The following is a 127,848-nucleotide window of genomic DNA, read 5'->3' as shown; positions in this document are numbered from 1 at the left end:
AATTGGTCCCCACAAACCAAGCTTCTTCTTTCTTTTAACCGAACGTAAGGGTAATTATGTACAAACACATGGAGGAGAAAGGAAAGAAAGTGTGCCTCTAGCAGGAAGTGTCTTATCATGACAAAAAAGAGAAAAAAGTGTCTGAATACGTAACTCACTCAAATTAAAGTGAAGAATAGTTGTAGCAAACACGTAAAACTGAGTTGCATGCACCCAAACTAGATCTTAGACACATCAACTAGGCTTTCCACCAGGGTTTAGGGGCCAAACAACTTACTCCAAATGCAGAAAAGCTATTACATTAAACCATCAACGTACCAACCTAGCCTACAGAGCCAAATTCAATAATTTTTCAAATTTGAAAAATAAGAAATACACACACTATATATATCTGCTCTATTGTCATAGCTAGAGGGTCCCACTGACCCAGAATTTAAACTATGCCTGCCCGTATCCCTATGTTCATGCTCATGCATCGCTGGATGATGTTATTCGTGGATGGATTTTAGGTAATTTGGTCCAGTAAAGAGCAGATATATATTACTTCCGGTTAATATTAATCTGTTTCAGGTTTCTTACATGTTTGATTCATCAGAAACAAAATAATAAAAAAATTGACAAATAAATATATATATATATATATATCTAAATTCACGTTGGCCTTTACTCGTATTGTGTTAAACAGTAAATTTTCAAAAGTCGTTGTCAAACAAATTACTTTGGAAATATGCATATACAGTGTTTATTTATTCAGATTTTATCTCAGCATATACAGAAGAAGTATAAGAAAACAAAATGATGAATATTTTGCAGGGTCCGTTACCGCACTGCAGTTAACAGTAATAAAAATCTTTACATATACCATATGTCTATACGTTTTTATAACTGTTAAATTTGTACCGCAGTTGAACCGTTTGTTCTGCACCGCTCAAATCGCAGTTACCATTAGAAAGCTAATATTTACTACACACGAGCTTTCTGAGTTATCTTGATTCTGTGGGTAGGAGGATTAAATTTGCTCGTGGGAGGATGACATCAGCAATATTGACTTAGAGAATCGGTAAGGCATTTCCTTACACAATGCCAGATCTGTCCCAAACAGAATCACTTGTGTCTTTTTCACCCTTCTCTTTTCTCTGTACCACCACACGAAATTCAAAACCTATTTTGTCACAATCGTTTTACATGAGCCCACCACACATTCATTTTTTTCATCCCTTAGCGGTCAAATCACCGCCCCACATTAACTATTAGCTCGTTATAGGTAGCTGAGTCTAGCTCCGGTTTTTTATTTTAATAGTTTTATAGTTTGATCCGTAAATATATATATATATATATATATATATATATATATATATGCTTCAGTTTCAGGGATTATAAGAGCGTAGCGGTTTGGTTACGCTTTGTTTGGATATAGAGATATGACCAACCACTAAGCACTTGGGGAAAGATAATTAAAGTCAGTGGCGTGCTTATGTTGAATGAGGCTCAAATACACTGACAAGTTACAACCACAAACTACACCGAACATTTAGAGCATCTCCAACCCATAACACTATTTTAGTGTCAAAACCACACTATTTTAATGTAGTTTCAACACTAAAAACAAATTCATCTCCAACCACAACACTAAACTTCCTGTTTTATAATATTATATTTATATAATTTATTTAAATTTTCGTTTTTAATAATATAATTTATTAATAAAATAAGTGAATAGTGTTTTAGTATAGTGAATAGTGTTTTAGTGTGGTGAATAGTGTCACACCAAATTTGGTGTAAAATTATAGTGTTACATTAAAATGGTGTGATTTTTAGTGTTGGGTTGGAGAAGGTTTTAGTGTAAAATTTACATTAAAATAGTGTTTTGCAGTTGGGTTGGAGATGGTCTTAGAAATTAGAAGCTCCAAAACACTTACTATATTTATTGAGAAAGCTGTGACAAATGGTAGGCACAGCCTTGGTTATAATACCAGATTAATGGATGTGTAACTGTTATAAACAACAACAAATTGAAATGAGAATGTACTGTGAAATCATGAAATGGAAATGGGATCATTGATATATCTGCATAACCGTGTACTCCAAATAGTATATCAAACGATAACGAATACAATATTTGTTTTGTATGTTTAATAACTAATTTGCAGTCAAAACTTCAAGTTGTATATTAAAAAATAGTAGTACAATATTTTGTTTTGTATGTTTAATAACTGCAAATAGCTTTACTAGTATGCACATATATAATAAAAGCTCCAAAATTTGTAGGTTTCTGCCCCCCAAAAGAAAGTTACGAGCATATCAAAAAAGTCCTATACGCATATTACTATTTTTTTAATGAAGTACGCATATTACTAAAAATAAATGTTCATAGGTTTACGCCTATAAGTCAAAGAGCAGAATCATATCATGATGACTAGCTTTCTTGTGATAGATACGATCATTTTCAATTTAACAGATTTTTTTTTAAAAAGTAATGATTATAGATCATTCAATATCAAAAAGATTTATCCAAATCCAATATCGGATGATTATTCAAACGCAAGCACACTCCGCATGCATTTTCATGTCGCAAATTACACACTCACCAATCACAAAGTTACATTTTCCTGTTGAAAAGTTTATTTACACACAACATTTAGATACCTCATCCATAAACCTTTTGCAGATTCATAGTGTATCTAATCATTTTTAGTACCTGAACAGATTGATAAATGTTGACAATTATAATTAATAAGTTAACAACCTCACGAAAATAAAAGAAAAAAAGAAAAGGTTAAAAAGAAACAACATAAACACAAAATATAAATAATAAGTCATGCATACATAGTGTCATAATTGTTTAAAGAGACATCATCACATTTGTCAACATATTACACATATTGACCCTCTAGATTTAACAAACCTTAGTGAGAAAAAACAGCATCCTAACCTTAATATATAACATAACAATACATCATCCCTTTCTTCTTCTTTCACAAACAAACATCTTCTTCACACGAAGGACCAGTTCACCAGGATGAAAGCCAAGCAGTGATTCGACTCACTGTCGTCGAGAACTTTCCACACCGTCGCTTGCTCATACGAAACTGGTCTCCCCATGCTCGACACACATATTCCCGCCGGAAGATTAGCATATCCCTAAAGATTCCATCCAAAATTTAGAAGTGTTTTCCAGGAAAAAAATAACTAACAACTTTTCGAGGAAAAAAGAAAGCAAAAGAAAATACCTGCTGCATGATCTTAGCGAACTCAGAACAAAGAGCTTTACGACCAGAGTCATCTAGAGTCTTGTCCAGCATTATGTCCTGAAGTGCCACCAGTGTTGTTTCAAGCATGTCTAAACCGGCTTGGTTCGCAAATGTAAATACCGGTGAGGCCTGATAAACCAAGAAAAAAAAAGAAATTAATACTTCACCTAAATATATCTAACCCGGTTCTAAACCGATCCAGACCAAATCAAACATCTGAACACTAGACCAAAAACAATAAACCGAGTAAAATCTTACATTAGTTTTGAGGGAGCAGCACAAGATGGCATCAGAATGGTTCCAGAGTTGCTTAAGCAATGTGTCTCCATCACAACCTTGAGTATCAGCTCCGAACATGTTTGCTCCCGTATGAAGGCTAAACCATCCAAAAAAGAAACAAATAAGAAACATGTGACTCAAGATTAACAAGTTCCGAGAAGAGTTAGTTAGTTACTTGTAACTGCGGGAGATCCAACGGGCCAGAGTGAGAGCTTCAGGGGAAGTGGGAAACTGCATCGAGCCAGGACGTGGCGTAATTGCTAAAGCAACTCTCTGAATCGAACCAACAACATTCCTCACGTACTGCCTCGCCATTGTAGCAACGTTGTCTCTTGAATGGTTATCAAATGTGAACTGGAAGGCTATGGTTAAGACCAATCTTGAGTTTGTTTCTGCATCGGTTTTGGTGGAACCATCTAGAGATGATGCTAGATCCCTTGTTCGATTCACAGATAGATGATCACTCTGTTCAAAAACCAAAAGAAAGAAAGATTGAGTGTAGAGTCAATTGGACTATAAAGAGGACATATCAAATGTCTATGTATATTTACCGGAGAAGTTTTATGGTCAAGGGGAATGACACGGAAGCCAGAAGGAAGCAAAGGTGCATCGTCAGCAAAGGATTCATCAATAGGTGCAAAGACTAGCTGTGCACAACCTCCAACCACATTCTCATCAACACCGCTGCAAAGCTGCAGTAAGTACATATCCCGAGATAAGCCCATGTCTTCGGGTGAGTAAGCATGACCTCCGAGTCTGACCACTTCCAGAAACTGAATACAAAACATGATTATAGGCTGCATGGTTAAAGAAGAGACAACAAGGACAAGTCTCTTATTATACCTCTTCATGTTCGAGTGTCTGTGCGAGAGGAAGGATGACTTGGTTACTTGGGAACCCACCGGTTCTAACGCATGGAACAGCGAATGGAGTTGCTCTGAGAGATGCAGCACAGTAAGCATCAACGCCATAGTCTGCCCACTCAGCTCGGTGTTCTCTCAAGAACCGAATCAGTACAAGAGGTGGCACATTCTTCACGAAAAGAACATAAATTAGAAAATGCACTTAAAGACATTAACAAAACTATCTCAAATCATGATTATAAGTAGTACCTGCAACAGCATAGAAGCTTTGGCGCAGAGGACACCGCTTCCAAAGCTCGGAAGAAAAGAGTTTCCGTACTGAGAGCCAGCGAATTTAGAAGAGGAAGAGTTGATCATTATAGTAATATCCTCTCCTCCATCACTACTCATTGGAGACCATCCATCATCCGCAAAACCATTCACAGCATCATTGAAACCCCTGAGTTTTCAGAAGTAAACCAATTTAGAACAATGCTTTTGGGATATAGTAAAACTACGCTTAACATCGAGGAAAATGTATATTACCGGCAGAGTCTTTGGCTAAAAGTTCTTAAGACTGCAGGCTGGCGTCCACCACTGAACTGAACTTCTCCACTAGTCTCTTGAGCAATTTGCCTCACATGTCTCAAAGCCTGAAAATGTGAAAGTAAAACTAAGAAACACAAAGCTTAATAAAGGTCACTGGTGCGTTTGGTTTATAAAAGGAACTTACAGCAACTGTCATTTTCTGAGCGAGAATTTTAGAAGACTCATAGAGAGGCCTCAGGACTTCAGGAACACTTGAAACCTACCCCAAAACAAAACAAACAAAAACTAGCAATCAACAAAAAAAACAGGAGTAATAATGTGTTTTTATTAAATGAAAAGATGCTTACATCCAAATCAACATGATCAACAATGTGGATGATGGAACCACCACCGTCACAAGGACGGATGAGAAACCCGCTTGAAAGCATTTTAGCTCTCACAAAGCTCGAAGAAAGTGGACCATTGGGGCCACCAGTTGCAGCAGTGAGTGACTTCTCACAAACCTGAAAAGACGAAAGCATATTATATATAAGGGAAGAAAATCTAATTAAGAAAGAGAATAAAGGGAGGGTGGTTTTTAAGACTCACCACATAGCTTCCATCTTCTAGACTAGTACTGTATCTCAGGGTCCAAAAGTCACGAGCTGCTGCTAGTGTTGTGGGAGCATAAATCTGACAACGCGCCAAAAGAACAGCAGTCAGAAAGATTCTAGAAGGAAATAAACAGAGGAGAATGATAAGATTTATGAAACAGACCTGAGTGTTGATGAGCTCGATAGTACCACCATTTCCAGTGGGTATAACACTCAGAGTCTCAACACTTCGACAGTCACGGAACCAAGATGGACGATCTTTGAGGATTTCAGCAACCTAAACCACAGTACTTCAAACTTTAGACTGCCTTCTTACAAAAAAAAATGTATATAGAGAGATAAAACAAAATATGCAATTACCTTCATGGGTTCTAAACTCACGAGGCCACAGGCACGTGCTGCTATTCCACTGCAGTTGCGTGAAACAGCGACGATGCCAATCGAATCCGGACCAGGCTATTTATACATTACCAGAGAAAATACATATTAGCAAAACCCTCAAAAAAGATTACTTCATTAGAACAAATGAAACCCTTTATATAATACCTTCATCCCAATCATCTGAACCCAGTCGACAGCAGTTCCTGTAGCCTTGCAAAGGAACTCCGCCAAGGTCTCCTCCGCAATCGAGAGAAGACTGTGCATTAATAATGTTCAAACAAAACCATTTTAGTCTACCAGTGAGAAAGAAACTCTAAATAAATAAACAAGAGGCTTCCTTACCCAGCTGGGTTGTTAGCATCACGTTGAGGATGCTGATGTGTTGGGTTTTGCTGCTGACGTTGCTGACCACTCACGACCACAGATTCACAGCCGTTGTCTGTGGTCGTCCCAGTTGCCTATGAGACCATACACAGAAGAGCTAGACCAGTCATTTTCTAACTACAGAATAATTCACTCTTTAAACAAATTTAACTTCTTCATTGCATTGCATTGCATTGCATTGCATTGAATTCAAATACTTACAGTGTTGATTCGGTGTTTCATGAACCCATTCTCGTAAACCAAGTGGGAGACTTGCTTCTGCAAACGGTCATTCTCCTCCATCAAAAGCTTGTTCATAGCACTCAGCTTTCTGTTCACTGTCTGAAGCCGAGCAGATTCTTTCCTCTGCTTCTCTCGACATCTAACAATTTCAAAACAACCAATAAAAAAGAATAAACTTCAAAAAGAAACAGCTAAAGACAAAACAGCAGTAGTATGATAAATGTGTTGAACAGTTTGAGAAATGAACAGAAGACAGAGCAAAGAAACATGCTTTTTGCTTTTAGAATCATACCAGAATGAATGACATAAAGAACACATAAAAGATAAACGTAATTTCCAACATATTCCTCTCCAGCAAAAAAAATTATTAAAACATTTCAATAAAGAAAAAAAGAGTTTATAAAAAAAAACAGTTTTGATTAGCTGTCATTCAACTTTTAACTAAGCAAGTGAAACTAATTTCCCTTTGATATATTATTATAGAACATAGATCTGAAAATTCAAAAGCTTAAAACTTGCCATGGAGAGAGACAAGACACAGAACTTAACCCAAAAAAAAAACATTTGTCAGAGTAGTTAAACATGTTGTCTTCAAACACGAACAACCAAAAAATAAAGAAGAAAATCAGACTTTAATTACAATCAGTTTACAAGTACAATTTTAATAAAAGATTGTTGTTTTTATAATTTAGACCTGCGATTCTGGAACCAGACTTTGATCTGTCGAGGCTCGATGTTGCAGAGAATGGGGCATTCTCGAATGAGTTGCTGTCTACGGAGAGAGCTAGGTTTAGGGCACTCGGCGTAAACTCTCTCGAGAGCTTCGACTTGCTCAGGCGTGTATCTCACGTACTTGCCGGAGTCAAATCCTTTCTCAGGAGAGTCTCTATCGTCCATGGAGTGAGCCATCATCTTTTCAAGTCCAAAATTCACACAACAGAGCTTAAAAGAGAAAGAGAGAGAGAGAGGATAAAAATCAACACTTTTTAAAGGATTGATTCAAACGGGTAAGCCCTCTAAGTGGAGAGAGCTTTGTATGAAGTTCATGAGAGAATGGTTGGGGAAAAGAGAGAAGAAGAAGAAGAAGATGGAAAGTGGAAAAAAGAGCAAAGGGAAGGGAGATATGTAGTAGAGAGAGAGAGAAGTGAAGACACTAGTCTCGAGATTCTTTGTAAGAGAAAGAGAGAGAGAGGAAAATGCTGAAAAAGTAAAGTAAAGATTTTCCGAGAAGGAGAGGACAAGCAAGAACACAACAAGACGCACTAAAACGGGGTAAATTGTTATTTATTTATTTATTGTTAAAAGAAAAAGGTGAATTTTACAAACGCTCGGTAGGTTGAATTGGTTTAAAAGTTAAAACTTTAAAGCGTAAACCTATTGAGGGAAAAAAAACTTCTAATTTTTACTTAAAAAGTTTTGATTCTGTTGATCAAAAAACTTTTTTGTCTCTGTTTATATTTTTGAAATGAGCATAGTAACTATCATTAGCAATAAAATTGATATATACTTTGAATGTGGTAAGATGCTCTAACACTAGTTAGTTGATGATTTTACTAACCGGTCAATGAATCAGGGGATCCAGAGGATGAATTCACTCTGACCAGGGGTTTGGAGAGGTGAAGATATCATCGGATCAATCGGCATACAATTACTTTTATATATAACTAAATTTTTTTTTTTTGATCAAAATATATAACTAAATTTTTATGTTGTCATTCTGATTAGGTTTAAACTTATGAGTTTGTCAACAACAAAATTTAGAACGGGAATTCTTTTATATACACTGTATTTTTATAACATTAAGTAATATAAAATATAGATTCGACTTTCAGTATATAAAAGTCTCTTTCTTTATTTGTGAACATAGTCAATTGATCAACTTTCGTGAAATTTTGTGTCCATTTTTTGGGTTTATTCATTTATATTTATCATTTTCTCGCATTCTTTACAACAATAATTGAATATATACGAGAGTATACTAATTATAAATTAGTTTCTCTTTTTTAAAAAGATAAATATTTAAAAAAAAAAATTGTTTCACAGAGATATATATTTTGTGTTTTCTATGAAAAGATTGTAAACTTCAATAAAATTAATTAATTTTATTGAATTACTATTATTTAAAAGATATTAAAAATTAAAAATTGCAAAAAATGATACATTTATTATATTAATTTAATGTGTTTTCTTAAATATGTGTTAAAATGTTAGAAGTGTATCGTTGTGAAACTTAAGGAGTACTAATTTACTGGTAGGTATTAAATTCGATAAATGATCCATTAATTATCATTTATTTTATAATTATCTGACATAAATTTTCTTTTATTACTGTGATTATTTAACCATAAGAAGTGAAGGATTTAAACCGTTTCTAGAAAAAATCTTACACATTATGTCTGTGAAGTGAAAATGGAAGAAGACACTGTTGATCCAAAGAAGAAAAAAGTTGGAAGAACACTTAATTCTCCGTATCAATGTGTTTCTGTCATCATTATTCCTGATGTTGATTATAATTAAGTAGATGTTGACAAAACAAAGAAGAAGAAAAAAGATTGAAAGTAACTTATAGATGCATTCAGACTAATAGAAATTAGCATTTAATCAAGAAGTAGGAGTGGAAGGCTAAACACTAATAGATGAGAAAAGCCAACACGCAAGACTTGTCTCTTCAAATACTTAATAATAATAATCCCTCCCTCTAAAATGTTGCTTGCTAATCACTGGAAGCAATAACGAAATTTGTAGCGTTTTCCGATCGCAAAAACGAAAGTGCTGTTGTCAGAAGAAACGGAATTTTTGACGAAATTGGGTAATTTGCTAACTTGGGGAAATAAAGCTCTTGTCTTTAAGCTCTGTGCCACTGGCCTACCCAAACATAGCATCAAATTTTCTCTGTCTTCTTGCTCTCTCTTGTCCTAAGATGATGTATGTATGTACCGTTTGTATGTGCATGTACATCATTTCCACAATGATGCTTGTACATTTCATCCATACGGTTTTTGATGATGCATGAGAAGTATGTGGTGTCACTAGCGCGTGAGAAGCGTGAAATTTCTTAAATTAACGTTATAATTTTCTTACGTTAAGTGTTTTTGTTTGTTTCTTGGACTCGTGTTTATAAAGTTGTGAATAAGTTATGAGAAAACAAATTAAGACAGGTCTGCCTTTGCTGGGGGAGTACAACCTGTATCTGGTCCGTTTACGATTTTCCAATTGGTTGTTTACCATTTATAAATGGTTGTATCCAAACATCTTTGTTCTTCTGTGGTTTTTGGGGTTTCTTATAACTAGCGATTTATTATTTCTTATGTGAATTATTTACTCAAAATACAAGCTTCGTAACCTAGTACGTACTATGAAAGGATTTATATCAATATGAATAATGAATGCAATTTTGTATTTTTTTGTCATTCTTTTTTGTCATCACGATTTTGTAATTTATTAGATAATTTGCTATATATAAATTCTGATATGCTAAATTTATATTCAAACACACGTAAATTTACTGTTAATTATAATTAGATGAGAATCTGTACTTTGTGCAGACTAATATATATATATATATAATAACAATTTTAATTTTACTGTTTTTTTTAATTTAAGTTATTAAATTTGTTACAAATTTTAGACTTATATTATACATTATTTAATTTCAATATTCATATTGACAAATAAGGCTTCTACATCTCACGGACCGACTCAGAGTGGACTGTACTCCTCTCTGTCGTGTCCTCTGTCCTCAGAACATCTGCTCTTCATGGATTCTCGAAGGTTCACCGCGGCTGAGAAAGGAAAAGGTCAGCTACAGCAGCACCACGAACAACCAAGTAAACGCATCAGAGCTCCGGAGATAGACACCTCTGCTCTCATCATGGAGAATAACCTAACTCTTATAGGACGAGTCTCAAATCCTAGAGAACAACCCATTAGACCCCTCATCTCTTCGCTCCCATGGAAATGGAGCCTCAAGGGCACTGTGGTGGGCGCAGACCTAGGCCAAAACTGCTTCCAATTTAGATTTGAACTGGAAGAAGACCTGCTCAATGTCTTGGCTAATAGACCTTATCACTATGCGCATTGGATGTTAATGCTTCAAAGATGGGAACCTACTCTGTCTCCGTTGTTCCCATCACAAATCCCGTTTTGGATCTGCCTCCATGGACTACCTCTTCACTACTGGCACGAGAAGATGATATATAACATCGGCCAGGGCCTAGGGGTACTAGAAGACTATCATATCTCCAAGATATCTACAAAAATAAGAGTCTCAGTGGATGGGCTACAACCTATTACTAAAACAGCTATCATCGAATTTGGGTCGGGTGATGAGTTACCTGTCACCTTGGATTATGATGGTCTGGAGAATCACTGTTCTCATTGCAACTGCCTAGACCATGAAGTTCGACACTGCCCCATGAAACTGAGTGCTAAAGGTACTGCTATGGGATCTTCATCTAGAGAAGAAGCGGATCAATCTTACCACCAACATTCCTCCCCCTTGCTCAGGAGAACAAGCAGCACCTATGAACACCACCAACATTCCTGCCATGGGATCTTCATCTAAGGTGGTGTTGGTAAATTTGTCTATCCGAAGGTGGTGTTTGTCTATTCATATTTACAAATTAATGTATTGATTATTTCTAGCTTTGTTTAATATTTTTATTATTGGGTATATATTTTAGATTAAAATTTAATAACCTGACTATTATTGCACAATTTCGATTTAAATAAAGCATTTTTGTAATTGTGAATTGAAAGCATTTTGAAAAAGTCACAGCTTCTTAAACATTATCAACACAACAATAACCATTAATTATTATATGTTATCAATAATTTATATCATGTTGTTCAAAAATAAAATCAATAATTTATATCTTAAGAACTAAAGAATTACAAAACATTATCTATATAGTTTTAAACACAAATAAGCCGAACAAAATACTATATAACAGATGATGATTCAGTGTAAAATCACGAAAAATGTGACAAATTCTAATATCGTGACATTTTAAAATCATGGACAATAACGAATCATTAGTTAAGTCATTAAATTATATATACATTAAAAGTAGAGCCGTGCCTTATGTGTTACTAAAAAAGCATTTGCCTCAGGCCTCACCAAAAAATAGATACTTTAGGGGCCCCAAGTTCTTGTTTAGGGTATTGGTAATATAAATTTAGTATGATGTTATTTTCACTTGAATTCATGTTAGGATTTTAGTCACAATTCACAATAGATATAGGACCTTAAACAATGAATACATGTCAAATCTTGTATATGAAAAGTGGCTAGAGAATCTTAATGCTTTTATTGTAGCTTAAGTTAGATAGGAAAGTTTCGTTCAAAAAAAGTTAAATAGAAAAATCATTTTATAATAGTGTTGAACTGCTAATTAGTTATTTTAGTTACTAATTTTATAAAATACATCCAAAATGTATTGATACTACTGAATGGCCTAAGAGCATCTCCAACCCATAGCTATTTCTACCTCTATAATAGCATTTAGAGGTGAAATTGCTCCAACCCACCTCTATTTCTTCCTCTATAATAGAGATCTCTATTTTTTCCTCTATTTATAGAGGAAGAAATAGCATTCCTCTATTTTTTACTCTACATTTAGAGATTGCTATTTTAGAGGAATACATTGGAGCATATCCCATCTCTATTATAGAGTTCCTCTATTTTAGAGGTGAAAATAGCAAAATACATTGGAGATGGTCTAACTATCATATACTTGTATAAAATTATTTTCTTATAAATGTTGATTATGGAAATTTGGCAAAATAATTTCTTGAATATAAGAAAACATATTATGTCTTAGTCCTTTTTACTGTTTTGTTTAAATAATGTTTTGAAAAAAACTGTTTTGTATAAAAAAAGTTACAAAGAAATTCTTTTGTTTTCAGTAATTTTATATTTAAAAATTTGTATTACAATTTCCAAAGTTGAAACAGAAACATATATTTCCAAATTTTAAATGAAACATTTATTTTTAAGTTTGCTTTAGGCCTCAATATGCCTTGGCACGACACTGATTAAAACTAATAATTCAGACTAAACTCATTTTTATGCATATGGTTGCTCATCCGCCAATGTCTCCGGCTACGTAAGAAAGTTAGCTCTCACACCTTACGAGATCATACAACACGCACGAAAAAAACTAAACATGATACATCCATCAACATATACGACCAAACACCAAATGTATCATTACTAAATATTTCTTGCTATCTTGGCGAAAACGACATCATCAATTTCATGTTGTTTGTCTATTTAAAACGGGGGAATAATGTTAAAAGAATATACATGTAAATAATTAGTCGATAAATAAATATGTATTAGCTTGTATGCTTTACTTTTACCTATTATTTTATGTCGATTAATACATGACATTGCCAAAAAAGTGCGATTATATACTGATGGAATACTACCAATGAATTGATGTTAAAAAATTGTAACTAAAGAAATTAGAAACTACGAGAAAGGGAAAAAGAAGCAAACTGTCAAAGTGAGAAACAAGTGGTATTTATCTGAATAATAATAAGCAAGGCGATAAAACTCATTTCTATAAGCAAATATTAAAACTATATATAAACATCTAGATAAAAGGGTATCTTCATATAAAAGAAAACAATAAATACGAAATGTTGTAAATAATAAAGGGGTGAAGAAGGTCATGTGAGGTCTCATCATGAGTTCTTACTTTGTGCATGCGCTTCGATTTTCTACATGGCAGTCGCAGATATACCCACTTTACCCCATCTTCTGCAATTTAATTTTTATTGAACATCTACAATACTTAGCAGTAAAGTTATTCTTAATCAAATAAATTACTAAAAATTAGTATAAACATTCAATGACGTTAGTAAAAGCTCTTTCTTAATAAAGTCTTCCTAAACAGACTATAATCAACTACTAGCATACTTTACGTACGATGGTATATCTCGCGCCACTAAAAAGCAACATAGGTTGAGGTTCTCTTAATAGAACTCACGACATGTCAAGAACCAAAAGTACTAGACATGATCTTTTATGTTACCAGTTAAAAAGAATATGATATCTTACTTTAGAGAAGAACACATGTTGCGTTTGTCTTAGTAATAAATTGTTTTGGATGATCTTATGATAAGAAGAATATTTGTGAAAGAAGAAAATTGGTTTTTTTAAAATATATTTCCCACTTACAAGGTCAAATAAAACCTCTGTGACCTTGACAAAAAAAAAAAACCTCTGTGACGATGATGTTGATCTCAAAGTCAGCATTTGCTTTTTCCATTGCATCATAATAATACTTGACATCTCTATTTTAGTGGTTACGGTAAACGCAGATAAGGATGTCAAATGAGCTCAGTGACCATCAGACCATGGATTAGCCAAAATCAAAACCCAAATGGTAAATGAGGCCTAAATATATTAAACCCAAAAATTAAAGTTGTTTAATTGGATAAAAGTCCATTAAACCTAAATTAGATGGACTTAATCCACTTAGACATGGACAATCCAATAAACACAAGAATTTAGAATTTTTTTAATTTTAGTGGTAAAATCACACATTATCCACCAAAATAGCAAATCACGTTTTTCTTAATAATGTCAAAATGAGTTATAGCTCATGAGCTGGCTTATCTCATCTCTATTTTTCATGAGTATGATCTATGTTTTCTAGACTCATTTAATAAATGAACTTAACTCAAGCTTAAATTAGATTACGAGTTATATGAGCAATTTTTAATGATTATGAGCTAACTCATAAGCTTGGTCGCTTTTATACTCTATATATATATGACTTCTATTTTTCTTATGTAAAAAAATATAGTTTATAAATTAATCATATTTATTTTCTAAAATTAAAATGTAAAACCAAAATGTTATAAATATATACAATTTTTTTGTCAACTATAAATATATACAAAAAAGTAAAAGAATATTGATATCAATCCTCATATCATATATCTTTAGAATTAAAATCTAAAACAAAATATTTCTAAGACTCTCATGCAGAATATATCTTAACGATTTGTATAGATGAAGATTTTGAACATGAATCATCTCAAAACTCTTATGTAGAATAGATTTTAGGATCACTAATTTAGCTTTGATTTAATTTATTATTAGGTATTATATTTATTCAGTATTTAATATTAATGTTTTGGATTAATTTTTATTATATTATGAAAAATATTTTTTTTTCTATTTTTTTTTTCTAATTATTTTCTAATTATTTTTCTAATTTTATTTTATTTGTATTGATCGCAAATTAGCTCATTTAACTCATGATCTAGATGATATGAGTTCGAGTTTACATATTGAAGCTCATATAATACATGAGCTGAGCTGAACTAACTCATGAAATATTCTAGCTCACTGTGAGTTGAGCCGAGTTGAGTGAGGTAACTCATTTTGACATCCCTAGTTTTTCTACCAAAACCATAAAATTATGTTTTTCCGCCAAAACCGCAAAATCATGTTTTTCACCAAAAGCGCATAATAACGTTTTCCTGCAAAACCGTAAAAAAAAATCCCCCAAATTTGTAAAATCATGTTTTCTTGCCAAAATTACAAAATCACGTTTCCCGCCAAAACACAAATTAACGTCTTTCCGCCAAAACTGCAAATTCACGTTTTTTTTGCCAAAACCATAAATTCACGTTTTTTGCCAAACCGCAAAATTATATTTCCCGGCAAAATAAAAAAATTGTATTTTTTCACCAAACCCGTAAAATCACGTTTTCCCGTCAAAACAAAAAAAATGTTTTCCTACCAAATTTGTAAAATCATGTTTTTCGCCAAAAGCACAAAATTATCTTTTCCCGCCAAAACCGCAAATTCACGTTTTTTTGCCAAAACCGCAAAATTACGTTTTTCTCACCAAAAATGTAACTTCATAGTTTTATAAAAAGAATGATTTTACGGGTTGACAAAAAACATGATTTTGATAAATTTTACGGTTTTGAAAAAAAAATTTACAAATATAGCGGGAAAACTTTTTATTTGCCGGTTTTGGGATTGGGAGCTTGGAAATGTCAAAATCACGTTTTCCTGCCAAAACCGTAAAAAAAAAAAAAATTCCCCCAAATTTGTAAAATCATGTTTTCTCGCCAAAATTACAAAATCACGTTTCTTGCCAAAACTGCAAATTAACGTATTTTCGCCAAAACTGCAAATTCACTTTTTTTTGCCAAAACCATAAATTCATGTTTTTTGCCAAACCGCAAAATCATATTTCCCGCCAAAATCGAAAAATTATATTTTTTTCAGCAAATCCGTAAAATCACGTTTTTCCGTCAAAACCAAAAAAACATTTTCCCGCCAAATTTGTAAAATCATGTTTCTCGCCAAAAGCGCAAAATCCTCTTTTCCCGCCAAAACCGCAAATTGACGTTTTTTGCCAAAACCGCAAAATTACGTTTTTCTCGCCAAAACCGGCAAATAAAAAGTTTTCCCGCTATATTTGTAAATTTTTTTTTTTTCTAAAACCGTAAAATTTATCAAAATCATGTTTTTTGTCAACCCGTAAAATCATCATTCTTTTTATAAAACTATGAAGTTGCATTTTTGATAAAATCAATAAAAAAATTATTTGTCGAACAAAAATATAAAATTTATATTTTTGGGCCTCTAGTTATGGTTCTATTTAGAATTGGTCTTATTTGGACGGTGGTTATTTGGACTTTGATAATTTATGTCCAATAAACGAGATTGTCCAAATGGACGAGCTCATTTGGACATGGACATCGGATTGACATTTCTACGTTCACAAAAGCATACTGCATAGTTAGTACTAGTATATTATTGTAGTCTAATTATAAGTTACTATTCACATATATAGTATACTAGGGGTTGTCCCGCGCTTCGCGCGGGGTTCGAAGAATGGTTTTTGATTTTATGTTTGTTCAGATATATTCGTTGGTACAGGGTTGTCCTTTGCTAAGGTGTGTGTGAGTAAGTTTGTCCGAGTAATGTGTTTTAGTTTTTATTTTGTTATATATTGTCAAACTGAAAGGTGTAATTGTTTTTTGTGTGTGTTACATTGTGTAAATACTGATGCAATTGTCATTTAGTTTTGATATATTTTAATAATTAGTATTGAGTGCGTCGTAAAGATTCTAGGTTTGAAAGAGTTGAAATTTTTTTGTATAATATAGTTGATATGGAAACTAAGTTTATGGTCTATTAAGTTTGAGGTTTTGTTTTAAGTGTGCATTTTGTAGAACTGGATTTGTAAAAATGAAGAGAGAAGTAATTTTATTATTATGGTTAAATGGGTAGGAGACTGATGGGTTTCATTGTCTGATGTGTATCTTTGATTGGAGAATAATGTTAAGGATTGTCGAACTGCTTGATAAACACAGATGTTTGGGTAGTGGTTAGGAGTTGTAGGCTAATGAGACTTCTTCTTTTTTTATCGTGGCGCTCGCTCACCACTTTTTGTAGATTTAATAAAATCTCTAGGAAATTTAAATGTCTGGTTGGTGTTCTTTTTCTAATATTTGGTTATTATTATTATTATATAGAGCATAATATTTTTGTGTTTATACCTTTGAATAATGGAAAATGTTGTGGTTTTTTTTCAAAGATTGCATTCTATTAAAATTAATGAAAAAAAAACATTATAGCCCAGGCCAAGGCGAAAAAACATCATATCATCCTAGAGATCATCAATTAGTTTCATTGGAGTGAATCAGGAAGCCTTCTTCAGTAGAGCGAGTGTCAGATCGAGCTAACGAAATTTTTGTGTTTGCGATAATAATATAGATGCGGTTGCTTTCGATATCTCCATCCTTGCTGCAGATTTTCGTTTCCCTGTAATCTGCCTCTTCTTAGTCTATTCTCATGTTTTCTACAGCTGTTTTTATTTTCCTTTAAACCTATTGTAATAACTAATAAGTGGCTCCACCACATACTTTTAAAAAATGGAAATGTTTTTTTTGTTCATAACACCATTGAAATTAATTATGAGAAATTGTTTTAAATACCATTTTAAATATTATCTTCAAGCAAACAATAACGTAAGTTGAGTTTAAGGTTTATTGTTTAGAACTATCTATGGGGTGTGTATAAGTGATTTTAAACATTGATAAATGCTTCGTAAATGCTTCAGGAGTCTTAGTTTAGTTATTTTCATCACAAACATAAAGTATTTATGAAAATGATTATTATTTAATAAAAATTTTGAAAAGTGGCATCAAATTTGTAGTAAAATTGCAAAAAAATTCCTTGAAAATAATAAATACTTTCAAAATACATTTTTGTTAAAATAAAATTAATGAAATATTATTTAAAAAATAAAAATTGAATATTTTTGTAGGGCTCCTAATTTTCTAGGATCGGCTATTTAAAACAAATATTTGTTTAGAAGAGGTTTGTAAGACTAAGTTGTGGAGAACTACTGCGTAGAAATTTTGTTAAAGGATTACGGTATTGGGTTCTGGTTTCCAGAAAAAAAAGGTAAATAAGCATGGTATTGCTAATTAGTTAATATTGATTGTTAAGCTGACAATCTTTAGAAAGAAAGAAAAATGGCTAAGAAAAGCCACAGACAAACTGGTTTGAGCTAATGTAATTTTTGGGACAAACTAAAAAATAGCCAAAAAATCCTTTTTGCTTCGCTAATTTCCCAAGTCCATGAAGATAGTTGACTTTTAAAAGCTTAGGTGTGAATTGACCCAAAAAAAACTTTGGTGTGAAGGGATGGGTTCAGATCCGAAGAAACCACCATCCAGTCCCATATTTAGTTAATGTGTTCAGAAGTTAGAACAACATTTGATCTCAATTTTTGTATATCATCCGTTTACCTCTGTCTCTGTGTCATATTTCGGCTCCGATATACTTGATTACATATGGCATGTTTTTACGGCTATGTTTAACAATGCAGATGTATCATCATTCCATCAAGTATATCCAGATACGTTATTTATTTGAGCAGGAAAGGACACGAAAACATGATGTAACATTAAGATATTAATTGGATTGAGTTTAGATTGAACACAGTTAACTTCATCTGTCTATACAAAGTAATTCTTTTTTTGTAATAGAACTAACCAGTATTTGGTTTAGGCCTAGGGGGTGGCACTTGTGCTAATGTCATGTTTTCCGAACTTGGAAAAAGTTTTTTTTGGGCGTAGCTCCTGATCTGTTGTAAATCAAATAGGCATACTAAGAATGAATAGAAAAGATGCCAATGTATTCTATTATTAATATTCAAACCAGCTGAGCTCAAACCTGAATTACTGAGACTGAACCAACAAATCCTATAGACCAAACCAGATTCCTCTTGCTCAAGCCGAGAAGAACATCCTTGAAAAAAATAGCAGTGTGGGCCGTGGAGGTTGATATCGTCGTTTTGTTAGCCATGGTTTTCTTTGTTTCTTTTGTAACGTGTATTTGCGTAAGAGATAAGTGAGAGAACTGACTGGGTTTTATGGTGCGAAGATGAAGGAAGTGGAGAGATTAGTTCCGCTTCGATTAGAAGCGCAATAATGAAGCTTAGTCGTGGAGAAGAGCGTTATACCATAGAATCTGAGCAGGAGATAATATTAAGGTTTTGCCTACTGGTGGAGATGAGGGAGATCAAGTGACATGGAAGCGTCTGTGCGAGGCGTTTTTTAATAACTGAGACTGAGCCATGTGATAATGGGCTGGTAAGAAGAGTTGTAGAAAGAAAAAAAAGAGGGTGGCCTGATATGGATGTTGGCTTGAAAAGAATTTTGCTTGGCCCATATTTTAAGTTATCTGCACGAAGGAGAAAAGTAGAAGAGGGAATGACGTGGAGGACTGAGAGATGAGATGAATGACGTGGCAAGCTGAGGTGAAGGGAAGTTCTCCTTTATATATATAGATGGTTCAAGAGAGATGGAAAATCTAACGAGTCTTTCTACCTCGCACTCAAAAGTAGAATATTACCTACCACGCTCGTTGTCCCAAAACCAACTTTGTCACTCGTTTTCGTGGATTCTTCGTTTTATTACAAAAATTTCTCACAAGAAAACAATATCAGTAGCACTGTTTCTTAACCAAAAACTTCAAGATGACATTGTTTATTTTATTTTCGTTACTCGTGGGCTTTATTTAATCACAAGTCAAAGCCCACTTTATCTAATTGTAAATTGCTCCCCAGATCCTCCTATTCATTTCTACAAAGATTTGTATTTCATAACACTAAAGACACGGATGAGCTGAGAGACCAAACAGAGCCACACCGCTACGTGTATACGTCATTCTCTCAAGACGTACCACCAGAAGCAGCCATGGACTTTTCTTCAAGATGATTGCCTTCGTGATGCTCCTCTTCCTTCTTGGCATTGAGAAACCGACCGCCACATCCTCTAGGTCGTCTTATCGCATGCAAATGACGAGACTCATGCAGATACGGCTGCGAATAGACACTCAAGATTCACCACCCAACTCCAAGGAAACATAACAACACGCGGCGTATTCTTACCTTACGCGACTTGACAACTTTATTCTGGGATTCAAGCTTTGCTCTGGATTGCCTACGTCTCAGTATACCGTGGTATTGCTTTGCGTTGACAAAAACAGGTTCCTCGACTGCATCAGATGGTAAAGGCACACATTGTTGCTGGACTCCCATTAAATGTGCATGTACCTGAAATGATGTGAAAAATGCTGTTAACATGATCCAAATCAAGAAATCGTTGTAATACACCATACCCCGGTTTCATAAGGTCGTGGTGGATACGCTTGTGGGTTTGGTGCAAAGATACTTCTGTAGTAAGGATCTGGATATGGGTAGTGTCCAGGTGCCTTCAACGTAATAATGAACAAATCTGTTACTTGTATATTGTGTGAGAATGCACAGAGTGATATAGTAAATGGTCACAACACGCAGAGCCGAGTGAAACATTGACCTTTGACCCCTAAAACTTTTAGGAATTTTTTTTGGTTTAAAACTTTCAGGAATTGATATGCGTAAACATAACCCTTCAAATTGTTAATAATTTTTTTTAATACATGTCTTACTAAACTGTCTATAGTCCCCAAAATCTGGACCTGCCTGCCAAGAAGTAGCCACACTACAATTTGTCAACTAGAAGGTCTAAAGCTATGTTGGCTTCAAATTAGTAAGGGAATCAAATATTTCACAGATTAACTATTTGATTAAACTCATTAGCAGTTATAAAGAGAGGCTTAATAAACGTTTATTATTTACACAGATAAAAGAGTTTCAAAAACTAAACTAAAACAAACATACAGTTCTAATGGGCCTTGGTCACTGAGAGATGTGTTTACCATGGAGTGAGGAAGCTGTTCCGAGTAGACTGCAGAGTTTCTTCCTGGAGGAATTGGTGGTTGGATTTGGAATTGAGAATCTTTATGTTCTTGTTTGTCATGAGTTTCTATTTTATCTGGACAAGAATACACCAAACTTAACCAAGAGAGCACCACCAAGAATCAGTGAGAGACACATGAACATGAGAACTAGGGAGCAAGTTAGTGTTATAATCTATTTTTCAGAAAGCTTAACTTGGAATAAGAGCAACATAAACATGAAATGAATTAAAGAGAGAGAGAGGGCAGAACCAGAAAGATCATGGACTGAAGAAGCCATGACTCATGAGCAGCTTTAAATGTCCAAAAACACAACTCTGAAAGTTCCAAAGAAGGAAGAAAACATCAAAACAGTAAGTGCATGGCATGGTAAAGCAACTAATCATGAATCAGAATTATCAAAATCCAATAAATCCATGACCAAGAAAATCATAAAAAAAAGTACCTACTGCAATTTTCAATGTGTCTCTTCTTCAAAGTCTCCGAGAAGAAAAAGAAAATAAAGAGAAGAAATAATCAACAGAAAAAGGAGCGAGTGTCGTTTTCTTCCCTTCCGCAAGTTATTCCGCAATTTCACACCTCACACTTCAGAGCGTCCTTCTACATCAGTCATAAACATGATGCCGTCTTTCCGCTTCAGGAAGTTGGAAAACAGCAAGGTTTGCAATAGTCGATGCGGACGACGCAATATCAAGCGTACAAGTGGAGAATGAGAGACACGTAGTAGATTACGGGCAGATCATAATCTAATGGCTCTGCCCCAAATAGCTCGCTGTCTGATTTAGTCCACGGCTTTCTACGGGTCTACCTCTACCCGCTACCCCAATTAAAATATTATTTTCCCATTATGAGTCATCGAAAGCGAACCGTTCTCTTTTGTTCGAATTCCAGAGACAAGAAACTAAATCTCGGTTTGGTTTGGTTTCTTCATGCACACACTTGATATCTATACACCAAACCAAATTCGAATTCGAATCGTGTCAGCTTATTTGTGTGTTTAAGACCAAAACAGTTTAAAATCACAACAAAAATTTCAGTATTCCAACAATTGTATGGTTATATAAAAATTATACAAAAAAATTACGTACATTTTTCCTTGGTTCGAATATCTTTGTAATATTCTATAAAAGGTTTGGTTGGGGTTTATGGCAGCACATGGAAAGCTAAGATAAGATTATTCTTGATGACTCATGTCATCACCTAGTTCGTTCTCTGAGAATATTCCGAAGAATATTTCTTCTCAAACCAACAATTATCATGTTTGAAAACTCAAACCACATCAATTCAATTATTTTATGAAGAAGCTTAAACCAAACCAAATCAAAAACAAATCCCAATAAACAAGTGAAAATAGAAAGTAATTGAAAGCTTAATACACTTCCACGTGCCACTGCTTGTTCTTCCTGAGCTGAGAAAGCTTGGCGTCCCAGCTCTCACCTCTCTCCTCCGCAACTCTCTTAAGCGTATCTTGAATCCCAGGCATCATTCCTTTAAGCCCACAGAAGTAAATATGAGCTCCGTTATCCAGAAGCTTGAAGATCTCATCGCTATACTCTTCGATCTTGTCCTGCACGTACATCTTCCCACCTTTCTTGTTCTTCTCTTCTCTGCTCAACGCCTTGTCGAACCTAAAGTGATCCGGGTGGTCTTTCAAGTACTTGCTGAACTCATCGTCGTAGAGAAGGCTGTCGGTGTTGGCCACGCCTAAGAAGAGCCAAGCTAAGCCGCCAAATTTGTAGTTTGGGACGTTTTCCATGAACAGTCGACGTAGGTAGCCTCTGTAAGGAGCCACGCCTGTTCCCGTGGCTATCATTATGTGCGTCGCGTTTGGATCGTTCTCTGGTAATAGCATTACCTTCCCGGATGGACCTGTGATTTGAATCTTGTCTCCGGGTTTTGAATCACAAAGGAAGTTGCTGCAGACTCCGTTCTTTGAAGGGTCTTCTTTACCAGTCTCGGGGTCGTAGTAAACAGCTCTGCGTACACACAAACTCGCTGTTTTACCATCAAAGAAGTCTCCATACCTCGTTGATGCAATAGAGTAAAGGCGCACATTGTGTGGAGCTCCTGGTTTCTTCGGGTTCTCACCCTACAGCGCGCCAAAAAAATCCAGTTCGTTAATAGATAATTTTGAAGACAATGAGAACCAATGTAATGGCACGAAAGGGAGGTGACTTACGGGAGGGATGACACCGTAACTCTGTCCTTCCCAGTAAGGAAGGTTACCGTCATGATCGATAACGATGTGGCAAGTCTCTCCTGGAGCTTTGGGGCCAACGACTCGCTCCACGGAGACAATCTTAGCTGTGTAAGAATCTTTGGGTTTGTACAAGTTCAAAGGAGGATCAGTGGGGTCTTCCAACTCTACAGGAGAGACATTAACCTTGGAGCTACTTGCTTGTTGAACCGACATGCATAGTGTTGTGTTCGAGTACCGTTTTGCATCTCTTATGGTACTTGTTTTCTGGGTCAACGCCAAGGAAGATGACCATGGCTTGGTGTTGAAGCTGATGCTATTGTTTTGCTGCAGGATGAAAATCGACACAACACAAGCAAACGAGGGTTTAAGATCAAACTCAGAAGCAATGAGAAAATCAAGCAAACATATCTCAAGGAATGTGACTGGACATAGCTAGGGGAAAGACAATAGAAACCAAAGATTATGTGTACAAAGACAGGTCATGGTTAACCTTGTGAGAGCTTTTCGTTTTGTTTACTGAACACTAGAGAAAATAGGACGCTGTAAGGAGAGAGAGAAAGGAGGGATCACCTTGAAGACAGATCTTGTAAGAGAACGTTCGTTACCAATTGAAACAGAGACAGCAGCAGCCTGTAGTGAAATGAAAGATACATGGGATTAAAACTCTCTTCTGATATGAAATGAAACAACTTTTGTGCTTCGTTTTCCCGACAAAATAAATTCAATAAATTCGTTAATGGAGGAGGAGGAAAACAAAAGCAGATTAAAGATCATAAAACCCCCCAGATCAATTAAATCAAAAGTTTCTCTCGTTTACTCCGCAAACAGACAAGACAAGTTTAAGTGCACTAGCTCGGATCAAATCCCTAAAACATAGAATTAAAAAAAAGCAATCGTTGACTAAAACTTTCTGACCTGAGAAACAGCAGAGTGAGACATTGTTATGGATCGGAGAGAGGGTGATGGTAAGGGGGGGGCACTAGTATGATCCTTTGATCATGGGGGGAATAAGGGTTTATTTATAAGTAGAGTAAGGCTACACGATCCTTTGAATCTCCTCAAAGGCCAACCCCTTCCTCCTTTCCTCTCCCTCTTTTGGACTCCTCCAGGGTTCCAACTGACGCTTATGCACACTTTTGTTAATTAATTATTTTCTTATCAACCAACCCAATTGAGTAAGAATAATTAATTGTATATTATCTTCCAGATAACCGAACCAAATCGGCAAACAAATTTTAACCAAACCAAATCGGCAAACAAATTCAAACCGAACCAAATATATCCGCGTTTTAGAGCATGTACATTGAGGTATCATAAGAGGGTTATGGGCCTGGGTTCACAGGTTTTTAATTTGAAAAAAAAAGAAAAATGGGTAATATTACGTGAACCGGGCCTCTCTCGTGAACTTGTGTGAGACGAGTTCAACACACGTGGAGGCACCAGATTGGCTGGACGGAGTTGTGATGACGAGCTGCAAAAGAGGTGTTTCGAGTTATTCTCCTCATTTCCTCTTTTCTCCCAAATAGCTAGGGTTTGCGACTCGAGAGGCGATTCTTGTAGCTACGGCGATCGAGAGGTCTTTTGTTCATAAAATCGAGGAGGGAGTGTCTCTTGATCGATCTCAGGTTCGTTTTCGAGTAGAGTTACGTTGTTAGGGTTTGTTTACACGGGTTTCATCGATTCGATCTGAAGTTGAATTGGGGGTTTCTCCTCCAATAGAGTCTGGAGGAGAGATCGATTACGAGGTTTGTAGTGAATCGATCTTTTAGGGTTCCATCGAGTCTCAGAACTCAAATCAAGGGTTTATTTGTTAGGGTTCCATCGAGTCATTGATTTTTTTGTTAGGGTTCGATCGAGTCTGGGATTTGAAATCGATTAGAGGTTTTTTTTATTAATGGTTGAATAGAGTCGATCTAAAATCGATTTGGGGGTTTATTTGTTTGGGTTCTTTGTTTGGGTTCGTTAAAGATTGGGTTGTGTTTCCGAGTAGATTTGAAATCGATTAGAGATTAGTGTATCTCTTACTTAACTGTTTCTGTTAGTTAGTTTAATCACATTGGGTTGTGTTTCATTGTTTGGGTTCAGTTATTTGTTTCTCTTACCGGTTCGTTCTAATCATTTCTTCTTTCTGGTGCAGATGGATCCCGCAGAAGAAATAAGACATTCAAAGAAACAAAGGGAGAACTGCAACATGTTATGGTTCGTCCAGGATTCACAGTACGGGATTCCAAGAAGGTGTGCTTGCGGTGGGAAAATCATTGACGAGGTCCGGGGGAAGGAAGACTACGACAGTCAGCCTGGAAAGCGCTACTTCACGTGCATCAACTATGAAGTAAGTTCTACTTTCTTAAGAATGTTCTTAAAATAAATAAAAACAGGATCTGAACTAATATTTGTTTTCTGTTGTCAACAGGGATGATCGGTTGCATTATAGTCATCCTTGGGTGGTTGGTGTCCAGGAGGAGATCGAAAGGATGAGGAAGCGTCTGGAGGATGCTGAGGAGGAGATCAAGGGGGTGTGGAATCTCAAGTTCCAGATTCAGACCCTGCAGGTAATTATATTTTCATGTTATTTTAGAAGTAACCTTGTATGTAAGTCCTTAATGAGTAACTAACACTGTATTACTGTTGTTTCCATTGGCAGGAACAGTTTAGAAGCCTCACTGTCCAGGTCGCCACCCTGGAGAAGGTGTGCTTCGACTGAAAATCAGAGGTAAATGTTTAAAACCCATCTTATGCTGTGATGTATCATCTTGTTTGGTTCCTGTGATTGTATTAATTTTCTAAACTAGACCTAGAGCGAAAAGTACAGTCGAATTAAAGATGGGTTAGTTGGTTGCTTGCTCTTAATGGTTGAAGTAGTAGTTGATTGTATTAAGTAGTCGATTTGATGTGTCATTACTTCTCTCTGTGAAGTAGTTGCTTGCTCTATTAGCTTTTATATTCAATGTTTGGCAGGTAGAGTTTAATTTTTAACTTCTATCTAAGCTAAAACTAGTTTAAATAGAGAACCAAAACCCCATTAACTTAATAGAATCATGGAACACTTTTCCGGGTTAGTTTCGCTACTCTGTTCGCAGAGCAGTCCAGCAATGGACTGCGAGTATGCTGAGGCTGTAGCGAACTCTCCCGGCTTAGTGAAACTGGCAACTAAGAGAAAGTGGACAACAAAAGAGGACCTTGTGCTCATCAGTGGTTAGCTGAACACGAGAAAGGACCCTATTGTCAGTAACGAGCAGAAGGTTACTTCCTTCTGGAAGAGAATTGAGGCGTATGTTAATCGTAGCCCTCTGCTCACTGGCTGCGTTCCTAGAGAATGGAGTCAGTGTAAGCAGAGGTGGGGAAGGGTCAACGAGCAGGTCTCCAAGTTTGTGGGAAGTTATGAAGCGGCTCTGAAGCACCAATCAAGTGGTGAAAATGAGGATGATGTCATGAAGGCTGCTCATGAGATCTTCTTCAATGATTATCAAGCGAAGTTCACCATGGAACACTGTTGGAGGGAACTGAGACATGATCAGAAGTGGAAGTCAGTTTTTAAGTCAAGAGATGGCGGCAAGGAGAAAAGGAAGGAAGCTGAGGAGGTGATACCTGAGGAGGAGGTTAGACCGCCTGGTGTTAAGGCTTCCAAAGCAGCCAAACGCAAGAGGCACGGTCATGAAGCTGCTTTCGATCAAATTGAGAGTATCTTGGCTGAGAGAAAGAAAATTTCTCAGCAGAAACTCCTAGATCGTCTTCTTGCCAAAACTGATCTATCTCCTAATGAAATCACCCTAAAAAACAAACTCATTTCTGAACTCCTTGATTGAATTGGTTAACTTGCTTGCTCGAATCTCTGTTTTTTCTTTTGTCGAATCTTGGTTTAGTTATTAACTTTGAGGTTGCCTTTTTCTTTTGCAGGTTTCTATGTCACGGGTTGCTGTGTCTTTTGCTGGATCACGGGTTCATATGTCTGGATCACGGGTTGCTATGTCTGTTGCTGGTATTAATAAGTATGTTGTTGCTCTATTTTTACGGGATCAGTGTAGTCTTTTGTATGTTTCTACACTGATGTTGCTTTATGATGAACGTATGCAGTGGAGTCTTTCTCACACTGCTACTATGTCCTTTTCTCTGTTTCGACACTAGTTTATTTAAGTCACGGGTTGTACTATGTAACAAAGAAGCATATATAAATATGCTCTTGATGTATGTTTCAAAATCAGAACTCAACTACTTCTCTTTCTGTCTCTGTCTTTGAATTTCAAAATTTCAAGAACACAACTTCTGAAACACTTGATCAACTACCTCTCTTCCTTGATGTCTTTCTGAAACACTTGATCAACTACAAACGAAGAGGACAACTTCGCTTCTACTGCCTCACCCAACCGAGAACAACACAACCAACGTAAGATCTTAATTACATTATAATACTTTGGCATAAAACGCTTCAGCCAACGTAAGCTCTTAATTACATTATAATACTTAGGTTAAACGAGATTGACATGATCAGACTAACGCAATGTTTATGTGGGATTTGAACTAGAGAAAAAAAATTGATAATTTGTTATATTTTGGAGTAGAGAATAAATTTGATAATTTTTTATATTGTGGACTAGAGAATAAAATTGATAATTTGTTATATTTTGGAGTAGAGAATAAAATTGATAATTTTTATAAAATTGATAATTTTTATTTTTTTGAACTAGAGAAAAAAATGAAAATTTGTTATATTTTGGAGTAGAGAATAGAATTGATAATTTATTATATTTTGGAGTAGAGAATAAATTTGTTAATTTGTTATATTGTGGACTAGAGAATAAAAATGAAAATTTGTTATATTTTGGAGTAGAGAATAAAATTGATAATTTTAATTTTTTTGAAAAAAGAAAGAATGTCAAGCTCCTCAAATGATGAAGTATATGAAGTCTTTGAGGAAATGGTGGACCAACAAATCGATGATTTCATCGACTCTGTTCTAACCAAAGAGCCGAAGAGACGAGCATACATCGAAAGAGATCGGGAACAAGGACACAATCAACTATGGCAGGATTACTTCAGTGAAAATCCTACATACACACACGACATGTTTAGGCGGCGTTTTCGAATGAACAAGTCTTTGTTCCTTCGCATTGTCGAACGCCTAGGTAATGAAATTCCATACTTTCAGCAACGAAGAAATGGTCATGGAAGGAACGGACTCTCTACACTTCAAAAATGCACTTCAGCCATCCGATCGTTGGCATACGGTCAAGCGGGAGATGTCAATGACGAATATCTCCGACTTGCGGCAAGTACTGCAATTTTATGTTTGGAGAATTTGCGGAAGCGATAATACATTTGTTTGGAGAGGAGTATCTAAGAACACCTACAACAGAAGATCTTCAAAGACTACTTGACGCTGGAGAGGCACGCGGGTTTCCGGGGATGATAGGCAGCATCGATTGTATGTATTGGGAGTGGAAAAACTGCCCTACGGCTTGGAAAGGTCAGTTCACACGTGGTTTAGGAAAGCCGACAATTGTCTTAGAAGCTGTGGCATCACAAGATCTTTGGATATGGCACTCATTTTTCGGATTACCAGGTACCCTTAACGATATCAATGTTCTTGATCGGTCACCAGTTTTTGATGACATTTTACAAGGTCGAGCACCTAAAGTGAAGTTCAAGGTCAACAACCACACTTATCGTATGACCTACTATCTCACCGATGGAATTTATCCTAATTGGGCAACATTTATCCAATCCATCCCGCTTCCTGAAGGTCCCAAAGCCCAAAAATTTGCAGAAAGACAAGAATCAGTCAGAAAAGATGTCGAACGGGCATTTGGAGTCTTGCAATCGAAGTTTGCAATTGTAAAAAACCCTGCTCTAAAATGGGACAAGGAAAAGATAGGAAAGATAATGAGAACGTGTGTCATATTGCACAATATGATAGTAGAGGATGAACGACACGGATACAGTCTAGCTGATACATCTGAGTTCGAGTGAGGAGAATCTAGCCAAAGTGCCAAGGTGAAAACGAGAGAAAGTGTGAATGTCGATATGCTTAACATTCGCAATCAAATTCGGGATCCAGGCGTACATGAGCGTTTGAAAGCTGATTTAGTTGAAAATGTTTGGAAAAAATTTGGTAATCGTGATGAATAATCTTTGTATGTTCATGATTTTTCAATGTATTGAATAAAAACTTTTCATAAATAATGTAAAATATTTAGTAAGTTTTTTTTAAAAAAATATTTTTTTTTGGATGAAAACTTATATTTTTTTATTCCTATGAACCCGGATTTGAGGTTCATTGATGGAGGAGCACAATTGATCCGGATTCAACACTGTTCACGGGCCCACAATTAAATACATAAAAAATACATATGAACCCCAATAGGGGGTTCATTGATGTACATGCTCTTATGTATTTCTTTCTTGTTCTTTTTGGTACAGAACAGACAAAGATAAAAGCATCATTAATCGAAATTCTTATGGTGGAGTTTTTAACAGGAACACATCTTTTAACTTTTAACTAGAAAACTTAAGAACATGTTCTTAAATATTTTAACCGATTATATATTCTACTAAGAACCCCACCCTAAAAATCTTCCATTAATCATGGTCTAATAAAGATGTTTGCTTTCTACATCAATAACGATTCACATTAGTATGTAGACAAACGCATCATTATTTTTTGAGAAACAATTTTAGAAATAATGAACTCGCCTACTTGGTATCATTATGAATCTGATCACAAGTAACAGACGAATTTTGTAATTTTGGACGAAAATAAATGAGAGCAGAAGCCACCATCAAAGCCACACCGGTGACTCCACACACGAAGCTCCCCACAACCAGCACGTGATTCATCAGGTGACCATCATCTCCCCGGTCTTTTGGTGCCGACGTCACTACTGGAGATTTCACCGCACTAGGCAATATCGAGCCAGAAGGTGACGACGATGATGGTGTCGAATCTAGCTCGTTCCAAGAAGGGGGTCCAAAGAAGGACGTCATTTCCGATGATGATTCGCTTGGCTCGTAGTAGTACTCTAGTCCGTGATCCGCCGGTCGTAATTCTCTAGCGTCTACCGTCGTCGTCGCTTCTAAGATAATGAATACGATCACGAATGAGACCAGAGGTGTCGGAAACACAGCGGTTCTTTGTGAAGCCATTAATTTGTGCTTTTGGAGAAAGTTTCAGCAAGGTACAAAGTCCATCCCGTGAAGTGAACGAAGGCTGGTATTTATATGAGAAAATATTGTAGTGCAAAGTATACGATTCATGAAGAGACGGTGCCGTTTTTAAAGTAACAATCCCGTGAACAAGCAAACGGCCTATCGATTGCAAAATGTTTTTATTTATTACAGCAGGTCGACTAACAACAGTGTCTCTCGACTCTTGTGCTTTTTGTCTGAATCCGGTTTTAAAATTAAAATTTCTCGTGAATTTCTTTGTCGGAGATTGGCCCTAAATTTACGGGAATTTTAACGAATTAAAGTACGGAAAGTGTCAGATTATATTGCCATAGGATAAAACGAAATATAGTTTAATAGTAAGATTTTGAGAAAACGAAATGGCACAAAGGGTCGTATAGACCAGAAAATAAGCATTTCTAGTTGAGTGGTATCCAAGGTTTCTCTTTCTGTAAAGCATGAAATAAACCTCTCCTTTTGTTTTGTTGAAGTCGAATCTTTATTCGAAAGGGGGGCAATTTCTCAAAGAATTAGAGACTCAAAACTTAGATTTTCACGGAAGATGTATGTACTATGGGTAGGGATGTTGTCATGGGCAAAAAAACCCGGCCCGGCCCGAACCCAAACTAAACCCGCCCAGAAAATACCCTAAACTATAAAACCCGAAAAAAACCCGGTACTATTAGGGTAACTCGCGAAAAACCCTAGAACTTTAGGGTTACCCACGGGTACCCGAAAAAACTCTTTTTTGAGTTTTGTGGTTTTTTAGTTAAAGTTTTATAGTTTTAACTTAAATTTATATGTATTGAATATTTAATTTTAATCATGTTTTGTATTAAATTTGATTAATTTTCAATTATCAAATTTATTTTCTGTATAAAGTAACAAATAAAATTTTCATCATTCATAATTTTCAATTTGCAAATTTATACTATATCCATAATGTAAGTAAATAAATAAGTTATAGAGAGTGCAAAATTTAATAGTGGGCATTGTATGTTTTGATTTATACATCTAATTTTTGATTTCAATCATTTAAATCCTTAAAAATTAGGGTAAAAGTCGTCCTTTCAATTATATATATATATATTTAAAAACCCATAGGGTACCCGAAACCCGATAGGGTAAAACCCGAACGGGTAATTTATAAATCAAGACCCGCCCAAAATAAACCCGCGAATTTTGAAAACTGAATATACGGATTTTGGTTTTTAAATTCCAACCGGGTTTAGGGTACCCTATGGGTAAAAACCCATTGTTAACATCCCTAACTATGGGGTTATATCAGTCTTATAAGAAAGCCAGTTTATTTATAATGGACTTGGCCCAAATACTCACTAAACAGCGATTCTAATACTAAAGATTTTTTTCTTACAAGATAAGATAAGGAGAGGTCGTCCATGCGATTGACATATACCGCCACGTCATCAATGGAAGAAGAAGAACACAAATCCCGCGCCCTTTTGTGTTTTTCTTCTTCTTCTTGACAGTTCAATAAACCTCCGATGAGGTAAAAAAGATATATCGCCACTTATTGGAAATGGCTAATTACTCTCGTCCCCATCTCTGTCATTGTTTGACTCGGCTTGCCACCGTCAAACGAAACGCCGTCGTTACAGTCTACGGTCAACGGAGGCGCACCGGCCAGGAGTTCGTCGATGGCGTATTAAGACTCGCCGAAGGGTTGGTTCGTCTAGGCCTCCGAAACGGAGATGTCGTCTCTATTGCTGCTCTTAACAGGTCAAATGCATGCGTGATTTATCTAACATGTTTTCATTTTCTTTGGGTTCCTGGCGTTGACCGTCATTATTTTCCGTTGACTTCCTTTAAAGTGAATTAGAATTTGGCTGTTTTAAAAGTTTTTTTGTCTTGTCCTTACAGTGATCTGTTCTTGGAGTGGTTATTGGCTGTTGCATTGGTTGGAGGAATAGTTGCTCCTTTGAATTACAGATGGGTCAGTAATCACTTTCTTAACTCCAGTTTTGTCTGAAATTATTTGATGGTAAAAAAAAAACGTTTTACATTACATCTCTTTAGTAGATTTTGTATATGGGAAAGAGAGAGTTTTTGACAGCTCTTTTTTTTTTTGCCAATGGTTAGAGCTTGAAAGAAGCAAAACTGGCGATGCAGCTGGTAGAACCTGTGCTCTTGGTCACCGATGAGGCCTGTGTCTCGTGGTGCATTGATGTACAGAATATCGATATACCTTCATTAAAATGGCGTGTGTTGATGGAGTCTACCTCAACAGATTTTGCAAGTGAACATAACCAATGTATGATTTGTGTATATAAACCTTCAATACTCAACGGTTAGGAGCTAAAGCTAATGACCTTATTGTCTTGTTTCCGGGCAGTTTTAACAACCGAGATGCTTACACAGAATGTCCTGGTGCCTTCCTTATCGACAACATACGCTTGGGCTCCTGATGATGCTGTTGTGATATGCTTCACTTCTGGTACACGCAAGTTGAGTTCTGTTTCATGTGTTTCTCCTCAGCTTACTTAATCTCCTTTTGTTTCTTCTTGGCAATAGGTACAACGGGAAGACCCAAGGGTGTGACGATAAGCCACTTGGCGTTCATCACACAGTCTCTAGCTAAGATTGCCGTTGTTGGTTACGGTGAGGATGATGTACGCCTTTTACCTCCATTTATCTTCTTGTCTTCAGCTAAAAAGCTGAATATACTTCTTTAAGTAGGAGCTTGAAAATTCTCTTTTCATCGTGTAATTTTATTTTCTGCAGGTGTATTTGCATACATCACCATTAGTTCATATCGGCGGTCTGTCATCAGCCATGGCCATGCTAATGGTCGGCGCTAGCCATGTTCTGCTGCCAAAGTTTGATGCCAATACAGCTCTCAAAGTTATGGAACAACAACATGTTACTTGTTTCATCACCGTCCCAGCTATGATGGCTGATCTTGTTTCTGTCAACAGGTAAACTAGACAAATGAGAAGTACGTATTGGTCTTTAAAAACTGTTAATGATCTGAAACTTTTATTTGCTTCCTAAGGACAAGGAAAAATGGAGCTCAAAACAGCTGCGTGAGAAAGATACTAAACGGAGGAGGTTCTTTATCAACCGAACTCCTAAAAGATGCCGCAAAAATCTTCCCAAGAGCTAAAATATTCTCAGCATACGGTGAGTTATTGTTATCTTTATAAGTCAACCATTTTCATTGACCTTTTATGCGTTTTTTTTTTGGTTTGGTATTAAAGGGATGACAGAAGCGTGCTCTTCGCTTACCTTCATGACTCTCTATGATCCAACAACACAAGACTCTTGTAAAGTGACATATCCTTCGGTTAATCAACCAAAGCAAGGCACATGTGTTGGAAAGTCTGCTCCTCATATTGAACTGATGGTTAAGCTCGATGAAAATTCATGGAGGGTTGGGAAAATTCTAACTCGCGGACCACACACAATGCTTGGATATTGGAGTCTTCATGAAAATGCTGTAACATCAGAATCCAGCAGGAATGGAGCTTGGCTTGACACAGGTGATATTGGGACCATCGATGAGTTTGGTAACTTGTGGCTCATAGGTCGGTCCAGTGGACGAATCAAAACTGGTGGCGAGAATGTTTACCCTGAAGAGGTTAAACTTCCAACACAAGATTGGCCTCAAGTTTTGTGCTTCTTTGACTTGTGATTGAATCCATTATATAATGTGTACAGGTCGAAGCTGTTCTGTTAGAGCATCCCGGGATTGTGTCTGCTGTAGTTATAGGAGTCATGGATGTTCGTCTTGGTGAGATGGTCGTTGCTTGTGTTCGTTTACAAGAGAATTGGACATGGTCTGATGTCGAAAACCGCGGCAGCCGAGATCCCGAATTGTCTAGTGAGGCACTGAAGCATCATTGTAGAACACAGAATCTTACAGGGTAACATATCTTGAAAAATGGATGAAAATGTTACCGCTTCTGATTTCTTCTCTCTTATATTTGGTTAGTTGATCCATGATACGTATGAAATGTGGACAGGTTTAAGATTCCGAAGAGGTTTGTCAGATGGGAGAAACAGTTTCCATTGACAACAACTGGTAAAGTGAAAAGAGACGAAGTCCGAAGAGAAGTTATGTCTCATTTCCAACTCTTGACTAGCTCTCTCTGACCACATTACATTCTAAGACTTTTTTTTGTATGATAAAGAATTGGACAAAAATCTCAAATGGACGAAATGACCAAAAATTAATCTTCCACCACCTAAATTATTCTACAGGGTCAATATGAATCCTTCGATCAAATCAATTCTGTTTTAATGAGAACCATTGGATCAAATCACTGAATGGACCTTGTTAATTTGAAAACATTAGAATAAAAAGCTATTATCATATATGGAAATATAACAAAACATTGATATGTCATCTCTTCATATAAAAAAATGCAAGTTGCATCATGTTATTTTTGTATATGTGTTAACAATTAGTTTATCTCTTATCTTATTTTTATGTCCATGTGAAGAAAAGAGGTTTTGGGGTGGAAGCCTACCACTCAATGCTAAAACAACACAATTCAAGTGTTGGTACAATTAAACTATCAATACTATTAAAAGGGAAGGAGTTTAAATAAATCTACTTAAAAAATATTGTTTGGATCCTTTCATTAACTAATAATATTTTGGTCTTACTTTGATTTAGACAAACAATATCAATATTATTAAAACAGTGTCACTGCTTTATTTAAAACCTATGTTATTTAATTATATTTATTTTTCACTAAATCTATTTAATTCCAAGAACTACTTATTTTTAAATTTCATTTCTCTTCCAGCGTAGTTAGTTAAGATAGCAAACATATATTTTTTACTGTCAACACAATACCTACCAGTTTAAAACATTTTCCCTATAATAATTTTCGTGTATACTTTCAACAAATTACTATTAATATACATTAACAAGACTGTTGTTTATGAACATTCTAAATATCATTTTAGGGTTCGTTTAAGTATTATAAGATCATATGATAGGGCTATAGAATATGTTTTAATAACATGATAGTGCTATACAATATGTATTAATATAAAAGCAGTCGAGATTTTTATGCAAAATATCATTTTACAACCAAATTTTCCTGTTAAAAAAAAAGAAAAAAATTCCCTGTTACTAAATCCAAACTCATGATACCGTATGACCTACAAATACGCGACTTCAAAACTTTAAAATATTATTGGATTTGTATAATATTTACCACATTAATGCTTAGATATCAAAAATTGTACCCTTTTACACGTATATGCAAGCTAATCTTCAAAGTATCTACACTTAAACAAAACAGGATTTCAGAAATATACCTATCAAATTCAGTCACTGTAGAATACTTAAAATAGTATAATAGAAAATATAACAATACTTAAATTCATAAACTTTTAATGTCTATGAATAGTAAAAATAAATTTTAAATCTAAAATAAATGAAAAGTAAAGCTTTAGAATTTTCGATAAGAAAAAAAAAAGAAAACCAATACCAAAACACATAAAATATCATCTTTCAATTTATTATTTTAGGTGGTATAGTGAAATCTTCACCAAAATCTAAAAATCATAAACAAAATAGTTTAATCGATGTTATATGATAAAATCAGAAAGTTCAATGCAAGTTTGGAAATAAAACACAGATTTTAATAATCAAAACTTTTTTTAAAAAAAATAAGTAAAATCACTTGCTGGTTCAGCCGGTGGTTCAACGGTTGTCAGGTTACCGGATTTAAGGATTTTTAATGATGTTATCAAATTTTTAAATAATGGACATTTTCTAAAACCCAAACTGGATTATTTACTGAGTCACCGGGTTTATCAATTTGACCACGGGTCCGGGTCAGACATCAAAACACTGCTCGAGACTCTTAAAAACTTTTAAGTATCTATTGCAAAATCATAAACTAATAACATTAAATTTTAACATAGTCTTGAAGAGTTTTAATTGAATAACACCAGAATCACTATAAAACCTAAATCTTTAGAAGTGTATAAATAATCTATCCAATAGCACCTTCTTAGTAACATATAGTTTCTTTGTTGATTATTTTACCTAATTTTCCTTGATTCAATATGGTGAGTTAAAAAAACTCGTGGTATTCAAATTTTACACATCTACACAAAACACATTGTGTACACATGAAACGTAATTGTAAGATTATTACTATGCTATAATATAAATTTATAAGTTATAAAATAAAGTATTTGTAAGAGAGACAAATCCCGCGCTTTAAAAGCGCGAGTCAAAATCTAGTTACTATAGTTAAACCAGTTGGACTATTATTACCGTAGTTCAAACATCAAACATAAATGCTTATGTATCATTTGTTGGCTCAACATCTACTTTTTTGGTCTTGAGAGAAAAAGATGGAGATGATTTTTTCCGTAAATAGTACAACTAGTCTAACTAGTACGACTTGTAAACAAATCATAATCTAAATTAAATATTATTAAAATATACCATTCATGTATTTGACACATGCCTGCGGAGAAAGATTAGAACAACATGTCTTATTGTATCTACATCATAATTTTTCTACCATCTTTATACGCTAAAAACAAAATAAAAATCACCATAAAGATTGTACTTGTTATACGTGTTTTAATTATATTGATTATACTCAATCTATTTGTACTAATTATACTGGTTTTAGTTTTACTAATTGTACTGATTTGAATTGTACTAGTTAACTAGTAATACTATGCGTTCATATTTATCTTGAATCTAGTATTGATTAAATATGACAATGGATCGACCGATTTGGGATAAGAAATTAAAAATTGGTGAATGGTTAAAGAAAAGTTTTGTTTTTGTTTTAAGAGTCCTTAAGTTTTTTGGTTATTTTATATAATTTTTTTAGAACTAAATATAAAAGAAAAAGAAAGAAGCATGTGTCAATTTGATTTTTTTTTAGACCTATGTGGTATATTTTAGTATTTGATCTTAAAGAATTGAACTTCTTGCCGTAGTTCCAATCATTAAAGGGTCTAGTATGGCTCTTCCCACTCCAATTCATGAATGATAGAACCAAACCGAACAAGTCAGATCTGACTTGGTTTAATAATTAACCAGAGCTGTTACGGTAAACCCAATAACAATACGTGGATCCACTCTAGAACTCATCGAGAGCTGGAGAACCGACAATTCTAAGCCTAGAAGATGGTCACGAAAGAAGAAGGATCAACCCGAAGAACGTAGATTCAATGGTGGACAATGATGAACAGAGAAAATTAAAGTTTAGAATATAATATTTTGTGTTTGATTGATTTTTGGTAAATGAGAAAGAGATTACAAATAGAATAGAGTTTACTAAACCAAAGGACTAAACCATAAAACTAAGAACTAAACCAAAAGGATAACCGGTTTATCCTATAAGAAGAGCCAGTTAAGTTTATGAGCATAGTGTATATGATGAACCGTTAGCACTCGCACCACTCTTACAACAACAGAAAATAACTTATGCGAAGGGGCGTTTACGTAAAAAAATGCAGATTCCTTGATTCGCTAAAACCTCTTTGTCCTTTACTCTCCTCCGAACCGTTTCCCAAAGCATTTTTGCTTAAGTCGATCCATCTTCTCTGCGTTTCTCCTCGTTTAAGAAATAAAAACCCTAAAGGCTCTTTATTAAGAAGAAGACCCACCTCCTTAGAACTTGGTCCCACCGCTTTTCTCCGGCAAAAGAAACCCATACACACAGCTTTGTTTGTAAGTTGTTTTGTCCAAATTTTTTTTTAATTACTGTCTAAATTTGTTACCCACCTTTTTAATCCATTTTTTTTTTTTATTTTTTCTATCTCTGATTTGTGCCCGGTCGGTGTAAACCCATACACACTGCTATTTTAATCTGTTTCAGGGAGTTTCCTTATGGATGCAGAGGTTATGTTTGATGGTACAGTTAGTTTAGATTCTCAAGATCATGATGAATCAGTCCTTGTTGATAATAGTGTAATTAAGGAGAATCCGGATGTTGATTTTCTAGAGAATGATATGAATAACCACCGGTTAACTGTTTCAAGATTCGTTAGTGATACAGTTGAGACTCTAGCGGCTGATAAGATTGCTCAGACACAAGTGGAACTGTCGAGTTCTGAAGGAAACGAAACTTCGCAGTCTCGTTTGATTCTTGACTATGGGGAGACATTGTTGGTGCAGGAATCTTGTGGTTTGGTACTTGAGAAGGCTAAAGAGATTGCTGGTCTGCGCCGGGAACTAGAGTTAATTTCTAAGTTGCTTTCGGGTCGTGAAAAGGGAGACATTAAGGCTCTGGAGGACCATGAAGGAACTACTGATATACTGCAACGTAAAGTCTCTGGTAAGCATATAGGATCTGTCACGTCAAAGCCTGAGAATTTAGAGTATTTAAGACAGTTACCGCGTGACGAGTTGATCAACCATTTTAAGACAGAGATGAATCAGTTGAAAAGAGAGCATGAGTGCACAATGCAAGAGATGACTGAGGAGTATTTTAGCATTAAGAGAAGATGCCTGAAACTAGAGGAGTGCCCTTCACTTTCTTTTTTGAACAAGGACAAGGATTTTAATGTGCTGCGAAAGAAGATCCCTGATATCATTTCGAAGCTGGACAAGGTTGTATTGGAAGGTGAGAAGCTTAAAGGAAAGAACAATGCTGACTCCAAGAGGGAATTAGATTTTCTGCTTCTAGAAAACAGTCAGCTTAAAGATTCACTTTCAGAGGCTGGTGAGAAGGTGTCACATCATCGAGAGCTTGTCCGGAAGCTTGAATCAGATGTTGAGGATTTGCATGTTGAAGCCTCTATCTATGAAGATGTATATAGGTCTTTTGTGGGAGAGTTTGTGAACCAGTTTCAGTGTGCAAAAGAAGAGGCTAATTTGGAGAGAGAAGAAGCCTCTGGAAGCAAGATTGCTCTTGAAGACTCTTGTGTGGAGTCCTACATGAAAGAAGAGTACTGCGCAATAATGTACAAAGAAGCTTTGAAGGAAGCTGGTGAAAAGCTTGTAGAGCTGAAGATAAATGTATCAGAAAGGGAACGAGCTATGGGATCGGAGATTGCTGAGAAAGGAATACTGAAAGAAAAGATTCACTCGCTTGAATGTCTTGTTAAGGAGAAGGAGAATGATTTGGATACAGTGAGGGAGAAGCTAGAGATAGTATGTCAACATGTTAACAATCTGCAATCTCAAGTTGATCAGCAAGCAGTAGTGATTCAAGATCAAAGCAAAGAACTGGGAGTTGCCTCATCTCGCGATCTGGAAAAGACTAAAGGTTATGTTATGGAGATATCTGAGTTGAGACAGAAGCTTGAGTTGGCTAGAAAGGATATGAAGATAACCGAAAATGAGAGAATGAAGTCTGAGCTGAAATTATCATCAACACAAGCAGAGCAGAAACTACTTCAGGATCAGATTGTATCTACGGTTCTGAGTCTTGCTAAATGGAGTCAAGATTTCGAGTGTTTGGTAGCAGAAAAGACGAAAAAGACTAACTATAGGTATCTGTTTGCTTAAAAGTTTTCTTTAGACATAATTATCTACGCATTTGATGTACGAGTATATGTTGATTTGTAGGTTGAAAAGTATGCAGAGCCAATTAAATGATCTTATAGATGAAGTGGATGAACTCAAGATTAGAGAATCGATGTACAAGCAACAAATGGAGAAGAAGACTTGTGACCTCCAAAAGGCTGAGACTGAGGTGAGTTTCTATTGTTCCTCTCTCTTCAACATTTCATAGAAGCTTTTTTAAACCCTATTTCACAGTGACATGCAATAGAGTGATGATAAATCTTTTTCTTATCTGCTACTTGAAACGTAGGTTGATCTCCTTGGTGATGAAATTGATTCTCTCTTGGACCTCCTTCAGAAAATATACATAGCTCTTGATCATTACTCACCAATTCTGAAGCACTACCCTGGCGTAAGCAAATCCATCTCTTATAGTAATCTTATGAAGCTTGCATTGTATAGTAAGCTTTCATCATTTTTCTCTCTTTATTTCTATCAGATTATGGAGATCTTGAAGCTTGTCCAGAGGGAATTGAGAAAAGGCTCGAAGAGATTATCAGTTTTCTGATCTAGTCTTCATATAGTAATCTCCTTTCTCACAAGTTTCATTGCTTTACTGGTTGTCCAAGTCTACATCATCTGCCAGTGTTCACCTCTCTTCTTGTTTAGTAGGGTATGTTTTGTAATCAGAGAGAATCAATAGCAAGAATTAGCGTTGACGATAGTTTTTCTTATATCTATGTGAATCATAGGTTGATCTCGTTGAAGACAAAATAGTACCTCTCTTGGATCGTCGTAAGGAATTTCTATAACCCTCCAATTCTAAAGCATTAGAGAGCATCTCAAGAATGTTCAAGAGATCACAAATAATAACAAGAACTGGAACTTGACAATAACAAGATTTGGCCTTTGACAATGAGATTTTTAATGTGCTATTGTACATATGTACCACAACAAGAGTAAAAAATTGATCACTATGTCGTGTGCTAAAAAGATTTAAGAAACATCGTTTTTGACAGCTAAAAAGTTCATGGCCAACAATGCTGCTCCAACAGCTGGCTCTACCTGAAGAACATATCAATAGTTACTTATTCAGTCTTGTGAGAGAGATAATGACGAGAAGTAAAAAGCTGAACCTTTGGTATGATAGTCTGAGCGCCGGGAAAGTGTTTGTTGATACGCTTTGAGACTTCTTTTCCAATGTCCCATTTCATATTAGCGTTTAGGACACCACCCACCATTACAACCGGGAAAGAAGCTGTCCCATCTGCAACGAGAACAATTCTGACGTATTAAGGAACCGAGTGGCAAAGCAAACTTGGTAAAAAAAACAGTCTGTTGGATATGTGAAATCACCTTTGCCACATAAACCAAGTCTCTGTACAACAGCTTTAACACTTAGAGCTAAATCATCAGCTGCATCAACCAAGATCTTATCTGAAATTTCATCACCAGCTTCTGCACAAGTTACCACTTGAGGAACAAGAGCAGCGATACGTGCCCAAGATGGATCAGCGTAAGTCCACCTACATCCCAGAAACATTAGATTACCAATTTGGATGTGCTGTTCGTGTTTTCGTCCAAAGGGATAGATAATAAAGAGAAAAAAGGAGTACCGCTCTTCATTTCTAAAGAGTAATGGATAAGAAAGCTACATGTACCCGATGAGTTCATCAGGAGAGGAAAGTCCAAGCGCTTTTAGGATGGTACTTGTGAGCATCGTTTCTGGACCACGGCCATCATGAGCTCTAATCACCGCCGTTAAGGCTTGTGCAGAAATCCCATAGCCGCTGTAAATAATCACATCATGATTCAATCATCGGTTAAAGAATCTCAATACATTACAAAGTGTATTTCCAACAAATAGCATATGGTAAAAGTCTTATAGCTTCCATCACGAGCTGGCTAATGTATCTATGAAACCATTTAACAAGTATAACTAAAAAACTAACATCTTCCCATTTTCCATGCGGATCAGAACATATGATAAAAGAATAGGAAAGGAAAATACCTTCCCCAATCGCCTAAGATAGGACCAGCACCAGAGGCTCTAGCCTCCCTGCCATCTTCATCAAAGCCATAGGCTATGCATCCAGTACCGGCAATCAAAACACATCCATGAAGCTTTCCCATTGTCCCACTAGCTAAAGCCACTATAGCATCATTCTGAACATATACCTTGACATGACTTGGGAACATGCCCCTGAAATAAAAACATAAAGAGAAGAGAGTAATCATCAACACATCAAACTCCTATAACCATATAATTATTTACACCACCTTATCCAACTTTCAACCATTTCCTGGTCTGAGGGATGATTAACACCAGAAACACCTAAGCAAACACCGCGGACATGTGATTTATCTGAACCGGACTGTACAAGCGCCTCTGAAATAACTTGCTCTAGTGAATCTTTCGCTGCAGTCTCTGCATACATAAAAAAGGTAGAAGAATCAAAGTGGTGCCCCCACACAAGTATAACCAAACATATTGCTGCAATGAATGAAAGCCAATTCCTAGATAGAATTGACAACTATAGATCCACATTCCATAGGACTAGAACCAAAGACTTGTTGTGTTCATCAAGGTTGTAAACCAAATCCAATTCCAGGACTAAAAGTGAGAAAGATTCAAAATTGGGGAGAGAGAGAGAGCGAAGAGGGAACCTCCTACGCTATTGCGATTGGTGCAACCGGCGACGGCTCGAGCGAGGATCGGAATAGGCTCGGGGAAACGATCTCCGTACGGGAAAAACGGCACGCAGACGCAGACCGTCGAGGTGGCGCCGCCGTCAAGGCCCAAGATGACGCCATCTCCGTAGCCGTTTGATTCTCTACCATCATCCAGCTTGGGAAGGTTTCCATTGCTATGCGGATTCCTCATTTCATCAGATCAAGGAAGATGGAGAAATGGGTCGTCGGAAAGTTGGTGCCTTTCGATCGGTAGATCAAAGATTGGGATCCCCTCAATTTTCAACGAAAGATAGATATTTCACGCTTGAAAATGAAAAAGCGTAATTCACGAGTTTATTTTTGTTTTGTTTTAGAGGTTTATCAATCAACGACAAAGGACAAACAAACAAAAGAAGCACAATATATCCACGTCAAAGTTTTTTTCTTTTTTTCTTTTCAATCATTCGAGTTGAGGATATATTTTGAAAATTTAAAAAAAAGATAGATCACACATACGAAGAAAGACATGTGTTCGGATTTTGATTTATAAGGTGTATATGCGCTTGCATGTGCTAATGGTTACTAAATCAAATCAAACCAAGTTTTTTTCTGTTTCTCAATGTCCCGAGAGATGAAAGAACCCCTTAATACATACCTTCGCTAAGAATACATTATCCAGAGACCTTCTAGTTTTGTCTTTGTAACAAGTCCCAAGCCAAGTGTCTAAACACATGAGATTAATTCCTCCGAAGCAAATACAATTACACTTTGTCAACTAAAATAAGCCGTAATGGCTTTCAATTTGCCTCCAACACAGTCTTCTTCAGCCTGAAAATAACAATACATGGAGGATTGCCAAGTTAAGAGTTTTGCAAGTAATTGTGCTCTCATTGTGGTATTCCTTAGATAAATGCCTTACCTCAAGATTTAGAGGTGGAGAGGAGAGCCAAGCGAGCTCTTCCAGTTGAGCTAAACCAACATTTCGCGGTAGGAACATTATATGTTAGGCGTAATGGACTGAGCAATCTGAAACAATTTGTACCTACCCAAGAACAAAACAAGCAAAGTGTTATATTTCAATAACTGTATATACTGAACACAAATCTACCATCAATAGTTACCTGTCTATTGGTTGGAGCATACCCATTGTGTAACTCTCAATTTTGTTATACATTGGTCCTCCCCATGGCGGAGCTAAAAACATTACATCCCCCTAGCACTTAGTAATACCTCGATAAGAGACCGTAATGTTGAATCCAATACTTCGTAATTTTAGGACTCGTACCATATTCTTTCTCTGCTGATGAGTTGGAAGATAAATTTATTGTCAATAGCAGAAGATGAAAGTTCACAGACAACCAAATGAAAAAATACGCAAGAGATTCCAAGAACACTTTCTTGTTTATTAGAAACCTTTTAAACAATCCTCCTAGATCTGTTTAATCCGATTTACTGACTAGAGACATACCAATTTCTAATCTCTCAAATACATGGACCGAACTGCACTCTCAAGTCACTCTCCCTTGCACTCACAAAACACTTGACAAGAACACGTCTCTTGCTCAAGCTTTTTCTCAATTGAACGGCTAACCTAAATCTACCCAAAGTAATCTAGTTATATACGTCTCACACAATATTTTGTTTCCTAATATTGTGCTAAACCCAAATCTTCTTTGCTTCACACTAAATCAATATTCTGGAGCCAATGATTATCTGACACGTCATCGCTCCATAACAAACTCGTAATCCTGTGTCACACATCTATCAGCATGTATAATCCATTTCTCTGTTCCACACAGCCAAGCTCCTTATTCTTGAGCTTAAAGAGGAATGGACTTAGAACTTGATTAAGTGATATATCGAAAGTTAACGAATATATTTTTCTACGTATGCCAGAGCTTGAATTCTGGCTTGGCAACTTTAATTATTGTGACAATTTTTTAAAATTTCAAAAAAAACAGAAAGTATTAATAAAAAGATTCATCCTTTTCTATTATTATAATTTTTAAATATGTAAATTTAACATTATCTAATAGTTTTTCTTGCAATTCATTAAAAAAGAGTTTTAAAACGGTTACTGTTTTTTTTTGTTAATCTGATCTGAAGAAACATGAAAAGAAGAACAAAGGGACTTTTTGCGTATCTTATTCATAACCTAAACTTTGTTCCATACACATGCATACATATTATACCAAGAGATTTTTTACATATCTACGTCCACTTTTGGTAGCAACCATGACCTTGGACAAAGACAAAAGCGGAGAGACATGGACATAAAATAGCAAAGAGAGAATGGTTTAGAGATAGGGCTTTCTTTCGGATGATATGGCACTGTGTGTTAGCTTTAATTGATTTTATGACCAGCGAGACTCATAACACTAGACGAGATAACTCCTTGATCACGTCATGTGTGATACACTCAACATTTATTTTTTTGTATCTAAAATTCGATCCAAGATTGTTTAAATAGAATTAAAAAGGGTATAAGTGGCAAAGTACGAAGTCTTTCAAAAGTTTAACGGTTTAAGACGAACAGGTATATATAACAATTAATAGAATGCCATGTTAAAATCAGTGGCAATGGCTCTACCAATCTATGCCATGTCTTGTTTTAAACTTCCAAAGGATGTGTGTGCAAAACTCACAAGCACTATGATGGAATTCTGGTGGAGCTCTAGAAATAACAAGAAAAAAATTCCCTGGGTTGCTTAATAGGATGCCAAGTTCTTTGTCTTTGCACAGCTTTGACAAAGACAAAGAATTTGGTGGTTTGGGATTTTGGGACATCGAAAAATTTAACCAATCCCTTCTTGCGAAGCAGGCTTGGAGAATATGGTCGAATCCTACATCTCTTCTATCTCGGATTCTCAAACAATGGTATTTTACGCGGTTTTCTTTCATGGATTGCAGTGTTGGCTCAAGATCATCTTACGCATGGAAGAGTATTATTCTGCACGGCAGAGAGCTTTTTTCACAAGGTTTGTTACAGAAGGTTGGCAATGGAGAAAATAGATTATTGTTGTTTAAGCCCCAGAGATGTCCTTGGAACACTTGGAGAATGTGAACACTGACTCGAAGAAGGACTAATGTATATATGGAAAAAAAAAGTGTATATATGGAAAATTTAGACAGATACGAGCAGAAATAAGTTAAAAACCAAGTAGTTACGTTAGTTACGTGAGTATCTTCAACCATGTCCACATCCAAAGGAAGCAAGAGAAAGAAGCTCCAACAAGAACATACCAAACATAAATTTGACTTGACAGAAAGGTGGTTTTAAATGTTAAAAAAACTACAGTGATGTATTAGTGACTGAGAATCTGTAAGATATTCAACAAAAAGGATGCATTGGCTCTGTCCTTATGCCATTTGTTTTGTTGCTAGTAGTGGGTAGATTTCTGGTCCGGCCTCAAATCATCATGTCATATATTTGCTGAAACGAAATGGGAGCAAAAGTAGTGGTGACATAGTGGACCAATACACAATTGTGATTGTTTATACCAGAAAGTAAGGTTTTTTTGAAGGTGGTTTTAGTGTTAAAGAGGTTGAAAAACAGATATCTCAATTAGTAAAGGGAAAGAATGTGTGTGTGTGTCCCCAATAGACTATAATAATTGAGTCTTTATGGAGCCCTGTGCCACACAAACCCTCTTTTCTCACGTGCTTCCAATCACATGTAACACTATTTGGAGTCAAGATCACGAAACTTAAAGTGTAACTGTATTAAAAATAATAATCAAAAGATTTTGATGAAAAAAGAAAGTGTTCAACTTGGAATTACTTTTTTTCAAAGATAAAGTTAAAAAAGAAAAGCTAACATCCCCCAAAGCCTATGTTTTTGAAAGGTTTTCCTCAACACCAGAGACAGAGAGAGTGTCTGCAGAGACTTTGGTCTTCTTGATGGGTACATCGGACAACCCTCCTCCTGCTCCTGTTCCTCCCACCAGCTTCTCCAAATCCTTTACCACCCGGTTCTCTTCTCTCTCTCACTCTACATGTCCAAGTTTGTTCCTTTTTTTTGCAATATATGTTTACTAATGAATGAGGATATTGCAGCATATTCTCCGACGTTGCGGGAGATATCACAATTGTCGTAGATGGAGAGCCCTTTCTACTACACAAAGTCAGTGACTTACACAAACACACACATAAGCAGTTCAACAAAATTCAATTAAATGGTGATTTTCAATATTGCAGTTTCCTCTGGTGGCTCGGTGTGGAAAGATCAGGAAGCTGGTGGCGGCAGAGATGAAAGACTCTTCAAGAACCCTCTCCCACACAGAGCTCCGAGACTTCCCAGGCGGGTCCCACACCTTCGAGCTGGCCATGAAGTTCTGCTACGGCATCAACTTCGAGATCACCATCTCCAACGTGGTCGCTCTCCGCTGCGCAGCCGGTTACCTCGAGATGACAGAGGACCACAAAGAAGAGAATCTCATCGCACGGACCGAGTCTTACCTCGAGCAGGTCGTGTTTCGAAGCCTGGAGAAGTCGGTGGAAGTCCTCTGCTCCTGCGAGTTGTTGCTTCACCCTCACGACATAGCCGAAGCTTACCACGTCCCTGAAAGGTGCGTGGAGGCTATAGCTATGAATGCATGTAGAGAACAGCTAGTGTTGGGACTATCGCGTCTCAACAGAACCAGCCAGAGAGGAGACTCTCCACCAGAGTGGTGGATCCAAGACCTCTCTGCTCTTAGGATCGACTATTACGCACGTGTTGTCTCTGCCATGGCGAGAACAGGCTTGCGGTCCGAGAGTATCATCACTTCTTTAATGCATTACTCTCAGGAGTCTTTAAAAGGAATCAGAAACCGTCAAGAACGTACCAAGCTCGACTCTGGAACTATTGAGAACGAGCAGAGGAACGTAGTTGAAGCCATCGTTAGCCTCTTCCCCAACGACAAAGTCCCTCTGAGTTTCCTCTTTGGGATGTTGAGGGTTGGGGTTACTATAAACGTTTCCGTCTCTTGCAGGTTTGAGCTTGAGATGAGAATCGCTCATCAGCTTGAAAGAGTCTCGCTTGATGATCTACTCATACCTGTCGTCCGAGACGAAGAGTCCATGTACGATGTGGAGACCGTGCATAGGATACTAGTCTGTTTCTTGAAGAGGATAGAGGACGAAGAACGTAACGAAGATGACAACGAGACTGAGAGTCTGATTGATTCCACGTGCCACAGCTCGTTACTTAAAGTGGGACTGATCATAGATGCGTACCTGGCAGAGATCGCACCAGACCCGTTCCTGAGTCTTAACAAGTTTACGGATTTGATAGAGATTTTGCCGGATTACGTGCGTGTCACGCATGATGGTCTCTACAGAGCTATTGATATGTTTCTTAAGGTAACTACTAGCCTTGAACATCTATGTGTTTTGCAAGAATCTCGTATTGATGTTTTTGTGATGAATGTTTAGGGGCATCCGTTGCTGACCGAACAAGAATGCAAAAGTCTTTGTCAGTTCGTAGACACGAAGAAACTTACACAAGAAGCATGCAGCCACGCGGCTCAGAACGATCGGTTACCGGTGCAGATGGTTGTTCGAGTGCTCTATTCGGAACAGCTGCGTCTGAAGAACATTGTTTCAGGAGAGTCAGGGGAAGAAGGGATGGTAATGTCGTCTCAGAAACTCAGCAGCGGGGTCCCGAGCGGGGCAACTTCTCCGAGAGACACTTACGCATCGTTGAGAAGGGAGAACAAAGAGTTGAAGCTGGAGATCTCGAGGGTGAGAGTGAGGCTAAGCGAGTTAGAGAAGGAGCAGGTTTTGATGAAACAAGGGATGATTGAGAAGTCAGGTCATGGTGGAACATTGCTGACATCACTTTCCAAAGGGATTGGGAGGATGTCTTTATTTGGTGGTGGAGCTAAAGAAGAGAAGCGACGGAAGGCTAACCGCAAAAACAGGCCTAGGTTGAAGGGCAAAACCGGTATTAACCGAACAGAGTCTATGTTTTAAAAAGGTAGCTAGGGAACACTTAATAATAATATCACTAGGTAATAACCCGCGCCTTGCGCGGAATGTGATTATTTGTTTTGTTATTTTTAATAAAAACACATTAAATTTGTTTAATCTGGATATCGGTTCGGTTTTAAGTTATTTTTTGGTTTTTAATCTCCTAAAATATAACCATTATTTTAAATTAATATTTTATTTTGGTTTGTTTTGTTAGAATGTTTGATTTTTTAGTTTTTTAGAAAAAACCAAAAATTACTATTATTTGTTTATTTTCATGTTATAAATTTAAGATAATCGTCATGTCGAACTAATAGTTGTATATCATAGTTTGTAAGCGGATAATAGTTCAAGAAAAAAAAAAGAAAACTATTAAGACAAATCATTTCACTACAATTTGGTCGGTAGTGGAAGAAGCATTAAGAAAAAAAATATTTCAACTTCCAAAAAAAAATAGATACTTCAGTGGTGGTAAATACTTATAAGGTGCTCACATCAATGTGCATATGTATGTGTATGTAAAAGTATATAAGAATAAATGACAAATATATAAAGATATTGTTAATTAATATTAAATGACATTTTTGTTCTAAATAATACATGAAAGATAAAATTAAAATTAATTAAAAATTAAAAAGGCCTTGACATTAGTGAATTTTTTCCATATAAAGAAAAATCAATTGTATCCGTAAATAGAGGTGTGCACATATCGAATATCTGGGTATTTGGAGGCATTCAAGTCGATTCAATCTTTAGCCACCTAGATAGTCGGTGACTCTGATAACCGAAATGATTTAGAATTTTAAAGAATATCCTATTTGATCTGTAAATAAAATAAATTTTATAAAATAATTGAAAAATTTAATAATAACATTTTATTACAAAATAAAATATTATTTAACTTTCTAAACTTTAATACCTATTATAATAAATTTAATTCATAAAATATTGTAAACTTATATAAACTATAATATATATAACATATATATATATATATATATAATTCTGTACATATATGTACATATATGCATATAACAGATCGAATTTGATATCCGTTCCTAAAAATATTGGAATTTGTGATTTGTTTTTTTTTTAATTATATTTTAGTAACTGATTTGCTTCGTAGAGTTAGAGATATCCATATTTTTTGGTTCAAATCAAAACGGATAACAAATGGAAACAAAATTTAGAAATATTTTGCCTGACTTTATCCGTAAACAATAAAAATAATATATATATAGTTTAGATTTTGATTCGTTATTTGTTTTGATTCGAAACGAAAAATCCAAAGTTTTATTGGAACCGTGCATATGAGTTTTATATTAAAAATATAAAGTATATAGTGTAAACACATTTATGAATATAGTGTGAACGCATTAGCATATTTATTATCAAATTATCGTGAGGCTGCCACGTGTCTATTATAGTGTGAATACATTTATTACAATGTTTCTCCTTTAATATATAAGGGATGTATTCTTAACAAAGTCTATGGCTACGTCTGAGTGTATACAAATCTTGCAATGCGATTTCTTAAATAAAATTCTAGAAGAAGTTGACATGAAAATGGCATTACTAGAAATTTATTCTCTTCGTCAAGATGAAAATAATTAGAAATGTAAAAAAGTGATGATCCTTTTGAATGTCACGTCACTTATTAAGGGGCTTAAGCAAGAGAGTAAGCTTGGTTTGGTAGTATCATGCTCTTGAGGTTTCAGGAGCTCCAACGAGGCGTGTCCGGATCTGTGGAGATGAAAACAAAACTGACTAAATTGAGAGGTTGGGAGTATGATGAGAATTAAAGAAGAAGATTCCAAACCTGGGGAAGCTTCTGTCTGAAGGCAACGTCTAGACGTGCGTCTAAAGTATTCTCGCAGACAATCTTTCCGTCTTGAGAAGCTAGCACCACCCCTCCCGAGCTTCACCATCAAGACACCCTCATTGCTCATGTGGATGATATTACGTGACAAGCAAAAAAAGATAGATTGAAACGATGGAAGAAGTTTACCAGTGAGGGTCATGTGAATCAGGTTGCTTAGGATTAGGAGGTGGAGGGAGGAACACTTTCTCGTCGATGGTTATCTTAGGAGACGCGACTTTGGCTTTATCTGCATACTGTTTCTTAGCATCCTCGATGATTGACTCAACAACCTTCTTGTCCATCTCTCTGCATCTCAGCAGCACTGATGGCTCTTTCAGCCGCAGCAAACTCTTACGTACATGCACAGTTATAACTGTCAAGGACTTGTCGACAAGGATAATATAAGTATATATAGAAAGTTAATAAATCAATACCTCTACGATTAGAGCCTTGAGAAGCTTTTTGTACGCGTTCTTGTCGTTGGAGACACGAAGGAGATCCTTAGCAGCAGAGTCTTTCATGGAGGTGACAACATCATCTTGTGCTTGAAGGTACTTAATCCTACTTGCATTCAGCTGCGTCGAGTAGTCGCTAAAGAGAGAAATGGAGTTAGTCTGAAGCCTGAGAGGAAGAAGATGAAAGTGATATAAACAAAGAAGAAGCTTACATGCGCTTGCGGATGTCGACCTGCTTGAGCTTACGGTCATAATCTTGACGGAGCTTACGCTTGGCAGTCTCGAGAAGCTGAAGTCTCTCTATGTTGAATTCCTCCTCAGCGGAGATTGAGATTTCGTTAGCTTTCTCATCCGCCTCTTGCCGGATGAACCGGACCATCTGTTGTATCTGCTTTGACACATCTGCGTCGTTCATATCTCTCTCTCACACACACACAAACAAAAACAATCACAAACTTCCTTCTCAAACTCTATTTTATAACTCTTGCGAGAGGAGCTAGACCCACTTTTTGGTGCCAAAACTTCGTTTTCATGGACCATTGACTCTTTCTTTATATCAAATCACTGCTATTTTTGGAATCACAGATTGTGAAGAAGTAGTCTTGTTTAGAAAAAAACATGAATAAGTTCGACAAAACCCAATAACATATTATTAATTTGGTTTTACTCTTCATGAAAATTTGATTACTAATTAAACAGACTATTTTGGCTGAGCATAACTCCATTTCGGCTAGTTAATGATTTAAATTATGGGTGAAGAAACTTAAGTTACTCATGTTGCTTTTGTTGTTAGCGGAAAGAATCATCAAAAAGCTTGGAGCATGCCATTGCAGATATCTATTCTATTAATTTATAGTCATATTTTTCATCTACTTAAAAATTAATTTTTGAACCTAATCAAAAGTACATTAATTAAACATGGTCTACCTCGTTACATACGAGTGTAAATCATTGTATTAAACACATCAGTTTGCATCTGTATCTATACTATTAAAACATAATCCTATTTTCTTTTTTACCTTAATATGCCCTGAATTTACTAACATTGCATGTTTCATTAATGACAATCAAGTAATATTAATAACACATGTATACTGGTTCATTTTTTTCGGATCCAGCCCACATCAGATCTCTTGGGTCATTTGGACCGATTAAGAAATCAGATCCAGTTCTCACATTTTTTTTTCTTTGGACCATTGAGTCCAAGTTCAAATAATTTTTTTTCAGCTATTCTTAATTATTATTTTTTTTCTTTTCTTAATATAATTTAAGCATTCATTAAAAAAATTGATTTTTTTCATTGAAAAGTATAAATCTTTATTAAAAGTATATAATTTTTTTATTAAAATATTAACCACATAATAAAATTAATTTATCAGAGTTATACCAACTTAATTCATTAACGAAATAAATTTTTTTTTTTAAACATAAATAGTCATTTAAAATGAAATACGATAAATAAAGATAAAAAGTTTAAGTATTTTATAAAATAAAATACAAATACATGAAAATATGACATTTACTAAATATTTGTCAATTGAAAAAAAAAAACCCGCGCTTTCAAAATCTAGTCTATACTATTAAAGCATAATCCTAAGATGCCCCTGACTTTTCCAATTAATTACAAAAAAATTTCATTACCTTTTTCAATTGCTTTTAATGGTTTTTGGATATTAAAATCCCAACAAATTAGAAATAACATGTTATGTTTCTGTCCAACTAAACAAAAATAGCCCAATAATTTAAACAATTTATCCATCATTTTTTAAGCCCATTTCGTGTATGTTTACTAACCCATTCTTATTCATTTGTGTTCTAACCCTATACCTTAAAACTCTATTCAAACCCTAACTCTATTCAAACCCTATTAACACCATCAAAAACCCATTGTCCAAAAAACTATACCAAATATGTTGGAGTTTATTATAATGCCTATGTCTTATTTAAAATTTTCTTATACGAAATTGCGGAAATATATTAAATATTATCTTTCAGTAATATTAATTATACTATTATAGTATAGGGTTAGCATATTTCAAAATCATTGGTTTTCAATGTTATTGACCTTTTAAACAGCCAATAATATTTATATAATTAAATATTTATATTTACCAAATTTGGTATATTAATATAAATATAAAACGTAATAAATAGAAACTCATAGATTTTCGGATTCAAATCAAATAAATTCCAAGAATATTCTATGTAACATCCATTTTCGTAATTCCTACATACAATAAATTCAAAAGATAATATATAGATACAAGATTTTCCGATTTAACTAAATTAACTTGATGAACATGCAGAGAATATATTCTGTTTGACATGGAAACTGAATTTTTCGAATACTAATCTTAAAAGATAGAGATATTCGATAATAAAGAGAAGATCCTCCAACTTTCTCCCCAAATTTCTCCTAAAACCTAAGCATTCTCTTTTGTCGGTTTTAGGATACTTAAACCTGTTTTGGGTTTGGTTATAGAAAACAAAAGTTGGTCGTTGATTTGTAAGCCCACTTTACCAGTAACCCTTCATGTAATTTTTGATCCTATAGGCTTTAAAGCTCAGTTTTTTACTTTTTTATATTCGTTAACATAAACATGGATAGTTTTGTTCTTATTAAAAATAGTTATTTTTATGAATTAATTTTCAAATGGTTCTTATTTTGTATTATAAATTTTAATTTTAAAATAAAAAATCTTGATAGTTTTCGGGAAGTTATTATATATTGTAAGAGTTTTAAATATAATTTATTTTCCTATTAAAATCAACTTCAATATAAATAGATTTATAAAAGAGAAGAAATATTACTATGTAAGATACGAATTTCTGAATACATTGAAATCACAAGAATATTATATGTTAAATATTTAAATTTACCCGATTTTTTTCTAAAAATACAAAAATGTGATTTTAAACCGTATTATCCAAAACAGGTACCGAACCAGCACCAAATTAAACTCGAAAATTTATTGAGTTTTCAATATTTTTTCCCAATCAAACTGAGAGCTAAACTAATTAATCACAAATAATCGAACGGTCCCTATATTTTTTAATTCGAAAAAAACAAAATCACAACCAAAACCAAAAACCGAAAACCAAAAAAAAAAAACAAATTACAGTCGAACTGAAAATTGAACTCACATGCCTAAACATATTAGTGAACAAATAGATGGATTAATTAAAATTTCAACGAAAAATATCTCGCTCTTTCAAAGCGCGGGTCAAAATCTAGTTTTCATTATAGTTGGAGGACATTTACTAATTTTTGTACATATGTTGTTTTATATATGATTAGAATAAAAACTGTCAATATACCAACATCTAATAACATAAAGAAGAAGAAAATTATCTTCTCTTTCATCCGCATAGGAAAATAGAGTCTCATGCGTTCGCCACGTGTCATTGATCCGCTGCGTTTCATTAAATTATGTATTATGTAGGCTTTTAATTTGATTTGGGCCTTACCTTCGTTCAGATTGGCGAGCCCATAATGAGTTTCTCCAAATGTAAACGCGGCGATGAACATCGTTTCATATTAGGGTTTTCGATTACCTTTCGTCTCCACCATTCGATGCGAGACAGAACGAGAGTTCTTAGAGAGTTTTTTCAACTTCTTCCTAACGATTTTGACACATGCGATGAAAGAAGGTGGTGTTCAGGTCCCCTTCAGTAAGCCAATTGATCCGTGACTTCTGCCGAAAGAAACTCTCTTCAATGTCACGCAACAATAGCTATTTTTTATGCAATTCCCTCTCTGCCTGGAAAGTAGCTGGGTTGGATTTTCAAGCGTTTGAACCTGCACATGTTGCAGCAAATTGTAAGTTTCAGAAACTCTCTCTTGAATTTTCGAGAAATTCTCTCTATTTAGTTGTTTCAAGTCACTCTTTATCATTTTCAGTTTCTAGCAGAGATGGGCAAGACTTTGACTCTCACTTCCAGCACGCAACCAACCCTCATAAACCACCTGAGCGAAGCTTGGGTGTTTAGTAAGGTTATTTTGGAATTTATATGGTTTGGTTCCAGCTTTAAGGAGTTGATAGGCTAGGTCTAGAAAGCATGGGGAGTGGTCTGAGATGAGGGGAGGGGGGGGAGGGGGAGGAATGTGGCTAGGCAGTGGGGAAAAGCTGAGATGATGTTGCTATTGATAAGTAGTCTATCAAGCTTTTTGGCTGTAGGATTTTCTGGCTGATTATTTGTCCAAGAATGGCCAGAGCCGAGAAAATGAAGGTCAAACACTCCGAGTTGCAGGAAGCAATCTTGCAACTGATACATAAGGCTGTCAGGTACGGTGGAGCCAGGGTTGGAATGCTCATTAGGGTAGATAATCTGGTTGAAATCACCACCTATGATCCAATTTTTATCTTCAAAGCCCAAGGTATCATGTAGATTCAGAAGGTCAGCCCAGAGGTCCACGCGTTCTGAACTAAGATTGGATGCATATACAGCCATGTAGTAAATTGGAGGTTGACCTAGGAGATTCAGCACACACGTCATACACTAGGAAGATTGGTGAATCACATTGACAGCTAAAGGGTGTTTCCAGATTTTGATAATGCGACTATCGGGGTCAGAGGCATGATTAGATACAAAGTTCCAGTTAGGGCAGAGTTTGATCATTAGATGGTTCAACGAAGGTTCTTTAATATGGGTTTTGAGAATGGTAACAAAAATGGGGTTATGGCTAGCTAGCCAACTACTAAAAGGCCTATGCTTGTCCGGCTCATTAAGTCCACAGACATTCCAAAAAGAGAGTTTTGTACGAAGGGGGGGGGGGAGGATCACCCATTTGAGTGGGTAAACTGAAAGGCAAAAAAGCTGAAGTAGCAGCGAAGTTTTCAGAAAGAGGAGCAAAAGGGTTAAAAGAGGTTAGGTCATGGGGATTGAATTTTTGGTGGTGGTGATGATAGTCTGCGAGGTAGAGGAGGGATGAGTGGCTAAAGGAGGTGAAAGAGTAGGGGAGGACCTGGAACGTTTCAAAGAGGACCAAGTAACCCGAATTGAGGAGATAAAGTCATCAGAATGCTTTGAAACAGCACTGTCTAGAGCCATAGGGTCAGTTAGAGGGGGCGATGGGGGTTTTAATGGGCAAGGAAGGAAGGGTGGGGGTTTTAGTGGGCAAGGGAGGAGGAGTGGGAGATGGGAGGGGGGGGTAGTTGAGGGTGGGTCAGACTTTGAAGCAAGGCTTGGGGTATGTGGAAGAGACGGGTGTGGTAGCAGTGAAGTTTTCAGAAAGAGGAGCAAAAGGGTTAAAAGAGGTTAGGTCATGGGGATTGAATTTTTGGTGGTGGTGATGATAGTCTGCGAGGTAGAGGAGGGATGAGTGGCTAAAGGAGGTGAAAGAGTAGGGGAGGACCTGGAACGTTTCAAAGAGGACCAAGTGACACAAATTGAGGAGATAAAGTCATCAGAATGCTTTGAAACAGCACTGTCTAGAGCCATAGGGTCAGTTAGAGGGGGCGATGGGGGTTTTAATGGGCAAGGAAGGAAGGGTGGGGGTTTTAGTGGGCAAGGGAGGAGGAGTGGGAGATGGGAGGGGGGGGAGGGTAGTTGAGGGTGGGTCAGACTTTGAAGCAAGGCTTGGGGTATGTGGAAGAGACGGGTGTGGTTGAGGGATTGTTCTATTTTGATTGATACCTAGCTTGTTGCTTACCTTTCTGCTTATGAGTCTGCTGATCTTGTTTCTTTTCTGTGTTTTGATCAGGTGGAGAATATGTAAGACAGTTCCTGACGATGTGACATTGTTCCTTAGAGTGGGAACAGGTGGGAGAGACCCAGGGGTAGTGAACAAGTACTTCTACCACCTCATCACTCTGTCTCTGAAACTCTACAACCGGAGGAAGATGCTTTGTAAGGTCAACTTCAACTTTTACATGAACCACTATAAGACTTACAAGGTTCTTAGTGAAATTGCTAGTCTCCTTAGATTCACCTACAAGACCAGCCACAAGACTTAAACCTTCATCATATCAGAGGTCTAGAAGCACACACCAGTCAAGTGAGCCCATATCTGAATGGCTTTGAGAGGAGGAGTAGACATGGAGTGCGCAGAAGACCATTGAGTTGTGTGGAACATGGAGTCTCGCACATGCCAAATACATTTCTCCAAGATCTTCTTTCTCAGGTAATCACTCGAGATCCTTACAATAACTGAACGATTCAGAGGATTATTATGAATTTATAACATCTTGCATTTACCCCACATGTAGTTAAAGATACTTTGAATCTGGCTAAAAGGTGGAGACTTGCCATTGAAGTAACATATGATAAAGTCCTTATGGATCTCTGCACCTTTATGGAAAACTTCATCAGGTATAATGATACGAGGTCTACCATTTTCAGAGACATAGACTGGCGCTAAGCGCTTGAGTATTTTATATTCAGACACTCTCAGCCTTTCTACCAGTGACAGAGAAGGAGGGGGCTTGTGGGTATGGGAGTTAGAAACAGAGGTGGGGATTTTGGGAGGGTGGTGGGCCTTTAGACTGAGACGGTAACAATGTTTCAGTTGAAGTAACAATGGGGGAGATAAGGTTACTGAGTGGGAGGGGCCGGCGGCTGTGCTAGTAAGGATGGGGGTTGAAGATTTAGGGAGAAGGATAGAAGGATTTTGAGGGTTAGGATCAACAGATTTTGGCTCGGGCGCAGAGTTCAAGGTGGAAGCTTTACATCCAGTTTCTTGAACAGTAGTAGCAGATTTTTGATTCTCTCCAGTTGAGTTTACAAAGTCAGTTTGAGCTTCATTTGTGGTAGTTGAGGGGTCCTGTGGTCCAGAGACAACCGCAGTTTGACGGGCAGCAGAGAAACTTCGTCGGAATGAAGAACTTCTAGTTGAAGGTTTTGAGAGGTTGGGTAGAGGGGAGAAGTTGACTGGTGAGAGGGGGGAGGAAGGGTCAGTAGGGTCGGGAGATATGAGGGGAGGGGGTTCACCAGGCGTGAACGACGGCGGTTGCACGGCGGAAGGGCGGTCAGGAAGTTTTCATTTGCTCTGCATCGATAACCGAGTCAGGGAAAGATTAACTTTTTAGTAAATATAAATATTAATTACTATATTATATGAGTATATCTTCTCCACTATGCGTAAACTTAGGTCACTCAGAATTTTTTTATATAAAGGTGGGCTTAGTATCCTAAATTAGCTTTATTCCAATCCTCTCAAAAACACCATTGTAACTAGCTTTATTAAGGTTTTAAAATTTAAAATTCTGTTCTGGTAGATTTTTAAGGTTTGTTACTAACTAATAGCAACATTTTCTTCTTATTTAAACATTAATACGTAATCAAACCCACCGATCAAAATTTGCTTTCTCCTGGTAAGTCTTATTTCCTTTCATAATTGCTATACTGTTTTTTTTTCTGAGAAAAAGCTTAAATTTTACCGTTTCTTGATCGTTACGTTGTATATAGCCTAGTACGTTTTGTTTGCTATATATCGAAGTTGTGTAGAATCTGTGCTTTAGTGATCAATATTCTTGTTAAGGTTTTATAAAAAAAGGATTAGTATTGCTATTATGTTAGTTATTCAAAGCTTTATTGCAAATGACACTTCCTCCAAAGTTACTTTTCTATTCTTTCTTCATGCGATCATGATTCTAATCATACTCCATATTTTAAATAATGACTATCCTTTTTCGACAGCAATATGATGAATAGATCAGGAAGCAGCAAAACATGCAACAAAAGTCGACTAAATCGTAAGGATAAGTCACATGCTGAGACGTCAACAAACCGTGATGGAAATGGAGGTCGACTTAACCGCAAAGACAAATCCACTGATGACACACCAGCAAACCGTGCAGGAAAAGTAAGTTTGACAACACAAATTTAACTTATTTTAGTTTATTGAAACTTACATATAACATATACTTTTATAATTATTTTAGTATAACTACTGGATCCCAAGAAAAACTGAGATTTTGCTAAACCTCGTGAATGTTGAGCTAAAAGCAAAGGACTACACGATAAGATTGCCAGACAATCCAGCTAAAAAGAGAATAGAAGAAAAATACTATGAAATGACCTGTGATAAGATTATTTTTGAGCCTGAGATGAAAAATAGACTAGACTACATGCGTCGTCTACGACAGCATTACAATATGTTAATCAACCGTACCGGTGTCCGAGTTAATCCTACAACGGAACAAATTGAAATGACTAGTTCATGGTGGGACGATCGAGTTGCGGTAAGTTCCCAAAATATTTATAAAATATATACTACACGTAGTGTGAAGCTTCCTTATATATATATTTTTAAAAATATATTATAGGAGGCTGGAACAACTAATGGAAAATTTATACGAGTGTTGCAAAGCAAACCTCTTCCTTTTAAAGAGCTACTCGATCAAATTTATGGAGAGCATGATTTGGATCAAGATGAACGTTATTCACCATTCATGCTCGGCGAACATATCCAGCAAATGCAAGCGGAGGAAGCTAGTGATGATGAAACAACAGTGGCAGATACTGCAGAAGATAGTGGAACCCGACTTCCTTCAGAACCGATTAGCCTCATAGCTTCAGATGATGAATTTCCCATTAGAGAAGAAGCACATCGTTCTCCACCTCGTGCAAACAAGTCAATTCTGCGTGTCCAAAGTACATCTACTAAGCGTACGAATAGAAGAAGAGTCAATTTCGAGACACAAATCCAAAGTGGCTTTCAGCGTATGGAAGAGTCTCACACAAACTTGTTAGATGTTTTACGGTCACGACACTACCAGAAAGCAACTTTTGAAGATGCTTTGGCTCTACTAGAAACATTGGATGTGGAACCGATGGGATGCTTTTGGTGGGCAGCAAGTGGTGTTGATAGATATGGTGATTCATGCCAAATCATCAACTTAAGAGAGACTTCCAACACCCCAACGTCTCTTGTCCCACTAGCACATTCACAAATGGCTGGAATTACCACAAGAGCTTCACCAAGTTTTAGTCAGGGACAAGGAATGTTCGAATCAGGACCTGCTGGGACTAGTTTTTCATCTTTACTTGGGGTTCTTGGAGCTAACTCGTTAGGTTTAAGTTCTGGGTTATAAGCAAATTTAATTTAATGATTTTATTAATTTAGTAATAATTTTTTCTGTAATCCTTTCTTTTAATAAAATATTTTATTAATCATCACTTTTCGTATATCTTTCAATAAATCTTATTGATTCTTACATAATTATTTATTTACTTGCAACTATTGGTTATTTTATCAGGAGCTTCGCATTGCAGAATTACTTTCTGTTGGAATTGAAAACATGTCTGATGAAGAGCTTACTGAGTTGATATTATTGGAAGAAGATGAGATATTACACGCTTACATCTCTCCTGAAATGGACTACTATTGTAGATTTTTCTACAAGGAACCAATGAGTCAAGAAAAGGGTAAAGGATGGTGTATAATCAGAAATCAGATTTATGAGAATGAAGTTTCATGTCAAAGGTTAGTGAGAATGAGTCGAGAGGGATTTACACGTCTGTGTGAGCTACTTAAAGGCAGGTGTGGCTTACAAGACACTCATAGTGTATGCGTTGATGAGAGCGTTGCAATCTTCCTTATTCTTTGTGGGCAAAATGACAAGATTTGGACACGCACAAGAGACAATAGGACGAAAGTTTCATGAAGTACTTGGGGCAATGGAAAGAATGGCTGTAGACTATATGCGACCACGTACAATTCAAGAAATGGAAGCTATATCTAATCGTCTAGAAGGAGATGGTCGATACTGGCCCTTTTTCAGTGGCTTCGTGGGAGCATTAGATGGGACACACGTACCAGTTATGGTTACTCCTGGAAAAGATTCCATACGTTTCATAAGTCGGAAAGGAACAACAAGCCTTAATGTTTTGGCCATGTGCGATGCATATATGCTTTTCACGTATTGTTTTGTCGGGATGGCAGGGTCAGCCCATGATGCACGAGTTTTAGCTACAGCAATTCGGGATGATCCTATGTTTCCCACACCTCCAGAAGGTAAATATTACCTTGTAGACTCTGGATATGCAAATAGTCGAGGTTACTTAGCTCCATATCGAAAACAGCGTAATTGTGGAACTCGATATCATCTAGAAGAATTTTTGAATGGTGAAGCGCCACGAAATAGCAAAGAGATGTTTAACAGATGGCATGCATCCCTCCGTTCTGTAATTGAGCGAACATTTGGAGTTTGGAAAAAAAATGGAGGGTTTTAAATGAATTTCCGAGGTATGGTATTTCTGTACAAAGACGTGTTATATTTGCTACAATGGGCCTTCACAATTTCATCCGTCGAAGCAACATCAGAGATGTTGAGTTTGAAGAGGCAGAAGCAGGAAATGATGTTCTGCATGGTAATCAAAATATCAGTGATGATACAAATGATAATCAGAGTGTTCGAAATGAGGATGACACGGTGGCTGGAGCATATATGAAAGCTGTTCGTGATCAGATTGCTAAGGATATTTGGATTGCAAAACATTGTACTCGTTAGATATTATTGTTTTGGCAATAAAGATGTTTAGTTTTAAGCAAAGTTTAAATAAATATTTGTGTTTCTTTTTAACATTATTTAATTTAAATTAAATGTTATTTTCATTCCATTCCATTCCATTCCATTCCTTTAAAAAGTTACCATTTGTGTTACAAAATTATTTCTCTGTAGTTATCTATTCCATTTATTTCATTCCATAACTTCCATCATTCCATTAGTTGGCATTCCATTTTTTTAATTCTTTGCATTCATAGCATTCCTAAACTTGATTACCAGTTACACCCTAATATATACTATACTAAAAGAAGAATAATTTGAAAGGAGAGGCTGTCCACATCAGCAAAGAAAATCAGCCAACCATATATTTTCAAATTGCCATATCATATTTCCTTGCAAAAAAAAACCTTTGATTATTAATTTATTAAACCATAGCCGACGTATACGATGCTCCTTTTTCCTTCGATCTCCACTTCGCTGGCTGAAAGAAAATCAAAACGTCAAGTTTTCATTAATTTTACTTAAAATAGAACATGCTATAAAATAACAAAACAAGATGACTAAGAAAAATTAACTGCCCAAACAAATACTAGAAAACCCTACATGATAACTAAATGGACATTAACAATCAATCAACATAATTAAAAAATATCGAATCTAGAGATATTTTCTTCTCCTTAACTATGTTTGTTGCACTATATATTCTTCTTTTATAGCCAAATATAATACACTTTAATATATATATTATACTCTCAAATCTCAATATTGATAAAGTAATTAACATTTACATGCAAGAACACTTACGAAAAAAATAATTTCTTAAGTTAATGTTGTAGAAAAGAGGAAACAGATAATAAAAAACATACATAATACATTTGCAACAAATTAAAATATATAAGTCAGCAGTTGGGTGTAACACAAAAAAATCTCTATGATTAAGCCAATTTTAGCATTCTCTTAGAGTGTACTTCATATGATATTTTCAGATAAACAACATAAAACGTTTAACTAACTAAATGAATACGTTGTGTTTAATTTGTTAAAAAAATCATATTTATAAATAAAAATTAAAATTCAGTAAAAATAAAATTAAAAATTATCTTAAGAGTTACTTTGATGTCTACTCTAAATCCTACTATATAAAAGGGACTAAATTCAAGGCTTTTGAGACTATCCACCTCAGCCAAAATATTCTCATCCAAAAAGAATTAGAAATAAATATTATTTAGAAAATAATTAACTAACATATGACTTTTGATATTTCTAGAAATTTCAAATTCGTAACTGCTAATTTATTAATAGAATCATATATCTATATTGAATTATGTTCTATTTTTAATCATTAGACATCAAGGGTAAATAAATTATTAATTTATAATATTTGTAGTTTATACTTTATATTGTAGTTATTATAAATAAAGAGAAAATAACCGGGGAGGGTGAAGAAGCTCATGTAAAATTATGTAATTAAAATGGTAAAATGGTGAGTATGATGAGGTGAATCTAAGAAAATTTGTTGTACAAATTATAGTGTTTTCTTCGTCCACTATAATGATTTAAAATAAAATATATATTTACATAAATAAGTCAATATTTGTTGGCTTTTTTTGGGTAAGATGTTAAGATTATCATTTTCTGAAAGGTTACACTGTTGTTTTTAAACAACTTATTACAACAAGGAAACAAAAATAACCAACAACAACTCAGGATAAAAAAAGCCTTAAGGAGGTCTTATACAAGAAAGATAAAAAGAAGTAGAGAAAAAGAGAAAAAAGAACTTGCCGGGTAAGAGAGAAGACGGTCACACATCATACGGTCGAGAGAGGCAAGGATGACTGATGAAGGTGAGGAGACAGCTGTGAACACACGAGCATTACGCTCTTTCCACAGCAGGTAGATGGCTGACTGAAAGTAGAGCTTGATGACTGGAGTAGCATGCGTATCTGCGTTGACGCGAGGTTGATTGATCCAGGCTGCAACAGAGTGTAGATCAGCCGGAGGAGAAATCTAAACTTCAACAGCAAAAGGCTTCCATATCAAGCGAGAGAAAGAGCACTCAAAGAAGAGATGATGGTGAGTCTCTATTTTCAGATTACAAAGGACGCATGTTCCTGAGACATTTAACCCCCAACGCTTCAAGCGATCCTTGGTTGGCAGTCTTCTCCGCAAAGCCATCCATGATATAAACGCATTACGTGGAATATGTTCCTTGAACCAAATAGTCTTGTGCCAATATTTATTGTTGATAGTGTTTATATTCTTTTCTGACATTAGTATCCATATTTTTTAGTAAAGTGATCCAAAGAGATAAGTTTGTGGAGCTAACCAAACGAGGATTATAGTGTTTACTTTGGAAAAAGTAATAGGTTGAATGATAGATGGTGTGCGTGCTTTTTCACATGGAAATCTGCACATATATTAAAATTGTAAGATATGAATCATAGAGAAAATATAGTGTATATGACTGAAGTTGGTCCATTCCGAAACTAAAAATGGCCAAAATTCTTCTTTGTCAAAATGCATAGATGTGAATCTTATATGAATAGAGTTCTCCATTGCTTATAGCAGTGTAATAAACTTCGTGTGTAAAGGAGAAAAAATGTTATATAAGTGAAAACAAAAATTATGATTTTTTTTCTTGTGCCTATAGGCTCTTCGCAATTTGAAGAAGAAAGAACATATTGTGTGAAAATCTTTGGCTCGGTCAAATTTTATCAAGTTGTTTATAAAACTGTTTTTATCTGATTCATGTAATTTTTCAGTGTTGATTTAAAAACCCAAAAAACCCATCTATACTGACTTTTTGATATATATTTTTCTGTGATTTGAATTTAAAAAGAGATAAAACTTTCGATAAGTTATGTAAACTGATAACAAGTATTTAGCTTTAGAAAGCATTTACATGTTTCAAACTTATAATATATACATATATAATGTTTAAAATTATGCATATAAAACATGTGTAAAATGTGCCTAAATATGTTTCTCTTCTTTAATGTGTTAATCGTACTATACATAACATTATTTTAAAATTTCAAAAAGTTTATATCACATACAAAAAATCATCAATAAAAAATATAATTCTCCATCTACAACAATAAAAATGAAAAATTATAAACATATAAATTTAAATTAAGAAAAACTAACATTGGAAAAACAAGAAATTAATGTAAAATAAAAAACCGACAAATAATATTATAAATAAAATAAAATTATAAGACACAATCCGCGCGAAGCGCGGAAAAAATCTCTAGTGTTTTGTAAAATTGATATCAAAATAAATTAAAATAAAGTTATGTCTAAACGTTTGTCAGAACATACAAGATTTGTATATACTAAATAAAGTAAATAATTAATGAAACTTTGTGGCTTTTGGTGTGTACCACTGAAACATATCAGCATATACTATTAAAGTAAAAATTAAAATATGTTTGTGGCTTTTGATTAGCTCATTACAAATACTTTTCTGAGAAGTTTTTTAGGATGACCTAGAATTTTTTTGTTACCAATATAGCATTCAAGGGTCAAAATGACAAAAAGAGATTTTATTAAAAGATAAATAGATATTTATACTTCTATGGTTAACTAATATAGAATTATGGTTTAAATTAGAGGGGTGTGTACATGATTTTTCTTTAAAACAAACTACACAATTTCAACATAAAATTTTTTAGTTTCAGTAATAATTTGGGATTTCAAGTTAAAATATTGAAAAATCTGAAAAAATAAAAAATTTCGAATTCAAAACTGTATTATTTAAAAATAAAAATTATTATTGTATTTTTATTTAAATAATTATTATATTTAAATCTATAAAATAAAGGTAGAATGGTCTTTTACTTCTTTAATGAAACATGTTTTAGTCATGTTCCTCTTTGTGAGTTATTAAATCTTAAACGAGTAATTTGAGAAATTTACTGTAATTCTTTTAGTTGTTATTTCCAGTCTATCATATATATATAGCATTAGATTAATTTTCCATCATTTATTTATAAAGCTATACCAAATAATTTTGTGTAAAGTTCAATTTAGTCACCAATCAATGCATTATGAAATAATTTTCTGTAAAGATCAATTTAGGTTAGAACATCACCAATCGATGCAATATGAGAAAGTTTTTCAAATCTCGAAAAATTTATATGATGATTTCCGCTATTTTAACTCCATTTTAAACTGTTTAATAATTAATAATTAATTTAAGAGTGTAAAATAGTAATGGAAGTATGTTTCTACTCTAACATACAAACAATATTGCAATGTTATATATATTATTTTTTACACAACAACAATGACTAATAACATCTGCATATTTGAAATACGCATAATCTATCCAAAGTAGTTTTACGTAGTATCTAAACATGGAATCATCCTCATTGAAATCTCCCAATTTCACATTTTTCATAAATTATCATTTAAAAAATAGTAAATACCAAACAAATTTTAATATTGAAAAACTATAGTTTCAAATTAATGATTATTGAATAATTTTTATTGGTCATCAAACTTTACAGATTTAAGTATTCAAAATGATTACACATTTATGAATATATATATATATATATATATATATATATATGAAATGAAGGTCATTTACCTATTCTTCAAATAATAGTTTAAAAATTAAATCAGATTACTTATAGAGAAATAAATGAAACATAAAATAATAGAAATTATTAAAAATTTATTAAATATATAGTATTTGAACTTTTAATAAAATTTAACATGATTACTAAAAGATTAATAGAATTTTTAACTATGTTTAAATCTAAAATATATATTAAAATATAAATTAACAATATTTTGAAGAAAAAAACTTATATTTTTCAAAATAATCCTTCTAATTTGTTAAATATTATATCAAAACAAATAAGTTATATAATTAAATTTTGCCATTTAAGTTTAATATTAAAAATATACATGTAAGTTTTATAGACAAACAAACTGCGCGTAGCGCGGTGATACCTCTAGTAAATATAATTGTAACATTGCTACATGAGCCGTTAAGATGTTGTCGCTTAAAAAGTAAATAATGGTATAAGATAAAATTTTAAAAATAAACAGATCTGTGACAATGAATATGAAATGTGAACAAATGTTTTTTCCCCTAAGTACTTCTAGGGACGGTACGGACCAAGTAAACAAAGACGAAAAAGTCCTTAATATGTGTCGACGCAAGCGTATGCTAAGGAAAGGGTATTACAGGAATCTGCAACTAAGAATAAAGAGTATTAATGAATGCTGATGATCTACCGAACAGGTGCATGTGACCACCCACTTCCCTATTATTGCCACCGCTCTTTTATCTTTTCCCTCTCTCTCCAATTTTAAAATTTTTATTTTTCTAGGAATCGTTTTTAATTTATTAGTATTTCGCAGTTTGCTTTTTCATTTATTCGTTTTGTTAATCTTTTTGCTATCTGTACTCATCATCATTTTATGGAATTTTCCCAGTAAAATTGTTAGTACTTTCTATGGCGACCAGTATAATGATGGTCCTTTATTTAGTAATCAAGAACCATATACGGATTTTACATATGCGAAACACTCCAAAATAATACGGATTTTATCTTTAACTAGGATAAGACCTGCGCCTTGCGCAGGGTAAATTTATATGAAAATTATTTAAGAAATATCGTATAGAAAATAAATTTATATTATTGATCGAATTAATATTTGGCCCTTAAACAATTTTTTAAAATTTTTTTTGTTAACTACATAATTTGTTTACTAATGAACTGGTCCCATTTTTAAAAATATTTTAAGTCAAAAAATTATTTATCACATAAAAACCTAACGTTTAAGCCGAAGAATCTCATGCCGACTATTTAGTTACAATAAAACTATGTCAGCTCCGTTTTATATCATGATTTAGCAATTTAAAAGTTAATTATGGTTATGAGAAGTTTACGTTCACTTGTCAATACTATATATTTTCAATATTTTTCTCATTTTTGTGTCATTTTAGTTATTTGCATTCAACTTACGTGACAACTCATCTTGACACTTTTTTAATTAGTACAAACTACATGTTCTAAACTTTTAAAATGTTTCTCTATTAATATATAGGGGATGTTAAACCATTGATCATTAATTTTTAACATAATAATTTTAACAGTTTTAGTAATTTTGTCATTTTTAAAAATTCAAAATATAACATATACGAAAAAATCTATATTTTAATTTCATAGCTAATTTTATTATTTAATTTATTTTAATAATATAAAATTAAACAAAAGCAATGGATGGGATATAAATTGCTATCAAATCTTTATTATTAGAATCATTAATTGTCATATATATATTAGTCATATTTGGTAATTCTGTAGGTTTTATTTAAGGAAAGAAAATAAAATAGTAATTGTACACTTTAATTAATTGTATGATTAGTTTAATGAAAAGTATAATGTATACTTAATTGGACCAACATATTTTCTAAGGATTCTGAATTTCATTTTGGTGATGACACGTGGCTACACTTAAAAGTCGTAATGTTTCTCAATTAATATATAAGGGATTAATAGTAGGAGTGCTATCAATTTCAAAGGTGACAAGAAAAGGGATTGAAGGTGATGCGTACTTGACTTCTCGGTGAAGAAGAGAACAAACAAGCAGCAAACAGAGATTTAATTTTAACATAAAGTACAGAAAGAATTACTTTTTTATATTTTTCTCAAAAAACAAATATTCAAAGAAAATATTTTATTATTCGTTCTTACTCTTTTCCCATCTGTATCAGCAAACAACCCATGTTCATAGTTCCTCCACCAGATAACCCTATCAGCTTCTCTGTTCCTTTCTCCTCACAAAAAGTTTTCCTCTTTCGTTCAGACCCAGATCTTTGTTCTTTTTGGTTCTTCGTCCCCATTTTGGTTTCTCTTTTTCACTGAAAGAATCCTACTTTTTGTCTGTGTACCTCATGTGGGCTCTATCTTCTGTTCAGATCTAGCAGCTTATTGGATCATATACTGAAAAAAAGTTGGGATCTTTACTCTGTTTTGTTAACTTTGCATTGCTTTCTTGAATAGAAAGTTTCACCATTTTGGGATTTGATTGCCTAAAAGGCTGTTCATTTCTGCTTGAGAGAGAGAGAGTTTCTTTCTTTGAGCATCGTTGTGAGCCCTTGCAGAGCTCTTTGAGTGGCTGCTATGTTGAAGCAGAGGAAGAAGTTTATGGAACTTGTGCTATGTCTGTTGATAATCTTCACTTTTGTTGTTGGCTATGGAGAAGCTCAGTCCAAGAGTTTCCTTGTTGATTGCGGCTCAAACACCTCAACCAAAGCAGATGGAAGAATCTGGGTTGGAGACTTGTCTCCCAACAACAGTTTGTCACTTAGCTCATCAGGACTCGATGCCACTTCACCCACACCCTTAAAGAGTTCCGCCTTTGCTGAGATTTACAAGTCTGCTCGCGTCTTCACGACTACGCTAAACTACTCATTCTACGAGATACCTCAAGGAAGCTACTTTGTGAGGCTCCACTTCAGCCCTTTCCCCATGGAAACCCACAACGTGAACGAGTCTTCCTTCAGCGTGTACGCGAATGGTCTGAGACTGATGCTTGACATCAACATCCAGGGAGAAATCGCCCATAAAAACCTCATCTTGCTAAGCTCTGGCCACAACGCCACCGCCTCTTCTCTGGTTAAGGAGTTTCTCTTACCCATTGGACCGGAGAAGCTCGTTTTGAGTTTCATACCAGAGAAAGAATCTTTCGGGTTTGTCAATGCTATTGAGGTTGTTTCAGTTGATGACAAGCTTTTCAAAGATTCGGTTACTAAAGTTGGTGGAAGCGAGGTGGAGCTTGGTTTGGGAGGTGGACGTGGGGTGGAGACTATGTATAGGCTAAACGTTGGTGGTCCCAAGCTAGGTCCAAGCCAAGATCTAAAGCTGTATAGAACATGGGAAACAGATTCAAGCTACATGGTGATTGAAAACGCTGGTGAACATGTCGACAACAGCTCGAGTATCACATATGCTTTGGCTAATGAGTCACCTGTGGCTCCTCTTCTTGTTTATGAAACTGCTAGGACCATGTCATCAGACACTGAAGTCTTGGAGAAAAGGTTCAACATCTCTTGGAAGTTTGAAGTGGATCCTAACTTCGATTACTTGGTCAGGCTCCATTTCTGCGAGCTGGTTGTTGATAAGCAGAACCAGAGGATATTCAGGATATACATCAACAACCAGACGGCTGCTGGTAACTTCGATATATATGCTCACGCTGGTGGGAAGAACAAAGCTATTTATCAAGACTACTTCGATCCCGTCTCCTCTAAGAACGACGTTCTTTGGATTCAGCTTGGACCTGACACATCAGCTGGTGCTTCGGGAACTGATGCTCTTCTCAGTGGTCTTGAGATTTTCAAGCTAAGCAAGAATGGGAATCTTGCTCATCTCATGAGGTTTGACTCCTCTGGTCACTCGGTGGATAACTCGAGGATGAGGATTATTTGGATCAGTGTTGGTGCAGGTGTAGCAACTATCATTCTTTTGGCGTTCTTGGTAACTATGGTTGTGTGTTTGTGCAAGATGAGGCGGAACAAATCAGATGATGACTCCAAGAACAATCCTCCTGGCTGGCGTCCGTTGTTCTTGCATGTGAACAACAGTACTACAAACGCTAAAGCAGCGGGTGGCTCGCTGAGACTGAACACTCTTGCAGCGTCTACATTGGGGAGGAAGTTTACATTAGCCGAGATTCGTGCAGCTACCAAGAACTTTGACGACGGTTTAGCTATTGGTGTTGGAGGGTTTGGTAAAGTGTACAGAGGAGAGCTTGAAGATGGAACTGTCATAGCTATCAAACGAGCAACCCCGCATTCTCAGCAAGGGCTTGCTGAATTCGAAACCGAGATTGTGATGCTCTCAAGGCTTAGGCATAGGCATTTGGTGTCTTTGATCGGGTTCTGCGATGAGCACAACGAGATGATATTGGTCTATGAGTACATGGCTAATGGGACTCTGAGGAGCCATCTGTTTGGAAGCAACCTTCCTCCTTTGTCGTGGAAGCAACGGCTTGAGGCTTGTATAGGCTCTGCAAGGGGGTTGCATTACCTTCACACGGGGTCTGAGAGAGGAATCATCCACAGAGATGTCAAGACGACAAACATATTACTAGACGAGAACTTTGTGGCAAAGATGTCTGACTTTGGGTTGTCTAAAGCTGGACCTTCAATGGACCATACTCATGTCAGTACAGCTGTGAAAGGGAGTTTCGGGTATCTTGATCCTGAGTACTTCAGGAGGCAGCAGCTAACAGAGAAGTCAGATGTTTACTCTTTTGGCGTTGTGTTGTTTGAAGCTGTTTGTGCTCGAGCTGTTATAAACCCGACTTTGCCTAAAGACCAGATCAACCTTGCGGAATGGGCTTTAAGCTGGCAAAAGCAAAGATCTCTCGAGTCGATCATCGACCCGAATCTGAGGGGAAACTACAGTCCTGAGTCGTTGGAGAAGTATGGTGAGATAGCGGAGAAGTGCTTAGCGGATGAAGGGAAGAACAGGCCAATGATGGGAGAAGTTTTATGGCACTTGGAGTATGTTTTGCAGCTTCATGAAGCTTGGCTTCGCAAACAGAATGGAGAAAACTCGTTTTCGAGCAGCCAAGCGTTAGAAGAAGCGCCAGAGAGTTCTCTTCAAGCTTGCTCCAATCAAGATTCCTCAGAAGCGGAGAAGAGCCAAACAGGATCAACTCTTCACAACATGGTGTAGAGGAAGCAGTGGATTGACTATCCTCAAAATAATTCTTTTGTTCTTTTGTTTCTATTATTGATTATGATCTATTCAGAAGCTCTTAGTAATTGGAGCTTGTAATGTTATGCCACTTGCAAATATGATTTGCTTTTTAACGTATTTGTTTCTGCTTCTTAAGATGCATGCTTAGTTTGGTTAGTGCGATGAGGATTCTTCTACAGGTCATTCCACTTGCATCAGAAGAAACATTTCTCTATTTCAAATTATTTCGCTCACAATCACTTCAGGTTCCAAAACAGTGTTGAAATGGTTCTACAAACAAGCAGGCTTAAAGCTCTGTCTCAAGGAAACTGCAGAAAGGAACAAGAGTTACAGACACGTTTGTGTTTGGAAAAACCAAATAAAAAAAATAAAACTGCAACTGTCAATAACAAAAAATACAGTTTGGTTCCTCTCTCGGAATTGTATAAAGCTTCAAGATCCTGGGAGGATACCACGGATGGGTTAGACAAGATGGAATCTCATTTCTTGCCACCACCGGAAACATTGAACTTGAAGTAAATGATATCTCCATCCAGAACAACATATGTTTTCCCCTCCTGTCTGTATTTTCCTGCTCCCTGCATTAGTTATACATGATTGAAGTTTAGACTTAAAACTGTCAAATCCGTGAATCATAGAGATTTTCATCAGCATGCGACTGTTTTATTTTAACTCGTGCCGCATCTTCAACAAATATACTGCGGCGTGTCTTTGCTTAGAGGCTACTACTCCACAAACCTTAGAGCAATGGGGAGGAAATGGAGTTTGATAAGTACCTTGACGGCAGTTTCATTGCCGTATTCCTTGATATCCTCAAACTTCATAACCTGTGATAATATGGACACGCATTCAACCCGGGTAAACAAATATTAATTTATATATGGTTTGCATGAGGATTCTACTTTGATATCTACAAGCCTGCGTCTATCCAAATCATTAATAGAAAATCAACAAGAAGTTGAATAAGATTATGGAAACACTTTTAACAGGAAAAAAAAATCATCAACACTAGGAGGGAAAAGGCTTGGCACAAGTAAATTCTAGGGTGTGAAAAAACTACTGAGATGAAAAGATTCAAGAGAGGTGACCTCGGCACAAATAAACCCTCTCTCAAAATCAGAATGAATGGCCCCTGCAGCTTGAGGAGCCTTTGACTGCCGTCGTATTTGCCAGCACCTCACCTGAAAAGAAAAAATATCATTGATGGATCAAATTCCAGCAAATGCACCTACTTGACTTTACACTATCGAATAGCTCACTACAGAAAAAAATAATGCTTAGAACAACTTCTAAGAGAAATAGAGACTACAGCCAGAGTATTGTGTAGCCAAGTGAATTACTAGGAAAGTGGGATTGTATACCTCACCATGCCCAACTGTAAAGAAATATATAAGGTTAATGGCTGAAAATCCAGTTTTGATGATCCTTGGAAGAGCACTGTCAAAGCAGCAATGGCCATTAGCCCATTAGATTCACTCTTATTCAATTGAAAAGGGCCTATGCCGTTCTTTTATTACGAACCTTTGCAGTTTGTTCTCCTCACAATACTTTGCTGCTTCGTCTGGAAGCATATCAGCGAGACTCCTTTCAAAAACACCACTGAAAGGAATCATAGTATCACCACCGTGTTCTTGAACCCTAAACAACGATGACATAGACATATTTAGTTTCGGAGAAGTATAATAAAGGAAGTATAGAAGATAATTTTGCAGCAAGAGAGGGGGAAAATGTTAACATATTATTCAACATAGTTTGTGAAGGGATATTAGTAAGTACCAAGCATGAATCTTGGGCAAGAACTTGTTTTTCTTCCTCTGGTAGTCTCTCTCATTCATGTTAATCTGTGAGTTCAAATTTGAGAGCATTCAGTGATCAACATGCCTTTACAATTCTTACGCGGAGATTAAACATTTTGCTAATACAAATATGTAAGGCAAAGAGTCAGAAAAAGCTAAAGAATACATTATGGTTAAATTTGCGACCCAGAAGTGTTATGGAAAATAGTACGCCTCAACAATTTAGAAGCTGGTGCGAGCATTTCTTTTGAAAAAAGACAGACCATGATATCAAAAAAGTAACATAGTCTATCCTGACAGAGAAGGTATTACACAAAGAAATGAACATTGAAGATTACTCACCAGGTAAACAACGGGCTTTGCAGAAAGCAATTGGAAAGTGTTCAAGATCTCGATATCAGCTGCTTTCCAGTCCCCGAGACGGACATCCTTTCCTTCTTCCAGCCAAGCTTTTACCTGTTACCAAGATGTACAATATTTTTTCAGCCAATTAATAGCTAATGACCAATAACATTGACAAACAAAGGCTGCATGTTTAACACTTAATAAGCATACCTTTAGCAAGAGCTCAAGTTCAACTTTTAGCGCCTTGTCATTGCTCCTCTTCATGCTCTTCTCGACATCTTCAATCTTATTTTTTATGAACTCAATATCCTAAAGTTGCACCGAGTTAGTTCAGTAGGTTACCCAAACAACAATAGATACAAGATCCAGCAGACGTAAATATATTCAAGAGTTCAAAGATGTCGGGTGTCAATAGTTGTAATAGAGTTTATTCTCACCTTGAGTCGGAGTTCTTCAGTAATGGTCTCCAAATCTCTAACAGGATCAATGATATCATCAACATGGATAATATCAGCATCTTCAAAAGCACCTGCACATGTTGAGACGAAAAGTTACTAACCAGAATAGAACTGACAAGATATCTTACTATTAAAAAAGATCATTCAGTTATTCAGGAACAGATGTACAGAAGATGCATTCAAGAGAAATACATATGCCCCTATAGGGTAGAAAACAAAAAATAAAGACATATGAATGAAATCAGCATCTCAACCACAAATCAGACAAAACTCAGATGGACTAGGAGGAAAAGAAACATACGCAAAACATGGAAGATGCCATCAACAGCACGAATATGGGACAAGAAGTTGTTTCCAAGCCCTTGTCCTTCATGAGCGCCTCTAACAAGACCAGCAATGTCATGAATTTCCAAGAAAGCAGGAATCTGAGAGAGGAACACAATGGGCACAAAGTCAGCTATGAGAAACATAAACATTCAAAGATTCAACAAGTAAACAGACCTCAGCCTTAGGCTTGTACAGTTGGCAGAGCCAGTCGAACCTGTCGTCGGGGATGTTGACACGTGCCTCGTTAGGCTCAATGGTGCAAAAGGGGAAGTTCTCAGCTGGGATGGAGAGCTTTGTAAGAGTGTTGAAAAGTGTAGATTTTCCCACGTTTGGTAAACCAACCTGAGATGACGGAAACAAATGCCATGGTCAGTTTACATGCATGGTTCTCTACAATCAAACTTAACCTAGAGGAGAGTAAAAACCAAATCATATCTTCAACGAATCACAAAATGTATGTTCATTTCCCTCAGTAAATAAATAAATACTCATAAGTGTAACAAAAGACATTTCAATCGATGAAAATATTGCGATGGGCAAATCTAAGATTCCGTTCTGATAAAAAGAGAGATACATTACGATTCCGATCTTGAGGTGAGAAGAGAAACGGCCGAGAATAGGCCTCTCTACGGGACCTGCTGCGTCTTTGGCTTTGGCTTTTGGAGGCATCTTTCTCCTCTTTATGTGAACTAAACAAGTTGAGAGAGATATTCTCGGGTTTGATTTTTTTGCTGATTAACGAAGGAAGCTAAACGGCGATGCTCTTAGGTTAAAGAGTAGGATTTAGCGCAGCTCTCAGACCGGTCTAAATTTTACGGACATTTCCCGGTTTACCTCGAATCATTGCCGGATGCAGTTTTTTACCCCCAAACTAAGAGTAGCAAATGTTGCTCCAAAAAAAAAAGAGTAGCAAATGTTAAGAGTAAAAGTTCTTACTCCAAATGAGTTGTTTACTATAGAAGGTACATTTGAGTTTCATTTAGGCTCCAAATGGGAAAAGCAGATCAAGCGTTGCGGATCTATCGGATCAAGCATTGCAGATCTATCGGATTAAGCGTTGCGGATCTAACGGATCAAACGGATCGAGCGGAACAAGAGTGGTTCAAGTGGATCTAGCGGTTCAAGTACAGATCTAGCGGTTTTAAACTTATGTATGAATGGTGAAAGTGGATAAAAAGTGGTTCAAAGTACTGTTTAAATTTAAATTAATTTACATAAATTTTATAATACTACTTATTTTAATTATTAAAAAAAACTTATTTTAAAAAATACTTTAAAAATGAAAAAAATCAAAATATAGGATTTGATAAACTTAATTATTTAATAGAATTATTATAAAACTGTTAGATTGAATTAGAAACATAATTTATATTATGTTTTGTACATCTAATAGAACAAAATTAGATTGAATTAAAAGTAAAACATAATTCTATTATATTTTTATCTTATAATTTGAATATAAATTCTTATTCAAAATATAATTTGAATACAAATTCTTATTCAAAATATAATTTGAATACAAATTCTTATTCAAAATATAATTTGAATATAAATTCTTGTATAAAGCTGACCAAAGTACTGTATAAAATTTAAATAATGTATATAAATTAAAAAAGGTTTTAAGTACAAATATAATTTTTTTGAAATATATTAGAAAATTTAATTTAAATAATGTATATAAATTAAACAAGGTTTTAAGTACAAATATAATTTTTTGAAATATATTAGAAAATTTAATTTAAATATAGTATAACAATTTTGAACTCTACAATTAGATATATATATATATATATATGATTTGGAATGATTAAAAATAATTTTGTTTATTTTGCAGAAAAAATAGTACTGTTATGTTTGCTTAAATGGTAACTAGAATATCAATTTTTAAATATTCAAATAAATTCAAAACTAATGTAAATTCAAATTATACTTCTAGTTTGCATTTCAAGCGGAAATCCATGTTGAACATTTGTCGAAGAAGGCCAGTGCGAAGTATTTGGCGATGAACCCCACTGTGAATGATTAGATGATGAACTCCATTGATGAGAATTTGATGATGAATCCCAATTTGATCCACCGGTGGTGAGCTCCTCCATTGTTGTGTATTCTGATATGCTCCCCATTGCTGAAAACTTGGTGGTGCATTCCATTACTGAGCATTAGGTGGTGTACCCCATTGCTGAGCAGTTGGTGGTGTGCCCCCATTGTTGTGCACCTGGTGGCGTACCCCATTATTGAGCACCTGGATGTTGACCCCATTGGCCAGCTGAAGTTTGCCCCCAAAAATTATTACCACCAGAAGATGGACTACCTGAATGAAAACCACTTGAACTTGGACTCCCAAATGGTTTACATGAGCTTAATCGCTTGCCCACAAAATCATCATCACGTGTATATCCAGTTAATGCTTGTAGAAATTGTATCTTCTCTTCGAAAGTACTTTCATCTCTATCAATAAAATACTTTCGTTAATGCACGCCCAATAGAATTTTGTGTCATTCGGTAGCTCCATCGATTCAAATATCTTCACAGCCACATCAAAATTTTCATAGTCGTCTTGGTCAAACGGATTTTGGCGCAGTTGTTGTAAACTTTGACGTTGAAACTCTCTAAATCCAGTCATTGTATCTGTGAGGGTGGTCTCAAATGACTAACTTTTTTTACTTCCTCTTGAACCACTTCCATGTAGAACTCGTGAAGGTATCGATGATCTTTGTGAAGAACTTCCTCGTCTTCCTCTGCTTTGTTGTTGAACTCTTGAACCAGGAATTTGAATCGGATCAACCGCTGCAGAACTATGACGCAGATGGGTACGAGTGAACTCATTTGAAGGACGTGTGTCATCATTTATATTAACACGATACACTTCTTTGTTTTCTTGCATCTCTGGCTCTTCATTGTCTGACATTTCACCACCAAAGGTTTACAACTGATCTTCATCATTAATGGCACCTTCATTCATCATTTCTTCTCTTCTTTGGTTGACGGAATATTAGGATTGGGATTGGACATTGTATAATTTGAAACAACGTTCCATGATCTCCCACCCGTGTGGCGGTTTTCGTCTAAATGCATGTACAATCTTACATGCCTATTAAAATAAATAAAAAATAAATATTTTAAAATATTTTATATTTATATATGGTAAATAAATTATCAATACAAAAAAATGAATACTTACTTCACAATCTTTCCACCATGAGTCAGATGCATCAATCTCAGAAGTAATAGGATCAACCGAGATACCAGTTGAAGTTAGAAGCTCTCGATACTACTTGTACTTCTTTTTAAGGTATCGAGTTTTTCTTTGAAAAACTTATAGTTTATATCTAAACCGAACTTTTCGTTAAATTTTTCAACCATAAACTGTTTGGCAAAAGGTGTATGATCTTTTATACGGTAATTGTTCATTTTAAGAGATTGATCATATAACTCAAGCAATCGATAATGACTGCAAGGAGTCTATTTGAAATTAGCTCCATTCTACAAACATTTTAAAAGTTTAAATATTATTACGTAATTATGACAATATTACGTAAATAAATATAAAATACTTTACCCGCAATGCTGTTTCGGTAGGAAGATTTATATCACCATGCGTAGAAGAATTTTTATTTTATTGCCGGTTAGACATACCTGCAATTAAAATTCAAAAAATATATGTTATATAAATAAATTCAATATTCTGTATGATTTATATTAAAACTAAATGCTGATTTAAGCAATACTTTTATATATGTCACAATATTTGCTTATATTTTTCAAATTATCACAATATTTGCATATATTTTCTTCAAATTATTTTTGTTGTATATATTTTGTTTTTAGTTTAGATATGCATGTGTAAAATTTTATTTCACATGTTATTGTTCTTAAGTAACGTAACATACATATATATAATATTCTAGATACTGAAATTATACAAAATCTTATTAATATAGAAAATGATATATCTTATATGTAATATATGGATACTCATGCTCATGTAAATATATATAACGATAATTATCACATTTTTTAAATAAAATAGGTATATTTATTACATGTATATTTAAACTATAAAATTTTCATATAATGTATAACAAAAAGACTATACATAATTTTAGTTTTTTGTTATATATTTAAGTTACAAAATAAAGTTATTGTAGTTCTTTTTATAACTAGGTTCAATTAAAATTATATGTAATGCATCAAATTTGTGTAATTATTTTACTTACTAGTATAAATATTATTATTATAAATTTATATTGTATTAAGTAAACTCAAAGTATTATGTTGCTTTTTTTTTTGACAGCCAAAGTATTATGTTGCTAAAATTTGTTTAACCTAATTAAAAAATAACTATATAATATTAATTAACTAAATTCATTTTAATTACCATAAATTATAAACATATACATGAATGTACCTTAATAAATAGTGGAAAGGAGAATGCGGAAGAACACATTTTACAAATAGCAAAGAGAGAAAGATGAAGTTTTTTTGTAGTGAGATTGTATCATATGCATGCTATTTATAGTCAAACAAAATTGATATTCTTAAAATTAAAAATTGTTTTATCCTCATTGAATTGTGTGCCCACCCACTTGTTCCACTCCTATCTTGAAGTAAAAGTAGTTCTTATTTTTTTGCAATGCAATTCGTATTTCTGAACACAAGTGGAGCACCCACTTTTCATGATTTATTATCAACAGTTTTGTGATTGTGAATGCACAAGTGGAGCACCCATTAAGGATGGAGGAACCGTCTTTTATCATCTCTCCATTCAAACTCTTAGTATGTAAAGACACATTGAGCAGAAGACACATTTTAATGGGACACCTATCCTTTTGTTTCTCATTATGCATTCACTTTAAGGTTCCGAATGGAGAAAGCGGATCAAATGTTACGGAACGAGCGGATCTAGCGGTCTGAAATATTTGTTTGAATTGTGAAAGCGTATAAAAGATGGTTCAGATTATAATTTCATAATTCATTCTACAAAATAGAAACTTTTTATTTAATTTTCAGTTACAATTTTTTTTAAAAACAAATGCAACAAATAAATAATATTTTATTGAAACAAAAACATAACATAAATTTAAATAAAAACATTAGTAAAAAAATATTACAGAATATTTTTATTGGCCCCTAATGCATTAGCAATTTGTTCTCTAATATTCGTCATTAAATCTTCATCAGCTATATCTGGTGCTTCCATCTCATTAGTATCAGTCTCCGTTTCGGTGTTGCCAACATGTGTTTTTCCCATTATTTCATCAAAATTATCATTTATAGAATTTGAAATTCTAATAAAATTATGCAGACCCATTGTAGCCAATACCACTCTTTTTTGAACTTCAATATTATATCTTGGAAACTCACAAAGAATCTTCCATTTCTATTTCCAAACATCAAATGTCTTTTCAATAACTGAACACAAAGATGCATGCCAACGATTTAAATATTCCTACTTGTTCCGAGGAGGAGGAGCATTTTTGAATTGCGACGTATGATACCGAACCACCATGTTCTGTGAAGATCTATATGGAGCAAGAAAACCTTGTTTATTTGGATAGCCAGAGTCAACAACATAATATTTATCTGCTGGTAGAAAAAGAAATTCACGATCATTGTTTTGCGCCATCGTAAGAATTGTTGTATCATGACAAGATCCTGGGGCTCCATTCCAAATATATGTGAACAACATATTTATATCACAAATGGCCATGATATTTAATGATGTTCTATCATGTCGATTCCAATACATTCCTTAAAACTCTGGCTTGACCTTCGCATACACATGAACCCCATCCATTACTCCAACAAATTCACTAAAAAATGGTCAATATTTTCCATCCATAAGTTTTTCGGGAATCCTATGGAGTTCTTGTCATGTCGGAGTGTTGATATAATCACAAGCCAGTAACTCTGTCGCTCTAAGCACTTCAAAAAAATTTCTCTTCACTGTTTCTTGGTTTCGGCCAAATCGTAATCCAACATCTCGTTGAACTTCATTGTGCCCACATATTCGTACAAATATGGCACACTCTCTTCAATGCTTACATTCACTATTGATTGTAGTCCATATCTTGCTTCTAGTTGATGACACAATGTTCTGAAGCAATTAAGTGACATTCGTAGTAACTGAAGACAAGCGGCATGATTTTCTTGTAACCGATGCCAAATATTTTCCCACCCCAATCCATTATCTGTTTGGACTTGTCCTCTTACAAAATATCTATTGTAGTAACTCAATGCTGGTTGAATAATTAACTCTTCAAATTGTTCATTCTCCAAATTCCACAACTCAACTCTTTCTTCATAATTTAGAAACTGAACTCCTTGTCACCGCATTTGGCATATACGGAAAACCTAAATAAGACTAAAAAAAATTTAGATTGATATGAAAAAAATGGACGATTGGATTACACATAATAAATCACAGATATTACACAAACACAAATAAAATCTCAAATAAAATCAAGACATTTTTATTATTAGAATCATAAAATATTGAACTAAGCTTCATCTTCTGAATCGGTTTGATGAGTTTCATTTAAATTAGGTCCTCGCTGGGTTCGCCAAATAATGAACAATCCTCCTGATTTACGTGTGCGAGACATTTGTGTAGGTGATACTCCTCTTTGACTGTTGGTTGAAGTTGGCACTGGTGTTTCTTCTACAACTCTTTCTTCAGCAATTCTTGTACTTTTAGTCTGAGTTTCAAGTGAAAATCCATACTGCACATTCGTTGGAGGTGAACTCCATTGTTGATCATTTGATGGTGAACTCCAAGGTTGAGTAGAGTATGTTGTACCCCATTATGGAGCTACTGGTGGTGAACTCCATTGTTGAGCAGTTGATGTTGAACCCCATTGTGGAGCCACCGGTGGTGAACTCCATTGTTGAGCATTCGCTGTTGTACCCCATTGCGAAGAATTTGGTGGAGTACTCCATTGGTGAGCACTTGGTGGTGCACTTGGTGGTGCACCCCACTGTGGAGCAGCTGGTGGTGTATCCCACTGTTGAGCAGCTGGTGGGGTACCCCAATGCGAAGTCCGTTGTTGTTGACCCCAATGACCATTTGCGGTTTGCCCCCATGAATTATTACCTCCAGATGATGGACTACCAGAATGAATGCCACCAGAACTTGGACTCCCGAAAGGTTTGCCAGAGCTTAATCGCTTCCCCATGTATTGATCATCACGTGTAAATCCAGTTAAAGCTTATAAGAACTGAACCTTTTCTTCAAAAGTGTTTTCAGCCCTATCAATAAAATACTTACGCCAGAATGTATCTTCCCTAAATTCGTTAATGCACGCCCAGTAAAGTTTGGTGTCATTTGGAAGCCCCATCGATTCAAATATCTACACAGCCACATCAAAATCATCGTAGTCTTCTTGATCAAACGAATTTGGACGTAATTGTTGTAAACTTTGGCGCTGGAAATCCCGAAATCCAACCATTGTATCTGTTAGGGTAGTTTCAAATGATTGTTTTTTCTTACTTCCTCGTGAACCACTCCCATGTAAAACTGAATTTACTGATGGTCTTTGTGAAGTACTTCCTCGTCTTGCTTTGCCTCTTTGTTGGACTCTTGAACCAGGTATTTGAATTGGATCAACCGTCGCAGAGATTTTACGTGGTTGTGCACGGATGAACTTATTTGATGGACGGGTTTCATCGTTAATGTTAACACGATATACTTCTTCGTTTTCTTGTGTGTCTGGATCTTGATCGTCTCACATTTCACCATCATATGTGTCTTCATACAACATATCTTCATTTGCATCTTCATTCCTCATTTCTTCTCTTCTTTGGCTGGCCGAATTTTGAGATTGTGACTGGACATTATATAATCTGAAACAACGTTCCATAATATCCCATCCTTGTGGTGGCTTTCATCTAAATGCATGAACAATCTTACATGTCTATTGATACAATTAGAAAACATATATTTTAGATTATATTTGTACATTAATCAATTATATATATCAAATGTGAACAAGATTATGAATACTTCACGATCTTTTCACCATGATTCAGAAGCGTCAATCTCAGACGTAATGGGATCAACCGATATACCAATTGAATTTAGAAGCTCTTTGTATTTCTTGTACTTTTTTTTCATGGTATCAAGTTTTTCTTTGAAAAACTTATAAGTTATATCTAATCCGAACTCTTGGTTAAATTTTTCAACCATAAACTGTTTAGCAAACGGAGTAGGATCTTTAATACGATAGTTATTCATATCAGCAGCTTGATAATATAGCTCAAGCAATCTAAGAAGACTGCTAGATGTCCATTTGAAGTTTGCTCCATTCTACAAATTTTCATAAATTTGCTATTTTAATTCAACCATGATATAATATATTATGATAAACACAAATATTTTACCCGTGCTGATGTTTCGTTAAGAAGATTGGTGTCTGCTTGCCTTTGAGAATTTAAGCTTTGCCGACAATTAGATGACATATCTATGAATTTAAAAATACAATAATTAGTTTTATTTAATCACAATTTATTAATTTATTTGAATTATTTTGTAGAGAAAACATCATTGTTAATTATTTTTGTAACAAAACCTTATAGCTTTATTTTTACCAAATTTTAACAGATTTTTTTATTTACTCAAGTAGATTTAAAATAAAAATAACTATAAAAACATTAATACAAACCTTTCATAAAATAACACCATAACTAAAAGAATAGCATTCAATGACGTCTTTTTTCTTTTGCAATAGTGACAATATAATACTTTAAATTCTTTTAAAGTTTCACATGTGATACACTAATATATATCTATGAAATAACATCATACATAATGTAATAAAAATAAAAATAAAAATAACTACAGAAAATAAAAAAAACTAGTGATATTATCTCATTTCAATTTATGATAAAAGCACTAGTTATATATATATATATGTATATATATATATATATTACAGATATTTTCATATAATAATAGTTAGTTTTACTAAATATTTGTATTCTAAACTAATAATATAATTACATAAAATATAATACTACAAAACATATAACTATTATGTATTTACGTACTTTAAATAATTAATAATTTAATTATTAATTAAGTTAACTAACATTTTACTCACAAGTCAAACATCTATTTAAAGTGAAAATTAGAAAAGTGAAACATACGTACCTCACCAATTTCTCAGAAAAATTAATAAAGTTTTGGATTCTTATAGATGCTGATGATAGAAAGAAGTCTTGTGCTGATGTTCTGTACCAAAAAAAATATCTAAGCATAGTGTTTGAAATATAACTATTAACTATTTACGTACTTCAAATCATTTAATAATGTAATTATTAATTAAATTAACTAACATGTTACTTACAATTCAAACATCTATTTAAAGTAAAAAAAAAGTGAAACATACGTACCTCACAAATTTTTCAGAAAAATTAATAAAATTTTGGATTTAAAAAAATGTTGATGCTGGAAAGAAGTCTTCCGCTGATGTTCTGGACCAAAGTAAAAATAGCTAAGCGTATTGCTTGAAATATAAAAGCTTTGATTCAGTTGTGAGTGAAGAGGGAGAGTTGGAAAAGGCTGAGAATGTGGGCGGGGGAGAAAAGAACAAGGGAGTTAAAAAGAAGCTCTTCAGAGGAGGGCCACTTGTAGTGGGAACTTCTAAGATGAGAATGGTGCATTCATTAATTTCACCGCGCAAACGTCTTGCGAGCAAGTCCAACCCCAAGCAAGGTGATGGCACGAAGCAAGGTGATGGCATGAAGCAAGGCGATGACATGAAGAATGGAGCGGAGCAGGGTACTTCAAACCCCAAGCCTCCCATTAACAAAAATTGAAGATTTATATGGATTACGAAGATGAAGAAGCGCGGGTTTGTGTGATGGTTTTCAGTTTGTGTTTTTTTAATTCTGTTTTTCAAGTAAGCTCACTGAGCAATATCTGGTGTTTATGGTTAAGTAGTCGTTTGAGTTCTTTTTTCTGGTCTAGTGTTCTGGTCAAGTTTTTTTTAAGGAATAAAATTGGTGTTTTTGGTTCATGGATCTATGGTCTACGATGGTTTTGGTTGTGCAAAGTTACGGAGAATCATGTTGATGTGTCCTCTGGCTGTGTACAAGAGCAATGGAAAGATACAGATTTATTGGTGTTTGAATTTAAATTAGGTGTCGCAGAGGGCTTGACTCGAAACTGTTCGTTTCTATGGTTAGCACGGGATGACATCTCTGGCAGTTTGACCTCATTATGTCATGACATGTGGTATGTATTTTGTACTGTGGTGAGGATCGAGAGCGGAGAAGGAAGGGAATTGGTCTCTTTCACGTCTCTTTTAGGGCAGGTTTGTCTTTGGAGCATGGATGTTGGTGTGGATTTCTTGATGACTTGTACGGCACGTCAAGTAACTGTAAAGGTTTGTGGGCAAGCTCGATTGGGACTGTTTTCAAACAAGAATATATATGAATTTTATGGAGCTTGTCAAATAAGACGTTTATTGAAAGGAGCTCACATTTGGATGGGTTTTCGGTTTATAATGGCAATGATAATTCGCTTATTAAAATTATTGGGTTTGCAATATGGTCATCTTATGATATCTTTGTTAGCAGGATTGTATATATTAGCTCATCAAGTAAGGTTTCTTCACATCTGCTTATCTAGCCTGGAAAGGCTTTTTCAAATATTTTTTAATGAGAGTACTTAGTTGGAATTGTAGAGGCATGGGAAGCAATTGGACCATCAGTTATTTAAGGGAAATTTGGTATAAACATAAACCAGATTTTTTATTTTTATCAGAAACAAAGCAAGCTTTGGAGTTTGTTCAAAACTTTCAAGCACATATTGGATTCGATAATCTGGTTACAGTGGATCCAGTTGGGAGAAGTGGTGGATTAGCTCTATTTTATAACAATGAGTATCAGGTTAAGATTTTATATTCCAGTAACAGAATGATAGATGTGGAAGCGGTGGCTCTTGGAAAGGTAGTTTATTTAACTTTTGTGTATGGTGATCCAGTTCAAAAACTGAGGGAACAAGTGTGGGAAAGGTTAACTAGATATGGGCTCTCACGTTCTGAGCCTTGGTTCATTGTTGGCGATTTAAATGAGATCACTGGAAACCATGAGAAAGAGGGAGGATCTTTGAGAAGCCCAGAATCTTTTATTCCTTTCAATAATATGATACGAAACAGTGGATTATTGGAGTTTCCGGCTCGGGGAAATAAAATGTCATGGCAAGGAAGAAGAGGAAAAGGAAAAGAAGCAGTGACGGTCAGATGTCGTCTAGATCGCGCTTTAGCAAACGAGGAGTGGCACACTCTATTTCCGTGCTCTTATACAGAATATTTAGGGATGGTGGCGTCTGATCATCGGCCGGTGGTGGCCTATTTAGAAGATAAAGTTTCAAGGAGGAAAGGGCAGTTTCGATTTGATAAGAGGTGGATTGGTCAAGAAGGACTAATGGAATCAATTACAATGGGCTGATCAAACTATAGGGCAGGACAATCTGAAGGTATAGTGGCAAAAATTGGTAATTGTCGCCATGAAATTGCTAAATGGCGGAAAAATAATCCTCCTTATGGAAAGGAAAAAATAAATGATTTACAGAAAGCTCTCGAAGAGGTACAAACAGATAATAATAGGTCACATGATGATATTTTGGAAGTATCCAGGAAGTTACAAGATGCATATAAGGATGAAGAGGAGTACTGGCATCAGAAAAGCAGGAATATATGGCACTCATCTGGGGATCTTAACACAAAATTCTATCATGCTTTAACCAAGCAAAGGCGGGTATGTAATAGGATTGTAGGACTACATGATGCTGAGGGAAATTGGATCACAGGGGATAATGGGATGGAGAAAGTGGCAGTAGACTATTTCGAAGATTTATTTATTACCACTTCGCCATCAGAGTTTGATAGTTTCCTTTCAGAGGTAACACCAGGTATTACACCTCAGATGAATCAACGATTGTTAAGAATAGCGACTGAAGCTGAGGTCAAAGAGGCTTTGTTTATGATGCATCCAGAGAAGGCGCCAGGTCCAGATGGTATGACTGCTCTTTTTTTCCAGCACTCTTGGCATATTATTAAAGATGATTTGGTTGATATGGTGAATAATTTTCTGGTTTCTGGAGATTTGGATCCAAGGATAAATATTACTAATATATGCATGATTCCAAAGACGGAAAGGCCCACCAGGATGACGGAGTTGAGACCAATTAGTCTTTGTAATGTGGGGTACAAGATTATTTCGAAGGTGTTGTGTCAGCGTTTGAAAATATGTCTCCCTTCTCTTATTTCGGAAACTCAATCAGCATTTGTTGCAGGACGTTTGATTTCTGATAATATTTTTATCGCTCAGGAAATGTTCCATGGATTGAGAACCAATAAGGCGTGTCAGGGAAAGTTTATGGCGATTAAAACGGATATGAGTAAAGCATATGATAGAGTGGAATGGGATTTTATCAAAGCCTTACTACAGAAGATGGGATTTGATCTACACTGGATTAAGCTAATGATGGAGTGTATATCCTCGGTTCAATATCGGGTTCTATTAAATGGACAACCACGGGGACTCATTACTCCACATCGAGGTTTACGTCAAGGAGATCCTTTATCTCCTTATTTATTCATTCTTTGTACTGAGGCCTTAATTGCGAATATAAAAAAGGCAGAGAGAGGGCAATAACTAACGGGAATGAAGGTAGCTCCGGCATGTCCAGCAGTATCTCATTTACTATTTGCGGATGATAGCCTCTTTTTTTGTAAAGCTCAGGAAAAAGAATGCCAAACTATTCTCAGGATATTAAAGGAGTACGAGGCAGCATCAGGTCAACTTATAAATTTTGATAAGTCGTCCATTCAATTTGGCCACAAAATTGAGGAAACGGCCAGACAGGAGTTAAGAAATATTTTGGGTATCTAGAATTTAGGAGGAATGGGATCTTACTTAGGTTTACCGGAAAATCTCGGAGGGTCCAAGATACAAGTTTTTGGCTTTGTTCAAGACCGACTAAATAACAGAGTCAATGGGTGGACTTTTAGGTTTTTTACTAAGGGAGGAAAGGAAGTGATTATTAAATCAGTGGTTACGGCATTACCAAATCACGTGATGTCTGTTTATCGTTTGCCTAAGGCAACCGTAAAAAAGCTAACGAGTGCGGTAGCACGATTTTGGTGGAGTCCAGGGGGAAGTACAAAAGGTATGCACTGGAAATCATGGGACAAAGTATGTGTAGATAAGGATGAAGGAGGTTTGGGGTTCAAAGATATCACGGATTTTAACACAGCGATGCTAGCTAAGCAGTTGTGGCGGCTGATAGAGAAGCCAAATACCTTATTTTCTCGTGTCTTCAAAGGTCGGTACTTTAGGAATGCCTCACCCCTGGAACCGATCCGTTCATATTCTCTGTCATATGGCTGGCGGAGTATAGTATCTGCTAGATCTCTGGTAAACAAAGGACTAATCAAACGGGTGGGATCAGAATCTTCTATCTCTGTATGGAACGATCCCTGGCTCCCAACCACTCGCCCGAGACCAGCCAATAAAAATCAACACAATTTCTACCAAGACCTTACAGTGGATTCCCTCATTAATACCACTTCGCGAACTTGGAACTTACAGGTACTTAGGGATTTGGTGGATCCGCAGGATGTGAAAATTATAGAAAGTATACCACTGAGCAGGACTCAGACGTTAGACAAAGATGGATGGCACTTCACAAAAAATGGAAAATATACAGTTAAATCTGGATATCAGGCAGAACGAGTTTATCCAGACAAGATAAGACCACCATTACTCATTGGACCTACCGTCGATATACTAAAGGCTTTCTGTTGGAAAATAAGGTGTCCTCCAAAATTAAAACATTTTCTTTGGCAATTGGTGACCGGATGTATAGCAGTTAAGAAGAATCTACATGCAAGAGGAATACAAGGAGACACATGTTGTGCAAGATGTGGAGCCTCTGAGGAATCAATAAACCATGTGTTTTTCGAATGTCCTCCAGCACTTCAGGTTTGGGCTCTCTCAAAGATACCATCAAATCCAGATATTTTTCCAACCTCTTCTCTCTTCACAAACATGGATCATCTTTTTTGGAGAGTCTTTCCTCAGATGGATGATCATCAGTTTGCTTGGATATTATGGTACATTTGGAAAGGAAGGAATAATAAAGTCTTTAGCAACCTGGACATTGATCCTAGGGACACCTTTAAGTTGGCAGCAACGGAATCAACACTTTGGGTTGAGGCACAGATATTGAACGAACAGCGGACAACACAAACTGTGGAGGATAGGACACCCCCGGCGATTCCAGGCAGATGGTGTTTCACAGATGGTTCTTGGAAAGAAAATGATACCTTCTCCAGACAAGGTTGGTATAGTATGTTAGTAGGATTTGATGGGTTGTTGGGGGCGCGAAATGTTAGAGCTAGTCTCTCTCCTCTCCACGCAGAGATGGAAGCACTAATATGGGCAATGGAGTGTATGAGGAATTTACGGCAGTTTCAGGTCACGTTTGCAACAGATTGTTCTCAATTGGTGAAGATGGTTTCGGAACCAGATGAATGGCCAGCTTTTGCAAATTATTTGGAAGATTTGAAAATCCTGAAAGCAAGTTTCCTCCGATCAGAGATTATCTATGTACCAAGAACGCAAAATACCAAGGCGGATAACCTCGCACGCAGTGCAAGGACACAATCGTCTTTCGTTGTTCACATGGATGCAGATCACCCGATGTGGTTAACAGAGTCAGTATGAGTCTGTATAAGTCGATGACAAAAAAAAAAAAAAAGTTGTGAGTACAATAAGAAGACAAGTATTCTATTTATAGACATATATTGTTTATATTTTCGTGATACATATTTTTTTTTGCCTTGGTTTGTGTGAATAGATAGATGATTCACTTGAATTACTCCATTTACGTGATAAAAGCGGTGCTCCCATTTTTTTAGCTAAAGAACAAAACAATTTTTCATCCACTTGTGTATCTCTTACCTTTCTTAAAATATGTTGTTGAATCTGTGAATGGAGCAAAATAGTGGGCGGTCCCCAATTGTGTGTCATACACCTTTTTTACCGCCTTCCATTCTCAGCCTAAGTTAGTAGTTTGGTTCTGGTTAGGTTAAAGTGAGTGAACGATTTTCGTAACTGAATTGTAGATATTTCGGTCAATCTTTTTCTCATTAAAGATGATTGGTTAATGGATAGGTATGCAATAATCTGACCCACAAGTTTAAAAGTGTCAAAGAGATCTAACGGTCGGGGGTAGTGTACCTTTTGTTTTATTTAATAACGATGGCGACATGCATTTATTACTGGGTTTAGTATTGGTCGTCAGATTCGAAAAGGAAAGTAGATCAGGTGGCTAGTATGAAATGTATTTTTTTAAGAAAAATATTTGAAATTGGTTTTTTCTTAGTAACTCTCTTTCTAGTTTCCAACGAATTAGAAGTTTTCTTGTTCCTAACAGATTTTACTTCTTATTATTATGTCATATTATCATATAAAAATTGATATATAATCTATATTGTAAATTATAATTTTTTTTCTATATTTCGAGATCCATATGTATATAGTTATTTTCATATCTTAATATTTATAAAATTTAAAATTGAATTAAATAGACAAAGTATTGCTGACAAATATTGTGGAAGTGTAATTTGAACAAATGAGTTGTGGACGGTCTAATTTAAATGAATGAGTTGTGGATGGTGTGTGTCAAAGAACAAAAATAGTAATATTCGAGCATAGAGAAGTGGATTGTGTAAATGTGGATTCATATAAAATAGATTTGTGGACAAATAAAAATGTGGACGCATAGATTTGTGGACAAATAAAAAATAGATTTGTGGACAAATAAAATGTGGCTTCATAGATTTGTGGAGAAATAAAATTTGCATACAAAAGGGCTGGAGAGAAAATATTTTTTTTTGGGTGAATATAAAGTAAAGTAGCAGTATTTGGAAGCTTGAGGTTCAAAGCGAAGCAATGCAAAATTACGAGGACCACATGTGCAAATATTCAAAAGTATGATCTTGAGCGATCGTGAACCTCAATTGATTGCAGCAGTCGACCCGAACTGCTCGAACCGTTGTTCTCCACTCCGAGTTTCAGTCTTTCATCATGTGAGCATGAATTGAGCGTTTTGAGAAGGTCAGTTCGCTCGAGTTGGTGTATTCGGTCCAAGCTTGACCATTTCCCTTTTTGAACGACAGAGAAGAAGACGCGGCGGCTCTGACCACCGTTTCTGGCAGAGGTGGAGGTTACGAGCTCTGCTTACTTAGCCGCTCACAGATGAAGATCCTCATTTTGATTGCTCCAAAAGCTCGAAAGCTCCAATCATGTGACTAGTTTAGTTGAGACGAGTTTGTGAATCGGGGGAAAGTGATTTTGATTTTTAAGTTTATAGGGAGTTCTATTTTGATTTTTAAATTATTAACAAGTAATTAATTTAGTTGAGACTCTTTGATGTAGTTTCGTTAGTGGAAGGGGTAGAAAGGACAAAGAACAAACAAAGTGTGTGTCTCAATCCAAAAGTGACTTCAAGTATAATTGAGAAGTAAAAAAATGTATGTGGGTGTAAATTTCTCACTCAAATATATTCATTCAGAATGAAAAAAAGTTAGAAAAAATTACATTCCAAGACACATTTTCATTTTCTAATATCACTCAAGTACACGTTCAACTTGGAACAAACATTTGTCTTATTATTTGCCTTTTATATCCTTTATCAACTTGGAACAAACATGTTCAAAATCTCTCTCTCTCTCTCTCTCTCTCTCTCTCTCTCTCTCTCTCTCTCTCTCTCTCTCTCTCTCTCTCTCTCTCTCTCTCTCTCTCTCTCTCTCTCTCTCTCGTTATGTCTTCTTCATCTTGTTGCCTTTTTTTCTTTGACTAAAAAAATTTTAGTTTTTTATTTAATGTTATTATTCTTCATTCCATATTCTATCTTATTTGTTGTTTTCTCAAATTTTAAGATATATAAAGCAAATATAATCTATATTTCAAAATCAATTTTCATATATATATTTTATATATTTTTAAAATTATATAAAATGCATGGACATAAAAATGTGGACGGAAAACTATGGACATCTCGTTACATTCTTTGCATTTGTGTTTTTGTTCAACTTCAATTTGTTATATTTCTTATGGTTGTAAAAATTTTTAAACTTGTTTTTTACATATCAAATAACAACATAAAAAAAAAAAAGATCAATATATGTAATAACAACTTAATGATCACAACCACATATGTGTAACAATATATCACATCATCCATCACATTTCCAGTGACAACAACCACAAAGTCAATGACTGCATCATCCACAAATCACTAGATCACATCACAAATAATTCGTTCACATCACGCCTGTCAATACATCCCTTCCCAAACATTATGTATGTTTTTGTAATATTTGCAGTTTCTAAATATTTTATATTATGAAACATTATGTATGCTTATCAAGTTAAGATATTTGACCTATTCACCGTATCACATCTATACTATATGTGCTAGAAATTTTATATTTTTTGTACTCCAACCACAACAATCACATCCACAACAATAACAATGCTTCCATAACATATACGTCTAACCATTATTTCTTATTCACAGCTATGTAACCACCATATCCTAGCACCATTTAATTTATTAACATAAAAAGAAATAGCTACTTTAATTGTTGCTTGTTTCAAAAAATAAGACGAGGGCATTTTAGTCTTGAATGTACCAAACCATACAAGGAAAATGTGCTAAAATCATAATGTGTCTTTGAATGTAAAGAGAAGACAAAATGTGTCTTTTTATGTAATCTTCTCAAAATTTAAATACATTTTTCCACTCAATTATTCTGGAAAAGGATTTGTTTTATTTATATTTTATTTGTTTTCATCATTCTCTTACTTTAATAAAACTATGAATGGTATCAGCAGTTTGAGTGGTGTGGAACAAGCAGATTGATTAGTGCGGTGCAGTGAAAATGCGATGTGTAAAAAACGTATATTGCGAGACAAGTACGGATCGTCTAAAGGAAGCGGTTCAAAACAATATGTGAATTGTGACCAAAATAATAGATAGTGTGTGACAAATGTTTAAAAGGTGCAGAAAATATAAAATAATATTTTACTTCATATTATAAATATATATTTACATAATTTTATAAAGTACAAATAAATTACAATCAGAAGATAAATTTATTTTATTGATTGTCTCATAACAGATTTGCAATATTATCTCTTATTTGTGTCAAATGTCCTCCATTTGTTACCTTAACTGTTTCCAAGTTATCCAAATCGGTATGAAAATCAGATTTCCCTTGTGTGTTGAATTCTCATGTCTCTAACATTATTTAAGCAAAATCTACTTCTGAAAATTTTCAAATATTGATAAAATTATGCAATCTCAGTATAGTCATTATCACTCATTTATATATGTTAATACTATATCTTGGAAAATCACAAAGAATCATCGATTTTTCTTCCAAACTTTAAAAGTCCTCTCGATAACTGAACATAAAGACACATGATATCGAGTGAACAATTCTTCTTTATTCAGTGGAGCAGACCCATAGTTGAACTGAGACATATGATATATGATAACATTGTTTCGTGATGGCTTATATGGAGCAAAAATTCTTGCATGTTTGGATAACCCAAGTCAACGACATAATACTTTTCCACCGGAGCCAAAGGATATTCAGGATTGGTTTCTTGTGTCATTGTGGAAATTGTTGTATCATGACAAGATCATGGTGCTCCATTATATATATATATGTGAATAGCATATTGAGATCACAGTTTGCCATGATATTCAGCGATGCATATCATGTTGATTCCAATACATTCCTTGTAATTTTGGTGGTATTTTATGCATACATGAGTCTCATTCATAGATCCAACAAATCCACTGAAAATGGATAATATTTTGGATGTACTTGAAATATTTCAGGAATTCGGTATAGTTCTTGTCTTGTTAAAGTTTTGATATAATTGCATGCAAATAGTTTTGTGCTTTAAGAACTTTAAATTTTCCTTTTACATTGTCTTTATTTCGTCCAAATCTCAACCCAACATCTCTTTGAACTTCATTGTGCCTGCATATTCGCAAAATAGCCACACTTTCCTCAATGCTTACAATTAAATTTGGTTGTAGATCCTAATTTGTTTTTAGCATGTTGGAGTTGACATTTGTTGGAGTTGAAGACTAGTATCATCATCTTCTTGAAGTCGAGACCACATATTTCTCCACTTTAAACCTCTGTCTATCTGGGCAGGTGCTCTATAAAAATATCGATCATAATAACTCAAAGTGGATTTAATTATTAACTCCTCAAATTACTCATTTTCTAAATTCCACAACTCAATTCTCTCTTTATAAGAAAACATGTGGATGTTTTGTGATCGCAATTGGCTGATACGAAATGCTTGCAAATTAATTAAACATACAAAATATTTCATTAAACATATATAAATAATAATAAATAACGCATTAGCACACCAAAACAATATAGAAACATTTTAAAACATTACAGCATAAAAACACATTAACACACCAAAATAATATAGAAATATTTTTAAACATTACAACGTAACAACACATTAACACAAAAATAATAATAATAATTTATCATAATAATAAAATATGACAATCAGATCGCTAATCTTCGTCTTCTAGATCACTTTGATGCCGTTCATTAGATTCTTATGAAATATCCTAAATATTGAATAAACCTGCATGTCTAAGTCTTTGTGATGTCCTTCCAAATTCAAAATAATTTGTAAAACTGATATGAGGTAATAGTGCTTGGTAGACTTTGGGTGAAGTATATGTGTTTGTACCTTCTGGATACTTTTGTTGAGTATTCACCGGACTTTCAACTTAATTTTCAACTGTAAATAAGAATTGAATATTTGTTGGTGTTGTTCATGAGAACTCAGCTTGCTGAAAATTCGATGTATGTTAACCATGATAAAAAAAATTGTGGAATGTTGAGGATATGATGGCGTACTCCATTGTTGAACATTTAGGGGGATGTTCCAAATGAGACCACTTGTTGGTACACACTATGGTTAAATATTTGGTGATATCCTCCAATATTTAACATTTGGTGGTGTTTCCCAATATTGAACATTTGGATGTGTACCCCCATTATTGTGTTGACAGTAGTGTACCCTAGTTTTGAAAATTGTTTCCTCTTGAACTATTACCCACTGAAGATGAATTACCAGATGATAAACCTCCAAAATGTGGTCTCCCAAATAACTGACCAGAGCCTAATTGTTTTCGCACATCGTCATTGTTTCGTGATACACCAGTCATAGCTTATAGTAGTTACAATTTATATTTGTCATTGCATCTAGCTATATCAATGAAATACTTCCACCAGAAAACCAGTTCTTTAAGTGAGTTAATGCAAACCCAATAAGTGAATTAGAAAATCTCAAAAGCAAGAAGTATTAGTTCTGTTTTTTTCATCATAATCATCCTTATCAAAATCTCATGAGCATAGCTGTTGTAGACTTTGTCGTTAAAATTATTTATATCCATTAATTATAGCTTGTATTGTACTCTCAGATGATTGTCTTCTTCGTTGACCTCTTCAACTACTTCTAACTTTAGTCTTGAGCTTCTACCAAACTTTCGAGAAGGAAACTAAGTTGAATCTTGAATATATACATTTGAAGGATATGTATCAGCATTGAGATTAACACGATATATTTCTTCATTTTCTTGGGTTTCAAGAACATTATTTTATGGTATGTTATCACCATCAATGTTTGAAGACCATGCAATTAACCTTCCTATATTCCTTCATTCAATATTTGTTGTATTCGTTAGCGTGACGACTGTTGAGGTTGCGAAAAAACATCGTGCAAAACAAAACATCAAATAATCACTTCCCAAAACTATGGTTGTTGTCTTTTTAAAGATCTTGTTATTTTGTATACCTAATAAAATTTAAATTTATAAAAATCATAAATTTGTTGTTATATTTACAATCTTATTATACTTAATACAATTAAAAACATTATTACCCATTCACAAGCCTCTCACCATTTGTATGATGCATAAATCATTGAAGTTTCCGGATCAACCGTTATACCCGTAGAAGTCATGACAAACTCCCATCTCTTATATTTTTGAAATTATTAAGTTGGTTTTTGAAAATACATAATATATATTCAAATTAAATGTACGGTTTAATTTGTCAACCATGTACTTCTAACAAGAACCGTATGATCTTTAAAAGTATAACCGTTCATAGAAATTGTTTGATCCAACAACTCAATCCTTATTTTTTCTTGTTCATAAGTCCACATAAATCTCAGCGTGTTTTACAAATTAAAATATTATATTTAAAATTTTGTCTAACAATGTATAATTAAAATAGCTACAGTTAATATACAATAAATTTTTTTACTTATTCTCGTTGTGAACATTTGAGCTTCTTTGTCCCAAAGGATTTGTGTTTCCACGACATCTTCCGACATATATGAATTTTAAAATGACACAACTATTTTTAATATACTAAAATTTTTTAATTAATTATATTTTTAATTAAAAATACAATAGTATAATAGATATATGATTTAAAATAATAAAAACATATATTATTACGTTTGCAAAAGAAAAATATTTTTTTCTCAAACACAGAGAAATTTTTATTAAAAAATATTTCAAAAAATAATCAATATGCATCTTTATTATTTGCATATTGTTTTTGGCTGATGTAAAATCAATTACATTAATATATAACAAATATTTATAAACATAATAAACTTTCACTTAACTAACTTATGTACCTTTAGTAGTTTACTTACTTTTAATAGTTTCAGTTAACTAACTTACATACTTTTAACAGTTTCTGTACCATCAAAAAAATTTCAGTTAATCAACTACATTAATATATAAAAATATGTAAAATTTTAAGTAAATTACAAATTAATAGTTTAAGTTTACGATAAAATAATACATTTGTTTGCTTAAGATAATGATTACATCAAACATAAAAAGAGAATGTAGTTCAATGATTTTGATAACTAAAAAAAGATGGTTGTGTCAGTCACATAATTTGTTTTACATTATATAGAAGAAAGTGATATATTATGGAAAATAAAATCGGGATATACAACGTTAACAACAAAATATTTCATAGCAACTATATGTTTTGTGGCATATCCAATATATATATTAACAATTAACTTTGTAATTGACAAATTTTGCATATCCTAAACACTGCATAACTCTATAACTTAATAGGTACATATTATGTTAGTTGAAAACTAATTTTTGATCACTACGTTATCATGTTTATTTAATGATTAGTCCATTGCATTAGTGGATTTGGTTTAGCATGTAAAATTTAGACACTAAATAATGATTTGATATTTGTACTTTTGTTCGTGAAAAAGTTATACAATGTTAGCTGTTACATAAAATGTTAGCTGTTATATTTTTATTTATTAGAAGACAACACCAACAAACATGGTTAATATAGTGTATGAAATTAAATATTTTATAGGCCCAAATTTCTACTAAACAAATACACAAACTACCAAAAAAAATTTCTGAATAACAACCAGTCCAATGAAAAAATAGTTCTCTACATAAAGTTGTTCAATCTTCTTTCTGAATCTTTTTACAGTCACTAATTATGTTTACGGAAATTTTTGCATCATATAATAAAAATATATAAGATAAAAAATCATGTATCAAATAAAAAATTATTTAACAAACAACATATGAACTTACCCCATGTATCAACTCATTTGTCATCTAACAAACTAATTATCATAAATGTACAAGTTCACAAGCCATTTATCCAACCATTTATCATCTACACAAACCATGTATCACTTAATTTCAAGTCTTTTGTAACATAATACAAACCAATTATAAATTTCTTTGGTATCAAACTATGTATCAGCTAACAAAACGTGGACCATGTATCTAATTATTTATCAGACAACAAAAAATTTATCATATAACATATTAACTCACAAACCATGTATCAATTCATTTGGCAGCAAACAATCCATGTATCAATAATGTATAAGCTAGCAAATCATTTTTCAAACCATTTATCATCTAACAAATCATGTATCAATTAACAAAACATATAACATCGTACCAATCATTTATCAACTAACCAGATAGCAACTCATTTATCAGATAACAAACCATTTATCATACAATATATTAACTCATAAACCATGTATCAACTCATTTAGCAGCTAACAAATCAAATATCAGACAATGTATATGCTAGCAAACTATTTTTCAGAACATTTACCAGCTAACAAATCATTATCAATTAACGACAAATATAACATCGTAAATCATTTATCAATTAGCAGTGCATTATTGTAACAATTAACAAAATACGTATTCCAAAGATTAGAAAATATAAGAACTGATAAAATTGAAGATCCACTATAAAATTATTATTTTTGGGTAACTGAGTATATATCGGCTAACATAAATGTTATCAAAATTAAAATAACGACTAACATAAACATCTGATAAAATTGAAGATCCGCAAGAACACTTTTTTTATGGATAATTGTAAATGAATTGCGATTTAGAATTGAAGGTGGCGGTATCCGTGAGAGATAATCAAGATTGTATCTTGTATTTATCTATGTATCAGTAAGAAAAAAATGAGATTTATTTTGACACAGCGATGGTGGCATCGAAGATGGCAGAGGTTGTTATTCTTTGAGAGCTTGCAAGTGGATGGGATGAGAGCGTTTGTGACAGAACTCAAGGAAGATCGAAGTGGAAGATTGGAAACGGCGTAGTGAATCTCTAGCCATCATTTTTGTTAACAATAATCCAAAGAGTGTTGAAATTAATAAGTATATCATATAAACTTGACAAAATTGTATCAATGGCGGATCACTGTTGAGAGTATATTGTAATGTGCGTTAAACTTATTTATTTTCTTATTATTAAAACAAACGAGTAAAATTCAATATTGAAGAGAAAAGAAAGAGATAAGTGAGAACAATCATAAAAGTTATAGAGCATGGACTGATTAAAAGAATGTGTGTTAAAAAGAAGAAGAAAGAGACATATTATGGATAATCAAATCGGGATATACAACGTTAACAACAAGATATTTCATAGCAGCTATATGTTTTGTTATATATCCAATATATATATTAACAATTAACTTTGTAATTGACAAATTTTGCATATCCTAGACACTGCATAACTCTATAACTTAATAGGTACATATTATGTTAGTTGAAAACTAATTTGTGATCGTTACGTTATCATGTTTATTTAACAATTAGTCCATTGCATTAGTGGATTTGGTTTAGCATGTTAAATTTAGACACTAAATAATGATTTGATATTTGTAATTTTGTTCGTGAGAAAGTTATATAATGTTAGCTGTTACATAAAATGTTAGCTGTTACATTTTTATTTATTAGAGGACAACACCAACAAACATGGTTAATATAGCGTATGAAATTAAATATTTTATAGGCCCAAATTTTTACTAAACAAATACACAAACTACCAAAAATAATTTCTGAATAACAACCAGTCCAATGAAAAAATAGTTCTCTACATAAAGTTGTTCAATCTTCTTTCTGAATCTTTCTACAGTCACTAATTACGTTTATGGAAATTTTTGCATCATATAATAAAAATGTATCGGATAAAAAATTAAGTATCAAATAAAAAATAATTTAGCAAACAACATATTAACTTACACCATGTATCAACTCATTTGTCATCGAACAAACTAATTATCATAAATGTACAAGTTCACAAGCCATTTATCCAACCATTTATCATCTACACAAACCATGCATCACTTAATCACAAGCCATTTGGTATCAAACTATGTATCAGCTAACAAAACGTGGACCATGTATCTAATTATTTTTCAGACAACAAACAATTTATCATATAACATATTAACTCACAAACCATGTATCAATTCATTTGGCAGCTAACAATTCATGTATCAACAATGTATATGCTAGCAAACTATTTTGCAGAACATTTACCAGCTAACAAATTGTTATTAATTAACGACAAATATAACATCTTAAATCATTTATCAATTAGCAGTGCAATGTTGTAACAATTAACAAAATATGTATTCCAAAAATTAGAAAATATAAGAACTGATAAAATTGAAAATTTACTATAATTTCAAGTCTTTTGTAACATCATACAAACCAATTATAAATTTTTTGGTATCAAACTATGTATCAGCTAACAAAACGTGGACCATGTATCTAATTATTTACCAGACAACAAACAATTTATCATATAACATATTAACTCACAAACCATGTATCAATTCACTTGGTAGCTAACAACCCATGTATCAACAATGTATAAGTTAGCAAACTATTTTCAGAACATTTACCAGCTAACAAATCATCAATTAACAACAAATATAACATTTTAAATCATTTATCAATTAGCAGTGCAATGTTGTAACAATTAACAAAATATGTATTCCAAAGATTAGAAAATATAAGAACTGATAAAATTGAAAATCCACTTTAAAATTATTATTTTTGGGTAACTGGGTAAATATCGGCTAACATAAATATTATCAAAATTAAAATAACGACTAACATAAAGATCTGATAAAATTGAAGATCCACAAGAACACTTTTATTATGGATAATTGTAAATGAATTGCGATTTAGAATTGAAGGTGGCGGTATCCGTGAGAGATAATCAAGATTGTATCTTGTATTTATCTATGTATCACTAAGAAAAAAATGAGATTTATTTTGACACAGCGGTGGTGGCGTCGAAGATGGCAGAGGTTGTTGTTCTTTGAGAGCTTGCAAGTGGATGGGATGAGAGCGTTTGTGACATAACTCAAGGAAGATCGAAATGGAAGATTGGAAACGGCGTAGTGAATCTCTAGCCATCATTTTTGTTAACAATAATCCAAAGAGTGTTAAAATTAATAAGCATATCATATAAACTTGACAAAATTGTATCAATGGCGGATCATTGTTGAGAGTATATTGTAATGTGCGTTAAACTTATTTATTTTCTTATTATTAAAAGGAACGAGCAAAATTCAATATTGAAGAGAAAAGAAAGAGATAAGTGAGAACAATCATGAAAGTTATAGAGCATGGACTGATTAACAGAATGTGTGTTAAAAAGAAGAAGAAATAGATATATTATGGAAAATCAAATTGAGATATACAACGTTAACAACAAGATATTTCATCTCTCTCTCTCTCTCTCTCTCTCTCTCTCTCTCTCTCTCTCTCTCTCTCTCTCTCTCTCTCTCTCTCTCTCTCTCTCTCTCTCTCTCTCTCTCTCTCTCTCTCTCTCTCCCTCTCTTTTCTCTTTTTCTCTATTTTAAATAGTGTTATTTTGTTAGGAGAGATATATCTGACAAATTTTAAGTTCATGTACATGATCAGAAGCTATGACAACATGTTGATACACGAACTGATTAACCTACACGACAACTGGATCTATGACACTAGGGGCATAATCGGTATGGTTTGGATGACGGTAAAAAAAAAGAGGGTAGTTAGTTAATTATTGTCTATTTTATGAGCATAGCTCCTAATTTTTTTTTTTGAGGGTAATTTTTCATTATATTGTCAATGTTAGTGTTGGGCTTTGTCCATTTTAAACTTAAACTTTTAATAAAATACCAGATGACAAAAAAAGCTCCTAATTTTTCTATTTTTAGTGTGAAATGACAAAAGCAACTTTTATTTAATTGAATAAAAATGGATTAACTCAATATTTTTACTCTATTTTCTTATTGCTAAACGTGTTTACAGGCATACTCAAATATACAAAGAAACTGAAATAACCTAATAAACAATGTATATTATTTTTACATTTACTCGGAGTTATTTTGCTTATGTTACCAATCAAACCTAAAATATTATATTAATAACCAATTTTGCCCAAAAATAAACAAAAGTGTACCTCCGATCAAATTTTTGTTTGTTGCTCTCAATATTGGAAAATAAAGTTTAAGATAAAGACAACTTTTTTTTAATTACTTAAAAATCAAAGATTGGATTAGATTCAATAAAAACCATCACAAAAACACTCCAAAAACAAATTTACAAACTACGCATTTTTTCTAAAGCTTTTTAATCAGCAGGACACTAAACAAACAAACAAACAAACTACACAATCACTAAAAGCCTTTTTCTTAACAACTTCCTCAAGTTTGTTTTCATCACACAAAAACTCTTCATAGACAACCCTACTATATCATCTCTCAGACAGCAATCTTGTAGATGACTGTCACCGGAATGTTAACCACGTGACCTCTGTCTCCAACCATCCCAATTTTTCCAAAACTCGCTACCGAACCATTCTTAATCGCCCCAAAGACAAGACTCAAGACCCTTGTCTGACCGTTCCCGATTGTAAACTTGGCAGGAGAGACCTTAACAGAAACCGAGTCAGGTGCCTTCCACCCTACTGTATAAGTCTCGTTTGCAACCGTGGCTGCAATGTTAGTAACCCATCTTAGGACAGTTCTAGTACCAACAAGCTTAGCTATTGTCACCGAGGGAAGGTTCAGGTCAGAGGCTGCAAGGGAGGAGTTATACGCCGAGCAGCTTTCTCCTGTGTAGTTGAGAACAACGGGAGATGATCCGTTGATTCCACAGAGGAACTTCATGTATTCATTGTAACCTACATTTAGCAGAAACACTTCATGTTAATAAAAAAAGATGAGAGTGTTGGACTTGGGAGGTTCAAGAAAGTGTGTACCAACCTATGTCGAAAATCAAACCAGGGTCAAGAGCTGCAGTAGCATTAACGAATCCACTGCCCATATCGAAAGGCGTTGCAGGGGTTTGAGTAGCGTCAGGGTTTAAGACAGTGCGTTGCGCCATTATAGGACCACCCTTTCTGTCTGTTAGAGAAGCTGTTGTCGAGAGCGCGGATGCGATGGCTGCAGGTGTGAAATGAGGGAACTTCTGCTTGATGAGTGCTGCAATACCAGTTACGTGTGGAGCAGACATGCTTGTCCCTGACTCCATCGCGAAACGCTCACCTAAACACCGCCAAAGCTCAAAAAGACTACCAGAAACATAACATGAGTAGATCTTATAATATATGTACCTTGAAAATCAGCAGTACCGATGCCAAGAGGACTCCAAGCGCCCCATATAGAGTTCCCTGGAGCTACTAAGTTGGGTTTCATTACATCAGCATCTTGGAAAGAATCGTCTTCTGGGTCAGGTCCTCTAGCAGAGAAGTACATCACCTTTGGTGCTGTAATGCCATAGGTAGGCTTCATGCCACCAACTATTCTCGCAACTGATGCAGAACCAACTATTTTCCCTGAAGCATTGTCCCTCGACAGAGAAGTATTGTAGTACTGAAGTAAAGCCTGCACATGGTACATTAAGTTACATTCTTGTTCACTGTAATAGACTAGTTTACATTTTAAGATTGTGGTTATACCAGAGAATCTTGTGGGGAGGAGATTAGAATCCCTGGGATATCCATTGGAGTTGAAGTCATCTGAAAACCAGTGGAAGAAGGATCCATATAGAAGACAAGACCTGCTGCTGTTAAGTTCTTTGCTGTTATCAAGGCTTGTTTGACGGTTGAGACACCGAGAATAAACCGGACTGTGTAACTGCAGACAAGTATCTTCCCCTGCACCAGCTTCTGATCATAGCTACTCGAATCTTGGCACTCCCCAACATATATAGCATCCATAATGGTAGTACCATTGCGGAGCGCATGTGCAGCTAAAACAAGCTTGTGCATTGTCCTTGTACCAGCTAATAGCAAAAATGAGAAACTAGTAAAGGTAAGGTCAAGATAGAAGCTAAGGTGTAAACATAACGGGACTTACATGCGAGTCCAACTCCAGAGATGGTGACATTATTTCCTAGAATTATCGAGTTAGTATAAACTCTATCATGAGATGTAGCTCCAACAGTGAAGATCCAAGGACTGAAGGAAGACATGCTCTTAGGAGCTGGTCCTGTGTTACCAGCTGCTTGCACTACAAAGATGCCAGCTTTCACAGCTGAAAGCAATGCCATATCGATCGGGTTGAAGAACGTGGCGATGCCAGGTGGACGTCTATTCGGTGTGATTGATAAGTTTATTATGTCAACTCCATCTTGAGCAGCCTTAAGAAGATGACAATATACACATAACTATGTCAACTACCAAATCATTTCATCAAAGTTTCAGTACAAAGATAACAATTTCTTCACCTGATCTATGGCTGCAATGATATCTGCTGCAAAACCTCCAAACCTCTTATACAATGCCTTGTAAATAGCAACACTAACAAGAACAGACAGTGACATTTAGTGTTTGTAAAAACTGTTTCCAAGGAGAATACTCTATCCGTTTCATTTTATATGTTAATATGCAACATAAGGAGTGTCATTTTGTGGTAATGACTTACTGAGCACGAGGAGCCATCCCACTAGCATTCCCAAGGCGATGACCACAAACCACCACAGGGACCCCGTGATTCCCAGCTGCAACAGAAGCTGTGTGACTGCATAAACCAACCAATATCAGCACTAACCGAATGGTGGTTTTGAATCAAAAACATAAGAGTGGCTTTTACACTTACGTGCCATGCCCTTCACCATCAAACGGTGAAGCATCGTCCTGAGATGAATTCAAGACTCCTCTACTGAGAGCCGACTCAGCGAAATGGCGTGCTCCAACGAGCTTCCTGTTGCAAGAACCGGAAGGGAAACCTGTGGTGACTTCACAGACACCAGTAAACCGAGGAGGGACCGGATACGAATGTCCCGGGACTTTGTCACTAAAACTTGGATGAGTGGGGTCAATTCCAGTATCGATAAACCCTATAACAACTCCTTCTCCTGCGTACTCAGAGCCTCCTTCACGGGGCCAAGCTCCACGTGGCAAACCTAAGAACTGCGGCGTGTGAGTGGTTGCTTTCTTAACCGGATAATCAAGAACCACATTGTGCACTTCCTTTCTTGCAGCTAGTCTTTCAGCCTTGAGAGAAAAAAAAAAAACAGTTAAAAACATAGAACAAGCACTAACAATTAGAGATTCAGAGATATGAGAGTACCTGTTGTTGGGTGATAACAGCTGAAAACCCATTGATGAGATAGTGGTAGCTGTAGAGCTTAATGTAATTCTCCTTTCTCAATACTTTTCTCAACAACGAGTCATGAACTCTAATTAAATAAGCGCTTCGGTTCCTAAATGTATAAACAAAGAGATTAAGATTGTAATCGGAGCATAAAGGTATAAGCTTGAATCTCAAAATTCCATCAGACATAGCTTCGTTTAACAACATAAAGGTTTCAGCTTGGAGCCGCCTTTTATAGTTTAAGACTTCTAGGAAAAGACCAAAGAACAACAAGCGACAAGTAATCTGGGGCCCAAAATTGATGAATTGCAACATTTGTGGCAAACATGAAGAATAATAAAGGAGGTAACTTTTTTGTACATACGATGTTCTGTAAGTTTGAGATGAAGTAGATGTAAGGCTGTGTTTGGAGGCATCCGTTTCTCTGCCGGAGGAGGAATGAACAGATGGAGGGTCCTTGAGAGTAACAATGTAAACAGCAGAAGAAGACAAAACAGTAGCGTTTTGGTCGGAGTCATCCAAACAGAACACAGAGGACGAAACCAAACAGAGCACAAACACGGAACGCACAAATGAAGAAGACTCTTCCATGATTCTTGAGCAAAAAATTCTCAGAAGAAAAGGGGGAAAGATTGGAAATTGCAGATACCCATCAAAGCTCCATGGGAGTAGAGTAGTGTGTATCTCAGAAGCAGAGAAGGAGGAAGAGAGAGTTTTTTAGAGTACAATGGTCTCAGAGTAGTACTTTTGTCTGAAGAAAGAAGGAAAAGGCTTCTCGGTGTCTGAAATGCTTTATTAATGCAAAGATCGGTGGAAGGGCTTTTAACATGTTCTCACTTGTAGTTTTCTTTTGTTTCCAAGTGTGTTTATGCTTCGTAATGCATCTCTATATAGCTTTACTATATAGTAGTATAAAAAAATGATCACCTTTGTTGTCCTTTATTTCATTTTTGACTCATTCAATATTTCATCTTTCCTAAGTATTTTGTATCAAAATTTAATATAACTTCGTTTACACATTAAGTAGGGGGAAAACGAGACAGCAAGTGAAAGTGTTTCATATACAACAAGTCTTTTTTCACTTTTAAAATCTTTAGTTGTTTGTTCTTTTATCTTTTAGCCTTTTAGGTGACGTTTTGTCTATTGTCCAACGGTAAGATTCTTTGATAAGTCGCTTTTCTTCTTCTTCTTCTTAATAACATCCGTGACTCTTCTTCTTTTGACCATTTTCAACCAAAACAACAAAACCGATCAAGCTATAACGGATGTATCCAGACCGGTCCAGACTCGAAATACTTATTCTTCACTTGTAACCTTTTTTTTTCTTACTAATCTACTATCATGAGACAAGAAGATATGCTTTACTGTTCTAGAAGCACATGAGATGAAAGCCATGATTAATTAGCCGCATCAAAAGAAGTAGGTCCAATGTATACTTTTTTTAACTTTTTAACCTTTTAATTAACACGAGTCATTACACTCGCTTTACATCATTGTATATAGTATTTACCCGTTGAGTACCTTCTTTTTAGCAAGAGATAATGGATTCTGTAATCAACACCATCTCTGCGTTGGTTCCAACTTAAACCAACACTAAAAGTATCTCCTTTTATGGTTACCTCAGAATCTTGTTCTTGTTTCTTCATCAAATCAAAGAATACACATGCTTGGGGTTTACAGTAATCCATCATGCATACGAACTTAAAGCACACTGAAGCTCTTCGACATGGACATATTTTTTCCGGCATTCAGAGCTCCGACCAAAAAAAAGCCCGTACCTGTAAAAATATCTAGAGATGATCTGGACCGGGATAGGTTTAATCCGGTTAAGATAACAACAAACTCGGGTTATACGAGTAGATCACAGATCATAGGCCCAATAATAGCTGGGCTACATACGATCCGTCACAACATCACACAAAAAAAAACGACGCACCGTGAGATTTGATAACAAAGAAACAGCAAGTAGGTTTATTGATTCAGCCACGTCGGACGGTGACGATAACCGATAGGGTTCAACGACGATAATTTCGAACTTTGAAGTTAGGAGAGTGAAATGGCGGTGATGATATCGACGAATAGTTTCGTCGTCAAAGCCTCTTTATTCGATGAGAGTCGGAACTTTCGCTGCAATTCTCGCCGGAGACCGGTGTTTCGTCAAGTTTGGTTTAACAGCCGGCGACTCGTTCCTCTAAATACGAAGAAAAATGTAATCTTGTGTTTGAATTCGAACACGAAGGAGGTGGGTTTGCAAACTTCAGGTGATGGAGGGTTTGCGTTCAAACCCAGTTTCGATCAGTATCTGCAAATCATGGAATCGGTTAAAACAGCTCGGAACAAGAAGAAAGTCGACGGCTTGGTTATAGATAAAGAAGGTGAGGATGATGGTGAAAATGGTGGTGATAGAAGAAGATTAGTGTTGGGACGAGATGTTGAAGATGTGAAGACTAAAGATGAAGGTTTCAGGAGAAGATACTCGAGGCTGGAGTTGGTCAGCGGCGAGAAACGTGATGATGGGAGAGGTTCCAAGAGGAATGAAGAAAATGGGATTCATAGTGGTGAGACTTCTTCAGTGACTGCCCCAGAAGATGAGAGCTTTAGGAGAAGAAAGTACGTGAAGCAGGATATGGTTAAGTATCAGCGGTCCCCTGATGCATCTAGAGGGGTTGAGAGAGGTTCTAAAGCTGATGTTGTTGGAGAAAGGCGGTTTCATAGAACAGACAAAGATGTCGTCAAATGGAGTAAGAGTGGTGGATCTTCCTCAGTGGCTGCCCCGGAAGATGAGAGCTTCAACAAAAGGTACGTGAAGCAGGAGATGGTTAGGTACCAACGTTCCCCTGATGCATCCAAAGGGATTGATAGAGGTTCCAAAGCTGATACTGTTGGAGATACGCGGTTTCAGGGAATAGCCAAAGATGTGAAATGGAGTAAAAGTGGTGAATCGTCAGTGATTGTGCGAGAAGATGAGGGTTTCAGGAGACAGAATCCGAAGCAGGAGATGATGAGGTATCAGCGTGACAATGGTACATCAAGAGGAAGTGAGAGAGGTTCCAGGGGAGATGGATTGGATCTCCTCGCTGAGGAAAGGCGAATTGAGAGACTAGCCATCGAGAGGCATGATTTAAGAAGTAGCAAGTTGAGTAGAACCAGGAAAGTGGGTGCTAAGAAGGATGATGATGATAGCTTGTTTGACATGGAAAGTCCTGCCTTTAGGTTTTCTGATGAGTCCAGTGACATAGTGGACAAGCCAGCAACTTCACGTCTCGAAATGGAAGACAGAATCGAGAAGTTGGCAAAAGTGTATGTGTTTTAAGTTACTATCTAGTTTTGGTTACTTAGAAGAGAGAAACTAGGAGTTAGATATGTTAAGGATGTTGATTTAGTTGTGTGCTCTTGCAGTCTTGCAGATGAGATTAGTTCATTTCTCATGAAACTATTATCAAACTCAGCTGAATTTTATGTTTAAGGAAGTTTATTTCGCTAGGTTGAATGGTGCAGACATCAATATGCCTGAGTGGCTCTTTTCCAAGGCGATCCGGAGTGCAAAGATCAGATATACGGATTACACTATAATGAGACTGATCCACTTTCTAGGGAAACTTGGAAACTGGAGACGAGTTCTTCAAGTCATTGAGTGGCTTCAAAGGCAAGACCGTTTCAAATCAAACAAGCTAAGGTACTATTCTAAAAGTGAGCTGTTGGAATTCAGTTGTAGAACTCTAGAGTCTTCTTCAGGGGTAATGCTGACAGATTTTACCTTTTTGGATCCAGAATCATTTACACAACTGCACTAAATGTGCTTGGTAAGTCAAGAAGGCCTGTGGAAGCTCTCAATGTATTCCATGCAATGATGGTAAAAGACCATTATACCGTTCATGTATGTGTTCTTTTTGCTTCCGTTATGATCTGAGGTTTTCTTTGTGTTTTTCTTCACCAGTTACAAATATCATCATATCCGGATATGGTAGCGTACCGTTCAATTGCAGTAACACTTGGACAAGCTGGTCATATAAAGGAACTCTTTCATGTGATTGACACAATGAGATCTCCACCTAAAAAGAAGTTCAAGCCAACAACACTTGCAAAATGGGATCCCCGGCTTGAACCTGACGTTGTTGTCTACAATGCGGTCAGTGATTTATGATTTTCTCCTTCTTATGAAGATATATATATATATAGCCTACCTTTATCTAATGTAAGTCCTGGACATCCATCCACCACAGGTGCTCAACGCATGTGTTCAACGGAAGCAGTGGGAAGGAGCATTCTGGGTCTTACAGCAGTTAAAGCAAAGAGGACAAAAACCTTCTCCTGTCACCTATGGCCTCGTTATGGAGGTTAAATAGTCATTCTCCTCATAACAGTTAATGTTCCATAACAACATAATTCAGTAGTAGATTTGTATTGTCTGTCTAAGCAGGTGATGCTAGCATGTGAGAAATACAACTTAGTTCATGAATTCTTCAGGAAGATGCAGAAATCCTCTATCCCTAATGCTCTAGCATACAGAGGTGTTTTGTGAACTCTTTGTCCTTTTTCCTTTACGTTATTAGTTTTTAAAATACCCTTTTGGAGAGTAACCAATCATCTCTTCCTGTGATCAGTTCTTGTTAATACACTGTGGAAAGAAGGCAAAACCGATGAGGCCATAGAGACGGTTGAGGATATGGAAGGCCGTGGTATTGTTGGATCAGCTGCTCTTTACTACGACCTTGCTCGCTGTCTATGTAGCGCAGGAAGGTGCAGTGAAGGGCTTAACATGGTAAAATTCTGTAAACCCAGCAGTCCTTAAAGCGTATCGAGAATCTGATCTAGAAAGCTGATCTTGATTATATACCATCCAATGTCAGATTAAGAAGATATGTAGAGTTGCAAATAAGCCTCTTGTGGTGACTTACACTGGCCTTATACAAGCATGCCTCGACTCCGGAAACGTGAAGAACGCAGCTTATATCTTTGATCAGATGAAGGAGGTCTGCAACCCGAACCTAGTGACGTGCAACATAATGCTAAAAGCTTATCTACAACAAGACGGGTTGTTTGAAGAAGGCAGGGAACTTTTCCAGAAGATGTTGGAAGATGGAAATAATATAGAAAGCAGCTCAGATTTCGAATCGAGAGTGTTGCCAGACACGTATACTTTTAACACAATGCTAGAAGCTTGCGCTGAACATAAAAAGTGGGATGATTTTGGTTATGCGTATAGGGAGATGTTGCGTCACGGATACCATTTCAATGCCAAACGTCATCTCAAAATGGTTCTTGAAGCTAGCAGAGCAGAACAGGAAGAAGTGATGGAAGCGACATGGGAACATCTGAGACGGAGTAATAGGATTCCGCCTTCGCCTCTAATCAAAGAAAGATTCTGCAGGAAGCTCGAGAAAGGCGATCATGCAACGGCCATATCCTCTCTTGCTGTTCTTAATGGTAACATCGAGGAGACCGAGCTACGTGCATGGTCCTCGGACGCATGGTCCAAGGTCTTGTACCGGTTTGAGAAAGATTCAGTTTTGAGGTTAATGGACGATGTGAACAGACGCGTGGGTTTGAGAAGTGAGTCTTCGGATTCGGTTTTGGGGAATCTTTTGAGTTCTTGTAAAGAGTTTCTGAAGAACAGAACACAAGTGTTGTAAGTTATTGATACTCTTTATAACATTATGAGAAAAGGCTGTGATTGTTGTAATTTCTTTAAAGATATAAGAAAGTGGTGAGGGAGAACTGAGAAGTATATTATTACGTATTAACAACTATGTGAATCATCGCTGCTATCTGAATAGAGTTTCAATTAGAGTTTAAACATAGTTAATTAGTTGCGAGACAACTCAATCCCAAACCTAATACTGAAGAACATAACTCAAGTGTTGCGATTTATTGCGTATCTAATGTCAAAAGCAAAGTAGAGAAGGAGACAATGTGTTAACATCTAAAAGAGAGAACGTTTATGATAAACTTCTTTGATAAATTGGAAAAGTCATAAGTCGGACTATTACATAATGATGAACTACTTTGTTTACAAGTCGTAAGTAAGTAGTTTTTTTTCAAACCGCAGTCTACTCACTATCTAAATAATCTATTATATTAAATGGAAAACAGTCTTTGAAAAATATACTTAAACAAAGTTGTTGCAACTATTCATTTTAGTCCGACCTATTACATATAACAAAATATTATAACTAACCCCTAATATAACAACCAAATAATATCTCTAACATTTAAGTAAATCCACTTTAACTCACTCAATCTTTTTACATAAGATCTTTCAATATACCACACGACTATACAAACAATTAATATAAACCTTATCAAATGTTTCAAATAATTCACTAAACATTTTGCTTAAACCAACTCCTTACAATACTTGATATAAACGATATTAAAAATTAACACATAGGGGTCATGTCAATTATATATATATATATCTCATCCTCTTCCATTATATCAAATACTTGCGATAGGTCGGGTCCTGTTAAAAAAAATATTGATCAAACAATATTCTAATACATCAATGTCGCTTATAGAATGGCAGTCGCATTACATCGAGAGAGAGAGAGAGAGAGAGAGAGAGAGAGAGAGAGAGAGAGAGAGAGAGAGAAGAGAACCATTTGGGTGGGAGAGTCACTCGTCGGACCGGTGGCTCTCCTTCTCTTGTTTCAGTGCAGGCGCAAGACTGGGTGTCTTGTGATGTCGTCACTCGCCGATATACCGGCGGATCTGAATTAGGGTTTTGCCCCGGGAAGCTTCTCGGTTCGTATCAGGACTTTCAACTGTGACATCTTGCCACTCTTTGGATTCATGGTGAGGCGTATTGAGGACGGCTCGCGGCGACAATCATCTGTTAGTTCCGGAGGTGGAGGCTCCGAAAGCTCTACTGTCGCCGCAAAAGATTCCGAGGGGCGGAGGCTTCTTCAGCTCTGCGTCTCGTAAAGTTTCCGGGAGGCAGAGGCGTCCTTTGCCTTGCGTCGTCGGCTTTTGTTTCCCTAGAGGTGTCTTAGGGTTTGGTTTTATCTTTCTCGGCTTTGTTTTTTAGCGGTTTAGATTTTGGTTTGTTGGAGGAAATCCCGTCGGGGACGGTGGAAGCTCTCCTGTGAAATGAGGACATTGAGTGTGAAGCTCTCTCTGGGGTGGTGGTGATGAAGGATTACGGATAAGATCTCGTCAAGACGATTGACTCTCTCCGATATTGAAACCCTAGGAGCGTAAAGATGGGCACGGTGCAGTTAGACAGAACTAAGGAGTTCCGGTGTGGTCCGGTGTTCCTGTGTCGAATCTCCGATGACGGTGATGGTGAGAAGCGGCAGTGACGCAACGTCCTCGCGACACGTGTCCCTCGGCGTCGAGGATGACAACACGTGTCCCAGCAGTTCAAAGAAACGATTTGCGAGGCGGCGTCGCGTGTAAGCTAGGATTTTCTCAATGTGGGCTTTAGGCCCAATTGAGGGACGAGTTTGTAATTTGTGGCCCGGTCTATTTTTGGGCTTTTGTAATTTGCATTGGGCCTTGGCCTTTTTCATATATATTAAAACAAAAAAAAACCTTGATGGAAAAAAAAATGTCGTTTATAGAATGTCATGACTTCATAGAAAATTATCGGTTCTTTTAAAACTAATCCGACTTCACGATAATAATATTGATTATTCACGATTTTGAAAATTATTTTTTAGATACTATACTTTTATAATACTTTTCACTTAAAAATGAATCTATACTATTTAAATTCTTTAAAAAATCTGCTTAAACAAGGTTGTTAGACCATTTCGTTCGACTTAACTATTTTTTTGGTCTTACTTTATATTGCTCTAACTATATAAATACTTTACATAATTTTCTCTAATTTAAATGAACTCATTTATTATTCTTTCATAATCTATTATATAACTACTCTAACAATAAATCTCCATTAATATATGACAGATTATTCAAACATGTTTACACGTGACGTGATCATTACGACGTATAGTTCCATTAATAATATAAAATTTTCAATGGTTTAGTTATGTTTAATATAAGTTGTAATGAAGAATCCTCTGGTGTATAACATTTTTTTTTTCATTTTTACTGTGAATTGAAAACTAAAAGCCTTAATGTCAACTATTCAACTATGAAACATTAATTTAATTAATTACATGCAATAAATGATTAACATTTGATCTTACATTCTTATATATGAACTAAATGATTAATCTTATCATAAAAAATATTAAATGGTTCTAAACGGGTTGAAGATTTAAATGGAATTGGTAAAAGAAAAGATTGGTTTAAATAGAACATGTTTACTTACTTTACAAATTCTAACAATGCATATGATACGTTTTATTGAATTTTTACAAATGTAAAATATCTTAGGCTGTTTGAAAAAAAAAATACAGGAAAATAATTAACTATTAATTATCTGAATAAAAATATTCGAGTAATTAATTTTTTTTTTGCATAACTTGGTTTATAAATAGTATTTTAGGATATTTAGTTATTTAGAAATTGAAAATATAATTAATATTTGTAGGTATATAATTTGTATTTTAAAAATTAAAAACTCATTTGGTTCTCAGTTTGGTTTCTATTTTTTCGTTCCAAAGATATAAGATATACTCGGTTATTTATGAAATTCAGTTTAATTTTATTTTTTTCAGTTTAATACGGTTCAATGCATCTGGGTAAATGTACCCAAACATATACATTATCTTAGATAGAAATTATATAAGAAGGATTTATATAATTTCAAAAATAAATCCGCACTTTCTAAGCGCGGATCAAAATCTAATAATCTATTAAAAATACGTATTTTGGTTGGTTGAAAGCCAAATCTACGACTTCCAAATCATTGTACTCATTTGTTTTTCTCCACGATCTCTTTAAGATTTGTTTTTTTTTTCTTTGATTCTTCAAACGTTCGAATATACATTGAACTAGCGTAGTTCTAAACAAAACAAATTCATTTTAGCAGCAAAAATAGGCTAACAAATTCATAAACCTAAAATTTTAATTGTGTTTTTGTTGGAATGTGAAGGGGATAAAGTGTGTCGTATCTTAAGCCACCCGAAAGAACTAATTAATATGATAATGAGACGTGAAGATATAGAAAGTCAACGTGCAGGAGAGTGGTCGGTCAATCGCAATTGCAACTTATATAATGAAGTCAAACACTTAATACACGTATATTTATATTGCTTTCAAACCTATTGCCTTCGTATCAAACACATCTGCTTTTTTTGGTTTGTAATAGTTAGTTATAGAACTAAACAAATTAATTTTTGATTTTGATATACAAGTATTTCTTTTGGATACGCATTATTACATGAAGCTAGCCAACAATTCATGTGTATGATAATTTAATATGCTCGGGCTGATGAATGATGATTATAACTACTACGAATAGACAGTCGAATATTTAAGATTAAATGAATAAAAGTTTGTGTGACAAAAAAAGGGTACTAATAAAGCGATACCAGACAATTTGAATGTGATTTGAGCATGTTAGAGCAGGTGGGTAAACATCAATAATCACCACTAAGATACAAATGGCATCGGCGTCAAAAAGACAAACCCACTAAGCAGCAAACACTGTTATCTTCTATCAAAAGATGTATGCATGATCATGGTCTATCAATAGCTAAGAAAAATAATATAATTGTAGTGACCGATTGATTGTAATTTGAAATGTAAATAATAGTTGAACATGCGATGGTGAAAGTTATAACCGACACAATAGAAATGAAAGGATGGAGAGGAGGAGACAACGCATTAGGTGAAGGAGGGCTGTCCGCAGGGTACGATGGCGCTTTTAAGACATTTAAAGGCGCCAAAACACGTATGTGGCGCTACTTCATGGGACTGTGCATGCTATGTAGACCCCAACCTAACATATACTGATACACTCTACAGTATAGTTTTTATTACAACATAATTTGATGTTTTTTCAAAAAAAAACAAACATAATTTGATGTTTTTTTTTTAAAAAAAACTGGCCTAGTTTGATGTTTTTTTTACTCCTTCTATTCCATAATTAAAGATATTTTGCATAAAACATAAGATTAAGAAACTTAATTTTTAGAAGATAATATTATTACTAGTATAAATTAAAGCTAATCATAAATAATGCCGTAAAATATTATTGATCAACGAATTTTTAATAAAATTAAAATACATTAAAAGTAAAATATAATATATTTTGGAACATCAAATACTTTCCAAAACATCTTATTTTATAGAACAAACGGATGAAGTATTTTTTATTGATCTTCTTCTTTTATTTCTAAAATACTTATTTTAAAAAATTCAAAATAATGTTTATAGCCCAATAATTCAGAACAATATGAAACATGAAAGGATACATCCTTTTCCACTAGAATGGTTCTGTTGGAAAACATGAATAGACAAAATACTGATGAGAAAAAGGAATGCAAGTAGAATGCTCAATTTTTTTTTTTGGTAAAAATAGAATGCTCAATTTTTATATAGACTATGTAGTGTATGAAGTTTTTTCAGAAGTTAGATTTGGTGTTTACAATATACTGTTTGAGTTGGTGGAGATGGTGTTTGTACAAAATGTCATGTTTTTCATTTCATCTAGACGAATTTCACAAAACTAAGGATTTGTACATTTTCTTACCACAGATTCGTCATACGACGAATACATAATAGATAGGTTGACTGACACGTATGATGCTTGTACTATAGATTTTTGAACTGTTTTAGTTTTGTTTGTTAGTATAATTTATAGTTAGTAAAAAAATAAAATAATGAAGGTATAAAACTATAAATCAATCTTTATTTTGAAGATTAAAGGTCTGATTGGTATACTGTTAAGAGTAATTAGTCGAGTAATTTGAATTAATTTGAAGAAAGTAAAAATATATAATAATTATATTATTCTTTATTTTTCTTTAGTAAACAGAAGAAAACATATCGATGTAAATCAGAAAAAACAAATTATTTCAGTAAAAATGGGGATAGGACTCTTTTCATTAATCGGTAAAATTTAGAGGGAATTGAAGTAACACCGTTTCTTACTTCAGATTATTCTAACAGAGCTACAGACCGTGAAAGTATTTAAATAAAACAAAAATAGTTAGGTTTTAGATAGATGGAGTTTTATGTTTGTTAATTGGAATTAATGATGATTAAGAAAATTAAAGTCATCATTGATAATCTCTATTCGTTAATAACACCAACGCCAAAGTCTTATCACAAAAGCACTAAGAAATCTTACCGACATGTCAGCACGACGGAGTTGGCCTCTACGCAGTACGCACAGTTACCGGAGCTTAACAAGTGCGGCGATCCTATTGGTTGATCCTGACTTTTGTAGGAGTCAAAAAGTACTGAAAACATAAAATAAGAACTCCATCAAAAAAAAAAAATTAATATTTATAGGTCTACAAAACTATTTTTATATATTTTCCTATTTTTTCTAAAATATACGCTAAAATGAAAATAGAATATACTCCAATATAGATTTTCAAAATAACACTTTTTTTCTATACTATTATTTGCGAAATGATTTTTTTGCATTCGATCTCCTACGTTAAAAGTTAGAGTGATTAATATCGTTTATGCTCTTAATGAAGAAAATATATAAATTAGCTAAACCAAAAAACGATTTTTTATAAGATAATTGATTAAAATTAATAATAACAAGAATTATCCAAAATATAAAAAGTATGTTTTAAAATAAAAATATAATTCCTATAATATTGTGTTGTTATTCAAAAATAGCTTCTAATAAAAAAATTAAAAAAAAAACAAAAACAAAAAACGCATAACTAAATATTAATCAAGTAAAATTCTAATTTTTTTATAATTGAAAAGATAATATTGAGTGATTTCTAAGATTTATTTATGAATAAAGACTGTAGTATACAAAAAAAAACTTTTTAAAAGTTAGAGTGGTTAATATCGTTTATGTCTTTAATAAAATAAATTATATAAATCAGCTAAAACCAAAAACTAATTCAATTTTCTTTTGATAAGATAATTTATAAAAATTAATAATAATAAGAATTATCCAAAATCTAAAAAGTATGTTTTAAAACTAAAAAGATAATTCTTATAATATTTGTGTTATTATTCGAAAATATCTTCTAATATAAAGTTTAAAATTAAAAGCAGAAAAACACATAACTAAGTATTAATCAAGTAAAATTGTAAATTTTGTATAACTGAAAAGATAATATTTAATGATTTCTAAGATTTATTTATGAATGAAGAATGTAGTATACAAAGATTTTTAAAAAAAATATTACGTAAGAATCTCCAAATGAAAACATAAATAATAATTTATTATTATAGTCTTTTAATTAGTAATGTATGTATTAATAATTAATTATAAAATGTTAATGTCTACATTTTTTTTGTTACATTAAACATAGAGGAATGACATTTCTTTCTCTAAATAAAAAATAATAGTTTCTATTTTAGATGAAAGATAAGGGTGGGCTAAAATAATTTACCTCTTGTATTATAGAAATAAATATATAGAGATATGTAAAACATCTCCAACAAATATCTCATTCAAAAAAGAACGTGTGTTTTCCAAATCTCATATATATACAAGATATGAGCCCGTTGCGTTGCAACGGGTTTTATGTGATGTTTTAATTTAATAAAAACTAATAAATAATAAATAATTTTATTATAGTTTTATGATTGTTTTTTGCATATGTTGTTTGAGATTTATTTTATAATTAAAACTTATTTTTACACATAAGTTTAAGTTAATATTTGTATTTTATACTCATGATACATAGATGAATTGATAAAATACTATATCTAAACGTTTAAATTGAACATAACCCGAGATAAGAAACTGAATGAAAAGTAAAAAGAAATGAAAGTCAAATACACCAATTGAGTCAATGACAACATTATACATGCTCTTTTGTAATAATTTAATGTTTTATTAAATAATTATTTAAAATTTTATTTTGTTAGGTTTTTTTTGAAAAGGAAAAAAATTCTATTTTATAAATCTCGTTTTTATTTACAATTAAAAAAATAATATTAAATATTATTTTCCAATTTTGTTTTAGATTTTAGAAAAAGAAAATTACTATCATATAACCAATTACAATTATATTCTCTGTAGAATTTCAGAAAAAATAAATTGCTATCAAATAATTATTATTTTTACGAATAAAGAAAATTTACATTTCGTATCAATACTAATTTTACACTTCTTTTGTTAATTAAATAATTTTTTTGTATCATGTTCATCATCAAATACTCTCTTAATTTTTTTTTTACAATTCTCTTTTGGTTAGGACTTAAAAATATGATACAATTTTTTTTTGTTTAGGATTTTTTATATAAATAAGAAAAAAACTATCAAATATTCTTGTACAGTTTTTTTAGGATTTTAGAAAATGAAATTAATATTACATAATCTTTTACAATTATATTTTTTTCTAGGATTTAGAAAAATAAAATTTCTATCAAATAATTATTTCCACTAAATATTTACTATTTTTAAAAGTTGTAATTTTCAAAATTCAGTTTTTCCAATATCACTAATAGTTTTTACAAATTTTCTTGTTAACTAAATATTTTTTTACTAATCATGTTTATCATTAATTTTTATAAGTACAAATTACAATTAAATAAAACTTTACAATTCTCTCTCGTTAGGATTTTTTTTAAAAGAAAAAAATTCTAAATTGGTTAAGATTAGAAAATAATTTTTCTTTTTTAGAAATCTCTTTTATTTAGGATTTTAGAAAAAGAAGAAGTTATTTTCACATAATTAAAGTTTTTATTGACACATTCACAATCTATTTTTTTAATTGACACATGTCACAATCATATTAGGTAAAATATTTGAAGTTAATTTTGGTTTATATTTTTTTAACACAAAATTATTAAAAAGTAAAGTTAGTTAATTATAATAAAAATAAGATTATTTTTATATTTTTATTTTATTTAGACTTTGAAAAAGGAAATTAATTATTTTGTAATTAATTTTTATTTTACATTTTTATACAATTATTTTATTTTTAATTGAAAAAAATATTTTTATTATTTATATATTTTGTCTTATACATACAAACACATATTTATCATATTCACACATAATCATGTACGATAACAACATCAAAATATAAAATTATGTTATCATCATAAGATTGTAATAAAAATAATAAAAAGTTGAGTTGTATCAAGAAATTAAAAAGAAAATACCGAGGTAATACTCTTCATGTAAATACTATTGTGTTTTGTAAAAATAATATGTAGATGCTTAAAACTAAATATAGATGTGAAATATTTTTAGCTATTTTTTGTCATACTTTTTTAACATACAAAATTATCTTATAAGACAATAATAAGAGTACTTTTATTTTTTTTAATTAGGCTTTTAAAAAAGAATATTATTTATTTAAAAGCTAGTTTTTATTCATTTTTTTGTACTAAATAATTTTTTGTACTTGTAGGAGTTTACAATTAGGCTTTTTTTAACATTTATTCTTAAAAGTTAATATTTATCTTTTGTAATTTCCTATCTTTAGTATCTCTTAAAACAACCATTATATATATATATATATATATCTTTCAAAATATTTTTACTTTTAAATATTTTTTATCTAAATTCGTTTTATTATCTTATTATATATATTTTTAATTATTATATATTTAAACACATGTCATAATATTATAAGGAAAATTGTTATCAAATAGTCTTTTGCAATTATCTTTTGATTAGGATTTAAAAAAAGGAAAATAATATTAAATAATATTTTTATTACTTTTTAATAAAATTCATTTTCGTTAATTTATTAATATATATATTTTAATTATGAGATAGATTAACACATGTCACATTCTTAAAATATATATTTGTCATGTATCGCGATCATGTTAATTAAAAATTTTGAAGAACTAAACTTTTAGAAAAGGAAAATTCTATTAAATAAATGGTTTTCAATTTTTTTTTTTAGGATTTTGTAAAAAGAAAACCTCTAAAATAATTACTACTAAATATTAAAAAAATTTCTATTAAATAATTTTTTAAAAGTATTTTTTATCAAAATTCGTTTTTATTATCTTATTATATATATATATATGTTTAATAATTATATATTTAAACACATATCACAATATTATAAGAGCACTTATTATCAAATAGTTTTTTGCAATTATCTTTTCATTAGGATTTTTAAAAAGGAAAATTACTATTAAATACTATTTTAATTACTTTTTAATAAAATTCTTTTTTGTTAACATCTTAGTATATATATTGTTAATTATGAGATAGATTAGCAAATGTCACAATCTTAAAATATATAATTGCCATGTGTCGCGATCATGTTAATTAGCAACTTTGAAGAACCAAGCTTTATAAAAAAATTTCTATTAAATAATTTTTAAAAGTATTTTTTATCAAAATTCGTTTTTATTATCTTATTATATATATATATATATGTTTAATAATTATATATTTAAACACATATCACAATATTATAAGAACACTTATTATCAAATAGTTTTTTGCAATTATCTTTTCATTAGGATTTTTAAAAAGGAAAATTACTATTAAATACTATTTAATTACTTTTTAATAAAATTCTTTTTTGTTAATATCTTAGTATATATATTGTTAATTATGAGATAGATTAGCAAATGTCACAATCTTAAAATATATAATTGCCATGTGTCGCGATCATGTTAATTAGCAACTTTGAAGAACCAAGCTTTATAAAAAAATTTCTATTAAATAATTTTTAAAAGTATTTTTTATCAAAATTCTTTTTTATTATCTTATTATATATATATATATATGTTTAATAATTATATATTTAAACACATATCACAATATTATAAGAACACTTATTATCAAATAGTTTTTTGCAATTATCTTTTCATTAGGATTTTTAAAAAGGAAAATTACTATTAAATACTATTTTAATTACTTTTTAATAAAATTCTTTTTTGTTAATATCTTAGTATATATATTGTTAATTATGAGATAGATTAGCAAATGTCACAATCTTAAAATATATAATTGCCATGTGTCGCGATCATGTTAATTAACAACTTTGAAGAACCAAGTTTTATATAATAAGATATTAGTTTTTAATTTTAATAATAATTAAATATAATCAGTAAATTTTTATAAATAAATAACAAATACACAAAGGGAAAATCACAATATTCTTATCATCATTCATTCTTATTGACTCCCAATCATACAAACTGCTCTTATTCTAGACGTCACCCATTCTCGGGTCACACACAATTCAACTTGCATGACACATCATTCAGATTCCTGTTCAATCATCCATATATTAACCTATCATTCGATTCATTCTAGCAACTTAGCTAGTCATAACAAACAATCATATTAAACAGTCATAACAAACAATCAAACAACAGTCAATCAATCTCCAACATTAACCAAACAAGTCCATTAAATCTTTTAACAATATGAGCGTTCTTATGCAAGATGTAATATGCATCTAACATCGTAACATCTATTATGTTTTATCATCCTTGCAATAAACATAACTAACCAATCCCAATGCCAACACCAAACAAGATACCTTAGAATAAACTGGGTTCAAAACACCTTACTTAGAGGTATATCTGATAGATCTGAAACAAGAGATCAAGCAACAAATGACACACACCACACTGCTGGTGGCAAGGAGGACGACAGCCGACTACTTCCCGCTGTGGCAACTCGCAACAGACGAGGAAAGAGAGAGAGCGAGATCGGCGATGAGGAGAGAGAGAGAGAGAGAGAGAGAGAGAGAGAGAGAGAGAGAGAGAGAGAGAGAGAGAGAGAGAGAGAGAGAGAGAGAGAGAGAGAGAGAGAGAGAGAACGGAGAAATCTTCACGGTTAAGATTTTCAATCTTTTCTGGATCTTTGTAAAGTTTCGTTCTGGATTTGTGATGGGAGAGAAGATAGATAAAGACTCCTTATTTATAAGAAAACAAGAAATAACCTAGGTTTAATCTTTACGGGCTCTTGATCTACTGGACTTTCCCTTTAAAACAAAAGAAATTTTGGACCACAAATTTCATGCCGTTACAAAAATGGTAGAAAGACTCTAATTTGAGAGTATACAAAGTGAAGTCTGATTGAAAGATTGTAGAAGAGTCTAGAAAATCTGACTGAAAAACTCATGTAACTTAAACGAAGAATTGAAAAGAACTTATTACAACAATTCATAAAACCGAAAGTTTTTTTAAATTTAATGAAATAGCTTAAAAACTTTAAGAACTCATAGAAAATAAGGAAACAGCTCATTCTATATTTTTTTTGTAGGCCATTTTATCATTTTCACATTTGTTTTTTGCAGCTATCATTGATTATTTTTAATCATCAGTTTATAAGTGATAAATAACAAAAAAATATACTAACAAAAAAAATGGAACTGAAAATGTACAATATCATAATTCATTATATTCCTTTCTTTAAATTTGCATCCTGGTTGAAACTTTGATCGAATTAGAATTAGTAAACTAAATTTTATTTGTTAACGCAATGTTCAAAAATACTTAGATTGTGACTAGACATTTTATAGAAGATTAGCGACTATGTGATTTATATTATATATATTTTTTACATTTATTTAAAATATTTAGTTTTGTGTTTATTTATAAAACTATTTTGATGAATTATCAAAATTAGATATACAACACAAAAAATTAGATAATATTATTACATTAATTTAACATATTTAAATTAATTTTGATCAATTCAAATTGATTTAAAATATTTTAAATTGATTCAAATCATATAAATTGAATTTTTTTAAAAGAATTTTGGTTAAAACCGTTTTGCCATATAAACACACCAGCTAAACCTACTCTTAGAGTATTTCTAATGGTACACAAAATTTTACTATATATTTCACCCTAAAATAGAGTAACTCTATTATAGAATTGAATTTGCTCCAATGGTTCACTCTATAATAGAGTTATTCTATTATAGTGTAACTTTTGCTCCAATGGTGTTACTCTATAATAGAGTTACTCTCTTATAGAGTGAAATATAGGGGAGAAAATAAAGTTTTATTGGAAATGTCCTAAAGAATACTTTATTTTAATGTGAAAAATAGAGTAAAATTTTGTGTACGGTTGGAGATGCTCTTATAACAATGGTTAATCTTGATAATAATAAATAATAATACAGAATTATGAGGACTGCAGCATCATTCTTGCCACATGTCATGTAAGTATGAAAGGAGTATAAAAGAGAAAAAAGCTGACAAAAAGTCAAATATATAGTATTTATTTTGCAAAAAACACACTTTAATTTTAATAGCAGCATCTTAAAACCGAGGAATTTCCGCCTACTCTCTCCATATCGCCATCACCGGAAACGCGCCTACTTGGCCGCCCTAACTCTCTCTCTCTCTCTTTCCTCATCGTACGTTTCCCCTCTCTCTCTCTTTAAATTGAAAAAAATTGAATCTTTTCTCTCAGAGAACCCACAAGAAAAGTTGGAGCCTTTCCTCAAAATCTGGTTGGTTCGACTCGAAAAACTTGTTTCTGTGGACACACGTGAGCTGCCATTAATGCCCGTTTTTGTTTTCTTCTCCAAGGTGCGTTTCCTTTGCTTTATCGGTTTTGGCATTTTTATTTTCTTTTGCTTCTGTTTTATTTTTGCATCAGAGCCCCATTTCCTTCCTCCTTCCGTTTTTGCTTCTCTTCTTCACATCAAATCGTCTAAATTTAATTTTGGGGTTGGTCTTATTTTTTTTTGAATTGTCATTTTTCATGGGACCGACATTGCTCCGACAAGATTCTCCCAATCTGGGGTCTTATTTCTTTAATCTGAAAATGTTTTAATTCAAATTTTGCTCTCTTATTTTTCTTGCAGGTGTATTAGGGGAGTAGGGAGCTGCTGATCATCAGCTTATTTTATTGTTTCCGGGAGCTGAAGTGAATCAGCAAAAAATGTTCAATTTTACTCGAGCAAGAAGCCAAGCGAGGCAAAACAGATCTCTCTCTCTTGGAGGTCTTTAAATCTCTTCTTTCTTGCTTTTAACTTTTAAAATTAGTTTGAAACTAATAAAAGTGTGAATCTTTTTGTGTTGGGCTTTGTATAATATTAACAGAGATCTTGGTGATTTTTTGGGAATGTAGGACTGGATTACGCAGACCCCAAGAAGAAAAACAATTACTTTGGAAAGTTTCTTTTGACCGCTTCTCTCACAGCCTTGTGCATTTTCATGCTCAAGCAATCTCCAACCTTCAATACTCCCAGTGTGGTACAACTTCTTACTCTCCTTTGCTCAGAGTTCTTTATTGGTCCTGATGAAACATTGCTTGAGTTTCTGAATGGTCTGTGTGTTTCAGTTTTCTATACATGAGCCAGGGGTTACTCATGTCCTAGTCACTGGTGGTGCTGGGTATATTGGTTCACATGCAGCTCTTAGGCTTCTTAAGGAATCCTACCGAGTCACCATTGTGGTATCTCCTTTGTTCAGTCTTCTTTTACTCTATATATGTTGATATCCTGTTTAAAGTAAATTTTTTTTTTTTTTTTTTGGTTGAACAGGACAATCTATCACGTGGGAACCTCGGTGCAGTCAAGGTTTTGCAAGAACTGTTTCCGGAACCTGGAAGGCTTCAGTTTATTTATGCTGATCTCGGAGATGCAAAGGCTGTCAACAAGATATTCTCTGAGAACGCCTTTGACGCTGTCATGCATTTCGCTGCTGTTGCATACGTTGGGGAAAGCACACAGTTCCCTCTTAAGTGAGTATCACTGACAGCTTCTCCCTTAAGCCAGCATTTGATATTTTCTGTTGCGAAGATGTGAAACAAGTGAACTTTATGTTCTGTTAATTTACAGGTATTATCACAATATTACATCGAACACTCTGGTGGTGTTAGAGACAATGGCTGCTCATGGAGTAAAGACTTTGATATATTCAAGCACCTGTGCAACGTATGGGGAGCCTGATACTATGCCAATTACAGAGGTGACTCCTCAGGTGCCAATCAATCCATATGGTAAGGCTAAGAAGATGGCAGAAGACATCATTTTGGATTTCTCGAAAAACTCAAACATGGCGGTTATGATCCTAAGGTTGGTTTTGAATGATCTATTCTTTCTTCCTAACTTCTATCTAGTGGCCTTGTGCATGTTTTCCTTGAAGCTGACAAGCTTCTTTCTCACTTGTCTTTTTTTTTTTCCAGATATTTCAATGTGATTGGGTCTGATCCAGAGGGTAGATTGGGTGAAGCACCAAGGCCTGAGCTGCGAGAGCATGGAAGAATCTCCGGTGCTTGCTTTGATGCTGCACGTGGCATCATGCCTGGTCTCCAGGTAATCACTTTCTTCATTTCATGTCTGAAGTTAAATTCCGATTTCCATGTTTGGAAGATGGTGTCAGGGTCTTGACATTTTGTTCTTTGGACAGTCATCATTAGTTTATGTTCTGTCTGATTCTAAAGTTCGCCTTTTTTTGGGTGTATTTCGGATCTACCACATGCTGTAGAACATGCTCAAGAATGTTTGCAGCTAATAGAGTAGTTTACAGCAGAGCAAAATACATAATTGAGACAACTTAACTCGTTGAGCTTCCTTTATTATTAAAGCAAAGTTTATTTTATTCTAATTGTCACATTCACGTGGCTACAACCATTCTTTCACTCTTCTTTATTCATAGATTTTCTTTTTTCTTTTGGTATATGGCTAGATCAAAGGAACAGACTACAAAACCTCCGATGGAACTTGCGTACGGGACTACATTGATGTCACTGACTTGGTTGATGCTCATGTTAAAGCTCTCCAAAAAGCAAAACCTCGCAAAGTCGGAATCTACAATGTTGGTACCGGGAAAGGTATATTGACTTTGGCTTTTACATTACTGTTAAAGAATCGCATATAGATCTAGAGACGAGCGTTTAATTTTTAAATGTCTGGTGTTGAGTAGGTAGCTCGGTGAAAGAGTTTGTTGAGGCGTGCAAGAAAGCCACTGGTGTCGAGATCAAGATCGATTACTTGCCTAGACGCCCAGGTGATTACGCTGAGGTTTATAGTGACCCTAGCAAGATCAGGAAAGAACTTAACTGGACGGCTAAGCACACTAATCTCAAGGAGAGTCTTGAGACTGCTTGGAGATGGCAGAAGCTGCACCGTAATGGCTATGGCTCAACCTCCTCATCTGTCTCGGTTTACTGACTTTCTTCATTCCTTTGCTGACGAATGGAGATTTTGATGGTACACTGAGAGGCGTTAGGAGTGTGATGGTCTATATGTTAAAAATATAAAATAAAAAACAGATTTTGATTGATTAGTGTCACGCTGATATTCATTTTGTAATGGCTTTAGGTTCTGGTAGGAAGCAGCCATTCATTATATTTTATGTACTACCTTTCTCATAATGTTTATTTATTTATTAGTCTTCATAATATATTAGCTTTTCATTTTATTTTCTAGACATTTTTAGAGCCTTGCGACATTGGCGCACGCTCGCCATGTGGATCAAACGTATTCACAGGAAGAACTTATAAATTGTATCTAGGTTTGATTCTTTCAAGTTGAAAGCTATGATTCAATAGCAACAACAACGCATCCGATACACCTAAAACCTCATTGACAAGTCTCGATCCTATTGGAATCCTCTGAAACTGTTTTATAAGGCCAAAACGCACTAAGGCGAGCGCCTCTAAGAAATAGCCTCGCCTTAAAAAGGACCAAGGTGTTTGGGTCTGCACTTTTGCGCTCGCCTTTTTAAACACAGGTCTCATCAGTTATGTTTGGTTTTGGATTTTATGGAATAAGATCTACTGTTGGATTTGAAACACAATGACAACAAAAGCTTCAGTGAAGAAATCAAAGAAAATGCAACATGTCCAATGAGGAAAAACAGTTCATATACTAGTTTCAAGGCAGGGTTGTAAGAATAAGATGCTCTTTCTGGTAGATAATATAGCAAATCGATTCGAGGTGAGTTTTAGCTGAACCATGGATTTTGAGGTCTTTCAGGCGAAAGATTGAAGCGCTCTCTCGAAGTTATCTTCAGCTGAAGCTGCTCGCTTCACAAGTACATGTTCTGGATGTGACAGTTTCAGCTGGCTGCAGAATTTTGGTTGAAAATGGCGGAATAAGTCAGCATATTGATGCACTGTTATACACAAATTGCAGTATGAACTGATCATTTCAATATTATTATTACCTTAGGTAGCGTGGAGATGGTTTCCCCACATGAATACTGCACACAACTAAGTTTGCAAGAGTTTCTGGGTCTTTCGCATCCTACAATGGTCAAACAAATATATAATAATTATATATTCAAACAAAGATAGTTTAAACTTTTGATTTGATGTGTTTGAGCTTGGTTGAGAAATCGGGTGCATCATAACTGGTGACATGATACAGAGTATGAAAGAGTAGGTTCATCATCACTCACCTTGTTGAGTGCATCAAGCAGAAGAGTCTCAGCTTCTTCAAAGTTACCCATATGCATGCAACAAACCGCCTTGCTGTTCAAGATCAAGCTTGTCATTGGGTACTTCTCAGAGAAATCCTGGAAGATTAGATAAGCTTCCTGTATCTTGGAACCCCCCTGAGATTATTCATACAAAAATTTAATATTAGAAAAACATTAACAATCTTTCTCTACACTATATGGAGCAGAAGAAAAAGAAATGAATATATATATATATTCATGTCATACTACTGCCAGGTTCAACCATGCGCTTGCGAGTTGAGTGAGTGTGTGGTCTTCATCAAACTGTTGCATCACTCTCAGCTGTTTCTCTGCATAATCTGACCTGTGCATCTTTATGAATATCTGGACATTCAAAGCGTGCCTAAGAAAGTGCAGAATACCAAAATCAATCATCAAGTTAAATCGAATGAGCTTAGAGATAGTGACAAGAAACACTGTATCAAACAAAAAGCTCACAGGTCCATGGTTCCTCCAGAATGAGTGTGCTTGAGAGCCTCACTATAGTCTTCCTCATGCATGAAGATAGTACCAGCAATCAACCTAACGGTAGCATTGCTCCCAGCAGTTGGATCTGCCAGCCATTCCCTCAAGCTAGCAATGGTTGATTCCTAACCAAAATCACATAATCAACTGATGAATTTTCACAAGCAGAACACGAAGATATCTTCAATTCCGCTAAGCTAACATGAATTGAATCGATGCGATTGCGTAAGTGATAATCTCAAATTCTCAAGCATTACCTTGTTTTCAGGGCTCGAAAGGTACATAGCAAGGAGCTTCACTGCCTGAAGAGGAGTAGCCGACGCTTCGTCGATCTCATTGATGACCAGCTACGAAACAAATTTGAATCACAACTCAGGATCGTTACAAATCGAAATCGAATCAGAAAACAAGGGCGTCGCAAAGGCGAACCTGGTAGCTACCAAGAGCGATGTAAGAGCGATGGACAAGGCAATCACGCTCGACGATATCTTCTTGCGAAAGATTAGGGATCTCGCTGTTGTTGATCGCCGCTTGATATGCACCTAGGTAAAAACTGTTTCTCAGGTTGAAGAGGTGATCTGGTCCTGCCGCCATGGATGCCATTTGCTGCTCTGCTTCTTCGTCTCGTCTTCTTCCTCTAGATCTCTCAGATCTGCGTCCAACTCCAAAACAGAGAAAAGTGTAAATAATCAACTTTAATCAATTTTGCATAAAGACCCCATATACATTTTGAATGTTCAATTGACACCCACTGTTATTTATTTTCGGCCCATTGGTGGCTTACAATATTTAACGGGCTTTTAAGTGGGCCAATAATTTCGCATTATGTTCCCGTCACACGTGTCCTACATAGGGTCGGTGAAGATCTTTTCTTACCAATAAAACGCGTTTTATCCAAGCCCCGCGGGAGTTGCTTGTTCTAATCCTACCCGACGTTAGCATCCACTCCGTGTGATCGTGCTGTCACGTTTGTGTCGACAAACAAGCCCAACGATTTACGGACACGTGGCGTTTAACATCCCCATTAATGAGCCGGTTACCATCCGGGAATAGTAATCAACCGGTGTCGGTTTTTATTAGGTACCCAGTCATTGTGACAGTAACTCAAACGGCGTTTACTGCTGCTCCCAGTTAAATCACTAATTGACAAAAACACCCCTCACCCAAAACGTTATTAGTTCCTAATCCGTTGGACTCTTCCCTTTTGAGATCTTTATTATTAATTAAAAATTAAAAATAATA

At 34.5% G+C, this 127,848-nt stretch overlaps 16 protein-coding genes, 1 long non-coding RNA gene and 2 pseudogenes across 25 annotated transcripts in view; 8 read left to right on the top strand and 11 right to left on the bottom strand.

Annotated features, from left to right (window-relative positions):
* Positions 1–2,776: 2,776 nt before the first annotated feature.
* On the bottom strand, positions 2,777–7,727 carry LOC103840390 (homeobox-leucine zipper protein ATHB-9). Its single transcript, XM_009116891.3, has 17 exons — positions 7,196–7,727; positions 6,481–6,640; positions 6,238–6,353; positions 6,061–6,151; positions 5,875–5,970; positions 5,678–5,791; positions 5,510–5,593; positions 5,269–5,424; positions 5,106–5,180; positions 4,919–5,025; positions 4,643–4,832; positions 4,374–4,562; positions 4,082–4,303; positions 3,706–3,995; positions 3,510–3,627; positions 3,231–3,380; positions 2,777–3,141 (listed from the first exon to the last, which is right to left on the bottom strand). Exons 1-17 carry the CDS (start codon positions 7,411–7,413, stop codon positions 2,995–2,997), a joined length of 2,523 nt encoding a protein of 840 aa, XP_009115139.1. The 5' UTR covers positions 7,414–7,727; the 3' UTR covers positions 2,777–2,994.
* Positions 7,728–19,444: 11,717 nt separating this feature from the next.
* LOC103840389 (nuclear transcription factor Y subunit A-7) lies at positions 19,445–21,449 on the bottom strand. 2 transcript variants are annotated; one of them, XM_009116890.3, is made up of 6 exons: positions 21,241–21,449; positions 21,044–21,108; positions 20,753–20,868; positions 20,174–20,266; positions 19,944–20,108; positions 19,445–19,874 (listed from the first exon to the last, which is right to left on the bottom strand). In XM_009116890.3, exons 2-6 carry the CDS (start codon positions 21,069–21,071, stop codon positions 19,725–19,727), a joined length of 552 nt encoding a protein of 183 aa, XP_009115138.1. In that variant the 5' UTR covers positions 21,072–21,108; positions 21,241–21,449; the 3' UTR covers positions 19,445–19,724. The 2 variants fall into 2 exon arrangements, with proteins under 2 accessions (XP_009115138.1, XP_009115137.1); XM_009116889.3 differs by having other exon boundaries at positions 21,237–21,445.
* Positions 21,450–22,020: 571 nt separating this feature from the next.
* Positions 22,021–24,167, bottom strand: LOC103840388 (ferredoxin--NADP reductase, root isozyme 2, chloroplastic). The gene is made up of 4 exons (XM_009116888.3): positions 23,907–24,167; positions 23,562–23,621; positions 22,971–23,315; positions 22,021–22,880 (listed from the first exon to the last, which is right to left on the bottom strand). Exons 1-4 carry the CDS (start codon positions 23,928–23,930, stop codon positions 22,161–22,163), a joined length of 1,149 nt encoding a protein of 382 aa, XP_009115136.1. The 5' UTR covers positions 23,931–24,167; the 3' UTR covers positions 22,021–22,160.
* A 237-nt stretch (positions 24,168–24,404) lies between these two features.
* On the top strand, positions 24,405–27,211 carry LOC103840385. Its single transcript, XR_004451987.1, has 5 exons — positions 24,405–24,616; positions 25,129–25,323; positions 25,405–25,543; positions 25,636–25,704; positions 26,889–27,211. It is a non-coding gene; the product is annotated as an uncharacterized LOC103840385 (long non-coding RNA).
* Positions 27,212–29,534: 2,323 nt separating this feature from the next.
* On the bottom strand, positions 29,535–31,296 carry LOC103840384. The gene has a single exon (XM_009116886.3). It carries the CDS (start codon positions 30,129–30,131, stop codon positions 29,682–29,684), a length of 450 nt encoding a protein of 149 aa, XP_009115134.1. The 5' UTR covers positions 30,132–31,296; the 3' UTR covers positions 29,535–29,681.
* Positions 31,297–31,518: 222 nt separating this feature from the next.
* Positions 31,519–34,362, top strand: LOC103840383 (2-succinylbenzoate--CoA ligase, chloroplastic/peroxisomal). Its single transcript, XM_009116885.3, has 10 exons — positions 31,519–31,892; positions 32,034–32,106; positions 32,253–32,424; positions 32,506–32,607; positions 32,685–32,782; positions 32,895–33,088; positions 33,166–33,293; positions 33,371–33,750; positions 33,831–34,036; positions 34,136–34,362. Exons 1-10 carry the CDS (start codon positions 31,693–31,695, stop codon positions 34,263–34,265), a joined length of 1,683 nt encoding a protein of 560 aa, XP_009115133.1. The 5' UTR covers positions 31,519–31,692; the 3' UTR covers positions 34,266–34,362.
* A 261-nt stretch (positions 34,363–34,623) lies between these two features.
* LOC103840381 (WPP domain-associated protein-like) lies at positions 34,624–40,604 on the top strand. 2 transcript variants are annotated; one of them, XR_627603.3, is made up of 6 exons: positions 34,624–37,833; positions 37,982–39,599; positions 39,676–39,802; positions 39,923–40,024; positions 40,112–40,285; positions 40,365–40,604. XR_627603.3 is itself a non-coding variant. In XM_009116883.3 (5 exons), the coding sequence occupies exons 2-5, from the start codon at positions 37,993–37,995 to the stop codon at positions 40,178–40,180; spliced, it is 1,905 nt and encodes a 634-aa protein (XP_009115131.1). In that variant the 5' UTR covers positions 34,624–37,833; positions 37,982–37,992; the 3' UTR covers positions 40,181–40,372. The 2 variants fall into 2 exon arrangements, 1 of the variants encoding a protein (XP_009115131.1); XM_009116883.3 differs by having other exon boundaries at positions 40,112–40,372.
* On the bottom strand, positions 40,462–42,669 carry LOC103840382 (N-acetyl-D-glucosamine kinase). Its single transcript, XM_009116884.3, has 7 exons — positions 42,280–42,669; positions 41,893–42,040; positions 41,624–41,815; positions 41,274–41,402; positions 40,969–41,138; positions 40,749–40,879; positions 40,462–40,677 (listed from the first exon to the last, which is right to left on the bottom strand). Exons 1-7 carry the CDS (start codon positions 42,494–42,496, stop codon positions 40,609–40,611), a joined length of 1,056 nt encoding a protein of 351 aa, XP_009115132.1. The 5' UTR covers positions 42,497–42,669; the 3' UTR covers positions 40,462–40,608.
* Positions 42,670–42,890: 221 nt separating this feature from the next.
* On the top strand, positions 42,891–49,804 carry LOC103840379 (BTB/POZ domain-containing protein At3g08570). The gene is made up of 5 exons (XM_009116879.3): positions 42,891–46,256; positions 46,342–46,408; positions 46,483–47,628; positions 47,701–48,274; positions 49,710–49,804. Exons 1-4 carry the CDS (start codon positions 46,186–46,188, stop codon positions 48,238–48,240), a joined length of 1,824 nt encoding a protein of 607 aa, XP_009115127.1. The 5' UTR covers positions 42,891–46,185; the 3' UTR covers positions 48,241–48,274; positions 49,710–49,804.
* Positions 49,754–51,401, bottom strand: LOC103840380 (V-type proton ATPase subunit E2). The gene is made up of 5 exons (XM_009116882.3): positions 50,766–51,401; positions 50,533–50,689; positions 50,246–50,448; positions 50,057–50,156; positions 49,754–49,980 (listed from the first exon to the last, which is right to left on the bottom strand). Exons 1-5 carry the CDS (start codon positions 50,966–50,968, stop codon positions 49,936–49,938), a joined length of 708 nt encoding a protein of 235 aa, XP_009115130.1. The 5' UTR covers positions 50,969–51,401; the 3' UTR covers positions 49,754–49,935.
* A 16,156-nt stretch (positions 51,402–67,557) lies between these two features.
* Positions 67,558–70,891, top strand: LOC103840378 (probable receptor-like protein kinase At1g30570). Its single transcript, XM_009116878.3, has one exon. The coding sequence runs from the start codon at positions 68,150–68,152 to the stop codon at positions 70,709–70,711; it is 2,562 nt and encodes an 853-aa protein (XP_009115126.1). The 5' UTR covers positions 67,558–68,149; the 3' UTR covers positions 70,712–70,891.
* A 56-nt stretch (positions 70,892–70,947) lies between these two features.
* LOC103840377 (obg-like ATPase 1) lies at positions 70,948–74,563 on the bottom strand. The gene is made up of 12 exons (XM_009116877.3): positions 74,241–74,563; positions 73,836–74,003; positions 73,636–73,759; positions 73,314–73,405; positions 73,087–73,185; positions 72,874–72,987; positions 72,512–72,576; positions 72,257–72,373; positions 72,097–72,172; positions 71,824–71,916; positions 71,512–71,562; positions 70,948–71,313 (listed from the first exon to the last, which is right to left on the bottom strand). The coding sequence occupies exons 1-12, from the start codon at positions 74,328–74,330 to the stop codon at positions 71,215–71,217; spliced, it is 1,188 nt and encodes a 395-aa protein (XP_009115125.1). The 5' UTR covers positions 74,331–74,563; the 3' UTR covers positions 70,948–71,214.
* Positions 74,564–75,465: 902 nt separating this feature from the next.
* On the bottom strand, positions 75,466–79,458 carry LOC103840376 (annotated as a pseudogene).
* Positions 79,459–90,749: 11,291 nt separating this feature from the next.
* LOC108869670 lies at positions 90,750–92,528 on the bottom strand (annotated as a pseudogene).
* Positions 92,529–100,657: 8,129 nt separating this feature from the next.
* LOC103840375 (subtilisin-like protease SBT2.1) lies at positions 100,658–116,686 on the bottom strand. The gene is made up of 11 exons (XM_009116876.3): positions 114,930–116,686; positions 104,088–105,501; positions 103,700–103,832; positions 103,226–103,623; positions 103,052–103,147; positions 102,855–102,927; positions 102,485–102,767; positions 102,085–102,410; positions 101,740–102,010; positions 101,390–101,671; positions 100,658–101,307 (listed from the first exon to the last, which is right to left on the bottom strand). The coding sequence occupies exons 2-11, from the start codon at positions 104,312–104,314 to the stop codon at positions 100,886–100,888; spliced, it is 2,511 nt and encodes an 836-aa protein (XP_009115124.1). The 5' UTR covers positions 104,315–105,501; positions 114,930–116,686; the 3' UTR covers positions 100,658–100,885.
* LOC103840374 (pentatricopeptide repeat-containing protein At1g30610, chloroplastic) lies at positions 105,499–109,451 on the top strand. The gene is made up of 8 exons (XM_009116875.3): positions 105,499–107,023; positions 107,208–107,399; positions 107,495–107,576; positions 107,661–107,852; positions 107,947–108,060; positions 108,144–108,234; positions 108,328–108,485; positions 108,574–109,451. The coding sequence occupies exons 1-8, from the start codon at positions 105,780–105,782 to the stop codon at positions 109,354–109,356; spliced, it is 2,856 nt and encodes a 951-aa protein (XP_009115123.1). The 5' UTR covers positions 105,499–105,779; the 3' UTR covers positions 109,357–109,451.
* A 5,259-nt stretch (positions 116,687–121,945) lies between the features above and the next one.
* On the top strand, positions 121,946–125,100 carry LOC103840373 (UDP-arabinose 4-epimerase 1). 4 transcript variants are annotated; one of them, XM_009116872.3, is made up of 10 exons: positions 121,961–122,084; positions 122,141–122,259; positions 122,538–122,675; positions 122,804–122,928; positions 123,017–123,130; positions 123,219–123,418; positions 123,516–123,752; positions 123,863–123,992; positions 124,366–124,510; positions 124,603–125,100. In XM_009116872.3, the coding sequence occupies exons 3-10, from the start codon at positions 122,615–122,617 to the stop codon at positions 124,848–124,850; spliced, it is 1,260 nt and encodes a 419-aa protein (XP_009115120.1). In that variant the 5' UTR covers positions 121,961–122,084; positions 122,141–122,259; positions 122,538–122,614; the 3' UTR covers positions 124,851–125,100. The 4 variants fall into 4 exon arrangements, with proteins under 4 accessions (XP_033137264.1, XP_009115121.1, XP_009115120.1 ...); XM_033281373.1 differs by having other exon boundaries at positions 121,946–122,259; XM_009116873.3 differs by having other exon boundaries at positions 121,946–122,400.
* Positions 125,101–125,418: 318 nt separating this feature from the next.
* LOC103840372 (coatomer subunit epsilon-1) lies at positions 125,419–127,312 on the bottom strand. The gene is made up of 7 exons (XM_009116870.3): positions 127,036–127,312; positions 126,864–126,953; positions 126,580–126,731; positions 126,349–126,484; positions 126,082–126,237; positions 125,848–125,927; positions 125,419–125,747 (listed from the first exon to the last, which is right to left on the bottom strand). Exons 1-7 carry the CDS (start codon positions 127,207–127,209, stop codon positions 125,654–125,656), a joined length of 882 nt encoding a protein of 293 aa, XP_009115118.1. The 5' UTR covers positions 127,210–127,312; the 3' UTR covers positions 125,419–125,653.
* Positions 127,313–127,684: 372 nt separating this feature from the next.
* Positions 127,685–127,848, top strand: part of LOC103840371 (serine/threonine-protein kinase tricorner) — a 4,366-nt gene continuing 4,202 nt past the window's right edge. The window contains exon 1 of one of the 4 annotated variants that reach the window (XM_009116866.3): positions 127,685–127,848. This exon is cut by the window's right edge and continues 93 nt beyond it. The gene's annotated coding sequence lies outside the window, so the exon portion shown is untranslated. The other 3 variants (XM_033281362.1, XM_033281361.1, XM_033281364.1) reach the window with 3 other exon arrangements.

The sequence above is a fragment of the Brassica rapa genome, chromosome A09 (assembly GCF_000309985.2).
Source record: "Brassica rapa cultivar Chiifu-401-42 chromosome A09, CAAS_Brap_v3.01, whole genome shotgun sequence".
NCBI lineage: Eukaryota > Viridiplantae > Streptophyta > Magnoliopsida > Brassicales > Brassicaceae > Brassica > Brassica rapa.
The sequence above is the reverse complement of the archived record's forward strand: the minus strand, read 5'-3'. Positions and strand labels throughout refer to the sequence as shown.

What these genes read in the sequence shown, in the direction of transcription:
- LOC103840390 (XM_009116891.3), bottom strand. Translation starts at nt 7,413, where the DNA reads ATGATGGCTCACTCCATGGACGATAGAGACTCTCCTGAGAAAGGATTT. An exon ending in TAGAAGATGGAAGCTATGTG is followed by an intron (nt 5,425 to 5,509) that starts GTGAGTCTTAAA and finishes TCGTCTTTTCAG; the next exon opens with GTTTGTGAGAAGTCACTCAC. An exon ending in GCTGCTCCCTCAAAACTAAT is followed by an intron (nt 3,381 to 3,509) that starts GTAAGATTTTAC and finishes TTGGTTTATCAG; the next exon opens with GCCTCACCGGTATTTACATT.
- LOC103840389 (XM_009116890.3), bottom strand. Translation starts at nt 21,071, where the DNA reads ATGGCTTCTTCAGTCCATGATCTTTCTG. An exon ending in CACGACCTTATGAAACCGGG is followed by an intron (nt 20,109 to 20,173) that starts GTATGGTGTATT and finishes ACATCATTTCAG; the next exon opens with GTACATGCACATTTAATGGG. An exon ending in AAGTTGTCAAGTCGCGTAAG is followed by an intron (nt 19,875 to 19,943) that starts GTAAGAATACGC and finishes GTCTATTCGCAG; the next exon opens with CCGTATCTGCATGAGTCTCG.
- LOC103840388 (XM_009116888.3), bottom strand. Translation starts at nt 23,930, where the DNA reads ATGTCTCACTCTGCTGTTTCTCAG. An exon ending in TTACAAGATCTGTCTTCAAG is followed by an intron (nt 23,316 to 23,561) that starts GTGATCCCTCCT and finishes TTCATCCTGCAG; the next exon opens with CAAAACAATAGCATCAGCTT. An exon ending in GTTACGGTGTCATCCCTCCC is followed by an intron (nt 22,881 to 22,970) that starts GTAAGTCACCTC and finishes GGCGCGCTGTAG; the next exon opens with GGTGAGAACCCGAAGAAACC.
- LOC103840384 (XM_009116886.3), bottom strand. Translation starts at nt 30,131, where the DNA reads ATGGCTTCACAAAGAACCGCTGTGTTTCCGACACCTCTGGTCTCATTC.
- LOC103840383 (XM_009116885.3), top strand. Translation starts at nt 31,693, where the DNA reads ATGGCTAATTACTCTCGTCCCCATCTCTGTCATTGTTTGACTCGGCTT. An exon ending in CTCCTTTGAATTACAGATGG is followed by an intron (nt 32,107 to 32,252) that starts GTCAGTAATCAC and finishes GCCAATGGTTAG; the next exon opens with AGCTTGAAAGAAGCAAAACT. An exon ending in AGAACACAGAATCTTACAGG is followed by an intron (nt 34,037 to 34,135) that starts GTAACATATCTT and finishes AAATGTGGACAG; the next exon opens with GTTTAAGATTCCGAAGAGGT.
- LOC103840381 (XM_009116883.3), top strand. Translation starts at nt 37,993, where the DNA reads ATGGATGCAGAGGTTATGTTTGATGGTACAGTTAGTTTAGATTCTCAA. An exon ending in TCCAAAAGGCTGAGACTGAG is followed by an intron (nt 39,803 to 39,922) that starts GTGAGTTTCTAT and finishes CTTGAAACGTAG; the next exon opens with GTTGATCTCCTTGGTGATGA. An exon ending in TTCTGAAGCACTACCCTGGC is followed by an intron (nt 40,025 to 40,111) that starts GTAAGCAAATCC and finishes TATTTCTATCAG; the next exon opens with ATTATGGAGATCTTGAAGCT.
- LOC103840382 (XM_009116884.3), bottom strand. Translation starts at nt 42,496, where the DNA reads ATGAGGAATCCGCATAGCAATGGAAACCTTCCCAAGCTGGATGATGGT. An exon ending in CAATCGCAATAGCGTAGGAG is followed by an intron (nt 42,041 to 42,279) that starts GTTCCCTCTTCG and finishes TTATGTATGCAG; the next exon opens with AGACTGCAGCGAAAGATTCA. An exon ending in ACTTGGTTTATGTGGCAAAG is followed by an intron (nt 40,880 to 40,968) that starts GTGATTTCACAT and finishes TTCTCGTTGCAG; the next exon opens with ATGGGACAGCTTCTTTCCCG.
- LOC103840379 (XM_009116879.3), top strand. Translation starts at nt 46,186, where the DNA reads ATGGGTACATCGGACAACCCTCCTCCTGCTCCTGTTCCTCCCACCAGC. An exon ending in AGCCCTTTCTACTACACAAA is followed by an intron (nt 46,409 to 46,482) that starts GTCAGTGACTTA and finishes TCAATATTGCAG; the next exon opens with TTTCCTCTGGTGGCTCGGTG. An exon ending in CTATTGATATGTTTCTTAAG is followed by an intron (nt 47,629 to 47,700) that starts GTAACTACTAGC and finishes ATGAATGTTTAG; the next exon opens with GGGCATCCGTTGCTGACCGA.
- LOC103840380 (XM_009116882.3), bottom strand. Translation starts at nt 50,968, where the DNA reads ATGAACGACGCAGATGTGTCAAAGCAGATACAACAGATGGTCCGGTTC. An exon ending in GTCGACATCCGCAAGCGCAT is followed by an intron (nt 50,690 to 50,765) that starts GTAAGCTTCTTC and finishes TTCTCTCTTTAG; the next exon opens with CGACTACTCGACGCAGCTGA. An exon ending in TCAAGGCTCTAATCGTAGAG is followed by an intron (nt 50,449 to 50,532) that starts GTATTGATTTAT and finishes CATGTACGTAAG; the next exon opens with AGTTTGCTGCGGCTGAAAGA.
- LOC103840378 (XM_009116878.3), top strand. Translation starts at nt 68,150, where the DNA reads ATGTTGAAGCAGAGGAAGAAGTTTATGGAACTTGTGCTATGTCTGTTG.
- LOC103840377 (XM_009116877.3), bottom strand. Translation starts at nt 74,330, where the DNA reads ATGCCTCCAAAAGCCAAAGCCAAAGACGCAGCAGGTCCCGTAGAGAGG. An exon ending in TGGCATCTTCCATGTTTTGC is followed by an intron (nt 73,406 to 73,635) that starts GTATGTTTCTTT and finishes CAACATGTGCAG; the next exon opens with GTGCTTTTGAAGATGCTGAT. An exon ending in CAAAGCCCGTTGTTTACCTG is followed by an intron (nt 72,577 to 72,873) that starts GTGAGTAATCTT and finishes TTGAACTCACAG; the next exon opens with ATTAACATGAATGAGAGAGA.
- LOC103840375 (XM_009116876.3), bottom strand. Translation starts at nt 104,314, where the DNA reads ATGGAAGAGTCTTCTTCATTTGTGCGTTCCGTGTTTGTGCTCTGTTTG. An exon ending in CTGTTATCACCCAACAACAG is followed by an intron (nt 103,624 to 103,699) that starts GTACTCTCATAT and finishes TTTTCTCTCAAG; the next exon opens with GCTGAAAGACTAGCTGCAAG. An exon ending in TCATTGCAGCCATAGATCAG is followed by an intron (nt 102,768 to 102,854) that starts GTGAAGAAATTG and finishes CATCTTCTTAAG; the next exon opens with GCTGCTCAAGATGGAGTTGA.
- LOC103840374 (XM_009116875.3), top strand. Translation starts at nt 105,780, where the DNA reads ATGGCGGTGATGATATCGACGAATAGTTTCGTCGTCAAAGCCTCTTTA. An exon ending in ATCGAGAAGTTGGCAAAAGT is followed by an intron (nt 107,024 to 107,207) that starts GTATGTGTTTTA and finishes TTATTTCGCTAG; the next exon opens with GTTGAATGGTGCAGACATCA. An exon ending in TTCAAATCAAACAAGCTAAG is followed by an intron (nt 107,400 to 107,494) that starts GTACTATTCTAA and finishes TTTTGGATCCAG; the next exon opens with AATCATTTACACAACTGCAC.
- LOC103840373 (XM_033281373.1), top strand. Translation starts at nt 122,615, where the DNA reads ATGTTCAATTTTACTCGAGCAAGAAGCCAAGCGAGGCAAAACAGATCT. An exon ending in GCATCATGCCTGGTCTCCAG is followed by an intron (nt 123,993 to 124,365) that starts GTAATCACTTTC and finishes GTATATGGCTAG; the next exon opens with ATCAAAGGAACAGACTACAA. An exon ending in CAATGTTGGTACCGGGAAAG is followed by an intron (nt 124,511 to 124,602) that starts GTATATTGACTT and finishes GGTGTTGAGTAG; the next exon opens with GTAGCTCGGTGAAAGAGTTT.
- LOC103840372 (XM_009116870.3), bottom strand. Translation starts at nt 127,209, where the DNA reads ATGGCATCCATGGCGGCAGGACCAGATCACCTCTTCAACCTGAGAAAC. An exon ending in TCTGGAGGAACCATGGACCT is followed by an intron (nt 126,485 to 126,579) that starts GTGAGCTTTTTG and finishes GCACTTTCTTAG; the next exon opens with GCACGCTTTGAATGTCCAGA. An exon ending in CATGGTTGAACCTGGCAGTA is followed by an intron (nt 126,238 to 126,348) that starts GTATGACATGAA and finishes GAATAATCTCAG; the next exon opens with GGGGGTTCCAAGATACAGGA.